At 44.6% G+C, this 120,979-nt stretch overlaps 4 protein-coding genes and 1 non-coding gene across 14 annotated transcripts; 2 read left to right on the forward strand and 3 right to left on the reverse strand.

Moving 5' to 3' along the window:
- Positions 1-20,711: 20,711 nt before the first annotated feature.
- Positions 20,712-29,166, reverse strand: PABIR2 (PABIR family member 2). Its single transcript, XM_065729459.1, has 10 exons — positions 28,829-29,166; positions 28,568-28,646; positions 27,295-27,351; positions 26,879-26,922; positions 26,746-26,800; positions 26,414-26,515; positions 25,389-25,477; positions 24,765-24,829; positions 22,994-23,090; positions 20,712-21,904 (listed from the first exon to the last, which is right to left on the reverse strand). Exons 1-10 carry the CDS (start codon positions 28,942-28,944, stop codon positions 21,754-21,756), a joined length of 855 nt encoding a protein of 284 aa, XP_065585531.1. The 5' UTR covers positions 28,945-29,166; the 3' UTR covers positions 20,712-21,753.
- On the reverse strand, positions 21,990-22,134 carry LOC136044511 (small nucleolar RNA U109). The gene has a single exon (XR_010621824.1). It is a non-coding gene; the product is annotated as a small nucleolar RNA U109 (small nucleolar RNA).
- Positions 29,167-31,152: 1,986 nt separating the features above from the next.
- LOC136044234 (P2R1A-PPP2R2A-interacting phosphatase regulator 1) lies at positions 31,153-42,196 on the forward strand. Of its 3 annotated transcripts, none has more exons than XM_065729422.1 (10): positions 31,153-31,274; positions 34,032-34,110; positions 36,475-36,531; positions 38,007-38,050; positions 38,130-38,184; positions 38,605-38,697; positions 38,920-39,008; positions 39,646-39,710; positions 40,307-40,403; positions 41,030-42,196. In XM_065729422.1, exons 1-10 carry the CDS (start codon positions 31,159-31,161, stop codon positions 41,187-41,189), a joined length of 855 nt encoding a protein of 284 aa, XP_065585494.1. In that variant the 5' UTR covers positions 31,153-31,158; the 3' UTR covers positions 41,190-42,196. The 3 variants fall into 3 exon arrangements, with proteins under 3 accessions (XP_065585494.1, XP_065585495.1, XP_065585496.1); XM_065729423.1 differs by having other exon boundaries at positions 39,649-39,710; XM_065729424.1 differs by lacking the exon at positions 38,605-38,697.
- A 5,029-nt stretch (positions 42,197-47,225) lies between these two features.
- Positions 47,226-55,445, reverse strand: MOSPD1 (motile sperm domain containing 1). 2 transcript variants are annotated; one of them, XM_065729426.1, is made up of 5 exons: positions 55,197-55,445; positions 54,938-55,013; positions 51,887-52,113; positions 50,074-50,235; positions 47,226-47,757 (listed from the first exon to the last, which is right to left on the reverse strand). In XM_065729426.1, the coding sequence occupies exons 1-5, from the start codon at positions 55,348-55,350 to the stop codon at positions 47,726-47,728; spliced, it is 651 nt and encodes a 216-aa protein (XP_065585498.1). In that variant the 5' UTR covers positions 55,351-55,445; the 3' UTR covers positions 47,226-47,725. The 2 variants fall into 2 exon arrangements, with proteins under 2 accessions (XP_065585498.1, XP_065585497.1); XM_065729425.1 differs by having other exon boundaries at positions 51,884-52,113.
- A 24,299-nt stretch (positions 55,446-79,744) lies between these two features.
- LOC136044237 (integrator complex subunit 6-like) lies at positions 79,745-112,764 on the forward strand. Of its 7 annotated transcripts, none has more exons than XR_010621796.1 (19): positions 80,046-80,216; positions 80,310-80,387; positions 93,261-93,410; positions 94,068-94,157; positions 94,482-94,665; positions 95,462-95,590; positions 97,540-97,703; positions 98,712-98,864; positions 99,538-99,670; positions 103,584-103,678; positions 104,416-104,526; positions 106,082-106,297; positions 106,753-106,876; positions 107,409-107,551; positions 107,701-107,932; positions 108,740-109,132; positions 110,498-110,591; positions 111,011-111,312; positions 111,752-112,764. XR_010621796.1 is itself a non-coding variant. In XM_065729427.1 (18 exons), exons 1-18 carry the CDS (start codon positions 80,106-80,108, stop codon positions 111,108-111,110), a joined length of 2,700 nt encoding a protein of 899 aa, XP_065585499.1. In that variant the 5' UTR covers positions 79,785-80,105; the 3' UTR covers positions 111,111-112,759. The 7 variants fall into 7 exon arrangements, 5 of the variants coding, with proteins under 5 accessions (XP_065585502.1, XP_065585504.1, XP_065585503.1 ...); XR_010621795.1 differs by having other exon boundaries at positions 111,011-111,388; positions 111,752-112,763; XM_065729427.1 differs by having other exon boundaries at positions 79,785-80,216; positions 111,011-112,759.
- Positions 112,765-120,979: the final 8,215 nt, after the last annotated feature.

Here is a 120,979-nt window from a genome sequence, read left to right on the forward strand (position 1 = left end):
GCCGCTGCTCAGCGCCGTCCCCCTCCCTCTTCCCCACCGGGCGGGGACTGTTTGGGGGAGAAAACGGCTGTTTTCCCTACAGCAGTCGTTTCAAAGCGCTCGGTTGTTTTCTGTTGGTTTGTTTGCTGGCAAAAGCGCCGACCCCGCGCCCCTCCCCTCCGCCTTTCAGTCCCCGCAATGTGTGCTGGGGGCACACGGCAAAGCCCCGCTGCTTTCTGCTCCCCCCCCCCCCCCCCCGAATACGCGACGGCCGAAAAGCGAGAAAACACAGCACGGACGGCACTGCCACGCAGCGTGGGGCTGCCCTGAACCCCACCCCCGCCCCCCCCGGACGCGTGGGCTCCGAGCACCCATTGGGAGCATCGCGCCCGCAGTCGTGGAGATGTCGGCGTGGATGGGCTGAGCCACGGAAAGCTCAGGACCGCGGTGTCATTGGGGCTGGAAAAGGCCTCTCCGATCCCCGGACCGACCCCTGCCCGCCCCACCGTGCCCACCGGTCCCACTGAGAGCGGGACCACCCAGGGTGTGCTTAATTAGTGCCTCTCCTAAATGAGTGTCGAAGTGGGTGGGTGCGGTAATGGGGCTGTTTGCAGGCGGAGGGGGAAGGGATGCAGGGCACCGGGCACCTGGGTCCGGCAATGGGGCGACCCCCCCCCCGGACTGTGCGTTGTGTGGGTCTGGAGAAGCGATGCGATCAGTGATGGTCTCTGACCGCGGCTGCCGGGAGGGGATCCGCGTTTCTCCTTTCAGGGGAGAAATGGCAGTTCTGTTTCAGAGAGAGAGAGTTTTCTCCTCTCGGGGGAAAATACCTAACTGGAAAGAGGCTGAAGACAAAGCCCACGTGAGTTTCGTGATGTCACAGAGTGATAACGCGCGTTGAGAAATCCGTGAGTTTCACTGAAACCGGTCCTGTTCCCCCCCCCCCACACACACACTACTTTGCGGGGGGGGGGGGGGATTGGGGGGGAGGAGTCTGCAGCGGCGCTGGGTGAGGAGATTTGGAAAAAACAAATACCGTCGGATTAGTGCGGTAATGACATTTATTCCTTTCTCAGAGCCGTTGCCGCAGCCCCGCTGGGCTCAGCTGCACCTCGCAGGGGAGCGGGCATCGCCCCGCGATCCGTGGGCATCGCCCCGCGATCCGTGGGCACTGCGCTGCCCTTTGCCGTCCTCCCTCCCGGGAGGTGCTGCCCTCCCGGCCCCACTGCTGCACTTTCACTCCCCCTGAGCCGCGGTCCCTCGCAGCTGTCGGTGACACCGAGCAAAGTCAACGTGGGAGACAACTGCGTGCGTTAACCGTTTGTTCGCACGCACGGAGCTGCTCGCACCCTCGGGAGTGCGTTTCTACCTCCGCGCAGAGCAGAAGGGCGAATGGCAGCCCTTCATCTCCAAAATACAAAGCGCCAACCCCACGTGCAAGTCGCTGCACGCACACACATCGTCTGCAGAGCTCACCCAGACGCAGCACTTGGGCTCCTTGCAGGAGACGAGGTGTCTGCAGCACGCCGCGGCAGCGCTGGCTGTGATGCTCGGGAGCATCCCTTCCTAAGGGAAGCTGTGGGCACGTGGGACCTGCCGGGCAGGTTTGTGTCTGTGCAGCAGCTGCAGGCCGGGCCGCAGCTCGCCTCCTTGCCCTGTGTCCCCAGGGAGGGTGGTGGGCATGGAGCCATCGTGCTCAGGAAAGGCGTTGTGCAGAGCCCGGCCATTGAGTCCAGTGCAGAGAACCCCACGCAATGATGAGTTATCGTTGGGGCAGGCAGTGGCTCTGAGCTGTGGGGATGTGCAGGCGTTGGGGTGGGGGTGCACCCTTTGTGTCCCCTGATCTCACCCCGGGCCCCAGAGAACTGAGCCCCCATGCCCTGCAGCATCCCATCTTTCCCAGCCGGGGCCGTGTCTCTGCTGGTGGGGTGTCAGTGTCTCCATAAAGTGACTTTTGTGTTCCTGAGAATGTGCTAACGAATCGCTGTGGTTGGAAAAGACCTCCAAGGTCATCTGGTCCAGCTCTCCACCTGCGACCAACATTGCCCACTAAAACGTGATCCTTAGCCACATTTCCACACCTCTGGGGACAGTGACCTCCACCTCCCTGGGCAGCCCGTGCCAGGGCATCAGCTGTTCTTTCAGACAATGAATTGTTCCTAATATCCAACCTGAACCTCCCCTGGTGCAACGTGAGGTTGTCCCCTCTCATGCTATCACTGTCACCTGGGAGCAGAGGCTGGCCTCACTGCGACCTGCTTTCAGGCAGCTGTAAGCAGCAATGAGGTCTCCCCTGAGCCTCTTCTTTCCAGTGAACAAACGCGACGTCTGTGCCCACGCGTGACTATTCAACGAGGCGATCCCGTTTGCTTCACCTCCATCACCACTGTGTTCTTAGCATCACTCTCAGTAGCATTTGCGAAGTTTTGCTTTCGGAGGAAAGACGTGTGGGTCCCACCCGGAGGCTCCGCACCCTCCCGGCTGTCAGAGTCCCGGGCCGAGGGCCGGCAGAGGGAGCACAAGAGTGCGAGAATCCCACCTGGGAGCCGGGGGAGGGCACAGGGCTCCGGGCTGTTGGCTCCGGGGGTGTCCGCTGTCGCAGTCAGGGTCTGCAGCATCACTGCTTTCGTGCGTTCAGAGAAGCTTCTGAACGCAGCCAGGAGCAGGCAGTGATGGAGACAAAGTACAGCAGAGGTTCAGGGGGGAAAAGGCAGAGAGGAGAGGAATGGGATTGCTGCGGGCAGCTTGCGGTGCCATGTGGGGCAAACTGCCGGGTCCTCCGCATCCGTGCAGGGCAGCTGAGCTGGCACTGCTGACGTCTCTGTGGGGCAGCACACAGCTGCCGTGGATGGACAACCAGGGCACAGTCCCTGCACTGGGACGCAGTGACACCATGCACTCAAAGAAAGAGGACATCCATCGAGCTCCGTGGATCAGAGGGCCCCCACACACCCACACGGAGCTGCCGGGGAAGGAAGGATGGGAGCTGGGGCTGCTGGGACAGAATGGCAGCACTGGGAACGTGTGAGCCGTGGCCGGGGCTGACACTGGGGTGGAAGTGTCACAGGGTAGGGACTGGGCTGCTCTGCGGCCCCGAGGGGCTCCGGTGGGTGCACCTCTGGGGTCAGCCCCACACACACAGCAGCAATTGTGGTTTTCTCACTGTTGGGCAACGAACGAGGCCTGAATATTGTTGTGCTTTTCAATAGAGAATGCTTTCGGGTTGCAATGACCTTGGTTGCAGCTGGTTGGATAATTTGTTGTGAATAAGGTTCTGTGCGAAGTTTGGCTTCTTTTCTTTCTTTCTTTCTTTTCTTTTCTTTTCTTTTTTTTTCTTTTTTTTTTTTTTTTTTTGCATAATAATTAGTGATTAGTTTTTTCCAGTATTTATCTTGTGCTAATCTTGATAGGAGCCTGAAATACCAGCAGTGGGCTGACATGAGCCAGCGCCTGTATAAACTGAGGCATTAACTGCTTTCTCCAGGCCAGCAACATAGAACCGTAGAACTGGTGGTGGTGGAAGAGACCCTTAAAGGCCATCTGGTCCAACTCCCTGCAATGAGCAGAGGTACCCACAGCTCCTTCAGGTGCTCAGAATCTGCTCCATTAACCAACCCTGCGAGCAAAAGCTTTCTGCAAACATGCATCGCCCTGTAAACCAACTTATTCCCACAGCCATCGTTACAGGATCGTGGGTTTGGTAATGAAAATGAGATGAGCAGTCCTCGGTGTTTCCACTGAGTGCTTGTAGGACCAGAACTATGCAATTTCTGGCCTAAAAGAAACAAGTCAACAGAATTATCTCACAGAATAATAACAGGAGTCATTTAGGAGAGATGCCATTAGATTCAGCGCATCCATTTGCAAAGAAATTTGACTCTACGGGCGCTGATTAACAATGCAAAATTGAACGAGGAATAACAAAGTAGATGGGCACCACTAGGTCTTGCACTAAGATGGAGTACGCCTAATTAAATTGTCTGGGACGAGGTTTGAAATAAGCCACAAAAAAAGTCTACTGGAAACCAACGTGGTCGTGTCTGCACAGGGAGCTGCAGCAGTGCTGAAGCCAATGCAAATTTGTGCTCAGACAACTCCTGCGGGGAGGGAACGGCTGCGTGCACCGTGTCCTTGTGCAGGTTCACTCTCCTGCTTGCAGCACACCCTGCCTGCTCTAGGGACTTCACCTTCTAGCATCTGTAGGAATTGTGTTCTTGTTAGGGGCAATATGGTTTCTTTGAAGGATAGGAATTGTCGCAGATAACACCCATAACTTCAAATCCTTTCTCTGTAGCAGGTTGGCTGTCTCAAAGCTGAGCATGTTGGTCTCTGTATGTGGTTGGGATATTGTGAAGCACTAATGGGGCTCTGGGTCCTCTGCTGGTCTGAACCCAGTAATGCAAAGTAGCCAAAGGAATGGGGTGGGAAAGATGTTGGAGCATCTCCATTGGGACATCTCCAGTGCAGCTTCTCCTATGGGGCATATTTGCATATTTCCAATGCAGCATCTCCACTGGGGGATCTCCAGTTGGGTATCTCCAATGAGACATTTCCAGTGGGGCATCTCCAGCTGGGCATCTCTGAGACGTCTTCCTGGAGCTGTGCTGGGAGTTGTGCTGGTGCCATCCAGCACACACAAGCACAAACACTGGGCAGGATGGAAGGAGGGCTCATCCCATGCAGGGCTGGGGGACCAGATCCGGCCAGCTCCTGCAGCCTGGGCCCAGGGGAGTGCAGGCAGCTCTGCTGTAAACCTTATTGTTTATAAACAGGGCCAGACTGGGGGGATGACATGGCTCTATTTACCCCAGTGGCATGTAAAAGTAAACAGACCAATGAGCTGATCATTAACCTGCCTGCCCTGCTTTGCTCTCCTGCCTTCTTATATGAATAGAAACATTCCTGTCTGTTTTTGTTTGCCCTATCTCTCTGCTTTAAGAGCCTTCCCTGAACTTAGAGCGGGCTGTCATTTGCTCACAGATCAAAACAACGCTGGCTGCCTTACGTCTGCACCCTCCTAAATCCTGCTTTACCACCGAGATAAAGAAAACCTCCTCTCCATCTCAGCAAACAAACAAGCAGAGAAACTTCATGTTGTTTGGGACAGCCCCATGAAAAGAGGGACTTCACTGAGAGCTTGGTCGCAAGCCAACACGATGCACGGATCTACAGAAATAAATCACAGAAATTAGAGATAAGCACATGCCCCCCTCCCCCCAGCAGACAGAGGCCACTTGGCTGTGAAGGTGTGTGAGTGGGAGGCTCTACTTCCCTGCCTGCAGCTGGTGCTGCTGGTGGATGGGGTTGGGCCCCCTCAGCTCAGCACAGAAGGGGCTGCTTGGCCCTGCAGAGCCTCTCCTTCCCCCTGCTGCTTCCTTCCAGGCTGTGCTGGCAGAGCTACCAAACCACATTTCATGAAGATGGATGGCAGAAGCAATTGTTGTCCCATATTAAGCCATTTATTTGCTGGTGAGTCCCCAGGGGACTGGGAGGGAGAGGGGGAAAGTGGACCACAACGAGAGCAGAGGGACCCAGCCCGGCATGGGTGCTGGGAGCCTGGGCTAACCGCAGTGTGATGCCCCAGACACTGCTATTTTTAGGCCCACATCATGCTGGCTCTGGCTGGCAGCTGGCTCAGAGCATCAGGGATGCAAAATCGGGGTCACGGGGCAGGCAGACCCCATCACCCTGCATGCAGAGCTGCTGTTGTGCACTTACCTGGTATGGATAGAAAGGGCGTACAGGAAAAACAAGGGCCCAAGAGTGATACACCACTGCTTTGCCCTGCAGGGACTCTCCTCCACAACGCATTGAGCCCTGCTCAGCCCCAACCCCAAACTCTTACTGGCAGTAGCTGTGCCCCAGGAATCACTGGTCCTGATCCCAGGACACAGTCACATACTCCAGGGATGAAAAATAACAGCTCCTTTATTATGGATGTCAAAGGAGAGGGGTAATAACCATAGTGAGTGGAGTCACCTTCTGGGGAAGAGCAGGGCTGGATCTCCTGCACACACCTCTGTGCCCTTTTGCAGGGCTGTATGAGCACACAGCATCTGCTTCTGCTCCTGGGCTGGGAACATTTCAAACAGGAGAAGGGAGAGCAGCGAATAATGAATCCCACACTCTGGTCTGGGCTCTCAGATGAATAATCATCAGTGATGAAAACTATGAAGCTCTGTGCGTCTGGGAGCCGAGGGTTTGCACCAACACCCAGCAGTTGTCCAAATACAAACAATGAATAAAATGAACCACAGCAAACTCAAGCTGGGGAAGGGGAGGGCGGCCTCTGCTCTGTCTCCCCTTTCTGTCACCAACAAGGGGACAGGAACCGGCCGGCACAGGCACTGTGGTGGCCCTGCAGTGTCCCTGGGTGCAGGGACTGTCCCCGTTGGCACCATGCAGCAGTGACATGGAGGAACCTTCGGCCCTGGGTGTCTCCTGGCTGTGTTTTTCTTGCCTGATGACTTGGCTGGTGGGTATTTCTCTAGGTAGCTGTGCTGTGAGATTTCAGCTTATCCAGCAAACTTTTTGTTCGAACCTCAGCTGTACTAAATTTGTGCAAAGCAATTCTCATGCTGTCCAGATGCCACTGCTTCTAAAAATAGTCCAGTCTAGTCCTTTTTCCCAGCTCCTTGGCTTTTATCAGTCATACTTTTAATAGACTTTGCCATATTTTAAGAAGAGGAGTCATTTGTCCATGTCAGGCCAGCAATTACTGGGAACAAGAATCCTCCTCATCTCCCCCTTACTCCCATTCATACTCCTACACAAAACAGATCAGGATAAAACTGGGAGCTTCAGGAGCTGGTTTTGCACTAGGATACAGAAGCTTTGGGTGGGAGATGTGCTCAGGTTTTCTTTGTAGAGCTCAAATGCTGCTGTGAATCCTGTCATCAGAGCTGGGGAAGCATCTAGAGTGGGTGCAGGATGTCCCCAAGGCTGCCCAGCATGTTGGGATGCTGTCCTAGTCTGGCCAGAGGGAGAGATTGGGATGGAAAAGAGTGGGGTGGGGTGGGATGGGTTGAACTGCAATGGGTTGGGATGGGATGAGAGATGGTAGGATGGAGTGAGATGGGATGGTGTGGGATAAGATAGGATAAGATACAGTAGGATGGGGTGGGAGAAGTGTCAGGATGGTGGCAGACACCTCCAGCTGCCATCCCAAGGGGAAGGGCTGCAGCAGCACACCCCTGTGCCTCAGTTTCCCCACCTCACAGTGGATAGGACTGAGTTGTTTGATGTCACAGGAGCTCTGTGGATGTTGGACACCACATATGCAATGATATATAAGTGCCAAAAAGGGATACCATCTGTGATGCTCTCATTTCTAATATTCTGTTTCATGAAATAATTATGCCATTTCAGAAACATTTCTGCAGATGCAAGCGGTTTTTAAGGACATTGGCATCTTTTGAGTATCCAGCAGAGTTCTCGAACATTGTGGCTTTTCCTGTGTTTATTTTTCCTCCTCCTGGACATTTTGCTCAGCAGACAGGCTGCTTTTTTTCCCTTCTGGCTCTGCCTGCCCACAACAGATGTCCCAGAGGTGCCGTACCACAGCCTGCAAGGGGCTGATGGGATGCTGGCAGCAGCAGTGCCAGGGTTGTGCCCTGCACCCCCTGGATGAAGAGCTGGGAGTGCAGAAGGATGTCCTCTTGCCAGGGCCAGTGCTTACAGGGCTGAGAAACCCTGAGGGAAAATGTAACTGACACCCAAGGGCTGGATGAGGGGTGGGGTTAGGGCTCCTGGGGCAGCCTTTTGGGGTGATGGCTGAAGAGAGCATTACAAAACCCCACGTTTTCCAGTGCATGCGGTGTGAAAAATTGCTGAGGGGATGGAGAGGACTCCGTCGGGCTGTGCCGTGCTGGGAGTTTGAAATACCCCACTCTGCCCCATTCTCCACCGCTTTGGCTACTGGCACGAGTCAGGTTTGGAGATGCTGCTGCAGAAAAGAGCTTTGCACAGCGGGTGAGAACGGCGGTGTCCCAATCCAACGTGCTGCTGGGTGCCCCTAGCCGGCAATAACCAAACGCCGCACCGTCACCTCCTCCTCCGCAGCTGCTGGGAAGGCACGGAACAAACAAACTGCTGAACAATGCTTTCCAGGAACCGCTCGTTTCCTCCCGCAGCCCCGAACTCGCGGCGATGAGCAGCCGGACCCGGCACCCCGCAGAGGTGTGCGTCCCACCGAGCGGCCCCGCAGCACCGCAGCCGAAAGGCGAGGACCCGCGCATGGCCCCATGCCCGCAGCATCGTTCCTGCCTCCCAGCAGCCCGAGGGGGGGGTCCGGCCTCGGGGAACACGGCACTCGCTCTGCTGCACGTTGACGTTTCGGGGAAGTGCTGATGAAGCATTTGTGCCGCGGCTCTGTCGAGCAGGAGGGGAACACGAGCTCTTCGTTCCCAGAGCTCCTCCAAAAATCCCTGCCAGGAGCGGGCTGCGTGGAAACGATCCGTAACGAGATTAACGTCCCGGAGCAGGTGGAGCTCTTTGTTTCGGGAGCCCGTCTCACTTTCGGCACTCACAGGGCACAAAGGCGATTTCAGACTTGATAAAAGCGTTGGACAGCATTCCCATGTTAAACGATGAAGTGCTGCTGTCTGTGCTGCAGAATGAAGAGCTCGGGAGATCACAACTGGATGCACTGCTGCCAGAGCGTGGTGTTATAGCAGGATGTGACATTAAGGAACCAAACACGAGGGCAAAGGAAGCGATTTGGTTGTGCTGTTTTCTGATGTGCAGGCATGACAAGTGAGGAACTAAGTACAGAGCAATATGGATGAACACGGACGCGTGTTCTGATATCAGGGAACCCAATCCAGATGCAAATGCTTTAGGTAGGACCCCACCTCCCACCACCAAACCTTCAAGCACAGCTGAGCTGCACGAATCCCCTGTGCCAACCAACACCTGCAGAGCCAGGTCAGGGCTGCTCGAAGGCATCCCCAGCACAAGGATTACTTTGCTTTTATGATTGCTGCCCATTCAACCTTTTGAGAGCTGCCACGAAGATTAGAACCCCAGTGCCTGGGCAGAGGAGGTGGGAGGATGTCACCTTGTCAGAAGGATGGGGATGCAGGGGATGCTGCAGCCCAGGTGTGCCACTTCAGCACTCCTTAGGCCCGAATCTGACCTCTGGAACGTGTGACTTCCCACCGTGACCATCCTTGGCCACAGAGAGTGGTCCTGCAGTGTCACCATATTGCCCTGTCTCCTGCCCTGCCTGGCTCCAGGCAGCATTTTACTTTGCCACAGTGCATCTACACATTCAGGACAATATTCCCCCCAGCCTTTCAATTCCCACTCAACAATTGCCAGCAAGCAGCTCCCCTCCTTGCAGGAGATAAAACAAGCCTCAGGCTCACAGAGCTCAGCAGCACCGAGGGGTTTTGTTGCCCACTCACTGAGCCCCTGTCAGCCAAATACTTGGCCAAGCGAGACGCGTCCATTCAAAGCCAGATTACAGCAGAGTCTTTATTTATTTTTTTATTCTAAAAGCATCTGGAAATTAAAAATCCTCTTTGGCTCTCATCCACTTTGCAGAGGGAGCCAGCCCTGCTGTCTGGCCAAGCAGCCCCGTGCTGCCGGGCTGGGTGGATCCAGCACTGGGACATTCTTCTGCCTCAAGCAGACGCGGGCGGCTGGACCCCCTCCAGCAGCTCGCAGCCTTCCCACGCCGGGCAGCGGGTCGGTCCTCACGCCGTGACCAGGACACCATGGGACATCTCAGTTGTTGGTGCTGTCCCCAGCCCTGGGACATTCACCAGGTGAGACCAACTTACACTGAGAGCTGTGGTCCAGTTGATGCACGTAGGGTTCACCCCAGGTGAGCCGATGTCAAATGTGCGTTATTTCTTCCAGTTCTGGGGGGGGCTGCAGGTAGGTGTTGGCCATCCAGAGGACACGTTGCTGCTGTGGATCTATGGCATCTTGGTCAGACAGTGAGGAAGGGAGGTCTTGGGTGGGCAGCTCCCTCCCCATGAGACCCTCTGAGGGTGCCATGCCAACATCAGGCTCCTCTGTATGTTTGTGAGCTCTGCAGGGCCAGGGGCTGCCCTCGGCCTCTCCTCCCCTCAGGGTTGGCCAACGATGAGCTGGAGGAGATGAGTCTCATTGCTCACAGGTGTGCTCTGCTGGGAGAGGAAGTCCATGCACCATTTGGCTGTGGAGGAAAGGCCCATTTCACCCTCCCCAAGGACCAGGCACTGGGAGAAATGAGCAGAAGCTCTTTCCTAATCTCAGCTAAGCTCTTGCAAAGCTCTGCTGCACATTCTGGACATCTCCAAAGGCTCAAAAACTGAAACAACCATGGTCAGATGCTCATGGTAATGGCAATGTGCCCATCTTTCCCTACTGGGATTCAAGTTCTTCTTTCAAAGTGTGTAAGAATTACATCAAAGAAATTACATCAAAGAAAGGATTTCCTGAATTATCCCAACACTGAGAAACACGATGTGTTTCTCTCTGGCCTGGCCCTTGATGGCAGTTGAACTGTGTGTCTGGAGCTGGAGCTATATCAGAACAGGATCCTGCACTCAGAAGGACCAGCAGCTTCCAGAGTGACCAGTGCTGCCTCCAGAAATACCGGCCAACCTCGTGAGTACTGGCTGATGTTCGAAGAGCACAATCAAGTTACATCTTCCTTTTGAGGTCAGCTTTGATTTGACCGTGGCTTTGGACCTTTGAAAACCCCAATCTTTTCCAGTTTGTTCTCTGAGATGGTTCATTACCCTTACCTTTTTTTTTTAATCAGTCATTACTAACAAAAACCAAATGCTTGATGCTAGCGACAACACTAGAGGGCCCTGCTTCCCCTGCGCTCCGTGGGCAGACAGACTGAGCCTTCAAAGCATTCTGAAATCGCACACAGGTGAGATGAAGACTGCCCAAGATGATAACGTTTACATAAATCAATCTCTAGACTGATTAGATTGATTAGAGTGGGGGTTGTTCTCCCTCAGCCTAAACCATGGGTTGCACTTCCATGGATTCAAGCATGAAGATGTTGGTATAAGAAGTCCCACAGGCCAGTTCATCTTGCTGTTAATTTTCATATTTTTGTGATCCTTTATTTACATGGTTTGCTGTCTTATTCACTTGAAGCAATAATCTTAAAGTGGAAGGATGGGAGGAAGTCCTGGGCTTCAGGTTTTCCATAACAAATGGGAATTCTTTATAGGCAGTTTGCATTTTTGTATCTGAAAGTCTCAGTGCATTCTGAGTTGCCAGAGCCTTCTGATCTTCCATATGTTTTGTGCCATCAGTACCATAAGTGCTTTCAAATTAACCACCAGCCAGATTTCCTTTCTATGACCAAGCAGGAAAACGAAAAGACAGAACTCATTCCCTTACCGACCACTTTCTCTTCCATCCCACTTGGACATTGCCTTGTAAAACGATAGGAAGGTTATTTGCATTGGGATGTATCTAAGGGGTTGGAAAGGAGTCAGCTGCAATGTGGGGAGAACACAAAGTGCTGCAGATCTGTTCTGCTAACAGATGTGCTGTAAGAGTTGTACATCCAACAGATGCCAACACACAGCTCATCCGCACCACGTTCTGTCCTGGAAACATGCACACATGCTTTCTTCCTGTCTTCACTAAGAACACAGGGTTTGGCATTGCTGCACTTTCTCTAACTCTCCCCTCTCCCCACTATGGGCAGTGGCAGAGCTCCCACAGCACGTCATCCCAAAGAACTGGGTTAGTAGAGTTCTTAGGGAGTAAACCCCATCTCCTTTGTGCAATGGGTTGAACAAAAAGGGAGGAGAGGAAGCTCAGCCCCAGTTTAAGCAGGTAAACAGAGACACAAAAAAAAAATCAGAAACGTGGAAATGTTCTTGTCCCTGTATTGCTGGGTTAGGCTGTGCCTGGCAGCCTCCTTGGCTGCCTTAGGGCCAAGGCTGGCAGGGCTGCTCCTTGAGGTCCATAGCATTGCACGTGAGGAGATCACAGCAGCTAGAAAGGGAGACACAAACCCTCCTTTCTCAACCCCCTGGCTAAAACCCAAATAGCTTCAACAGTTCTGCGAGGGCTGATTCCCCCAGCGCTCATCTCTGACTGCTATAAACCCGGGGCTGTGTGCACGAGATCAGCACATGCCCCGTGCTGCTGAGCGCTTCATGCCTCTGCGGGAACACCAAAGCCATCCTAGCCAGCCCTCTAGCGGTCCCAGGCGGGGCGATGGGGTCAGATTTAGGCACTGAGGCTCTGAGCAGTGCAGGAGGAGCTTCCCCGCATCCCACAGCCCTTGGAAGCCACGAAGCAGCGCCCAGCAGGCAGCTCAGGAGCCGAGGAGCATCCCAGCTGTGCATCAGGAGGACATCCAGATGGGGAGCATGGGAAGTGCCTTCCTGGTGAGTTTGTAGATGTGTCTTCTTGGAGGGGGTGGGGGTTTGGAGGAGAGGGCTACTCACAATTTTATGTGTTTTTTTCTCCTTTTTATTTAAGGGAAAGGGGGGAAAAAATAAAAGTGATGGAAGTCATGCCCGTGGGTAAATGGAAAGATCTGTTGATCTTGCAAGACCGCTGGTAAACAATTTAACAAAGATCTCCATTAAGTATCATTCTGAAGGGAAAAAATAGGTCCACTTAAAACACTGCTTTTCCAATTTGGATGCCTAAATCAGTATTGCAGCCCCCTTTAAAACAGCCAGACTCTGCAGGAGTTGCCACAGAGAGTCAGACAGAGCTCTGGCTGCCAAGTATAAAAGAGAGAAATGTGAGAAACCCCATCAGAGGCAAACACGGGGTGACCTCCTTTCCCCCAGAAGAGTTCATCTGAGCCCTGGAGACCGGCGGAGGCGTTGAAGCAGGCATTGTCCTGCCCAGCCTCAGCTGCTGTGAGCTCTCTATGGCTCTTCTCCACAGTGAGATTCTGAAAAGCTCTCGATAATTTTATGGAAACACTTAATTGCATTCCGTAAGTGTTCCCTTTACCATCTTCATCCCGGCAACATCCTAACCTCCATCTGCTTTGAAGCCATGGGAGCAGCTTGTGCAGGAGTGTGGCTTCCCCACTAGGAGAGCCCAGGGAAGGGAGTGCGGGGCAATTAGTTGCTGTAACACAGCCTAATGAGGCTACAGGATTAGGAACTGCCAGGCCCCAGAAAAACCCAGAGCTTTATGTGACTTGGGATGCAGTTGGAGGAATCTGGCTAATCTTTTACTCCCCTAGTAAATCATTCATTGAGGCCATCTGTGAAACATGAGAAGAGCAGCTCCCACCCAAGATTCCCGATTAGCAGTGCTTGGCTGGAAAGGAGCTGTCCTGATAAAGCTGAGAGCAGGTCCAAGCCCTCACGGCTTCCTTCTGGGGAGATGGGAGAGTGGGTTTTCCATGGCATTCCCCGGGGGTGTGGGGAGAGCAGCCAGGAGGAGCCTGGTGTCGTGATGACCCACAGTTCAGTTCAAGGAGGCACAGACACCATCTGGACAGCGATGTGCAGCTGAGCCCAGAACCCAAACTTCCCTGTTTTGGGAAAGGTCATGTCTGGATCGAATGAGTGCATTGTGAGACAGTGTCTGCTGAGGAGGAAAATATCATCCAGACCATCCCCCTCCCCACACCAGGGTGCCTGTGCATATCTGCGTCCCCCACCCAGATGTGGCCCTGTGCTTAAGGAGCTACCAGTCCTTCTCCACAGGCATTGCTGCTAATCTGGGAACAGAAGGATGTCCTTACGCAAATACTTAACAGCACAAAACAAATACCATTTTAGCTTATGGGAGAAATGGGCTGAACAGTTAAGCACAGCCTTTAAGAACGGGAGTTACAATCTACCTCCTCCACAAATTAAGCCAATATGGATTTTTTACTTTCTGTTTTTCTTTAAACATTCTATTTTTTTTTCCTGAAGTTTTAGGAACTGCAACTCCCAGGTGTCTCCAGAGCCAGAAGGAGCAGATTGTTCAAAGTGAAGGATGATGAGATGCTTCAGCTCCTGGAGGCAAATGCTTAAAGAGAAGAGAACCAAAAATGTGAAGAGGAGACAGAAAGAGCAGGTCCCAGTTCCATAAACCCGGAGTTACACTGGCTTGGGGTGCCTTGCAGATGCATGGACATGGATGGGCAAACACACCTTGGGCTGAAACTCCACAGTAACACGTTTGGTTTAGTGTTGTCTTCTGAAATCCTTGGCCCAAAGGATGTATGATGATCAAGATAATGGCTAAGAGATGTTTGGGAGGTTGTGGAGCACGAACAGTGGGAGCTGTAGTTCCTCAGAAGCCAGAGATCCTCTTTGCTATGTGCACCTCAACCAAGGTTTGGGGAGATAGTCCCCCAGTGCTGTGCTCTGTAAGATTTAGCTCTTCCCACTGTTTTTCTTGGCTGCCAGGTGCTTCCACTGCTGAGCCTTGAGGTCAGTGGTGGTGTGGAGGGCATTGATGTTTCTGCCTTCTCCTGAAAACCTCCTCAGATCCGCGCAGAGCAGCATCTCATCAACCTTCACACTGACCAGCCTGCAAGCAGAGCCTTTTCTTCTGCTGAGAGATGTATGTCAAAGCCCACAGGACTGTAAGCTGCTTCTATTTTAATGCGAAAAACCAAGGGTTCTTTCTCTCTGCTTCCAAAGTATACAACTGTTGGGTTTCATTCAATTGTTCTAATGGATAACAGTATATTTTCATGACTGGAAGGCTAATCACTAGTGTGTTGCACTACATTCAATAACCTGAACCCAGTATGCGTTGTCCCTCCCGTGGGAGGTTCAGCTGTTGGAGGAGCTGTCGAGCTGCGTGATCGGCCCTAAAACCCTCTCCCCTGAGTTGCAGCGCCGGAGAACAAGTTGTTCACCAAGCGCTGAATTCAGCCTTGGAGTGACTCCAGTGAAAACAAAAGGAGTAACAACAGGAATGGATTAGGCCCAATTGCTTTCACATTCCTCCGGCTTGAATTTCCAATTGCAATACTACAGGAGGAGTGAAAAAAAACCCAAAACCAACAAACCACCATATGGCACAATGACAAACCCACTTCAGCGTGTCAGTCTGCCAGTGGAAGCGCACCCAGGCAAGCTTCCCCAGGCTCTCCCGTCAGCAGAGCCGTGCTGTCACCTGGCATGAGTGATGCTTATTCCTACTTTTGCCTCTTTGTTATAAAGACGTTTTTCACAGCAAATCCATCCTGCAGTTCGAGGCTGCTGCACTTCTGATTTCTGACCGTATGAATGCAAGAACAGAATGAGCGGCTGCCAAACTGAGATAGCAAATCCCGGATTCCATTTCATGATAATATGGTCAGTAAGATTAAATGGGGCGTGCTCTGTACAGAGCCCATTTTCCATGCACGGTGGGGGTGGGGGGGAGCGGGCACAGCCTCGCCTACAAATCCTTATCTGATAGATCATCTCTTTGGCAGCTCTGAGTCTATGGATGTGGACCAACAGCAAAGGAACACGGACCGAGATAGAGAGCTGCGCGCTCCTCTGATAACACTCACTGCAAACCATCCCTCGACAAATGAGAGATCTATGGAACATCACGGAAGCCCAAGGCATTGAATCTGAGGGCAGGGCTGACCTCAGGGTGAATGTAGAGCCCCATCCTGCTGCCACGCTGGAAGCGGAGCCCGGCTCCGCCGCTATCTAGCTCAGAAATCACCGCGCATTGTTTGCAAACTTATCGGCAGCGACTTGAATTGTGAATGAGCCTCAGGCAGGCAGCTGGCAGGCAGCGAGCACACAATGCCTGCTGAATCTGCACTTCCTGCTGGAGACGTGCGAAGGAGAAGGCAAACTATGACCGAGAGGAGGAAGGGCTCCCCAAGAGCCGGAGCTACGTGCGGGGAAAGGCAGAGCTCCCAGCAGCAGGAGCGAGCTGGTCGCGCTCCCAACCCAACCTACGGCCAAAGCAGCAAGGCGTGCTCCTGCCAGCGCTCACCTGGACACGGCCCCGGACGGGAGCTCGCTCAGAGAGCTGCAGGTTGCAAAGCTGAAGCTGCTGTAAATGCTCCAAGGTCTGCGTGTGCCCACACCGAGGAACAGCAGCACGATGCCTGCGGTCTGACGGAATGCTGCAGCGTCAGCACTTAGGGAGAAAAAGCCCTGCTCGCACGCTGCAGTTCGCTGCAGTGAGCTGAGATGTGACACAGCATGCTCCCAAGCAGCTTCCCGGGTGGGGAAAGCAGCCCAGAGGCAAAACACCCCTAGCACATCTCCCCTGAGAGTAAGGTCTTTCATTTACTTCGGATTGTCAGTACACTTGATCAGTCTCCTCGAGTACGGGAACGTGTGCTTCTTATGACTAAAAAGCTCCACCTCTCTATTCTAATCAGCTTTAACACCGTCTGTACAATGACCTCCAAACATCAGCGGCCCTGGGAGGAGGTGGGTCCCTCAGGGTGGAAAAGAAAGAAAACAACATAAACTCTGGCACAGGAGGTGCAGGACGGACACAACCCCAGCTGAGGTCACGCCGCTCCTGGAGCACTGGCCCACGTCTGCAGGCCATGGCACCATCCAGTGGTCACGCAGGCACCCATTGGGTTCTCCTGGCCCACAGCACCAACACAGACAGAGAGGTGCTCTGAGAGCTCCTGCTTCCAACCAGAGCAGCAGGGTGGTGGTGTGGGAGCTGCCAGTACATTCTCGGTGCCCACACCATTGCATTGCTCATCCCACTGTGCTTTAACAAGGGAAAAAAAGTGACCAGCAGCAGTAACAGTCCTCAAAAGACAAATGTTTCCCATTACAGTGCTGGTCTTTGCTCTCTCTTTGATGTTGCTTCTCCCACACAAACAAAGCTGTTCCTTTCCCACTCCGTTCTTGCACACGAACAAGTTACACATGCTATATGTAGCACATCTCAGCTTATTTAAAGCACGTTTGCCCCAGCTCACTGCACTTCCCTCTCCACATTGTTTAACCAATACTGATGCATCACAGGTACGGAGACATTTTTATTCCACTCCTCCCTGCCACATCATGTTTTCTGCCCAGTTCTCAGAGGTTCTGCTTACAAGTAATGCTGGTACTTAACTGGGGCTGGGAACGAGAAGGAAGGTCTGTGAATTCTCCCCATGATGTTAGGTGCTCGGAGAGCAAAGGGTTTGCTTTGTCATTTAGATTTGGGCTCTGGATTCTTTAACTTTGGTTATTGATACCACCCACTTCTTACCTGTGTATTACAGATCCTGATTGTTCCACAGCGGAAGAATTGCTGACCACACTCTGCCTTGATAAACCATTACAGTTCTCACAACAAATTTAAATCACAAACTATCTGGGGCAAGGAAAGCCTTTTTGTTCTAGCACAATAGGGTTTTCGTAATTCACGTTACAAACAACCCCAATACAAATAATAGCCTGGCACTTCTGCTGCCAGCTCATTTAATTTTGGGGAGAGTTCACAAGCGGTGGAGACCGCTGCAGAGTGCAGGGAGCTTGGTTTGGTGGTGCAAGGGTTAATGGAGTGAACTTCTGCAAAAACAAACCCCTGTCGCTGTCCCCAGGATCCACGTTCCTGTTGTTACACCGGGGTTACTTTTAGACAGACTTCTGCATAAGCCATAACCAAGTGCCCTGCAGAATTGAAACACAGTGGGTGATTCTCTTAGAAGACATACATTTCATTATCAGAAAAATAATCAGAAATCCCAGACTCTGTTCTATCCCCCAGTGAGAGACATACAGGAGTTTGCCAAGTCCAAGAGTTCACCACAGCTGTTTGGTAAGACAGCCAACCTGCAGTCATTAACAACAAATAATTGTGTTGGTGTAAGAGGTGAAAACCTTCCACGATCACTAATGCACGTTTTTTGTTAATATCAAGAGACCTACTCGGCCTCTCCAGACTTTATAATGTAAGAACAAACCAAATTGCCCTGGGTTTAAAGGGAAACGCTGGCCCTGGCATGCTAAGAGTCAGGACCCAAAACCCTACCAGCCCCGTATCAAAAGGCTTTAAGATCTAAAAGCGAGTAATAAAAAGCAGCTTTAATGCAAAAACGGCTTGGACTGAAACAAGAGACTTCTGCTAAGTGCCCAGCGTGCTAATGAAAGGATCGCCTAGAGGTACGTGTCCAAGGCAGAGGGGGAAGCTGTGTGCCTCTGTACTAGGGGAAAGGCAGCACCGAGCCGGCAGCTCCACTCACTGCCTGCACGAAAACTCATTTGCAGCAGGAAGCGTGAGCTTAAACCAGCTCTGCAGCCTATTAAGTCCTTCAGAAAACAGACCTACCCTAAAATGTCATCTACTTCAATGTCAGCCTGATGACCAAGGGCCAAGCTGCGAGTTAGATAAGCTGAGTCCTTGGAGAAGCGTGAGCACCAAAGAGGGCTATAATAGTAAGCCCAGTGCTACTCTCACCTTGACCAGCAAGGGGACGGGCTGAGCAGAACACCTCTAGGCTTGTCAAGGAGCCTTTTCCTGTAAGCTGGAACAGCCCATACTCAAATGAGTGCCTCAGATGCCAGAAACACTCTATTTGAAGGTTGGATAAACCTGCACTCAGGGCTAAGCTCTTCCCTGTGCTCCAGGAGCTGGTTGCTACATCATTCAGCAGCTCCGTGGCTCACCCGGTACCTCTGGTGACACATCTCACATCGGCCACATTTTGCTAAGAATGGTTCAACAGATCTCCATCCAGATGGAAACACTGGATGGTGGCAAAGCCCCTAAAGCCCTCTGGGGCCGTGATCCCCAATCTGAAATGCAATGAATTAAATGAGACACGCACACTGCAATCCGTTTCCTGACTCAGAACATCTGATATTACGGAAACAGTTCCACAGCTGACAGATATATATTCTTTGTTTTTGTCTGAACCTCTGGTAAAACCCTTCCAGCAATGTATCCCTGCTGAATGGAAGCAGTGTACTCCAGGTAACAGCTGATGGCAGTGCACGTTAATGAGCTGCACCGCACTAATTCACATACTGAGGCTACTCCCTCCATCTAAAATGTTGCTTCAACAAGGTTGGTGTTGGCTGCTATTGTCATTTTTAGAAGCACATGAGCACAGGCCATTCTCAGCAATACCTCTGCACCAATGGTTTCCAGTTTCAAAACCAAATAAAGAGGGTGAGGAAAGGCAGGGATCCTCAGACACTTATGACACCCATTACAGCAGCTCAGCACGAGTCAGCCTGCTGAAGCCACGAGAACCCCATCGTGCTGTGTCAGTGGTTATCTGTTGAAGCAGACTCCCAGCACCAGCTGTTCTTCCCCAAAGCACTAATTCACTGCACACAGGACAGTTCATCAATCCTGAAACCCAACCTCTGGTCAGCACACTCAGCACTGCCACAGCCTCCACACTGCAGCCGAGGCTGGTTCTGTAAGCAGCAGCAGCTCACATGCACTTCGGGGCTAACAGCTGTAGGAGGAGCCTTCCTCTGCTCAGTTTTAACACAAAAAAGTGGCACTCCAGCTGGGTATGGACAACACGGGCCCAGAGGTTGCAACGTGACACCTTCTGAAACAACAGACAAAGCACGTGTGTACTGTATATATATTTTATAAAAGAGCAATGCTTTCTGAGGAGTGGAGAACAGCGGGAACGCTACAGAAATGCTGTAACAAGAGTCAGTCTTTGTGCGTTTGCTTTATGAAGCTTTACATTCTAACGTTTACAAAGGCCAGCACTTAAAGAGGACTCCCCACTACCAAACAAATCCGGAATACATCGATTGTACAGGTAAGTCAGCCAAAAATAAGCGACAGCTATGCTCTTCTCAGCTGTAAGAAAGCATGCAATAGTTTCCCCCCTCTGCCACCCCTTGTCCAGGTTTGCAGGTCACAGAACCAGCAGAGCACGGTATCAGCAAAGTGGGGCACGGGTAACAGGTTGGAGTTCACCACAGAGTTTATCGACATCATTGCAAATGTAAAAGCAGACTTCTCTGGCAACAAGAAGGCAGAGAATACAAGCACGAATAAAAAAATAATCAAAGCCATTTAAGACATCCAAAATTCCAAGAAATAGCACTGGGCATATACAAATAAAATCAACATTTCACACTGCAGAGCTCATTTAAAAATGGCACCAACGGACAATATATTACAATATGCACATTTATTGGAGGTGGGAACTAATGCTCCACAGGTGAAAATGGTAATACAAATCATAGTGCCACCGTTGGCTCATCGTGGTACTTCTTACAACTTAATGAAACACCATTAAAAATAATCTGGTATGTACACATCCTCTGGAAACCTCAACAGCTCCTTCAGAGCACAGCAGACCGTGGTTCTCTCCCTCCCCCTTTCTTTTAGCCAGACAGTATTGCCCACGTTGGCTTTTGAAGCACGTTATCTCACCTTAAATTCAGTGCTATTTTCTTTCAAAAAGATCAGAAGTTGTACTTTGAGATAACAAAAGCATTTATGTTACAAACATTCAGAAGTGGAAGCTTACGGTTCTGGCAGACGACGCCCGTATTAAATACAAACCAGCCAGCAATCACCGAACATAAAAAACTTATTCAATCATAAAAAAATACTATAATTCATCACCACAGACTTTTTACATAGTTATAAATAATAAATAGCATAACACAGTAGATTACAAACAGATTTATTTTGCCCCGTTAAAGTCTTTAAAAAGTAAATTCTCCGTTCTTACTTCAGACTGACCAAAGTACTGAATGAAGACCAGTCACAGCTCCAGCACAACTCCCAAACCAAATGGATTTGCAGAGCTTCACTCAACCTCAGCTTTGAAGGCTTCTGTTAGAAATCCAACGTTCACTTTGCCATCTGCCCTGCCCATTACAAAGGCATAAGCACTGAGTGCAGCAGCTTCCACAGTCACTGCACAGGTCCTGCCACAGCACCTGGCAACGGAGCACGCTCCTTGGGAAGGAACACTAAGGAAAGCAGCACTGATGACAGATCCTGGTAAGCACGCTATCAACAAGCTGTACACAAAGGACATTTCCCACCCACCCCTCTGGTTTACATTCCATAATTTTGTAACAATGTCCCCTAAGGCACAAAAATACCTATGACCTCAATGCCACAGGAGACATTGATGGTGCCATACGTGTTCTCCTACACAGTAGTTTCAATAACTTAGTTATCTGCATGGTATGTCTTAGACCGAGGCATGGATTCGTTCTCCTTGGCCAAACGTTGCTAAATATTGACCTCATTTCATATAATCCATAGGATGAAGAGCGTGGGGAGAGAACTATTCAGCTATTTCAATCACGTTCATTCATACTGTTATTTCTTCACTGTCAGCAGAAGTGACAGTCAGCCACTATTCTGTTGTTTAATGTGATGATGAGATTTCCAGACCCACCGTGCTCTCCTGTAATAAAAAGTACTAGCAGCGTTACGATTTGTCTTCTCCCTTCTGCAAAGAAGTTGAGGCTAGAGCCTGAATTAAAAAACAAAAAAGCCAGGAAAATAGTTTTACTTACTGGTTGAAGAGCCAGAAACTAAATCAGTATTTCCAAATCCTTCAGAACCAAATTATTTCCCTAGACACAGTGACCATGATAGAAGGATTTTCCTCAAAGCTGCAAGCTAATAGGTAGATCCCTATCTCAGAATCAGAAAGTGTATGCAAGGTCTCAAAAGCAAGAAGTTAGTATAATCTGAGCAGACACCTTATTTAAAAAATAAATCAGCAAAACCAGACATTAATATGGTCTACAATGTCCATTAAATGGATAAATCAAAATCACTGGAAAGTTTCCAAGGATTACAGTTACACTAATTTTCCATTTAACAATCCTTATATTAATGGTTCAAGGAGCAGAGTTCATTTCTCTGTACAGCAAGGGAACAGCACAGCCAAACACTGACTCAGAACTGATTAAGTCACTTAGGTGAGAGATCATCCATCAAAATGAATGAAGAGCATGAGTTTGAGCATGTAACTGGCGACTCAGTGGTTATGCTGCCTTTAGTCAGCGAGTCGGAGGAAGAGCCAACACTGCTGCTACTCCCATCAAGAATATCTGAAGACAGGCTGGGGAAAGAGAAAACAGTTATTTAGTAACACAGGCACCACGGTTTCATGTACACAGCTAACGTGCTTTCTCCTTCAGAGGAAGAAATGTAGGAGACATATACTACCACTCAGCCTTTACTTGAAGGCTGGCAGCCCTGAAGACTCCTTGTTTTCTGTAGCATGTTATAGGTATATTCATGCTCCTTAAGGGAATAAGGAGCAGAATTGTTTTGTTCTGAAACATGCAGAATAAACTACAACCCTGTTTTTAATTAGTTATGGAAAGAAGATCTAACAAGAACATAAAAGGTTATAGAAAAGGAACACTAAGAATCTCATCAGTAATGCAGCTGATACGTCATTAATTAGCTAGCATATATTGTAATGTTACACTAATCAGAGAGATTTTTAAATCCATTTTTCCTTTTTAAGTAATACTTTGTTGAATTTTGAAGTCTGATACGTGATTCCAGACAGCACACAGGAAGATGCTTTTTGGAATTCAGCTGGAAGTAAAACATACATACAAAGTATTTCTGCGTATTTCAATTCTGCAGGTAAGCTGAAATTACAGCAATACAGAGCTGGTATTTTACAGTACTCAGTATCTGACTTTTGACACACAAAAGTATCAGCTTTTTATGACTATCACACAGAAAGGAGACAGACAACTAAAGCTACAGGACTTAAACACTGCAACGTGAACTACATGACTGCAATTATTCACACTCACATTCTAAGTATTCAGGTAAGTGATGTGGATACCATGACCACTGCCTACAGCATACTGAAATGACAAAGCAGCTTCCAGGCAAAGTAACTTTACTTATGAACTGAGATTTCTAACAAGAATACATTCAGAATTACAGCTTTGATACATAAAATTTAGGCTACTGTTTGCCAGGAGGAATTGATTCCAGGCAGGAATGTTACCACACTGCAATATCATAGCAAGAGTTCCCAGTAATTCAGATATGCAAGCCACATACAAAAAAATATATATATTTTAATAAGCTTAAAAGAAAAAAAATGTTTTTTCCTAAAAAGCAGAGCTTGTAATAAATGTGCATTCCCAAGTTTGGTATTTCATGGCACACAATATTTTACCATGAACTAAGATCCGTCAGATGAGTAACATCTGGAGAAAGCATGTTGGTTGTTCCTTGAAAAAGTCTCTTTGGCTGACTTTCAGTTTCCATTTCACCTAAAGAAAACAGTGCAAATAATCAAACTCACTTGAGTCTCTGGAATGTCCATTTAATATTTGTCTAACGTAAAAGAGGTTTGTCCCATAATACAGCAAGCCTGCATTTGTAATACGATAAGCCCTCAAGTACTTGGATAAGAAATTCATTTTATTCTAGCTATTGTTTAATCACCCAGCCCATTCCTTAAGTTAACTAATGCTTCAGCTGTATCTGAGGGGCTACAATGATCTCAAAGACATCAAAACAGGCACTTGGTACTTTAGCATACAATCAAACAAAACAATCCAAAGCAAACTAATTACATGCCTTAATTTTAAGCAAGCAGTTGAGATAAGAAAACTGGTATATGCCAAAATCTAGAGATTAAAATTCTTAGAGATCATGGAAACAGAAATTCCAGCTTGGTACAGTTTCACCCTTCTGAGTAAAAGAAATTTGGCCATATATGTACACCTCTAAACAAAAGCTGAATAGAAAAAAAAATAGTGTGCATACATTTCCAATTACTCATCACAGATCAGACTACCCTTGTACCTGCACTCATCTACTGACACTGGAATATTATGCATGACAGGCAGAATTCACATAATCTTTTTAGTGTAATCTGCCCTGAGAATGGTCTAGCTCATTAATATCTCCTGCACTACAGATATTTGGGAGTACCACAAATTTCCCAATAATAAGCTTAAAAGAAAACCTGCAATACATTTCAATTTTTTAACTTGGCTATAAAAACGTAAGAAACGGGAAGAACTTCTTTGTCTTTTTATCTACCCACAGTTATGGTTAAGAATTACAGTAAAACCATGTACATTTTATGCACAAGAACCATACTACCACTCCTTTTATAAGAATGATGACACCTCTCACTTCCTTTAGCACACAAGTGCACAGTCCCCTCCTTTAGGAAGGAATGACAGCTTCTATGAAGCAGGATGGGCAAAAGGACAGATATAAAAGAGACACCTATTTATGTACCACTTGAAAGTTCACAAAGACAACAACAAAACAGCAACTTTTTTGGAAGGCTAAATCATAACTCTGTCTTGTTAATAGAATGACATGGTTTTGGTGCAGTTAATGTCTAATATACACACACACACATCCAGAAAGGATAAATACAGCTAGAGACATGCAATTTCACATTTTAATCACACAGTTCCACTACAGATAACTGTTCCAGGACATAAATTTGAATATTCTTAACACAGAATACTTCAAAGAAAGAATGCAGTTTTCCTCCTTCAGGAGGAAAGAAGACAAGTTGGTTCCACTCCTCTCCCATTCTCAAACACTCACCTTCTGAACTTTCACAGTGAAAACAAACATTAAGTACTAAGTTTAGAAGATATTGAACGATAAGCAACATTCCTAGGATGATCTGAGGGGCGTGCACTGCACAGTGGTACTCTCAGGAATGCTGGGGCTTACAAACATTCATAAACATTTAATTTGAAGAAAAACTTGCCTCTTTCATGCAGTGGCTGTTTTAATGATTTTCCTTCTTGTGCTTTAGACTGGTTGCTTTACCTTGTATCTGTAACTTACAATTGGCAAATTCCAGATCACCTTGCAAACAAGTGAATTTCATTTCCAGGACAACAGAGAAAAATGCATCTTGCCACAAAATGACATCCACGCTAAAGCACCTCAAACACAGATACACATACCTTTTCTTTTAATGGGGCCAAGAACACTGGGCCTTATACAGTTGATTGGACTTTGACTCCTCCTGCTACAGAGAGAATACTGACAGTCAGGTCTGAAAGGCTCCAAGTTTGAACACCACCATATCTTGCATTAAATCAACACCAACATATCCTATCAAACACTCTTTAAAAGTTGAACTGGAATGCTCAGGAAATCTGAATATATAAACAAAGAAGTGCTACCTATTAGATTGGATTATCTATCACAAACATCTGTAGTTAACTTTCCAGGGTCTTCTCTTGCCCTCAGTGCATCCACATATTTGCTTCAATCCATTTCTAGATTCAGTATAATACTTACACAAAATGGGTATGCCACCTAATTAATAAAGTTAATTTGAAGTACCCAGGAATGTCCCCACAAGGTACTAAGTCTGGTTTAAAGTTAACAACGATTCTCTTAAGATTACCCACATGAAGTTATCATTGGTAAGGACTGAACCTGTAGACCATTTTTCTGTGGCAATACTTCAGCTATTCTACAAATGAAGTCTCTCTTAATGCTGTAGCTCCACCTTTAACTAATCCTTGTGCCTGCCTTGGGACTTAAGCCGACGTATACCTGCTGCTTCAGAAGTTACTTACTTGGAGAATCGCCTTGTTGGACTGGGAATAGGACTTGGAGGTAATCCATTGCTGCTCACAAACATTTGCAATGATGGTGAAAAACATTGCTGCAGAAGAAGTCACATTAAGATGATTCAAAGTTCCCTTTCAAGTACCAAAGTGTCCTTCCCCCATCATAACATCTCTAGTTAGAGAAAACTTAGAAACAGATCAATAATCAAAGGTGATCTTGGAGGAACTAAATCCTAACTAATTTGATTTTAGCCCACAAATACCCATAAGCAAGCACAAAAACGTTTGTCAGGTTTACTATTGCTATACATTTCCAATTCCAGAGGTACAGTGTACCAGCATCCAATATCAGCACATTAGGAACTGACTTGCAATGAAACAGTAGCACTACAAGAGGATGGAAACAAGGTCAAGCAGCCCACATTTAAACAACAGAGTAGCCAGTTTCTCTTCACTACATTTCAGTTTTCCTGTTGCTACTGAAAAAAAGTAGTCCATAAAAGATCTCCCTTTCTCCTTTTCCAGCATTTGCCATCAGTTTTCAGTGCAAATTTGGCATGCTCAAAGATCAGCACTTCTTGACAGTGAGTTTATGCCTTCCTTTCCATAACTGATGGGCATTTGCTGATTCTCCACAGCACAGACATGCAGGTCCTGGTCTCGGTCTACTCTCTTCCTCTCTATACATGATGTATTCAGATTTTGGCACTTCTTCCCCAGCATGCCCCAATTACACATCTGGGGATCACAACCATTGCTATGATGATCTCCTTCAGGTCCCTCAGAATCAGAGCTCTAACTCACCCAAACGTTACAGAAGTGAAAATGTGCAGTGTGAAGTCAGTTGCACACAACTTCAACTTCCACAGGCTTTAGGATAAGCACTGATTCTCAGAAGCCAATAAAATGTGGATCTGGGTTGGGTTCTGTCATTGTTTTGTAACCTGACAAACAATTTGTGAAGCTTCACAGCTTTGCAGTTTAGCTGGATGCTAAAATGTGTTTTCTGTTTGGTGTCACCCTCATTTCACCTTTCCTATTCCTCTTGTAGGCGAAGGTGCAGGCGAAACTGGAATGAAGTCGATTCTCTTTGGGGAGGAAGATTTCTCAGACTTGTCCAAGTCATTGTCACTCTGAAAATACAAAGGTTTCAGACTTAACACTGCCATGAAGCATTACTTTAGAATCCAAGCCACAACCTCCTGATGGAAAGCTGCCAGGCCAAGCGAGCAAAGGAACTAAAACAGATGGATGAACTTAAGTTTATCTCAAATTACTTCAACAGTTACTTCTCTCTTCCCCTTAAATTCATCTGTTGAGTATAGAAATGGAATTAAACACAAAACATCTATAAAGAGATTACCAGGCTCAAGCTTTCCTCCCATGATTGGCTTATCTGCATTGCTGTCTGCACTTCCCTAGAACACAAAAGATCCCATCAGTAGATACAAAGAGGACAACTGACAGTTTTATCACCTTGTTTCAATAACGCTCACCTTTCATGCGCTGTTTCTCTGTTCATTAAATCCACCCCTTCTTCCTGCAGGAAACAAACACTGTAAGTTTTCCCACAACATCATATTCAACATAAGTACTTGGTATAATACTTGGGACTCAAGAACTTGCCCTCAGGATTGAAATACGGACAGTAGGAGCACTGCAGAAAGAAAAGATTGCTACAAGCTTACTTTAGCATTTCTCCTTACTGAAACAACACTAAAAATGCAAGGTAACTTGATCATGAAAACAATAAGCCCCACAAGAATGCTTCTGCAACAAAATCAAATCCTTTTTAGCTCTGTTTCTTGCAAGTTCAAAAAACTCAGTGGGAATAACTCCCAATATATTAAGTACTTTCGTATTACATAAACATCTCTCATTCTGTTATTAGATATACAGTTTGAAAACTTACCCTTCTGATCTGATGAAGTCGACTACTAGGAATACGAATAGGAGATGATGACAGCAACTGAAAAAGGTGACAGCCACGCAATTAAAGCACACATCAACAGCTTGCATACACCTTATTTAGCATCAGCTAATTCTTGTTGAATTAAAAATGAGCTGTACAACTACATGCAGATGACTCAAATAACGTTGCAAAAAGAAAACACTGACCTTCCAGAGAAAGGACGAGTTTTACTGCTTACAAATTTATTCTGTCACTCAGCAAGTGGCAGTCGCATGCAGGTGCACAAACAGCTACGTGTGCCATTTAGGCAGGACAAGCATTATACCAAAGCTGAGAATGTTACCCAATTCCCTTCTGGCCAGGAATTGTCTGTTCTAAGGAGTCTGTTCTAAGACAGACTCCTGTACTAACTTACATGAGCAGCTGAATAGTGTTTCTTCTCTGTCTTGAAAAGCATTTCACAAAACTCTACTTTTGCCATTATGAAGTTTATTGAGCATCTATTCCTTCTGGATGCTGCTGTCACATCCAAGCTGGCCAACAGTTTTCAATCTGTGACACCCACTGATCCAAGTTCCAAAGCCTTGGGAGCTTATTTAAGAGAACTGGCAATGGAAGATTTTGAACTAAAACTCCAACTCATCTGTATCCTGATCAAAATCACAGAACAATAACAAAATAAATTAAAGTATATGTACTTCAAGGACCTTACACTCCACACATTTGAGAAAAAACAAACCTAAATCTTCAATAACATCAGATAAGAATGAAAAATTTTAGTGGAAAAGAGCATACGTCTATGAGCTGACAATAAGGAATGGAAGAGAAAAGAAACACATCATCTTTGACAAACTCAGTACTGTGCAAAAATGGGCCTATATAACAGAGCAAAATGTTGCCCAGCATATAAAATACTCATTGTCATACGGATCTGTACTGACTGATCAGGCTTTGCAAAAAACAGGTGGCCTTGACAAAAAAAGACAAAACCAAAAGCAGACAGGTGAGTGAAGGCCTATGAATTCCTTGTGAATAAAAACCAGACAACTATTAAAGACTTCCAGTTGTGATTGCAGTTTACTCTGTCAACCCACGCTGGAATTAACTTCAAAATCGTGCTGAATCGGAAATTACTCAGAGCTTCAGAAATGGTTCCCTTCTCAGCCTGGAAGCTTGCCGTGGCACTCAGTGCAAAGACACGTCGAGTTCAGTTTTGTTTCTCTATCCCACCACCTCCACGTTAGGGGTAAACAACGTGCCCGGGATTCCTTACCATGCTGTGCCGGCTGGTAACTGTTGTGCTGTTCCTGCGAGTTCGCAACACGTAAGGCTGAAAAACCTGGGAGCTATCACTGGAAGGAGAAAAATAAAAGGTTTGCCGAGGCGTGCTTTACTTCAGCCGCCACCCAACCGCACCGCACCGCGATCGGGGCTCTCGCCGAGGACACGCAGTGCGCGCGTCTCCCCGCGCCGGGGCGGGATGCGCGCGGAGCAGTGCCCGCAGAGCCCCGCAGCCCGGCCCGGCCGCGCTCACCTGAGCCCGTGGATGAGGGGGGCGCTGTTGGATCTCCTCAGCCCGCCGCCGTCGCTCGGGGCCGCGGCGCTCCCCGGCGGCAGCTCCAGGTCCAGCTCCATTTTCTCCTGAGCCATCGCGGCGGCGGCTCCGGCTCCTCCCGCTCCGCCGCGACGCCCATTCACTGCCGCCGCCCGCCGCGGCTCCTCATGCCGCGGCCGCCCCTACAGGCCCCGCGGGCGGCGCCGCGGGCAGGGCCCGGGGGCGCGCCGGGCCCGGCGAGGGGGGCGGCCCCAGCAGCGCCCCATGCCGGGGGCGGCCCGAGGGCCGGCCCGATCCCACAGCCGCTCTCGCCGCCGCTCGCGCCCCGCGATGCCGGTACCGCCGCCGAGGGAGCGAGCGCCTCGGGCCGGACGCCCCCCGCAGTCCGAGCGCCCGCTGTCGTCGCCCAGCGCGCATGCGTGGGGAGCAGGGCGGAGACGAAGCCAACCACCTTCCAGTGCGCACGCGTCCTGCCTGTGCACGCCGCTACGGCGCATGCCCGCGGGAGGCGCGTCCGACGCAGATCTCGACTGCGGCCCCGGACGGACTCCCGAGAGCCTCCGGAAGGAGGGCGTGCGCTGATTGGCTGGAGGGGCACAGAGCTTGTTTGAATCAGGGCGCCGAGCAGCGCGCTGCGGGGTGCGAAGAAACGCGGGTTCGAATCCCGTGCGAGGCGGGACCGAGCGGGTTCTGCGAGGCGCTGCTGGGCCTGGCTGCGGCTGGGGTGGCTCCGCAGTGCTGCTCGGGTTCACATTCTCTCTTTCTGTATCGTAAATCCTGAAGCTCTTTCCAGTATTTTTTTTTCCTGTCTGTCTAAAGTTAAGTTTGGCCGCTAACAAATGAAATTTTTCATTGATTTATGTGACTACAAGCCTCTGCATCCAGAAACCCAGTGCGAAGTTTATTACAACCCCTGTGACTCCAGTACTTGGCAGTATTTAAGCTTGGGACTGACCTTTCTCCCTCCTTTCCAAGTGATCAAGTATTCACGTTAACACTTGCTGATTTATTGTTCATATACTTTCCTATAATAGCAGTTTCAACATACACATTCAACTCCTACATCCTGGGATTAAAGGCCTTACCAGCTCCTAATTTCAGGTGATTTTCACTTTTTTTTTAGGAGATATGTACTGTTTTCCAAAGCTGCTATGCACAGAGAAAATTAAGATGCAAAACTTGGAATTCTTCACCATTTTAAATGTAAGAGGAAATACAGCTGCACAAATTATTCTGTTCCTTTCAATGGACCAAAAGGGGATGGTTGCAGATAATCAAACTGCTTCCGAAGTTTGCTGTTAGCTATAGTGCCTGCTTGCATTTGTTAGTCCAGACTGAATCACATTATTCTACATCCAGAGATGATGTATGTCTTTAATGAATTGCTTCTGTCAGCATCTACGTTTCTTGCACTATACTAATACTACGAAAGAACTTGTGTCTATCACGTGTCTGGGATGATTTTACAGGGCCCCACATGTACACCGTTTTAAATATTTTCAAGCTGTTTCAGTATGCATTTGCACTGAAAAACCTGCATGCTAAATTCTCTGCAGTGTCCTAGTGCAGGAGAACACTAAACAACCTTGAGCCACTCTTTGTGATCTTCTGTAGCCACCACCAACACCTTCCTGTGAAATGACACAGACTTCCCACCTCATCCGAGGAGCAACAAGGTAAAAGATTAAAGAAGCCAAAAACTTCAGTTGTGCCCAGTGATCAAAAGCCGTAAAATCTTTGTGAATGAAGTCAGCAGAAGTGACAACCATAAGGATCATCTGCTGGAACGGTCCTGATCAGTGCCAAACACGGAAAGGAATCTGTAGCATCTCCAGATGAACACACACAGTTCATTACCTGCTCCAGCAGCAGGGTTGGACTCGATGACATCTTGACGTCCCTCCCAACTCCGCTGGTTCTGTGATATGCTGCCAAACAAATGCGGCCATTGTAAGGCACCATGGGATATTTAAGGCAGCGAGGACAACGCTTCGCGCCTCGACACCCGAGGGCGCAGGTTGCGTTGCGCATGCGCATTGCAGCCACGGGGCGCCGTATGGGCACGCTGCGACGCATGCGCGCTGGGTGGGCTGGGGGGGCGTCCGGCCTGAGGCGCTCTCTTCCTTCGCGGCGGCGGCTGTGGGAAGGGTCGGTCCTTGAGCCGCCGTCAGCATGAGGCGCTGCTGGGGCCGAGCCCGGCGCCGCTGCGGGGCTTGTAGGGGCGGCCGCGGCATGAGGAGCCGCGGCGGGCGGCGGCAGTGAATGGGCGTCGCGGCGGAGCGGGAGGAGCCGGAGCCGCCGCCGCCGCGATGGCTCAGGAGAAAATGGAGCTGGACCTGGAGCTGCCGCCGGGGAGCGCCGCGGCCCCGAGCGACGGCGGCGGGCTGAGGAGATCCAACAGCGCCCCCCTCATCCACGGGCTCAGGTGAGCGCGGCCGGGCCGGGCTGCGGGGCTTTGCGGTGCCGCCGCTCCGTGGGCCCCGGCGGTACCGCAGTTGTACTTCAGCGCGGAGCGGTGTCCGCTGTCCCGCGCGTATGGAAAAGACGAGTGGGCAGCGAAGTGGGTTGAGAACTGGCTGGCTGGCAGAGCGCAGAGGGTCGTCGTGGGCGCTGCGGAGTCCGGTTGGAGACCTGGAACCAGCGGTGTCCCCCAGGGGCCCGTGCTGGGTCCGATCTTGTTCAACATCTTCATCGATGACCTTGATGAGGGCCACTCTCAGCAAGTTTGCTGATGATACCAAGTTGGGAGGATTGGCTGATACGCCTGAAGGCTGCACTGCCATTCAGTGAGACTTAGACAGGCTGGAGAGCTGGGCAGTCAGAAACCAGATGAGGTTTAACAAAAGCAAGTGTATAGTCTTACACCTAGGGAGGAATAATTGCATGCCCCAGTACAGGCTGGGGGATGAGCTGCTGGAGAGGAGCTCTGCACAGAGGGACCTAGGTGTCCTGCTGGATGATAGGTTGACTGTGAGCCAGCAGTGTGCCCTCGTGGCCAAGGGGGCCAACAGCATTCTGGGGTGCGTTAACAAGAGCATGGCCAGCAGGTCAAGGGAGGTGGTCCTCCCACTCTACTCTGCCCTGGTGAGGCCTCATCTGGAATACTGTGTCCAGTTCTGGGCTCCCCAGTACAAGAAAGACAGAGATCTCTTGGAAAGAGTCCAGCAGAGGGCCACAAAGATGGTGAAGGGCCTGGAGGATCTCCCCTTTGAAGAAAGGCTGAGTGAACTGGGTCTCTTTAGCCTTGAGAAAAGAAGACTGAGATGGGACCTGATCCAGGTTTATAAATATCTGAGGTGTGGGGGACAAAGTGGTGAGGCCGGACTCTTTTCAGCAGTGTGTGGAGACAGGACAAGGGGGAACAGACAGAAATTGCAGCACAGGAGGTTCTGCACGAATGTGCACAAGAACTTCTTTACAGTGTGGGTGAGGGAGCACTGGCTCAGGCTGCACAGGGGGGTTGTGGAGTCTCCTCTGGAGATATTCAAGACCTGCCTGGGCTCCTACCTGTGCGACCTGGTGTAGGGAACCTGCTTTGGCGGGGGGGTTGGACTCGATGGTCTCTAGAGGTCCCTTCCAACCCCTATGATTCTGTCTGGGTCATCTTCATGGTCCTTCCTGTACAGAGCCCTCCATGATGCTGTGTTACAGGGTTTGGTTTATGGCTCCAAGGGCTATTGCCAATGAAGAGACCTCATAAATCTCATCCTAAGATGCCTGAGCATATGCTGCAACTCAGAGGAAGCATCAATGCTTCCCTGTCGGGCCGTGGGCTATTATTTGACTACATTTTATACAGCATAACTGTCATTCTTTTATGTAGCTCTAAGGAAGTGGCTGTCCCCTCAGTTCTGAGCAGGCCCAAAGTGCTGTGAGCTGTGGCTACTCCTGAGGGAGACTTCTGAGCAGCTCAGCTCCAGAGCTAGTTTCATCATCTGATCTTTTTTTTTCCTTACAAATCATAGGATCTTTTGACTGTTCATTTAAGAAACAACAACAGCATCAACAAAACAAATTGTTTAATTCAAGTTCTGGGCAGGCAACAAGGTGAGCCAGAGCTGTTGCCTTAAAGCTGCCTCTGCTGTGTGAGGTGTTTATGCAAATGGCAGTGAAACCCGCCAGGTCTAATTGCAGGTGGTTGCAGTGGTTTGCCTGTTAGGAATTTTCCAGCAGAAAACTCTTCTTGTGAGATTGCAGCACTCGGCAAGAAATGTCACTTTTTCCCAGAATGGCTTTGTTGAGTGAACTGGAACAGAAGCTCATGTTGCTGGGCTGCTGCTGGTGCTCTATTGCTGCTTACTGACCCCATTTCCCTGATAACAGATTTGGTAAGAATTTCTCCAGGTGGTGTTTCTTAGACCACAGAGTTTACGCTGAACTTTTGATTCCTGTTTTCAAGCTATAGCAGTCTTTTGGGAACAATAACAAATGTCTATGAGAGGTAAGTGTGAGACCTGCCCAGTTCCAGTGGTTTTGCAAGGAAAAATAGAGGCAGGCGTTTTTCCTCCCCAGTCCCCTCCCCTCCACCCCCTTTTCTTCTTTTTAGTAAGCACTGTTTATTGAACTTAATCCATGTGGCTCAAAGTTTCTGTATAAACTTAATTTCTTTAGTATTGTTAAGTACTGATTAATTGCTGTTGGTAATACTAGTGATGGCCAGAGGAACTTAGTTTAGGGACCAATAGAAATAGAACTGCCTTGAAAAAGGAACTCTGCTTATGTCAAATAACTAAGCCTGCATCATTTAAATTGATGTATATCTTCCTGATTAACAGCATCACTGCAGCCAAGAGTCTCGGGGCTTTTTAAACTGTTTTCACAGTGGGTTTAATTTAGCATCTGTTGAAGAGTTCAGAATGGAAGTGTTCCTCATGATAAAGAGTTACTGAGATGCTGCTGTTGAAGCTGGTGTTAGTTATACACTGTTAGAAACTTGTTCTGCTGTGTGATGCCTGACGCCTGTAGCCTTTCCAAACATAAATTCCCACAGAAAGGGTCTTAATTTTCTAGTTACTCTGTGGGATCACTGCAATAAATAAGTTAATAAAAGCAGCTGGGACTTGGTTGTGCTTTGCCTTGGGATGATAACTATCGCAGCATTTGAAACTGAGCTCTCTGTGGAAGGCACTGTTCACTGGGAGGGCAGTGGCTTTTGCATTTGACAGATGTTTCTTTTTCACAGTGATAACTCACAGGTGTTCCAGGGCAGCGTGCTGCGAACCCGCAGGAACAGCACCACGGTTATGAACCCTCACAGCCTGGTGAGCACACACGTACATCGTGCATCAGGCCCAAAGCAGAAGTATGCAAACTGAAGAAGGAAAGGCGGTTGTAATTGCTGGAACTAATACCACATTTTCAGGAGCAGGGCTCTGCTGTGACAGTAGTATACTGTATCTGTTGTGAGATGTTCTCTGTTGGCTATTTGGCCTTGGGGAGTACTTGTGATGACAACAAAACACAGCTTGGTTAAGGAAATGTGAGCGGATGCCCTAAGAGTAAGATAGTAAGGAAAACTGGTTCTATAGCTGTGTTATTGTTCAGTGACCAATGTGCTCATGATTTCAGATGCTTAAAACATAAGTGCAGTGACACTCCAGTTTTAAGTTCCTATTAAAGGCAGCATATACCGAAATCTACAGCTGATCTAATGAGATAGAGCTGGGCGATGGAGCGTGGAGCTTGAGCCCCTCTCAATGAGTAGTTCTACCTCTTAGAAACATAACATTTTTTATCACGTTTTTGTTACTACGATGCCCAAAAATCTGAATTTGTGATCTGTTAATTTGAAAATACAGGTCTTTGATCCAGGGCAAATATTGCATGTCTTGTGTTTTTAGTTCTCCATGAATTGTGATAGGAGGGTGTGATTGTGGCTGATTGAGAACGCCTGCACAGGACTGCATGTGTTAGTTTGCTGGCTCTTATCAGAAGGGCTGGGGTATGTTGGGCAGTTACTTCTTCCAACAAAAAGGAATTGTCAGAGCTTCATGCAACTTTTTCCCTAAAGCAGCCTTACAAAAAACAGATGCATTTGAGGGAACACTCAGCTGCAATCAATATCCTATTAAAGTTTAGGGAAAAACTAATTTTCTTGTATGAAGAGCTCTTCCTCCATGCTTACCTCGCTTTTGGAGCTTTGTGAGAGACTTCATCCTTCCAAACCCTTCCCTTTAGACTGTGCAAGGCACACATCAGAGACTTGAAGTAAACACTGACCCCACAAAGAATTGCCCCTGTGGCCCCATATGTCAGTTTCTTGAGCTTGTAATTATTCTTCTCTCCTTGCTGACCAGATACTGACAAGATGCAGCTGAAATGTATGCTAAAAATCAGCAAGTAGATCAGTGCTTTGTCCCTTTGAGTTAGCTCTTTGAATTACGGGCTGGCTTCTGGTTCTGTTGACTGTGGCAAGGGGAATGAAATTGGAAATGAACTTAGAGATTATCCTCTCCTTCTGTTGCCTTAAGCCAGGATCAGCTGCAGCTAAACAGTTTCTGAAACATAATTAACCTTCAGCATTAAGGACCCTAAGCAACTTCCCCTTCTATTGCTAGAGTAAAAAAGGTGTAGTTTTATGGCCTGAGACCGAATGTTCTAAGATGCTAGGTTGATATCTGTTTTGATACATTTAATTTCACAGTATGTAGGTGATAAAATGTACTTCAAAACACTTAATGTGTTCAGAAAAATTAATCTGTTTTACTGCAGTTTTAACTGTATTAAAGATGGTTACGACATTCAGTAAATGCTGAAGCTGTTAAATTAAAGAGTTTATGTCAACAGATAAATTCTAGGTTCAGCTCACACTTCACATTATATTTCACATTATATTAAGCTTCATGGAAAAAAGTAATTTTTCTAATGTGCTGTGTTACCTCTAAAGGGAAGGGTGGGAGCTGTCAAAGTGCTTTGGTACCAGAAGGGCATGTTCTGGTCCCATCTCTGGGCTGATACAGTGCTTGTCTCAGTTGCTTAGTTAAATTCTAGGAGCTTTTCTTTCTATATGAACTTTTCCAAGTCTCAGACTCTGGCTGCTTCATAATGACACTGACAGGGGCTGCTGTGCCATTTCTGATAGATGCACATCATTGCCTAGGGATCTACTGTGCTCAGGATCTGTTTAATTCCTTCCAGAGCACATCAGTGGCATCTAATGAGTAAATGCTGTGATTTTTCTCTTTTTTTGAAGGCTGTGGTTAAATGTTTACCCACTGTTCCAGCAACAGCTTTCATTGGGTTTGTTTTTCCCTTTTTTGTTGCTTTGCTGTGGGCCCGCAGATGCTTGTGCTGGCAGAAGGGAGAGGGCAGTGCAGGGCCAGAAGTGGAAGAGCAGTGGCACTGGAGGCAGCTGACTGCTGATTTTTGGTTGTGCTGCCTGCCAGAATGGCACCAGCAAAACTTTACCTGTGAGCATACACAGCAGTTTAACGTGGAAAGGCGTATGAACTTGCAAGTTTCCATGGAATTTATATATACTGGGAATGTTACAAATGCTGTTTGAACAAACAAAACCCGTGTTTGTATTTTGGGTTTAGAATAGTTACAGTTGTGTTCCCACACCTTTCCCTCCCTCTCCCCTGGTTTTTAAGCACGTTTCAGTTGTGTCTTGCTTTGTTCTGCAGTTTGTGCCATCATCTCCTATCCGTGTTCCTAGCAGTCGTCTTCATCAAATCAAGCAGGTAAGAATAGGTTCTAATTTCTAAATATGAAGTTGTTTATAGGTGGCTGCGTTGTTTTTTGTCGATGTTTTTTTTGTGTTCATTTAATGTGCAGTGTCTTTCAGTGAGTTCAGATTTTGCTGTGAAACAGTACAGTCTGCAGTGCTTCAAGGTGTGTTTGAAAGTAAAGATTGTATCTTGTTTGCAGAGCTCCAGGTTCTGTAGAAGACCGACACTGTGTTGCAGTGAGATGAAGACTTGAACTGAAAGAGGAAAAAACTCTTAGAATTGTCACTTTAGGAAGGAAACCTTTAATGTGAACCCTCCCAATAAAGTTTCACTGACCTTTTGGCAGTCAGACCAGCATAAATACTTAGGGCTAATGACCACTTGTGTTGGCACAGCATTCACTGCAGACAGAAAAAGAACTGGGTAAGGAAGCAGTCTGGCAACAAAAACAACAAAAAATAGTTCAGGCTTTCCTGGCTGGGCAGTCTTTCTTCTGATTCTCATCCAGATGTCTGGTTGTGCCATTGCAGTGTGAGGAGAAGGGTCTAAGAGCAAGTACATGGGGTGGAGGGGGCAAATATCTGGGCAGGCTTCAATAACACTGCTCCCCACAGCAGGGCACAGGCTGAAGATGCATGTTTTAAAACCAGTGAACTCGAACTCTTGTGGCTCCTCCATTTTAAATATTGACTTCTCGGCAGTGGAGAACTTATAAAACTAGCTTGGAGGTGCTTGATTTTCTTTCAAGTTTTCAATGGATAGGCTAGTTATCTTACTCTGTAAAAATAATGAAATGCTTCAGACAGCATTTTCAGGGTATGATGTCTGAAGTGATGTAAGGTGCTTCCGTGTCCCACCCAGATGTTTAAGGTGTGTGCGTTAGTAACCCTAAAGAAGACAACTGCTTGTTTGCTGTGTGGACAGTGTACTGCCTTGAAGAGATTCTGAAGCACTCAAGTCAGTTTTAAAGCTGTTTTTATCAATATAAAAATATATATATATGATGAGAACAAGGAGATGAATGACTGTGGTTTCTCTGCTATGTTTATTACACAAAATAAAGTTTGATAATTCAGATTGCTTTGAGTTCAGATATTTGTGTTCAACATTATTCCACACTTATTAAGTTGAGCACTGATGTTTCCCAACTTAAACTTGCTTCAACTTTCAGAAAACATATCCTTCAAGAGTGCATAAGGATACTCTAGCATGTATAGGACTTTTGTCCTGTGGTATTGTTCTGTGTTCCAAGTACTTTTCTGATAGAAGTGGAAAATAAAAAATTGTGAGAAACAGCCAACTCCTGTAGAGTTCTTGCTGGTTTCTCTTGGCGTGTTTCAAGCCTTTCTTCTCCTCAGTTCTTTGTCTTGTGAAATCTTAAGGTTATTGTTACTTACCTTAGTTATACACTGAAATAAAGCCATTTTTTCATGATTTTCTGTAGCAAAGTATTTTTTTGTCTTAATTTTTTATCTCTTATTTTTTAGGAAGAAGGAATGAATTTGACGAACAGAGAAACAGTACGTGAAAGGTAAGTGTGAAGGGAAGCTAGTGTACTTAATCCAGTCTCCTGTGGGCCTAGGGCAATACATTTCTTTTCTTCTTTATAGAGAAGTGCAAGTAGCAATGCAGATGAGCCTGTCATGGGAGGAGAGCTTGAGCCTGGTAATGCATTTATGCTTTAATTTGTATTCCTGTTATCGGTATCAGGACACTAGAGAAACTTATGTCAACTTTTTTCATATAGATTAAGCACAATTTAGGTGGTGAATATATCACTGCTTTTGACCAGCAGTTTTCACACTAGCGAGGCACAGAATTATCAGATGCTCACGGGTGCCTCTGGGTTCCTTGGACTGGAATGTCAAAAGGAAATTGCACGTATGTCTGCATGTCTACATTTTCTTCCATGTTCTAATACTTAACAAGTAATGCTTAAGGCTTGTTATATAAATAGTTGCCTAAGAAAAAAGAATCACAAGGATGAAGAATGATAACTTTTGAGTCATACTCAGTTCTACGCCAGATAGTCCTTTTCATGTAGAGGTGCTTGCTCACAAGATTAATTGTATGCACTGTTTACAGAGTAACAATGATTTTGAAAAATCATCATCACCAAAGCAAGTAGACTTTGTCCCAGTCTCTCCAGCTCCTTCGCCTACCAGAGGAATAGGGAAGGTGAGCAAAATGTGGTAATAAAAGTCTTGTCCTGAGCAGTGCTAACTCAATTCAATCTCATTAGTAGCAAAAGAGCACACCACGTGCTCCTTTCTACATCGACAAGATGTACTACAGCAAACCAAAAACCCCAACCCTCAATAAAACACCAAAACTGATATATGTATTAGATACCATATGGGTGTGATACTGAGTGTAAATAACACAACCTTCTGCTCTCAGCAGTGCTTCTCGCCATCTTTGCAGAGTCTGGTGAGCAGCAGTGGATTGCCTCCAAGTCCTGGCCCAAGCCCAACAAGGCGATTTTCAAGGTAAGTTCCAGATTCTATCAGTAATAGACACTGGCACAGCTTGTTCACACAAGGCTTTTGAAATGCCAAAATGTTATGTAAAAAGTTAAAATAGATTTCTTGTGTACAACTCGATATACTCATCTGAACATTAGATTTTTACAGCGTCTTAAAACGGCTGTTGAAATCCTTGTGTCATAACAGCAGGGAAGTGGGCTACATTTCAGCTTCTGTCCTTGCAGTATAGAGTCTATATTGCTCTTAATAATGTTTCGAGTAATTAGATTGAATTTTAAGGGGAAAAAGACCAACAGATTTAGGATTTGTTATGGATTCCATTTTGTTCTGAGTGACGTAGGCAGAAAACCATTATGTTTCGTTGGGCTGTGACACTCAAGTAAAGTACTGCCAGAGCTTTTAGACTACTCCAGTTGTGAAGTACTGAGATTTAATTTTTTCTGTGAAGATCTATGCTCCCTGGTCTTTCTTTTAAATAAATGCAAATAAATGACAAAAACTTATTTTAGAGAGGCTGTTTTAATGCCTATTTTCTGTGTATTCCATTTTGCACTTCTGGATAGAAGTCTTTTGTTTCTTTACATGTTTTTGGGCTTCCTGTGTTAGCTGTGATAGCAGTATCTCATCTGTCTTCTTTTAGCAGGAGAAGCCAGAGTCCAATTAACTGCATTCGACCAAGTGTTCTTGGCTCAATAAAAAGAAAAGGTACAGTGTCTGTTTTTGGTTAGGGCAGCAGGCAAAGTGGTTACTTTTATAGTAATTCATACAGCTCTGTGTAATTCTGTTCCAGTGGCTGAGGCAGAGTGAGTGGAAATAGAGGGTGTTGGAGGTGACCGAATAGAGAGAACTGTTTGTGGTGATGAAGTGATAAATCAGTGCATACTTATCAGTAAAGCTGCTTCTGACCTAATGATTCTCCATTGCTGTAGTTGTGTAGTGATAAGTTTAATGATAATTAATCCTGATCTTCATTTTCATTAATTACAAGAGAGAAAACAGCTTTGCTTATTCTCAGCTTCGCTGGTAGAAGTCAGTGAACTGATTGAGCTGAATTAAATGATTTTCTTCCAAAGTACAAATATCTGATATTTATACCTCAGTCCAGAACGTGTTAAGCTCTCCTGATGCCTAGGCTAAAAGGTATCTAAGAAATAACCTCTAAGATTTCAGCATCAAACTCCTGCTTTCAGTGTTACAGCCTATGGAGTGTTACTTTATAAGCTTGAACTTCTGTTTTTTGCTCTGTGGAGGATGTTAGCTTAAACGAGTAGTAATTTATCTCGCTTTCTCTTGTACTGAAGGTGCAACTGAAATGGAAGATCACCCGAAAAGGTTATTCCAAGGCTCCACCAACATGCCTTCCTCTGAAGATCTGCACCAGCTGGACCTTGGTGGATGGTAATTACTGCACTCTCTGTTGTGCAGGGTACATCGGGGCTCTACAAGTCTCTTTTTCATCTAGCAGTGCTCACACTGGGAGTTGTATTTCTTTTTTATTAGTGCAAACATCCTGTATTTTTGAAGCACTGAAGGTGTCACAGTAAGCAGATAGTACCATTCACATCAACTTCAGAACTTCTAGAACCAGATGGGCAGTCCTTGTTGGTGTGCTTCAGGTATATGGGAGTTGAAAGTCTTTAGGAGAAGATCCCTTATGGCTGGCAACTTCTGAAATCTAGTTTCAAATTTTAATTAAATGTGAATGTAAACGTTTAGGGGAGGGGAGTTTTGTTTTTGTTTCCCCCCTTTGTTCTTACTCATATCAGACAACCCTTAACCATCCCTGCTAGGAGGACATAAAAAAAGCACTAATGAAAAAGTAGCCTGTCTGAAAAGTAGTTCTGCATGAAAGAGGTGGCAAGGTGTATTGTCACAGTTTATTGCAAATGTGAAGTCTGCTGTTCCTTCAGAGGTGTATGTTTGTTTTTAAAATGGGTTTATAATGAATAGATGCTGATATTTGAAACTGGTAAGAAAAACTGGAGTGTTTCATTTCTCATGTCTTGACGTCGCTGTGTTTTCAGTTTGCCGTCGCACGCCCTTGATGACAACAGGAGCAGTGCAGGCTCTTCCTGTGACTCACCAGCTGAAGCTGGCGCCAGCTCTGGCTCTCCAGCATCCCTCTCTGACTCCAGATGTCCATTTTTGCCAGTTGATCTTACAGCTAAGTTACCTATTGATTGAGAAGCAAGTGTCTGCTAATGGATACCAGGAGACAGACTGGATATTGATAAGGCTTCCTGCTGTGTGTGACTGAGTCTTTTATGTGATTCTGTTCCTCATAGGAACTTCCAGAAATGTCGTTATTTCTAGAAAACTTCCAGAGTAGTTCCTTGGGGAGGAATTCACGTTTCTAATGATTTGTATGACATTTAGTAAAATACAGTAAGCATTTGAATTGCAAACTTATTTGATGCTGACATCAGTATACAAGCTGTTGATTTCCAATGGATTTATTCCTGTTGGTGTAAGTTACAAATACTGTGTGTATGCTCTGCTTGTGGAAGACGTGGCTCTCCAGCAGACAAGAGGCAGCGTCCTTGCTAAGATCAAGTGGTGCTTTGTGTAGTTTTTATTTGTTTTTATTCCCTCAGTGTGCATTAGGTTGTTTTGCTGCTGCTCCACATATGAAAGAGAGAATACTGGGGGGGGGAAAACAACTGATCCCTGTATTCTGTTGGGATTGACCATTAGCAATCCTGTGTTCTAACTAGATACCGAAAGAACAAGCTGGTGTATTGTCATCTTAAACATGTGTCTTGGGTTTTACTCATGATCAGGACTGCTGTTGTGACTGAACCCAAAGTCAGCGTGGAACCTTCTGGGTTTTTGTGTTTTTTCTTCATGTACATGATGTATTAGAGTGGTAGAAGCTCCATTAATAGTTTCACTGGGAAAAACAATCATGTTTGGAACAAAACGTTGAGTTTTTAGTATTTAGTCCTCCAGAAGTGCAATATTTTAACAGACAGTATTTGTCCTTGTATGTGACTTCTGGGGATGAAAATAAAGAGGGACAGTGAATGCTTCTGTACAGGTTCAGGTGATCAAATCACCTCAGCATTTCATCTCTTTATTTACTTCCTTGAATAGCAGCACCAGGGTTTTCCTGCTATTCTAAGCTTCAGGAGCTGGTTGGAAGCCTGCAGTTTGGTAATCTGATGTGTTTCAGGGTTCCTGTACTGTAGTGGAAAAGTTTCTGATTTCGACTCTGAAATTCCCCAGACACAAGGAAACATTGGCATACCAGCACAGAGAGCTGTTCCAAACACTGACTGACAGCCTCATTTTGGTGGTTGACTTGTTGTAGATCTGAACTTCCCCAGCTGGATCCCTGTCTGTGCATGTGTGTGCATCTGTTCCATGTGGTTGTAAACCTTCTGTCCAGGGAGGTCAGTAATGAAGCAAAGTGTTTAGTTTTTTTTGAACACTAAATCTCTGTAATGAGAAGTTTGGAAAGGTCCTCAAGCAGGAGAGGAGCCCACCTTGAGTTCTGTCATGAAATATTCACGTGGATGGAGCTCTGGACAGCAGCCATCAGAAGTAGAAATGGATGACTTACTGCCTAGTGACTTTAGGACCAACAGCTAGTTACCCTTACTGTAGAAAGGGAACAACCTATTTAATAGCTTTACGCTGTCCAAGTACGGTATGTCATGGTTTGCTTCTGATTTAGTTCCTCTTAAATTACTGCAGTAGCCAACTTCCTGCCTGCAGATTTTCTGTTTTATTCAGGCTGTCCTTTGTCCCTGTGGCCAATGGATGAACTTGTGTGTAATGTCTGCTTGCCATCTAACGTGGCATAGCTTCATTTTGCAACTTCAGATGGTGTGCCAAAGAGCTGCTGTGCTCTCACTCTTCTGTGGTGAGGGCAGGACTGACTTTTTCATCTTAACTGTTTTCTTAACAATGAGCCCCTGTGGGTCTGTTCCAATCTTACAAGAAAGATGCGTTGCTTGGAGGGGTCAACTTGTCTTTTTCTTCTGTTGGATATTTATGCTATTTTTCAAATAAGTGCCAATAAATGGGAAAAATAAATGTTTTTCTGTTTCTGTACTGTGTTAAAAGGTAACTGCATTATTGTTTTAGTCTGTGATTCAGTGGTTTTCCTCCAAACTCAGAGTATGATATCACGTTTCCACCCTTGCCTACTTAGCATTGAACTTGGCTCCAGAATCTGCAGCACAACTCTCGGAAAACTGAAAAATGAAAACAAATGTTTCCCAGAGGTACTCTCTGTGGTTTATGTTCCCAGATGCCCAGGGAATATTGGTAACTGTGCCAGTGCTCAGGGGACTGTATTTTTGGAATGAGCACTTACTGAGAGTGATGCAAATGCCAGGAAAAATGAGCCAGTGCATCATCCAGATTAATTTGCTGGGGTCTTCTGTGTGTTGTCAGCAAGGCTGTTCATCTGAATACCCAACAGCTGTCCTCCTGATGATTAGTGTGAGAACCTAATCCCAAGCTTGTTCTCTTCACCTTTCTTCAGAACACTGTGGTGTAAGTGATAGCTGACTTGCACAAACGAAATAGATCTGCAAAGTCTTATGTGTTCTTGTGAGGCCAATCCTGTGATTCTCAGGTCAGTGGTGTTTGTGAGCCCAGTGCTGCTGATGGAGTCACTGAAGACAGGAGTGGCTGCTGCAGCTCCACCAGCGAGCTTTGAGCTACGTAGCAGCTTGTGCATTTCTTAGCAGTTGTCACTTCAAAAGTGTTCACTTTGTGTTTTTGCATATGTTGCAGTTGGAGCTTAAAATAGAGATGTTCAGGAGTTGCTATTAGAATATGTGAGCTCTTTGTACCCTTTCTTGTCACCAGTTGTCAGATGAAGTTTAAATTGATCCCTCTTCTTATAAGCACAGAGTGGAAATATTTGTGTCATTGGATGTTTACAGCTAGAATACTGTAATTAAAACAGTCTCAATCCACAGAGGAGCACTTTGCTTGAAACACTTTTTGATAACTGAATTTAAGAGTTGCCACCTCGCTGCTTTGTGTATTGTTTGCTTTCAAGGAGTATGTTGTGGATTTTATTTTTCTCAACCTGTAATAGCACGGTCTTCTTACTTCTCATTTGGTTTGTGGTTTCTGAAAATGAGCATCCCTCGTTGGATGTGATGAACCCAGGAAACAGGAGGCCACAAGGATTCCACAGGCAAGTCTGGCACTTAGCAGATCAAAAGTGTTTTATTCTGCACTTCCTTCTGTAATTAACTATGACATTTAAATGTTTGTATCTCACTGGACTTAAGCAGGAGGAGGCGAAGGTACTATTCTTTGGATATCTGGTGTGCAACCTGTCTGTGGAGCTGCTTTGGCCAGGGGGTTGGACTCGGTCTCTGAAGGTCCCTTCTGACCCCTGCAATTCTCTGATTCTTATTGCTTCTTCCCCCCTCTGCGGAGGGAAATCAAAACCGTGCTGTATGTATCATGCGTTGGTTTTTGTGGCACAAAAATAGTGCACTGTTTTGACTTCCAGTCTTTCAAGTAGCTGAAATCAGGTGATGGCACTGACACCAATGCAGGAAGCTTCCTGCTAAAAATAAATCAAGGTCCTTTCATGACAAGCACTCCGACTTCAGCAGTAGCTCTTCATCTTGGACATGTCTGAATTCATGAGCCACAACAGTGGTGTCCCAGGGATGCTGTTACTCAGTCAGTCCTCAGCCTTCTCTTCACACTGAGGGCAGCCACTGCTTTCAGTGTGCTGCTGTAATCAAGATTTTGCTCTTGCTTAATATATTCCTTTGTGTAATTACCCTCTGCTGTTTCAAAGACCAGCTGTTACCTCACCTGGTTTAACTCCACAGTGTATTATCAGTGCGGTCATAGAGCTTTGTAACTTTTCCAGAGCTGGTATGCATTAGCTTTGGTTTGTTATGTAAAGCAAGCAGCTCCTTAGCTTACAGCACAGAGCTTCTGGGAAGCTGTGTACATTCAGTGTGTGTTGAAAAACCAGGACTGAAATACAGTGATTATTTTTTATTTTTTATTTTTTTGCTGAACCTTCTGAGCAGCCTCCTTGTTGAGGCTTGCTGGTTATTGCATACCTGCTGCACATGAACATAAAATGACATGCAGTTGACTCTGAGAATTCTTAGCTAGTTGACTCCGAAAAGCATTTCTGTGCTTTGCTGCTGGAGGCACAGTTCTGTGCACGACCTCCGAGCTGCCACAAACGCCACTGTTCAGCTGCTTCAGGATGAGCAGGAGCTGTAACCATCTGACTGTTTGCTGATGTTCCCTGGGCAGTAGGTGAGTCTGTTTGCAGGTGATCTCTGTGCCTCAGCCTCAGGGATATCCATCAGCTGTGCTCCTGCTGGGGTGAACTGATGGTGTGAAAGCTGTCCCTGGAGCTCTGGAAGGGTTGTGTCAGATCCGCTGTATTTATAAGCATTCTGTGATTCACTTCTTCAGAGCAAATGGGGAAATGTAAGCATTTTCTCCTAGACAGGGCAAACATGTAGAGGGGATGGTGCACCACACCTCCAGCTGCTGCAAGAGACGCTGCTGGAGAGGATCTCAACAGCACTTTTATTTCCTGCCTGCCAGCACTGCTTGTCTGACATGCCAGTGCCATAGCAAGCCCTGGGTGAGCAAGCTGATTGTTTCTGCTGGGTGATCTTAATGCACTCCAAACTGTCTGCTCAAAATACTTGTCCATTTCAAGGAAATGACTGTTTTGTTTGACGTAAGGAGTCAGGAATGGGAAATGATGTGAACACTTAACTATTTTTCCTGGTGTTTTAAGAGGAAATGTATTCACTGTCTCAGGTCTTATTTCCAAAGGCATTCAGTGTCTGCCACAGCCCTGTTAAACAGGCCTCGGTACCAGAGGTATGTGCACGTGGATAGACAGACATCCTGAATGTGTTCAGGCCTCGTACATCCACCCACTGAAAGCCTCCTAGTGTCCCTGTGCTGTGCTGTGGCACGAGGTGATGTGTTCCCCAGCTCAGGTCTTGTTCTTCTGGTGTTAAATCAGTGATTATATCCTAATCTCCTTGAAACAGGGAAATCAAAATTGACGTTTATTCATGCTTGTTCTGCCTAAGCGTGAGCTTTATCTACAGCTGCTGAGTTGCAGATAAAGTTTCCATGCACAGTGTGTGTTGTTCCTGGCTGGACCTTGAACGAGAAACATTCCAATGTTGTTCTCTTGGCTGCTGATAACGCTTTGTTCCCGTTTCTTTGCTCAAGGTGTTCATTCCATGCTGGTTGCTTCCTTCTGTTTTCCTTGAAAATGAACGTTAGTGATATGTGTCTCATGAAACTCCAAATTAACAGTGTAGGTAATTAACAGTCAAGCTATGAGCATGCAGCTCCGGAGCAGAACTCTGGGCCACGTGTACCTGTGTGTGGCTGCAGGAGCTCTGTAGCAGATCTGGATCACCAACCCCTCAAACCAACGCTGCTATTTTAGGAACTCTCAATGTCTGTTTCTTTCCCATCTGATGCTGATAGAGGACACAGTCTCAGTTCACCTGGCAATCAAGCTGAAGTAACGTTTTTATTGCCCTTTAAAGACTTACTGTTACATGTAAGAGATTTACAGTGGTTATGAACGTAAATTCAACCTCATCCTTTTTTTTAACAGTGATGGCTGTGTGGTTTCCTTGTGCTTCCATGCACAAAGTCCAGAGAAGTGACCCATAACATGCAGGAGGGGAAAGTTCAACTTCAAAAATGCTTCCTACACAGATTAAAGCGTATTTATTCTATAGACTTCTTTTAAATTGGTACGTATGAACCAAACGCAGTCACAGTGAAAAGAAAACATGTTAGAATGAAACATATCTGCAGTGAAATGTCAGAAGGGAAATGTGTTGTGTGAAATGGGGCAAATGTTCACCTGGAATGTAACAGGGGACTTTGGGTGGGAGTTCCTCATACTGAAGAAATCCTGCCTCAGCTGGGAGGTGTGGGGGGGGAGCTGGAGGAAAAGGCCTTTGCTGCTCTTAGTGGGTCTGTAAAGCAGGGAAAAGTGCTGAATTCCATATTACATGCAGTGTGAGTTCAGGTTCTGTGAATGCCACGTGGCTCACAGGTTGCATGCAGCCCTAAGAAAGGAAAGCACCTGCTTACAGAGCTGGTCTTTATTGTCCACAGTCGGTACAAAATGTCTGCTGCAGAAATTACCTCCCCAGGTACAAAAATGAGCACTCAGTGATACATCAGTAACAATGAAGTAAGGAATTGGAGGAGTACTTCTTCACCTGAATTTAATGGTTTATTTCATAGTTTCACTGATGAAATTCTCCATTTTCTTCAACCATTAGCCACGATTCCCCTGCTCCTGGTACGTACACAGAAGTGTCAGGCATCAGCCTCAGCATGTACAATTACAAACCAAACAATCACTTTACAGAGGACAGTTTGCTTTTATAGTGATCACACACTGATGTGAACATAGACTAAAAATAACAAATGTTGCTTTAATAAGGATTTTTTTTACAGTAGGCGTAAATATAAAAGTGTTTCAAATGATTTTCACAGGTATCACTGAACATTTCGTAGCTGTCTGTTACAGAAGCACCTAAAAGTGCTTTGAGTCTTTCATTTATTATACATAGTTAAAATATATTACACTTCTGAAGGGATCTTAGATCACTGAACAGAGTTGCTAGCATCTTGATGAGCCCAATGGGAGTAAAAGGCAGTCCACATTCATGATGTGAATGTACAGTAAGGTGTTTGATGTCCTATTCGGTCATTGCTCATGTTCTCAAAATAACCATGGTGATGAGACCTGAAAGAAAGGATTAATAACTGTGTGCTTTAGATTTCCAAGAATATGGGGCAGTTACCATTTCCCAGGGCAGAAAATAAGGCAGAAGTGATGCACACAAGAGTTCATAAATACCAGAAGTGTTGCTCCAAGTTCTGATGTTGACAGGAATCGGTGTGTGACATTACATACCTAGCACCATTATGTGCCCAGTAACTGAATTTCAAAGGAGCTGTAACTGCTCCATACAACTGCCAAAGTGGCTGCTGGAAGATCTCCTCCACCTTGCAATCTCAGCACTAAGTTTACTGCTGGAAGCCATTGGTTGAGACGTGGGCTGCTCAGGGGCAGTGTGATTCAAACACTGAGCCCTCAGTGAGGTGGATCAGCAAAAAGCTCAAAGATGTTTTCTTCTGTTCTCTGCAGAATCACCCTGCTGTCCAAACCCAGCCTTTGATGAGCATGCAGGCTGCAGAGGGAGCTTTCTGCAGGCCCTGTGACCTTTATAAAGGGAGGGAAAGCAGCATGCTCTGACAGAGCAGAGAAAAACAATTAAAACTAGAGGCTCCAGGGATGAAAGCAGAAAATATGGGGCTGGCAAACCTTCTCAGAGCACACTGAAAAACTCACATTATGTATTGATAAAGGAAAAAAGTTCTTAGCCATGAGTTTATTTAGCATAATGCAAAGAGGCATATGGGAAAAATACAGGCCTTCTGTAACATCAAAACAGCAATTTATCAGTTCTTAGGCGATCTTGTTTTCTTTCAGGCTTGGAATACGTTACTGTAATAGCCTTTCACAGCAGAGATCTTAAAGCCTACAGATCTCACCAGACAAAGAAATTGCTGAGACTGTTCTACTATGTTGCCTTTACATACTGATGTAACTTATTTACTTGATAAAGATTTTAAAAATAAAAGCATGCCAGAACAGAATTGTAATGCTGCCTTCAATGAGACAAGCATTTCATCCCATTAAAGAGGAATTACAGTTCAGCTATTCATAAAGGTCTGCATTAGCTCAGGCAGACAATCACCACTACCAGAACTGCTGTAGGCCCTAATTTGGATTATTTAAATCACTGTGGAGTAACAAGCTTCTGGAAGGTGCTGTGGAACAACCTGGACCTCATGTACAGGTTTAACTCATTTCTGTAAAGCAAGTTCTTCTCTAATGTCATACAGTCTCAGTGGTGTGGCATAAACCTCCCTTTTCAGTTAAAAACTAAACAATCCAGTTGTACTTCATTGTGGAAGAAAGTGTTTATACCTTCGTAAGGGCAATCTACTTGTGTTGTAGGAGTGCTGTACCCAGAGGAGCCTTTTCATGAGCAGTAGGAGCCCTGGCAGCAGTAGAATCGAGACCTGCAGGAACTCCATAGTGCACACAGAAGCAGGTATGTTGTTGCAAATGTGTGCCAGTTTCTGCTGGTGACAACTACAGCCATTAAACCACAGGTTTATTTAAAATGGTTTAATACTGTTGTTGTTACCAGCAGAAATTGGAACTATTTTCAAAACTAGAAGCAAAAAATAAAACAAGGCTTACTGCAAGATTCTAATCTGAAAATACATTACCATCAGCTCAGATAAAGATGTAGGCTTCTGGTTAGCAACAGGTGAGTTTTAAAAGCCTTTCAACAGACTAACCTGCAACAGTCACTAAACAGCATTTAATCAACAAGATCTTGCATCCTCTCCCACCTCCAGCTGCCACTGTGAGGCAGCCTAGCTCCTTTAGATTCTCATTTCTGCCAGGTGCTGGGACAGGAGAACTGAGTTTAGTGTGAGTGCTCTTCCAATTTGAAAGTCACAGAAAAACAGACAATCAAATGAAGTGCGCAACTCATCTACGCTTCCTAATTTAGGAGCAAGTTAGCAGTCAGAAAGAGCTGTTAGTAAGCAATAACAGCTCAGTTTTGAACAATGCAACTGCTTATCAAGAAGAGAGTAAGCAGCCTTCCAGATTACCTTATGTGGGTTGGAGAGAGAAAACCAGAAGAGCTTTAGGTTCTGCAACAGACTAACTCTGTATTTCAGTATTAGAAACAGTAGTACATTCCACTCAGTTTTGCTGGCAGATAATTACAGGTATTAGTAATTTGGCCAGTCATCAAATGAAGGTCAAATTAGCATGTAGGGGCCTGTTTCTAATATTGACTAGAATCAATTTCCCCTCGTATATCACTCTGGCTGTAACTTAGAGTGTAAATGGGAACACAAAAGAAAATGTAAGGCAGTTCTTTGCCTCCAGGTTTCCTGAAGCTGCTGACAAAGATGAGAAGTTTCCCAAATGACAGAAGCTGCCCTAAAACACAGAATCCAGAACACTTACCTAAAACATAAGCAGCAACTAACTTTTGATTCACGCTTAAATGGAGGTAGAGAGGCACCAGGGATTCCATTTCCCCCAATGTAGGTAGCATCAGTGCTGCAATACACACTATTCCCAGGAAGACTGTTAGTAAACTAGGTCCCGATGAGGCAGGTCTGTTTTCTGAAAAACAAAACAGTACCACTTGTAGGGAACATCGATCCATACAGCATCAGAACTGCATTATCTTGGTTTCTTTATCCTTTTGAGTTTGGAGGGGATGGAAAACAACTCTTACATCCACTTTCCTAAGCTTTTTGCATTTTGCAGAGCAGGAGGCTGCTGTTCCCTGTTCCAAGGCTGATGCTGGAATCTGTTTTCGCATGACTTTCCAAATCCCTCCCTTCTGGAGGAACACAGCCTGCCAGGCCTAGCAGCTATATATACACACTCCTGACAGTTCGATGTTTCAGCAATGCCTGAGGTTTGCTATGCATCCTGACACTGATATGTTCCCTGTGCAATTAGCAGTCAATTGGGAAAGAGCACCAAAAGGAGGTACAGGGGCAGAAAACTTTACTTACACCTCCAGAACAAATCTTGGCTAGAGCAAGAGCACAGTGTTGGCTCAATGAGTTTCCCTTCTCCCTTTAGAGAAGAATTCAAGGCCTGCCCCAGAACCAGTTCACATGCCACAGATGAGCAGCATTTTTTACTTGCTTTAAAAACTCTGGGAGTGAACCACCATGGCAGTTCAGTGATTTGAACAGGAAATGCAGACCATGGCTTCATTTGTCCTCTGTGCTCTTTGCTGTGCTGCAGTTTAATGGCTGGAACCTCCTCAATGACCGTTCAACTGTTTTTTAAGAGAGCTGGTAAGGTGCTAGCTGAATGCTCCCAACTGAGCTCTTAGCATCCAACAATCCTAAGAACCTCCTGTTAGAAGTTAACAGATGTTTTTAGCACAGTTTTCTGTCCTCGCTGTGAGTAGCACTGTGTGTCCTGTTTTAATTCCATCTAGTCTGTCATTTCTAGGTTGCAGGTTACATGCAAGGACCATAAGTTGCTGTTCACTGCTTTTCTACAAGCAAGCAATATAATTTAATTAACAAAGGTTTTAAGCAGAAAAATAGCATTTGGATTAAGACCAGCATCAGATTGTTCAGGATGGTTCAAACCCTCTGTACTGGAACAACTATCACATTAACTATTTGTTCTGTGGGCCCAGAGACAGTGTAGGTTTGGTTTAACTGTGTGTCCTTCTGCAATACACACTGAGGTTGTTCTGCTGTTGTTAGTTTTTTTTGTAATAAAAGGTGTTCCAGCAGCCAGCAAACCACGTGTTAAGTGCTGAAACAGTTTGACTTCAGCAGAAATGCTCTCAAGCAGTGTTTTCAGGAATTTATTTTTGTTCTTGTCACAAAAAAGCAAGCAGTGACAAGAATATTACACTCTACTACAGCAGAAGTCAAGGATCCATTCATTTCACTTCCAGTAAGACTCAATACTTTTTCTCTCTCTCTCACTTGGATTTAGCTGTTTGGTCCAGGCTTTGCCCAAGACTGTAGATTCACTTCTTCATATACAAAGCACATGCAGAGCTTCCAGCTAATAATCTTGCTTTTTTTGTACTTTTCAGACAAAAGGAAAACAAATATGATTAATCAAGCCGGCACAAGCAGAGTCATCATGGTTTGCTGCCTGAGTGCTATCATCCCTTGGTGATAAAGGTAACTAAAAAGTTAATCTGAAGCTTATTTTAGTCTAGTCTTTCTATTCATTTAAACTATTTAAAACTGATTCAGAGAACGGGAGGGATAAAGATTTCAACTACCTGGTTGACACAAAGTCTGCTCAAAAAAGACACTTTCAGACAGGTGCTCTTTTATTCGTTTTTCCTCCTCTTCTTTTTGCTGTGGTGGTTCCTTTGCAGATGGAAGCAGAGTTGCAATAATCTCCTTTCTCCCTAGTGCTTTCCTCTGGCTTTGCTCAGACACTTGCAGACGGAATTTATCTATCACACCATAGTGAGAAGCACGGACGTCTCTGTGACGAATCACACTGCACAGTAAAAAAACATTCAAACAGAGGAGCCAGTAAAAATCACACCTCCTGTGGAGTTATGTTCTGCAATGCCAGTGTTTCCCCTGTGTTCCCCACAAAGATGCAATAGTTCACAACCCCACTCCATCCTCAGTCACTCAGTGTTCTTGAAGATCTGATCTTGCCTCATCTCTCTCCTCCCTATGTTTGCTGCACCACAATAGGGTAATTCCAGTTCCTAAATATATCTGCTCCAGTTGGCTGGCCAAAAAGGAGTAACTATTCTTCATCTCAGAACACACCATTAGGGACCTGACTGCCAATTTTCACAAAACATCCATTATCTGAAAGATGTCTCCTCTTAAAACAATTTTGCTATATGCTGTGTAATAATGTCAGAAGGTACAGGGGGACAGGGAAGAAAAGAAGGACTGCCAAGCATTTGGACAGGCAAGGTGATGGCAGAAGTCTCTTCAGGAAAACAGGCTCAAAGCTTTAAAATTCTGTTTTCTCAGAAGCAAAACTATCTATTCTACAGCCAGCTTTAAAGAGATGTTCCAAATCAGAAACTCACCAGTTTAAAGCATGTAACTGCAGTCAAAACTAAGCAATGTACCTGTATAAACATGTCCCATCTTTCAGTGAGCAAGCTTGGCTCTCAACAGTAGAGCTCTGTGCTGTCAGAGCTTTGCTCAGCACTCTCTCTGCCTTGAGCATATTTTGCAGCCTGAACTGACATCCTGCAGGTATCTGACCAGCTAGCAAGAGCGAGGCCTGGTGTTACCCACACAAGCTCTGCAATCATACCTCTGACTGCAGCACAGGCATACACTGAGCCATGCCTGGAGGTTTTTCCCTCAAACTTTTGTACTGTCCACTGTGAACTCTTGTTTTGAACAAGCTGACCAAGATGGTTCAAAATTAAGGCACTGTGATAGCTGTTCCATTACTTGTAGCCTTATGGTAGTTAATGGGAATAGTCATATGCAGGACATAAAAGGCACAGTTTAAAAATAACACTGATCAAAGGCAATGTGTTGCCTTGCACACTGCTCTGCTCACCTGCCTCCTCTCTGCATTTATGATTCATTAAGAAAATATCCATCTAGCACAAAATCCTGAATGTTTTCTTTTTTTAAAGTTGTATCAGCTCTCAGAGTTAAAACAAAGTATAGGTATTTTTCTGGAGTGGAAGACACTTTTTTTTTCCCCCTCTCTTATGCGAGGTTACTCTAAATTTCTAAGATAACAACAGCTAACCTGAAAAAACACCTCTGTATAAGTGATGTGGCTTCAAGAAGGCTGCCATGTCCCAAGGGGAAGAAGTGGTTTTATCATTTGTAATGTAAGCTTTTTGAAAACAATTTTAAGAGTAGTACCTTTGTGAGACGTATACATTAAAATGCAATGAGAAACAGATGTTTATTTCAGATTTCTTTTAAAGGAATGTATCACAAGGTATCTCCAATCATAAACATAGAGCAACTAGTATACAGTTTGAACAGACTGCTCAACAAGGAAACTGATACTAAGTCATCCCTCCTAAGCAAGATGGCCATAGGAACGTCTGCAGTTTTACTGTAGAAAGAAAACTGTGCTTATGTCAGGCTCTCAAGAAGCTCAGTGTCAGGTGAGTGCTTTCACTAAAACAGGATTTTTCCCCTGACAACAGTAATTCATGCAACCCTGAGAACTAAATCTGCTGTTCTGGTAAGTTACTTCTCCCCTTAAGACTTCCTGTACAGTTTTTTTTCCTCTTAGTATCATGGTACCATCAACCTAAATGGAATCTGTACGTAACGCTGCGCTATGAGAACACGCATCTGCTGCCAAGCAGAGATGTTTTCTGCAGCCCCTTATAAACAGATACATTCTCATGTTTCTTTTTAGAGACAGTTGCATCATTAGAAGCTCTGTAGAATATGTTTATCTGGCAAATGGCCACACTTACCTAGTACTGCTCCTATCTTTGCAGTAAACACTGATGTTGGACAACAACATCAGCAGAAACAGATGGGGTTTTCTTTGCCACAAAAACTCCCCAGGAAATAGGCACACCTCTTATTTTTCTTATTGAAGAAAATGCATTTGTTTTAGCTATAGATGAACTAAACATCGAGACTGTGTAAACGTCTGCAAACACTGCAGTAGCTCGCTGACATTCTCGTTTATTTTCTTCTATCTGTACCTCACCTCCAATGCTGCAAACACAATGAAAACAGTTGGGCAGTTGCATCTGTTGGTTCCTCTACTTTGAATTCTAGCAGCCTGCAGGCCCTACACATTATTGGAGCAACTTAACCAGTGCTCTTTTTTCCTCTGTTACTGTGTTGGGATCTGAAGGGAAAAACAAGTAAAGGAGGGGAAAGGGGGAGAGAGAGCAGGGAGAACAAGACAGGTGATTAGGGTGAAAAGTGGACAAAAGTACCTTTATTAAATATGCCCCAGAAAAGTGTGTTCAGTAAAACTTCATACATTTTCACTTTGTCTATCTGTAAACAAATATTCCTCACTAAGAAATCTCAACCCTAGGGGTGGTCTTGTTCTTGTTAGAAATATTCTCAATGATGGTTTACACAGCATACTACAGGATGCATTTAGTAGCATTTTGTTTTTGCTTAGAGAAAATAAATACCTCAAAATAGTTACCTTTGCCCTAGAGCGAAAGAACTGTATTCATGTGGCCATCCAGTCTTTACAGGAGAGCAGGAGAACACTGTAATATTTATATAATGTAATTATGCTATCTATGCTATAATTTACTGCCTCTTACAATAAGGAAAGAAATCAAGGTAATCAAATGTCACACTATCAGGGAAAACAACAAGTACTTTTGACTCACATATCAACACAGCACTGTGGCTTCACTGCACCAGTCGCATCAACCACCGCATATTTATTTGGAGTTGTACAAAGAACTGCAAAGGAAAGGAGAGCAGAGGTGACAAGTCACAGATTAACACTTCAGTTATTTCATCAACAGATACATGTGAAGACAGGGCTTTGGTTTTGTTGCAAGTACGATTTGTTACACGAACTATAATTGGACCGTTCAAGATCACCAACTAATCCTTAAATACAACTTAACCTAAGAAACCCACCTTTGAATTTTAAGGCAAACTCATAGGGGTTATATAGAGTCAACACTTGCTTGTGTGTTGACTGGTCATCTGCATAAAATATAAGTTCTGTAGGAAAAACAAAAACAGGAAGATTTCCTTCCACTAACTCTGGCTGTCTTCTTTGTTGCTGCATTGGCACTGAATCCTCCTTGCTGCTTCTTGTGTTCGTATGAGTTTTGTATCTTCAGTGACTTCAGTTTTTGAATCGTTTAAGAATTCCAAAGCATTTTGGCAATTCTGAAGGAAAAAAGGAGAAAAAAAAAGACAAAAGAAGGTTGTTTCCATGAATCTATATTAAACTGAGGCAGGCAACAAAGATGTGAACAGGTAGAACTTGGATATAGGTAGATACATAACCAAATGCTGTCTTTCAAAAGCGTGGAAATACCTTTTCTATTTGCATCAGATTGCATCTATTTAAGACTGCTCTGGAAGAAATGCATTAGCACTTCTTCAGCGTTGTCGTAGGCTGGGAGCCCCAGGTCTGCCACGGCTCTGAGACACACAGCAAACACCACAGGTAAATGCCATTCTCACCTCAGAAAACAAACAGTTGGGAAAAGAGCAAGAGGAGGAAACAAAGGTGTAAGGCAGCAATAGGCATCGCTGAAGGGAGAGTCAGACTGCACTGTGACCCATGTGACGTTCCTGGATGAAGTGTAACTGAGGTATCTGCTCACACAGGCACACTCAGAACGAAGGAATGGGGAACATCCTCACACTTTGTTTAAATTAAGGTCTTGTTATGATTGGATGGTAATTACTGGTAATGAATCGAAAAACGACTGGGATGAATAACACCACATGGATGTTGGATTTGTTACTGAGTTAAGAAATAAGAAAGGTTTTCTACCAACTCTGCCTCTAAACAAAACATAGCCATCGTAATTCTCCTTTGCCACCCCCAAGGTTTTTATTTTGAGTCTCATTCCAGAACTAAAACCAGAACCTCTGACCTGATCAAGCAACAATCCCCAACGTAATTTGTACAATAAAATTAGGGGCAGATTCCTCAGCACGCATGCCAGAGATCTTACACACTGCAGACAGAACAGAGCGGAACAGCTTCAACTATTGTTCCCCAAGATTGTCAGACTTTACTTCCTCTTGGTTTATTATCAAACTAAAGGTGACCTCTGAAGCTTAGCTTTATTCTACAGTAGAAAATAATAAATGAATAGAAAGCTCCCACTGGCTCACGAGCTGCAGCTTCTGCTCTCAGTGCAGCTCTACAAAGCCCCCGCTCCAGCTGTTCTCCCGATCTGGTTGCACCTCAAGAAATCTAGTTTCTGAAATTCCTAGCAGCAGATTGCCACATCATCACCAACAAACAGAAATAAAAGCTTGTTTTTCTGCATTCAAAACGTTGTGTTTACATTTCCAAGCACCAAACTGATGATGCTTCGTATTTGAAACGTGACAGAAGTGCATGTCTGCTCGAACATCCCTAGGCTACTTTTGCAGCCACGTCTTTAGATTTACAGGTTGTGTTTCTTGTTCAGCTTTTCCATTTCTTCTCTTTTTCCAAATAGCCACTTCTCCTTCAAGAACTCCTCTTACTGGAATGCCTTTCCCTGGGTCTGCTTTCTTTGCAGAGCACAGGTTTATTTCCTCTTCACTGAAATGCTGCTAATAATACTCTGAAAACAAATCCCCAATGGTAACGTTCCAAAGTCGATGCTCTGCTCCCTTATTAAGAAGGGACTGGAAAAGGAAACAGATCTGTAAGTGGCAATTGGGGCTCTGTGGCAGCGCTTGGGATTTTCATAAACCCATTTTGTTTCAGAAGAATGAACGAGCTCTAAAATCACTGTGTGGAGCAGCTGTAAACATCACCTCCTGCAAAACTTCACGAGCTCCTGCCAAGTGAGATTCATCGTTCCATTTTAATAATTAATGTACTTCAAATATATTATTATTTACTAATGTAAGATTAGGCTAAATAATCAGCATAGGAAATTTCTTCTGAAGGTTCTGATAGGCAGATTTCTTACTTTATTATTCCTCCCCCCAAAAAAAAAAAAAAACATAGTATACAGTAAGTTAACACGAGAACAGCTGGCTCTCTGCTATACAACCAATAACAGTATTGCCTGCTTCAGAGTCTCCTTCTCAGGAGATGTTCAAGACCTGTCTGGATGCCTGCCCGTGAAGCCTGCTGCAGGGAGCCTGCTCTGGCGCGGGGGGGGTGGGCTACACAATCTCTAGGAGTCTCTTTCAACCCCTACAATTCTGTGATTATAAATAAATCATCAAAATCCCATTAAACACTGCATGGGTTTCATTCTGATTCCTGGCATCACAGCACAGCTCCAGTTCCCCCAGCTCAGCCAACAGCAAGCAGGCAGGTGCTCCTGACCCCACACGTCGCACCACCAGGAGCCTACCAGCAGTTCTTGTTCTTACATACTGGAAACAGTGCACAAACCTTCCAGGATTCCACAGGTTTTCACATTGAAAGCCACCAACCCTAAAAAGAAGTACTTCCCATTATTGCTTCCTTTTCTTATTTAACTTGGCTGGATAAGAAGTCAGCACTCAAAGTGAAAGAAGTAAAATCTGGCAAACTCAGCTCCATAGCAGATGTATTTGCTGACACAGCAGTGTCACTCACGATATACAGTTCTAGCTTTCTAGGCAAGCCACGAGCATTGCTTCCAACAGAACTATTTCAGCTGACAAGTCACCTTGCTGGGATACCTCACCAGGTAGTATCAGCTCAAATACTTTTCCCAGAGACAGCACCATCTCTGTGGAGATTTGGGGATTCAGAGTGACTAACAGCACGCACCTTTCACACAGTGTTCGTCAACAATAAACTCTCAGAAAATTATTATTACTTTTTTTTAAACAGAAGAAGTCTGTATGATGAAAATGTCTTTGCATGGATCAGACCTAAAGCATGACTGCTGCTGATGTCCAGAACACAGCTGTGCAGCTGCTGCCCTGGCACTGCTGGCAGTGCACTTAAAAGGAACTCAGCCATCTCTGTTCTCCATGCCACAACGCAGCAACGCTGGGATTCTTGTGTACAGCCAATGGTCACCACAGCGAATCCCAGAACACACAGATCAGCACGAACAAACCTTCACAAAACAGAGACCTGTGGTCTCTACCTCTGAGCACCAGTGCAACTCCACTCAGCAGCAGGACTCTGGCAAATGCAATGCTCCCTGCAGGACAGGGCTGGGGTGCAACACCTGAACAGTGCCAGCTCGCTTTCCAGGGCTCTCTGAAATCCAGACCAACCATTATCTGTATTTTCCTCATCTCAGAAAGGATCTTTCCTCCCTGAAGCTACTAAATTCACAATGAACATGTTACACCAGCAGAAACTGTCAGCATTTCCTCTGAAATCTCTTTCTTCACAAACTTAACTTGACAGTAAAAAAAAAAAAAGCATGAAGTGAAACTTCTCTGTAGGCCCAGAAATGACAGCTGTTCTGATCTGTTTGTATTTAACAGTTACGTGCAGAAAAAGTACACAAGGGGGGGGAAGCCTTTTGTTCCATTTTATCTCCCAGCAGCCCATCACTGTGGCTTCCCAGCATACTTGTTTGGCTTTTTTCCAAACAGTGGCACATAACAGCATCACTTGGTAAACACTTGATTCAGAGGACTCCTTACAGCCACAGTTTCCACGTCCTCCTTTTAAAAACTGTAATTACAGTGTAATCTATGTTTATTCTATCCCCTAATCTGCCTCCTAGATCTATACAAGAAGCTTTTCCACATCATTTACTCAATAAATCTATGACTGAGGCGTGGATGACTTCTGAGCATGTGTTTACAGAATAAGCCAGGAAGTCTTCAAAATTCCTCCCAATATCAAGAAAAGTTTCAGTGTGAGCTACATGCAAACGGATCACGAGATCCGAAGCAATCTATAAACGTTTTGTCTTTCCAAAGGTTTGTGAAGGCCTCAAAACACACTTAGGCAATGCAATGTTTAAACTCCCTGCAATTATCTGCGAGAGTCATCCAGCGGTGAGCGCAGAGCGGGCAGTCAGGGTGGAAGGGTTCCATCACTGCCAGCTCTGTCACTGACACTGTGACCTTGAGCAAGTCGGTTAACCTCACCTCAGTTTGCTGATCTAGGAAGGGACGCATCCTGCACAGCACTGAAGTGGGCGGACAGTCACATCTGAACTGGCAGAACTACTCCGGGCCTTCCCGAACCCTCTGCTGCTGCACAGAGGGATGAGAAGTGTCGTAACTGTCCTCAGGATGCTGGAAATGGGAACAGTCCCAGATGGGAACTTATAAGAACGGATGACCACACGCATAAATCATACCAATGGCAAAACTTACTTGGTCCACACTGTTTTTCTGTTGTTTTTTTTTTTTTTTTTTCAAACGCTGACAAGGGGACAGCGGAAGCTTTGCTCTAACACAACTGAGGCGTGCAAGAGCAGGGGTGTACGGAATGCCAGCTGGGCAGCGGCTCTGCCCCATCCATCAGAGCGCTACGAGGGCCCCACGGGCGCACCCGCGCTGTGCCGCTCTCAGGCTGTGCTCAGCGCGGCCCTCGGACACGCGCTCAGCACTACGTGGCCTTTCTCCCCGAGGTTCAACCGCTCAGATCAAATGTCAAGCCGCCACCGATTCACCGCGGGAAACGCTCTCTTCCTTAAGAGAAACGGGAAAGAAGACGCTCTAATCCGACTCTCAACGCGCACCTACCGGAGGCAGAGAAACAGGAGCGACGGCACACGCTCCCTTTGTTATTTAGCAGCGGAGATCAAGGCGGCGGCAGCGATCCGTCAGCCCAGCCCGGCCCGGCACACCGCGCTGCGCCCGCCGAGCCGCCCCTCGCAGCCCCGCGCCCGCGGCTGAGGCCTGGCAGCGCGGCCTCACCGGGAGAAGCGGCGGGTCCCAACGGGAGGCCCGGCCTAGCCAGGGCCGCTCGGCGCCGGGCCGGGGGAAGGCACGGAGGACGCGGCGTTCCCCTCCCGCCCCGGAGGCGTCGCCCCCGCCCCGCACTCACCGCTCGGGGCCGCTGGCTGCGGGCTCACGCGGCGCCCCCTTTGTCCGCCGCCGCCCCCCCCGCCTGCTCCCGTCACCGCGGGGAGCGTCGTCGCTATGGCTGCCGGGATGGCGGCGGGCTCCCTCTTGCCGCCAGCCATCGCGAGACGTCAGCAAGCCCCGCCCCCGCGCCTCGCTTCCGCCTCTCGGCGCCATGTCAGTTAGGCGGGCGGGAGTCCTCTCTGTGTGGAGCTGTGGGGGTTTCGTGGGTGGGGCAGGGGTTGTTGGGAGCGCTGTGTAAGCCCTGTCAGCAGGGCGTGAGATGCACGGCGTGAGCCGGGTGAACAATGAAGATTTACATTAAACCTTGCAGTCGGCAGGGCTGACGTTTACCCATTGTACCCATTTTACCCATTACCAGAGTTTACCTGCAGGTGAAGCGTGTACGCTTCTGCAGTGAAGCAAAACAGCGTTCACGTCATGAAACAATGCAGGACGGGAAAGAGTGTATTTTGTCTAGAGTCATTAAAGTCATTAAAAGAGTTATTAGGTGTCATTAATGGAAAGCAGTATTCATTTCTACAGCTGAGCCAAGATATGTTTGCGCTCCCCTTGCTCAGACAGTTGCTTCTGCAGATCTCGTAGTTGCTGGTAGTTCATCACAAGTTTTATAGCCACAAATTGCTCGATATTACCGTTGGAATATATAGAGAAATCATAATCCTGTCTGTTTCTGGAAGTCCCTGCAGTGAAAACTGGTGATTTATTTTGCGTCTTGGCAAGTTTCAGTCAGCTCGTAGTAGTATTTCTAAAGGCTTACAAATAAACTGGAATCACTGTTTTTGAACAGGTTTACAGGCTTCTGCCTTCACTGAGAGCTCGTTTTGGATCTCCCTTTCTGAGTTTCCAGCACTCAACTTTGGTGTTGTTTTCTGTCACACTTTTAGTAGTGTTTTCAGCACCTGACTGCTTTCTGAAAATCAGAAATCACACCGGACTCCTCCTTTTGCACTCGCCTATCGCTGGGCCTTGTTTTGAGTTATTCTGGTATTTTAAAAGCCTTGTGTTGACTCCAATTAAATGTGGAAACTGTTGTGTACATCTGAGTAGGAGTCAGTGTTCTGTCCTTGTTTGTTGTGCCTGATGCACCAGAGAGCACACACCCCACGTCAGTGGCAATTTTGCAATAACGAGCCCTCGAGAGAGATTGTATTTCATACAAGACATTACTGAACATATGGATGTGCCACTGCTATTTAACTAGCACTGACACACACAAAAGTACTGCGGAGCTGCTTGATAAACTCACTGATGCAGTTTTGGTGTGGAGCATGCCCAAACCAGGACTGATTGAATTCTGCCTCTCTTCTCACTGCCCTGCCAGCAATGCCCAATACTTCACATGGTTGAAAAGAGCATTGTAAGGAGTGCACAGCTGTGCCCAAGTGCCATGTGCTGTCTGTAGGCGGCTCATCTGAGATGTGGAAGAAGCACACGTGTGGCAGTAACTAGAATGATCTCACGGATTGATGAGAAGTTCTCTTTTTTATTGTTAGATTCTTCCAATTCCTTATCAGTTTACTTTATTTTGCCTGAACAATTGTGTTTTGGATCAGAGGCAGAATGACATTGTGTCAATGCTGGTAAGGCAGAGGAAAAAGTAAGGAAAAAAAAATGTGGACGTGGAGGAAGTCAGAAATATAGATTCAGAGGAGCAGAGACATGAGATGCAGTAATGAATCTGTGACAAGCTTGTGAGGTCACTTTAAGTGAAACTGGAGGAGTAAAACAAAAATTCTGTTCCTGCAGCTTATGTTTGGTCCTCTTTGATTTTTCTACCTACCTTGGAAACCACTGTGAGTTACCTAAAAACATTGGCCAGTCTTCTGTTACATAAAATACCGCCTGCTTGCAGCCAGAAACCTGAGACTGGAGCCTGCAAATGCGGAATGCTCCTGAATGACTTCCCTTGGAAGTGTTTTTTGTTGCTGTGGTGATTATCCATCTGTTTAAATACTTTATATGGGAGATTCTAAACTCATTTGTTGTGGAGATTTTCTTAAGTTGTGAGAAAAACAGCATTAATGCCTGATTACCCCTGTGAATTTTGTTTTCCTTGACAGTTGCCTTCTCCGTGGCACAGCATTGCAAATACACTTCGCCTTTCAAATACCTCAGGAAATGAGGTGACGTATGGGCATTATTTCCATTCACACCCATGTTGTGTTGTTTTTATCTTGTCTTTCTGTAGACAGTGTTTTGAATTTTCTAGTTGATACGAGCTTATAAAAACAAGCAACTCCATAAAAGATACTTGTCTCATTTTAAAAGATTATCAGAAGAAATAAAGCACTGCATTCAAACTACCACCTTAAAGCAGCCTAAACGTTCTGACTTAAATAAAAGCAAGAATTGCTCAACCTATACTGTCCAAACAACTTTTGTACCTTTAAATCACCCATTAAAAGTTTTGGCTTTTTTTTTCTAGCTTGCTTCTGAGGCAGCTTTTCACATTTCCACCCCTCAGTGGCAGCGTGCTGCATTCCCACTCTGCGTGGCTTGGGACTTAAACGTTCTAGTGTGTATTTTTTGTGTCAGGGGTTAGGATGTTTGTTTTTATGACTAATAATGTGGACCTTGGGAGCCACATATCTAAGCACCGTTGAGGAAATATCTAAACCTCTGTTAAAGTGTAATCCCTTTCAAGGCATGTCTATACAGGAGAGTAACGACATCTGAAAGCTCTCAACTGCCCGTGCTCCAAACTGCCTTGGAAGCAAGCCAGCTCCAGCATAGAATTCCTTTACCTTAGCTCTGTGCCTCTGCTAGTGGCCTCTGTGACGTTCCTCTGGTGAGTACAGCGTGCCAGAAAGCTGTGTTTCCTTCAGAGCACATACACTGATTTGGGAAAGCTATTGCGTACAGCATAGCTCACTTTAAAATACTGAAGTCAAACAAGGGCAGGTTTCGTGCGTGCTCATTCTTGAGAATAAAGCCAGTGTAAGATCTTGACACTCATTTAACTCTCACTCAGGTGTTAAGTTGAGTGAATTTTGCCCAAAGTATACTTCAGACAGGTATCAAGGTTCACTTCTTTGTACTTGGTGTCTGAGCTTACGCGTATTGATGTAGGAGTTCTTGACATGAGCTTTGTTCTATGAAGCTGCATAAAAGAAGCCTTAATTGGTTCTTAGACACCATGATATTTATAATCATTTAGAAACCTCAGAGAGAGCAAACATTTAGGGTTTTAGAGATAGTCATCATCTTTATGAAGTGTAGGATCTATTTCTGTGTTGTCTGTGGGACCCTGCTGAGAATCTCCATTGTCCTACTCATCAAAAAGCTGCAAACTCAGCATGGGCTCTGTTTCTTTCAAGGATGTGCACATACATCTCTTAGAAATGAGCAGTTATGATTGTTTCATTAGACCTCTAATAACATCTCTACTTCATTTTCCTTCCAAATATGTTTACTTCAGGGTTGACACTTATAATGTCATCTCCAAAGAAAGAGGCTCTCCTGACAGATTTACAGTTGTTATAAAATATGATGCTATCTGCATACAAATGGACAGTAGGAGCTTTAAAGAGATTTGCCCTATTATTGCTGCCTAAGGAAGCAATAAAAATTTAACATTTACCATTGGGAAACACCTGCAGAGATTAAATTAAAACTAGATTATATGCTTATCAGTTAAATGTTACAAAAGCAAACTCTTTAGAGATTAACATAAAAAACATTGCTGTGCAAATCTTATTAAAGGCTTCACTCTCAGTACAATCCTTTCTACACCTCCGCTGCTCAAGCGTTCTACGTGTGCTCCTTATTAAGTCTTTGTGCTGCTATACAGTGGGGAGGCAGGGCAGCCTTACTGAGGGCTTTGCTATCCTGCTGGCAAATGCCTGTACTGATATTTAGATTTGTCTTTAAAAGTGGACCTCGGGTATCATTTATCCTTCTCTTTCTGATCCTGCCTACTTTCTGAAGGACTCTTCACACTGCGTGCTGTTTCTTGAGCGTGGAACTGAGGTGTGTTCTGGGCTCCTGCATGGAGTTTTGCTGGGAATTTTTCTGGAAACCACACAGCTTTCCTATTGAACTCTTTCCTTATTAAGGTCAGCAGGACAAAGGATTTTTACAAGGCTGGGAGCTGAGAACAAGATATCGCTGTTGCTGATAGCAGGTAGCGTTGTGCTTAGTTTGTGCAACCTTTGCTACATGGTGAACATGCTACAGAAAATAGAGATCCAGGAAGCATATGGGCTGGAGCTGATCTCTGATCTGGAAAAATCAGAAAGCTTCTGGATTTGGCGTTTGCTGCCACCAACAATCTGTGAGATTTATGGTGTAGGTAATCCTCAGGCAGTGACTTGAGCAGGACACTATCAGCATAGACACTACCTGTACCTGAATTGCATACACTTATTTCTCCATCTGGTGTTACTGTGACTCCTGTAGCTCCAAGGCTTTAGAAGCAACACGCCTTGAATTCTGAACCGCATATGGGCAGACACAACTCAGCAATAGCCACATCTTCAATAGCATACTCTAAGTCTCAGGCCACAAAGAACTTTGATTGTGGTGATCCAACTCAGTGTGATGGATCTGGAGAGCGTGACATTGACAGGGGATACAGATTGTTCATTATGTGATTGGAAAATAAATCATGTCGTTTCCCAGGGACAAATGCAAGGGGCCGTGCTTCTGCAAACATTTCCCCTAGAGACAAATCTGACCTAGAGACCTCGTGGCCATTATTTCCAACCGCTCACCATATCCTCCATTGTGTCAGCACAGACCTTAACATTTAGTTAAGTGAATCGGGGGCATGGATGGAATCCAACTTAAAACCTATCAATTTAGGTTTATGAAAATACAGAAAATAGAGCGTTGATCTATGGGGGTGGGGGATGCTGAGGTTGAAGAACATTGCCAAGGACTGGGGAGCAGAAATAGCTGGAGCTTGCTTTGCAGGGGAAAAAAAAGGTCTGTCCAAACATGGCCTAACATTTTAAGTAATAAGTGTTTGTTGGCCCAGATGATATTCACTGAAAGAGGTTAGGGAGTGTTCGAACAAGTATATCCAGATCAGAGGGGTGGTAACCTATTGCAGAGCAATGCTCACAAGCCCCTGGGCAGGCTGAGGGAGGATTCTTCTGTCAACACAGCTGGGTTTGGGAGGAGATATGTGTCCACAGACACAACTCCCCACACTGTCACAGTGTGAACCAGTCTTGCCTTAGACCTCACTCCAAAACGTAAGGTAATGTGTCTTCCAGCACTACTGTAGCATGCAGTTTGCCCTCCCACATACCTGAAAGGATGTACTGTACCTTAGCACATTTACAGCAAACTTTCTTTTGAGCGTAGGTCATGGATGTGTTTGGTAACCAGGGGAAGCCATAGGCACATCCAAATACTGGGTGTGAGTGTATTCTGTCATTTTATTTGGACCAACTGCAATATTTAACTTGGAACAGCCCACTTGTGTCTTTTGCTTGACTTTCAGGCTCTGAGCTGTGTGAATTAGTGACATGGGAATTTAAGATTTCATTTTTCAGAAGTGACATTCATTTTTGTACATACCTGTATTTAAGATGTGGAAACTACTTAACTGTAGTCTGAATTTTCCAGTCGGTGTACTAAGTAATTCACTTCTACTGCCACTAGAGGTATAACATTCACTTGAGCAAATACCAAAGGAAACATTTGGTTGGAAGCCTTGCCCATATTAATATTTCATTTTTCAAATAATGCTTTTTATCTGGGTTTTTTTTTCTTTCTTTTTTTTTGGAGGCCTCATCCTACTTTGCCTTTTCCTGTTGGGAACACTTTCTTTTATCGAACTAAAGCTAACTACTTGTGAGATGAAATGCCACTTTGTGATTATAGGGTACAGAACTGAGTGCTGATTTAAGCTGCATAAAAAGCTAAATTATAGTGTCAGTCACCGTATCAGTCACCTGAGACTGGCTCGTATGCAAGCTTGTACCAACACATTCATAAATCTTGTTTCACATTGCTTGTTCTCCTGGAAACTTACATTTATTCTGAAACGCAAACATTAAAAACATATGATTTGAAATTAATTTCTTTTTTATGCATGGTGACCAGCTTTCACTCTGGTAGAGTCTGCCTCTTGAAACTCGTTCAAACATCACAGAAGTGCCACATCTCCGCCAGGGAGAACTGCGGCTACCCTGGGGTTTAACCTGCCAAGCAGGAGATGCTTCTGAGCAGAACCGCCTGAATTTTGTGAGCAAGCAGAGGATGACTAAAGGAGGCCTAGCTGCAACCCTGCCGGAGCACAGGCTCTAACTGCTGGAAGTTGGTAGCCTTTCCACACGCCGAGCAGCAGCCTGCCAGCACCGTGCTGCGAGCGGTGAGCGGGGAACTGCCCACTGTGCCCCTGCACGGCTCAGGCCCCAGCAGCTTTCCTGCTGCAACCTGGCATTTCCACGTGCTGCTTTTCACCTCCTCCTCACTTTTGCCCGATGAGCACGCTGATGGCAGCTAAGAAGGATGAGAGCGTGACAGCTGGAGAGTGACTGTGGTGAAAGCTCGGTGTCTTGAGCCTGAACTGCAGTCCTCTTCCATCACAAGCAGTCTTTGTGCCATGGTCTCCTTTCAGGACTTGCCCATCTAGCTCCTGGCTCAGCAATGAGAAATGGAAAAACAGGAAATCCCACGGTGAATGCTGGAGGGAAAGAGCTCTCTGAAGAGTTTTGTGAAGTTCAGTACGTTGTTAGGAGTGTAACTGAAACTTTCAGAAAATGCAGGCATTATGGATTTACTGAAATTTGTTTTAATTTAGGATTGTTTCATTGCAGTATGGTATATACAATATTTATCAGCACTGTGCTGCATGGCTCAATACTGAAAAATTATTTTGAAGGGAAAATATTGAAATGACACCAGATGCTGTCAGAAATTTTGCTTTTCCCCTGAAGTGAATATCTGACCAAGTTATTGATTTCTTGGAAGACTCAATTACAGTAATGGTGGGCTTATGATGGCAAAGGTGTTTCCAGCATAAACTGATACACAGATTCTCCTATAATTTCTGGGTTGCTTTATTTTCCAAATACGGTGCTAACAGCACAGTTTAGAGTACAGACATCATAGATACAACACTTGGTGTGTCTTCTGTTTTAGTTTCCTGGTGCTTTTTGTAGTAATACTGATAAATTCACTGCAGTCTTGCAACACTCACAAGAAATTTCTGAGTAAAAAAAACACTTTACAAGTAAGATACCTTGGATTGTACTAGAATAAAAGTTGATAAAAAAAAACCCACTGACACTATAGCAGTGTGAGATATAAATTGGATCCACGATCTGACCTTGCTTTTGCCCTGTGTACAGTCATTAGCAAGAATATGCCATTTAACTACAGCTCCCCCTTGCATAGCTTTACAGCATACACAATCACAGGCCGCAGATTTGAAGGCAGAAGTATTTTGTGCGCAGTTCACTGGAGTGGTGTATTTAGCATATTGTTACTAACATCTTGTCTCTCCCAAAAATCAGGAGAATGGGTGGCAATCTGATAAACTTATTCCACAATTTTGATAATTCTTCTAAATGATATAGTTCAGTGTCAACTTGACCTTTATGTTTTTCACAGCTAAGGGAACAGTTACATAAAAAGGATGAATGAGCAGCAACAAAAGAGGAAGGTTGGGATCATATAATCTGAAAACTGGAACTGCCTGCGTTTATGATTTCCTATTTAGGTAAGGGAAGCAGCACTGAAGAGTGGTTAAAGCTCACTATTGTAAGTAACAAAATTGAGATTCTGGTGTAATTTCTGTAATATACTTACCCTATGGTCCTGAATAAGCATTTAAAACCAGGCTGCAACTGTCACCTTTAAATTAAAAATGCAGTAGGCATAAAAATTCTGAAAAAAAAAAAAACCCAAGCTTGTAACCAATAGTCAAAATTATGCTTTATTTACTGGTAAAGAAAATGAGGCAAACAGCAGTCAACTGTGATTTTCAGTGACAAAAGTTCATTTGAATTCTACTGATTTAATTTCTCCCCCAGTGAATAAGAATAAAACATCTGAATTGTTTGAAGCATATTGAATGTGTTTGTTTGTATGACTGCTAACGGTTGGGATTCATTTTTGTCACTAAACCAAACTATTGGCAAGTACACAAGTAATACGAACGCACCGCTGACTCTCAGTCGTGTTGGTCATTTATGGTCCCCTTTAGTGTGGCTGTTGAGATATGGAAGGCTGAACTTTTGTACAAAGAAATAATATAGTTATTTGATATGCCCATAACTGCGGTTGGGCAGAAGGCTTTCACTTTGTTATGACCCCAGACCAGATCTAAGCTCATCCAGAGAACTTCTTCCTGTCTGTTGATACTGAGATTTAACTAGGCCCTAAGAAACTCAGGCCACGTGTTTGACTTTCTTCCTTGCTGGGCAGGATGTTGAGGTGGATGTCTGTCAAGACTCATGCCACTGGAAAAAGGTCTGGACCTCTGAGGGAGTAGCAAAGAGCCTCTAGACCTCTAAGCCTGAAATTCATACACTTTCTTCATTGACATTCCTGAAAATTGTCATATCTAATCCCATGGCTAAAAATTCAGATAGTGTAGGAACCTGCTGGGGAAGCAGCAGGTTAGCCTCAGTGCCATTCAAACTCAATGACTTTTCATTCAGCTGCTGTATTTGAGGCCTGCCTACTTCGAGCTTAATCATTCTTCAAATATCTTCTGAACAAACAATGCAGAATATTGACATATGTAAATTCCTAGGGTTTACTAAAGCAGTTTGCTTATAGTTTCATTGACCTTGGTAGCAGTAAGCAATAGTGTTTTCAGATGGAGGACTGAGTTGCTTTGTCATGCTAGTTCTTGGTTCAGGAATTTCTCCACTATTGCATGTTAAAATTGGGTTTGTGGACTCTGTGACGTGGTGGCTGATACTGATATCCTCTGATGTCTTCGGAAAATGCAGCAGAAGCAATTTCCAGCTCATGACACAGGAAACTCCTATGTATCAATAAACGAAAATTGACATGAAAGCAGGATCTGTGGAAAGACCTATACGTGAGAATCATGCCTGTATGCTTTCTTTGTTGGAGGGTGGTCACAAAGTGAGGATTTTTACCAAGCCTATTTAGATCCCCATAAGTGGATTTTGACAGGAGTCGGGATACGGCCACTGCCAGCTGCCTGTGAGTGTGTATGTACGTTCTATACCTCTGTAAAACTAACACGCTATGATGACAAAGTAAATCTCAGTAGGAGGGAACAGTTAGTAAAACTTTAAAGCTCATAAGTCATTCATTGACCTCAGATTTCACGAATTTTAATGAAGTTAGGGGAAAAAAAATGAGAAAAGCCACGGTGTAGACCCGGTCTGTAAAATCAGACAGCACTCTTTCAACTGTCGACTGAAAAAGCTCACATACAGCTTTGTATAGTGCTTCAAGAATAGCTCTGAAAAATATAAGATTTTCATTCTGTAGTTCAATGAAGAGTTGCACTGACTACAAGAGTTTACATGTTATACTTGCAGCAAGTGCAGCAGCTTTTTTAGCACTGCTGTAACACTGCCCTACCCTCTTTTACTGCCCTCCCTGTTTGCCACATCACCAGCTGCCTTAGCCTGCGATCCTGTGAATGTGCTGGTACCACAGCCTGGATGCAAGGAGCAATGGATATCTGGACAGACTTCTCAGCCTCTACAAGCAAGCTGCAGCTTTGCAAGATGGGAAGTAAGAGTTCAGCTTGATAACAGATATCCTTTGCTGCTTTTGTTTTGAAAATAGTAGATGAGTAAGAGAAATATTATGGTTTTATCTGGTATGCAGCAAGGCTTTAAATTTGAGTTTACTTACCTCCTAAGTTCTCCACATATCCCTTGTTTGACCACAGGTTTTCAAACATAGCCATGGGAGGGCTACGGGGTAATTGGCTAGCAGCCAAGGGACTGTATTTAATTAGTGAGGAATGCACTGGCCATTGCAGCATGTTCTGACTACAGGTGCTGATCTGTTCTCTCTTCAATCTCAAGGACTGCCCTCCTTCATGCAGTACTGCATATAGCAATTTGTGCCACTTATGGAAAAGAATATGCTCAGTGGTGGATACTGCTATCTGAGCATTTCTAATTTCGGTTTATTGCCAGAGATGCAGGTAATATCATTGGATTTTAGGGTCCTGCTGCTGTCTTGGTCTTACTACAGATGAATCCCAAAGTCCCAAGGCCTCAATGGATTCACCTCCTTCTGTATGCTTGTTTGATTAACCATTTCAGGATAGCTGAGTCCGATCTTACTGGATTCATGCGGAGTTTCATATGATTGATAACTCTGAGAATTTAAGCTCAGAGTGTACCAGGCTAGAATACCCAGAGCAAAAATGTCCTTAGTCAAAGCCTATTAACTGAAATGTCTGCATTTAACTGAGGTTCCCATTAGAACACTGAGGCTACTTTTTCATCTGCTGCTACTGGTCTGAAGTGATGTGCTTTAGTGCTCTGAGTTATAATGTGTTGTTACTAATTTTAGTTTCAAGTAGTCGAATGGCTAAAAAAACCCATGTTGGTGCTGATTTTTAAACTGAAAAAGTTAACTTGTGTCTTTCAGGTCATTTTAGATATATAAGGCGACTGTGAGTGCTTGCCACATGATTCAGGTAAGCTCTAGTTATGCCTATTGAAGGGTAATTCATGGTTTTAGTTGAATAATTAATATATCTTGTGTAATTCTGGCTCTTTTAAACAACAGGAGAACTGCAGTTCTCTGTGTGCTTGTTTGACTTCTGTTCTACGCTTTTCAAGACTACTTTTTCCAAGTATCTTTTCTCTGTTTTACTTTAATACTTTTATTTCCTGCAGTTTTAATTTCTCTTCTGCCTACGTTGCATAATACAAATGGGATCTGAGAAGAAGGGAAAAGGGGCTGTGTGGTCCTGGTAGGAATCTCCAGATCATAAGGGCTGAGCTACCACACCTTGAAGGGCACAGTCCAATGTTGGTGACTCTTCCCATGAGAAACAAGTTGCAGAAAGTACCATTTATTTTATATTTTTTGTTTAGCATGCTCCAAAGCTGAGAATACAAATGCTATGGAAACCTTGAGTCATCAGTGGCTCATCACAAACTTCTCTGTGCTGGGCCATCACTAGGCCTTTGTGATCTTCCTTCTTGAATCTTCAGCCCTGTTTCCTTTCCTATACAGAAAGTCTGAGCCTAGCACTGATCACCCCCCATGTCCACTTCTCTCCCCCACTCTGCTGCTTTCTTCTCTATTTATTTTTGCCCTGCTAAAGCAGTGAAAAGACACAGCAGGGGGTATATGTGTTGGGAGGAAAGGGGATGCTGGAGAAGGGATATTGAAAGGAGAGACAAGAAAGAGTGGGAAAGCTTGGGGGTAAGGGACAAGCTGCCCATCATTGGCATGGGGATACTGCAGAATATGAATTGTGCAAATCTGGAGAAGTGTTGTGGTGATGAATGAGCATAATGTGACATGGAAAATAGCTGGCACAAACTCCCACTTCGGTTGGGTTTTCCTTGCAAACACGATGGATTTAGTTGAATAGGGAATGACTAAAGCTTGAAAATGTTTCTGACTGTTCAGACATTGTTTGAAAGAGAACTGGCATTATTATAGCTTTTTAAAAAGGGTGGAAAAAGTTGTAATTGCAGAGTCTTGTTTCTTATAATTGTTGCTTATAAAATCTTTTATTAAAGTAACTTTTTTTTTTTTTTTAACGAAACTGAGTGACGTCAAGGTGGAGTTTGTTTCTTCTTTTATTTCATTTCATTTTTCCTTGTCTTTTTGCTCACTGAGGGAAATCACTACTTGCAGTTAATTGTGGAGAGTGGTTGCTTGGTGTTTTGTAGAGAGCATCAAATTATTATTGGGGACTTGGGACTTTTTTTTTTGACCGAGAATGGAGGACAGCTGCAATTTCTGCCCTTTCAAGACTGAACATGAAACAGAGGCCACAGTTAAATGCAAAAACATAAATTACATTTTTCCTTGTTTTAATGTGAGATTTGCACTAAACTAGAAAGAGTGAATGCAACGTTCACCCTCTGCACAATTATTAGAATGGTTGCTGCAGGGAAAATGGTGGGAAGGTTGGCTGCATTGTGAACCTCTGCGAGAAGTGTCTTCTACCTTAAGAGAAAACCTGCCCGAAGGTTTGGAAGAGCCAAGCAGGAGAATGCAGAGAACTGTTCACTACTCATTGCTAACATGCAACACTTGGCCTTGTAGCTCTGTGCTGAGCAACAGGAAATGCCACGCTGTTTCCAGGAACAGCCAGTGGCAGATGGTTAGAGGCGAAGAAAAAGTGTACATGCAAAAACATCTTAGCTTGATATATCCTCCTGGCATTGTGGGACCATCATGGTAAAGATTTGAAAACCCCAAAGTTTCATCTTCCTTACTGTGTTTATCTGCTGTTGATCACACTGCCCATGAATTTGTTTAATGTCTTTTAAAATCCATTTGTAGGGAACCCGATTTGGCAGTGGGGTTGGACTCGATGATCTCTAGAGGTCCCTTCCAACCCCTATGATTCTGTGATTCTATGATTTTCAGGCTCCACAATCTCTTGAAGCAATGACTGCCACTGTGTGATGATGGACTGTATGAAGGAGTACTTCCTTTTGGGTGTGTTTGTTCCTGCTGCATAATGATTTTGTTGGATACCTCCTCAGCTTTTATACTGGAAGAAAAAGTGAACAATCATTCTGTATCTCCATTCTCCATTCAGGACTTTATAGACTGCTATTGTTTCTCTCTGCAGTCATCTTTCTTTTCTTTCGACCTGAAGAGCTCTTGCCTATTTAATTCTTCCTGAAGTGAAGCTGTTCTGTACCTCAAAAAGATAAATGTGGACTTCTTATTACTCCTCTTTCTTCCTTCTCTCAGATAAAAGTGCTGAGAAAACGTTATACAGGAATACCATAGTTAAAAGATTATTTGGTGTCTCTTTGTGCCAAAATAATTAGCCTTTAGCTCCTAGAATTTGCCCAAAGTTTCTGAAAGGAAAACTCTGTTCTTGTAAACCTCTCCAGTTTGAGGTTGCATTCATATCCTGAAGTAGATAAGAGCACACAGCAAGTAAACAGGAGAAATGTCTGGATCTGAAGTTCAACTTTGCTGCCAGCAACCTTCAAGCTTAATACACAGAATCTGAGTGAGTGCAAGGAAGTGACAAAACTGGGACCTGAGAGATCAGGAAGTTCAGTAATTCAGACTGTGCTGAGCAACGTCAGCAGAGCTAAACAGGAACGGAGAGAGAGCAGAGTGTGGGCTGTTGGTTTGGTGGTGGTGGTTGGGGTTTTTTTGGTTTTTTTTTTTTTTGGTGGCTTTTTCCCCCCTTCATTTATTCCAGAGTAACTGCATCTTCTGGCATGGGTAAATCTTAAGAGACAGAGTAGTAGATAAAAAAGTAAATAAAATGTTGCTGTCTTCTCTGTATTCCCATCTGGCATAAAAACCCAATTTGAGAGAGGCAAATCCAGGAGTCTTCAGACTCATGGGAAAGCACCTGCTGGGAGCACCCTGCTGTCCTTTCATTCTGGCAGACTTGCAGTTTTCCACCTTGTGCCTTTTTTTTTTTTTTTCCCCACTGCATCAGACCCAAGCTCTTCAAGACTTTGCACACCTCTTTCTTGCTTGCTGCCATGTCTCAGTTCTTTCTGTTTGCCATGTGGCCTGTGCTGCTGGCAGTTCTGCTGCCCTCACTGCTCCGGCTGGCTCCTTTTTATCGCATGACCCTCTGCATGGAGCTGGTCTGACAAGACAAAGGTTTTATCTCTGGTTATGCTTTTACTGGAAACGTGTTTGTTCCAAACACCTACCAGATACCTAAGGAGATGTGCCTTTCGTTCCTCTTCCTTGGTTATCCAGAATAAAAAACATTACTGAAGGATTGCAGAGCCTTTGTTTTATTCTCCAATGTGCTTGCTTTTTGCTGAGTTTCCTTCTGACACCAGCAGTGTTTCTTGGGCCTTCCTCTCCTGTCCCGCCTTGTTTTGTTACCACCCACTTATTAGATCATGTCTGAAATTAGCTTGAGAGAACTACAGGGCAGGGTTGATTTCTTGTCTTTTAACAAGGGCTTGGCACGGTTTTGAGTGCCTTTCAGATTGGGGGCAGGGTGAGGAGTGACAACAAAAAATAAGCCACTGTGCATCTTGGGGAAACCAAGGCAGGAGGGCCAGGTACCTGCAGAAGATGCTGGTTGAAGGTCTGTAGCAGGAACAGTAAGAGCTTATGTGGCACTAAAACTTGTGCTTTGTGCAGATAATCCTGTCTGCTTCTTTAGCCATCGTCACTGAAAAATAGTCATTAGGATAAAACTGAACTCTTCTGGGGATAAAATAACATTTTGTAAAAGTCTTGTATTTTACCATTAGCATTTTCATTACACATTTTTTTTTCCGTAGTAGCTTTGTGGGGTTTTTGGGTATTGTAGTTTTGTTTTCTTGGCAACAAAATAATGATAAATATATTGATGCCATTCAAGAATTCAGTTTCACAAGGTGATGATGATGACCTATTAAAGTGATGTTTTTTCTGAGATGCTACCTCTTGCAGCAGCTCCGTGCTGGCTGGGGGTAGTGGGTGTGCCCCCATGGACTGAAATGATGCTGAGGGCTGAGGAGTGACACACACACCAAAACCAGAGCTGTGGGTATGTACAGGACTTGGGGCTCCCTGAGACTTGAAGCCTGGCGTGCTTTGGATCAGGTGCAAGCAGGATGTGGAATGCACCATCAGGTTAGCTGAACTTTCTCTGTTGGAGATACTTTTGACAGCTGTACTTTTGAGTTCTGTTGCAGGTGAGACGTGTATATATGATATAGTAGAAAGACATAACTATGTCCAGGAATGAAACAGGCATGACTTTGCCCTTTTGGTGAAATGTCTCACTTCAGAGTAGATCCCTGGTCGATGTGAGTATTCTTTGTCTTGTATTTTGCCTTGTAGAATGTGATAAAAAACAAATCTTGCTACTTTTCACATTCGTTTAGTTCATACTGCTGCTTTCCACTTGGGTACTACTACAGATTTAAAATAATGCAAATATATTTTTATATAATGCCTTTCCTCCAAAGATCCCAAGCTGATTTGGCCCAGTTCCCAGGTGCAGCTTAGCAACACTTAGCATTAGACCAGTAAAAGGAAGTAACAGGGAATTTCACACAGTTCTTGGCTGGCTGTCAGTTCAAATGCACCTACAGGTCAGAGCATCCCCAGGGCTCCTCCAGCCTCTGAGCCCCTGCTTGCTGTGGCTGTGGCTGTGACTGCCTGGTATGCACGGCTCCTGCCTCAGGCGGACAGAAATCCTTCTCCCATTCTTTTCTCTGTTGTCTCCCAGCATGCACAAGGGATGATAATCTTTGTTGGGAAAACTCAGTGAGATTTACATGGTCTTAGTCTGATGCTATTTGCAGTTTGATCACAAAGATGCACTGAGCTGAAGCACATATTTTTGGATTTGCATCTCTCTGCAGATGCATAGATACATGCAGTATTCTAATTTCTTTTTCTCATCTTCACATTTACAGTAACCCAGTTCTCCAGCATGTTGCACTTACTGTTTCAGTTTCATTTCCAGTAGTCAGAATGGTTTTTGCTGCTTTTTGTTATAGATTCAAACTTTTTGAACGCTGTTTCTTCTCTGGAGGGATTCTTGGACTTTGAAACAAGCTCTCATATGGAGATCCTTGCCTGTCTGGAAATATGCTACAGCATGTTTTGCTGTTCCAAGTGTCTCCTCGGAGACATTTTGTCAGAATTTTGCTTATCTGCTGCTATTGCAAAATGATCCACCATCTTATGCAATCAATCACTTCCTCAAAGCCTTCTCATTGGTCTTTAAAGCAAAATAGAAATTAAACTGTACCTGCTGTTATGCAGGTTGTGGTGATCTGTCTTTTACCTTTGGACCACGGGCAGTATCAGTGCTCACATGAAAACCTTGCAGAGGCACTGGGAGCCCTCTGAACCATGATGCAGTTCGGTGGTCGTGGCTGGCAGACCTGCTAGGGCCTGAGGGTTGTGCTTTCTTTCCTGAAAGAGCCAAGGACAGGATAGTTCTGTCTCTTTTGTGGAGCTGTGTTGGTGCACTGTTGCTGCCCTGCTGGCAGCAGCTGTCTAGGAATGGCTGTGTGACAAGGAGTGTAGCTGGAGATGCATGTCACTCCTTAGTATGGTCCCAACTGAACTGAGATGCATGGCTGCTCACCTTCCTGGCCTCTGTAATGTACAGGAAAGGCTTAAACTGTGGGTTTGGGGTGAGAGAGAGAGAAAAAAAACAGTGCTGGCTGGGCTCTTCCCCTTCACTAATAGGCGTCTTTTACTGAAGTGCATGGAAGAGATGACATGACTTAAATGAAACTCTCAGATGTTCCTTGAATTATTTTCCTGAGCACAGAGCTTTCTCTCTTTGTGGTTAAATATGACAGTTATAGTGTAGTATTTATGCACAGTCAATAAATCAGCAGAAAATGGCTGCAGACAGGGCATGTATCTGTTGTCTGTTCCTTGTACTTCAGCTGAAAATGAAATTTTTGACTTTGCTGAAGCCTGTGGAAAGAAGCTCAAGTGCCAAGGGAAGTTCACATAAAGTCTGGAGACCCACAGTAATATGGGATTTGCACCTCAGCTTCCTTTGCTGTGTGCAAACCCACACTTTTCAAATGTGGTAGAAGGCTGACTGACTTTCAAACTCATCTTTGTCCTTAGTGGAAATATAACAGAAAGGAGATGGAGCAAGTGAATGGGACAGAAGTCTTTAAGGGCTGTTACAGTTTGTGGAAGCATGTCGTGTACTTTCAAAATCAGAAAGGAAAAAAAATAAAAGTGCTGCTGAGCAATATCCTGGAACATACTCGTCTACTTTTTGTTGTTTTTTGGTTTGTTTTTCTTTCCAGAAGGGGCTGTGTGACATTGGCAGCAGCAGCCTGTCCCCTGCCATTGTCTGGCTTAAGAGTGGCAAACTGCTGAGGGGTGAGAGTATGCAGCCCTGATATAGCACAAAATATCAAAGGTCTCGAATTTGCTCAGCTTCTGCCATCTCAGATATAATTCTCTATATTCTCACTTTGCTGTGTAGTTATGGAGCTTTGGAAGGATGAAGTTATTGTTTAGCACAAGTTTTTACTTATCTTACTAGAGATTAACTGCACACAAATTCTTATTAAATCAGACATTTCTGAAAGGGTTGACATAGATTTAGGGCTGGCTAAGTGTTGAACACTCCTAAAATCTCATTGTGATACTGAAACTCTTGTCTAATGTGCTACTGTGTGAATCAGCCCCGTGGCAGCTCCTTTTCTGGATAATAGGGATTACACTTCCCAACTCGCTATATGGATTAATAACTGTTTTTACAGTTATTGAACAATTACCATTTTTGCTCTGGCTTGATGCTTTTCAAATCAAGTCATCAGGGCAGCTGTATTACAAGACCAAGACAGGGAGTGCAGAGTGGAAGGAGGTTTGAAGGATTTAGCTGTTGAACCAGATTTTAAATGGATATTTTCTGACTAAGGTACCAAATGTGTCTCAAATTCATATGGCTAATTGGTGCCAAAGTTGATGCTCTTCACTGTCAGAAGGAACAGGGCTAGCAGGTACTTATTCAAATAAAGTAGCTAGGTGAGAAAAAAGTAACAGGTGAAGCAATACAAAAGCACTGAGAAATAAGGAACTAGAGCTAAAATTCTGTTAGAGGCCACCCCTTGGATATTAAGCTTATTGACAACTTACAACAGGAAAATGTACAATTGATCCATTTGATCATTCTTACAAAATAATGTTTCTTTTTACTGTGTGACAGAATATCTACACAGGAGAGATTTCAAAACAGTTAAGCGTTAAGTTAATCTGCAGGAGCTGTTCTGATGAATTTCCCCTTAGAGACAATTTCTTTAACTATCAGAGCTGAAGAAATTAAAATGAGTGCAATTCCAATTGAAAATGAAGAATACTTTGAACTTTATAGATGCAGCAAATGTCTGTCAGCATAGCTACCAGGCAGTCAGAACTGAGAACAAATTGTGGTGGTAGTACAGAACTACTCACTCTAACTCCATTCATGCACATTAATAACTGCGCTGTCCATTATTTTCAATAATAATAATAATAATAATAAACCCTCATTAGAGGAAGTAAATGACTTGTATTGTGCCCAGAAAATTGCTGGACTTTAGCTTTTGTGGTATCCAGCAGGAGCAAGCTCCAAAAGCCAGGATCCTCAAGAGAGGGAGAGTATGTGAACCTTGCCTGCTGCTGCCCTTAGAAAGGTCATCCTCTGAAACTGGAAACAGAGTGTTTTGTTTTGACCTTTAAATATTATGTTTGAATGAGAGAGGACTGGCTTTCAAGTTTCAGGCGGTCTGGATTTAAAAAAAACAAAACAAAACAAAAAAAACCCATGAAAATGTGAGGGTATGAACTTGTAATTGTTTAGCATTTCATGCAGCCCGGCTCGAGGACACTGTAGGACGTGAGGCCCCTGGATTGCCAGTTCGAATTGGCTGAGATCAGCTGGAATCAAAAGTTAGTCTCTGACTTCATCTGGTTGATGTGAGAGAAATGCATAGGTGGCCTCATCAAGTTCTCAGTGCAGGAACCTAGCGGTGTAAGCTGGCATCTCCTCCCAATAGTTTACTTTCCATTCAGGCCTTTGCAAATCTATTCCTATCCAGGAGCTGTCATTCCAGGCTGACACAAAAAGTACGGTATCAGCATTTTCACCTTATCTGTAGAGATTCAAATCCTGTTCCTGCAGTCTGGCTCCACTGATATGCACTAACACTTACATAAAATTATTTATCTGTTTATCCCTCCTGGCATTTCTGCTATGATTGCTAACGTCCACAAACTTTAAACACAGCTGCAGTCACAGATATGTAACTTACAGAGAGGGCCTAGATAATGCAATGGAGTGGCCAAAATCGACGGTACTTGTTTTCAAAACAAGCTGCTTCTCAACTATTAATTAATCCACTTAAAGCACACTGCAATTAAACACTCTGATAATATGACGTGGGAAGTATTAGCAGGAGCTTTTAAAACAACCCCCCCCAAACCTCTTTCTAAAAACACCGTGGGGACACGGGAGCATCGTGTGCTCCGACTGCTCCTGTGACCAGAGCACATCCCTCAATTACCCGGATTTACATCGGATTATTCTGACCAAGACGGGTAACGATATCTTCGCCAACCTCTGCGTGTCGTAATGCTTTGTAATGAGGATTTTAGCATTCTCCTGCGCTGTTGTGAAACGACTGTTGCCCAATGAACTCTGAGAAACACAGTGAGCAAAGAGCAAAACAAACGAGAGAAAAGCAGAAGGAACCACAGCGCTGGAAAATATCATCAGCTATTTAATTACCGCTCACTAAGAGAACAGCACGTGGAAGGGCGGAGGGTTTAGCGCTTCACCGGCCAGGAGCACGGCGGCCACGTCACGGGCGATCACCACTCCGCTCGGCGCTCCCCGGCCGTCGAGGTTATACCGCGGCCGCTACCGCCGCCGGGCCGGGCGGGGCGGCCCCTGGGGCGAGGGGCGGGGAACCCCGCAGAGGGGCGGGGCGGGCTGACAGGTGTGTGTGCGCGCGCGCGCGCGCGCGCAGGGGTCTGCCGGCACCTCCCTCCTCGCCCCGCCCTCCCCCTTCCTCATGAATATGCAAATGAAGGTATAATTCGCAGCCAATGGCGTGCGCGCTAGTCACATGGTGCTGGTGGAAGCTCAGGGAAGAGAAGTTGAGTCTCGGCGAACACAGCAGCTCAGTACCGCGCCGCAGCCGGAGCGAGCGGAGCCGGGGCGGGCGGACAGGCGGCGGCCGGGGGCGGTGAGCCGCTGCCCCCTCCCTCCTCCCCGCAGGGTGCCCGGCGGGCCGGCGCTCTGCCTGGACCATGCCGATCCTCCTCTTCCTCATAGACACGTCCGCCTCCATGAACCAGCGGGCGTATCTGGGTACCAGCTACCTGGACGTCGCCAAGGGCGCCGTGGAGATCTTCATGAAGGTGAGTGCAGGGCCGGGGGTGGGGGGAGGGGGCCCGCCGCCCTCGTCCGCCCCTTCCGCCCGCTCACGCCGCTTCTCTCCGCTCTCTTCGCAGCTGCGGGCCCGGGACCCGGCCAGCCGCGGCGACAGGTACATGCTGGTTACCTTCGACGAGCCGCCTTACTGCATCAAGGTAACCGAGCCCCCTCCCCGCCGCCCCGCGGAGCTGCCCGCCGTGCCGACCCGGCGGCAGCGGCTGGTGAAGATGGCGGACATTTTGCTTTTGTATGGAGGAGAGAGGCTGAGGGCGCTGCTGAGATGGAGGAGGGGGGGGGGTGGGGGAGGAGACGTACGGCGGCGTGATTCACCGCCGCGCTCCGCCTCTCGGGCCGTTGCCCGCCCGCCCCCGTGAGGCGGTGGCTCCCGCGGGGCCGCGCAGCCCCGAGCGTGGATGGCGGCCCGCCGGCCTGAGGACATCGCAGGGCCGCCGGAGCCGCCTCCTCCCGCCCGCCCGCGGCCGTGGGGACGGAGCGGGAGCGGCCTCGGGCCGGCCCGAGCTGCGGCCTGCTGCACGGCGCCGGGCCCGCGCCACGAGGTCACGGCCCGAGGGACACGGGCGGTGACGCTGCTCGACGGCGCGGCCTCGCTGTCACACATAAAAGCACGAAACACGCGTCTGCAGTGCTCGAAGCGTGCTGCAGAAAGCATCCCTGCTGCGGGAGGCTCCTGCCTGCTGCCCCAGCTGGAGCTAAGCGAGGAAAAGTTGTGAAAAAAACAAAACAAGTGTTTGCTGATATTTCTGCCCCTGTCACAGAATCACAGAATCGTTGGGGTTGGAAGGGACCTCTGGAGATCACCCGCTCTAACGCCCTGCCAAAGCAGCTCCCTAGCCCGGGGTGCACGGGTGGGCGTCCATGTGGGTCACGAACATCCCCAGAGGAGACCCCACCACCTCCACGGGTCTGTCTTTTGATACTGAGGGAACGTAACTATCAGGAGGTGGGAGTCTCAGTTCTTAGCACTGTATTTACACAGCTAAACACGAGGGGATGGAAAGCTTTTTCTGTGATTTCTTTTACTGTTACGTTGCCACGCTATTTTTACCCCATTACATTACTTCTGCCTCTTGCCCCTTTCTTAGAATCTGAGGCACAGATCTGATGATATTTCTGTAACTAGGGAGCATTCGTTTTTTGCTGTAGAAGCTTGAAATTTGCCAAAACACCTCAGCCCCCCCCCATGGAAAGTGGCTTTATATTTTTTTAATCTCTTTACAAGGTGTAACACACACATCCTTCTTCCTGATCCCAGTTTGTGACTGGGTACAAACACCAAGTGTCTGACAGATCCCTGGGAACTGGATTTCCTGTGGTGAGGGTTTTCTCCTGGTTTTGTGTCGAGTGTTTTATGGGAAGGCCTTAAGATGGAGGGAGGAGGCTTCCCACAGATGGTTCTTTATTAAAAGTGGCCCTTCTGGTTGGAGAGCTGTGTGATAGTGTGGCAGATTATTATCACACGCTATGCTCAGATCTGATGGAGAAAGTCCTTATGCTTAAAATAATGTACTAATGAAAATCTGTGTGCCCAGTTCTGGTAATGATTGAAATAAATAGGACTGTGTAGTACCCATTGTAGAATTAAATAATATTTGAAATATGGTGAATAGCTGAGAAAAAATACACCTTTTGGTACTTCTGACATATAAATGCTGACTTTCTAGATTTTCTTCTTTCTTTTAGTATGCTGATTTTCAAATTGGACCCTAACCTTAAAACATTCTCAAAACAGTCTGCCAATCCAATGAATAAATGCTGGTCATAGTTAATGGATCACAATTTTGGTTACATAACTACATCACAGCACCCCAGAAATTGCTGTGGTTCAGCTGCCATCCTGTCTTCTTCAACACGGAGCATTACAGCAGCACCAGCATACTTCAGCCAGCTGAAGGCATGTTCCTCACTAGTAGTTGTGGTGCCCCTTTGGTTTTAACAGCTAGAGTTATCTGAGGAAATCTTTAGTCTAGCCCAGATTCTGTATGTCTTAAAAAAACATTGCTTCCAGAAGAAATAAAATTCAGCTTCCTTTTGCAAGCTGCTGTAGTTGATGTTTGATTAGCTCCTTTAACGGAAGAGAAAACAAACTTGGCAAGTGAACGTATTTTGCAAGTCTGCTCTCCAAGCACGTGCAGTGGGGGCTCGTTTTGTTCAGTGACCGCTTCATCCTTTTTTTCTTCATGTCATTTGATTAGTGTCTCACCGATAGTGCTTAAGTTTAGCAGTAAAACAAGCAAGGGGAATAATCTTGTGGGTTAATTGATGTGAACTGGTTTTGTGTAGTTCAGAACTCGTTTTCCTGCAGCTTTTAAAACAGCCGTGCTGGTTCGTCTGTGGTGGGAAAGAACATCTCAAGAAAACATCACACATGCAGTTGCATTTTGCCTAAATGAAAGGCTTCTGCTGCAGTTTGTGCAATGAGGGGATGTGCTGGAACTGTCCTCAGCATGGGAGGTCTGAAAACGCTTTGAGATGTGACAATGGGAGTGGTTGTGAGAGGAGCCAGGGGACTGCTCAGGGCCCTCTGTGCCATTTCTCTGAAGTGAGGTTGCTCAGAGTGTGTGGGGTGGCCCTGTGAAACCTTGGGGTGGCATGTATCTGAAGAGAGAGGTGTCCCAGGAAGGTAGAGACGGTAAGATGGAGTGGGTAGGAATCTCTTAAGCTCGTTGCATAGTCCCTGGAGGGACACATCACAGCCAGGCTGGATGGGGCCCTGGGCATCCTGACATGGTGGGGGCAGCCAGCACACAGCAGTGGCTCACAGTGGGGCACCTTTAAGGTGCAGTCCATACCATCCCATTCCAGGTTTCCGTGGTTCTGGGTCTGTGTGTGGGTGGTGGTTTGTGCTGCAATCATCTGCAAATGCTGCTGCACTCCAACATTCTCTGCAATTAAAGACAATTTTTAAGTGTTTTAAACACGTGCCGTGCTTGTGTAATGCATAAACCTGCTCTTGTCCAGAAATGGGAGCCTACACAAGTCGGCAGAAAGATGCCTGTCTGTAGCTTCTGTTGATCACTGAGTCACTTATTTTATGTCATAGGAAGGAATGATAGTATATTACTTGCAGTAAGAACATGCAGCCTTATGTTTATACTGTAAGTTGCTTTCTAGATGGAAATTGAAGAGAGGATGCTGTCAGGTGTGTCTCCCTCCACTGACCTGCACTGTGACCTGCACTAAGGTTGTCCTCAATTTGAGTATTGAGCACTCTTGGGGAGCAAATGATGTATACAGTCTGACTCCTTTATATCCAGTAGTGTGTGGCAGGTGTCCATTACAGTTAAAAACACTTGTGTTTAATTTTTGGTATTGGAGGAATGGATGCTCACATATGTTCCTAGTTTTATTGGATGAGAAGAGTGGATTTAAAAACAGTGTTGCTGTCCAGGACAACATCCTTGGCCTTCTGACTGGGATAAATGTATTATCTAATTCTTAGAATGTAGTGCATCCTGGTTTTGAAGACAGTATTAATGGGTTGTTGGAAGTAGGAGCTTGCTCCTTCCCATCTGTGCTTTAACCTGGCACTGCTATACACCCAGGATGTGCCAACCCCACTTCTTGAGCAAGAGGTGGTTGATAATGGAATACCAGGTTGGGAGGGGAGGGGGGAGAGGAAAAGCAGGCCAAGCATATCACTTACAATTCTGCCTTCCTAAAGTCCCACAATCTGCAGTTCAGAGGCCGTGCTGAGGGTTGATGTGTCAATAATGAACTTCTGTGACTTTCTCTAATTTGTATTTGCTGAGTTGTTTTTTGTTACAGCTTCATTTCTGCAAATGTATATTTTCTCTATGCCTGAACATATGTAGTGATTTAAATGGATGAGATCTTAGGACAGTTTCTTTAGCTTTTCCCAAATAATGGTGCTAGAAGTGTGGGAAGAGATGGGGAAAGTCCTCTCATCTGCCCTCCTTCCCCCAAACTTGCTGTTTTCCAGCCATGCAGAAAAAGAGAGGAGGAATTTACAGCAATATCTCCCAAAATTTCTCCGTAAACGGAGCACGTACTCAGATCTCTTCCCAAAAGTTTTGAAAGGGAAAGCAAGATTCAGTTCTTTGTTGTTCCAGTCTTGATTTTGTTAAACCTCCTGTCCTGCTGTTCGTGGTCTGCTCGTGGGTTTGTGTTGCTACTCCAGTCCCAGAAAAAAACAATGGTGGTCTTATGCAGACTTATTAACTGGAGTGCCCTGTTCCCCAGTGACTGCTGTCTTGGGCTGCTGGTAATGATATGGCCTTTCCTCAGTGCTTCAGGAATATTATTTATGACAGTCATAGAATTACTGCTTTTGTGTTAGGTTCTTGTGTGACTTTGTAATACGACCTTCCAAGTGATTGGGTGACAAGTCAGGGGACTGGAAGAACTTAAGTTTACTCTGCTGCATCTGAAATTGTGTGTGTTTGCAGTGTTTGTGAATTCAGGAGTCAGTTGTGACTGTGCTATAAATAGGCTCCCAGAATCTGGGCCCAGCTCTGCGTTCTGTGCTCGTCTGAGAACCAACTCAAAGCTCATGAGAGTGTGTGACTGCTCTTTGAAACCTTCTGTTAGAGAAATATCTCTACTTAATGTTTTAGGTCAGGCTGTCGTTGATCAGTGGACCCCTGTGACTTTGAAGAAATGATCAGTTTTCTATACAGAAAGTCTGACTTCTTGCAAATGTGAGCACTCAGTGGTGTGACTTGTTCACATTTCCTTTTCCAGACAGCTGGAGGCTTACCAACAGGCAGAGCACCTCGGTGCAAAGCAGATTAGCAGCTGGAGGAACTCGAGGGAAGCTGGTGTCAGATAGGTACAAGAGGGAAGGAAGGGATGATGGTAGATGGGAGAGGCCTATCTTTTTCTCTGCATTTGCTGGACGCTTAGTGAACTACCAGCTGAGAGTCTGGGGAGGAGAAAAAAACACTGCAGAATCTAGAATTGAATTGAATGACATGTAGGTAGGCTGCACAGGATGTTATTGATAACTGCTTCAGGAGTCTGTGTTCTGTGCTTATTTACTGGAGAGAACTGTTCAGCAGTTCCTCCCTGTGTGTTTGATAGCAAGGTTAAATCTGTCTCAATGCTAACATCTTTCACTGCTGGTGACGTGCTGAGCAGAGCCAGCCTTGCCGTGCAGCTTCTGCTGTGCTTGATTTTGTCATGGAATTTGCCTATTTTTACAGGACTGGCTTTCAGAATGAATGACTGGCAGCTCCAAACCAGCAATTGGCACTTACTCTGTTAAGCACAATGAATTTAAGAAGAGAAGCAAACAAAAGTCAGTTATTTAAGGAGCACTCGGCCAAATACCAGTTGTCTAATTATTTTGAGGACAAAACAAAATCTACTTAATAGTGTCTGAGATTCCCCCACCAACCAGTTCCTACCTCACTCTTCAGCCTGCCTTATCACTTAGATCTTTCATTGGAGGAAGTGTGCACTGTGCGTGCACAGGGGCCCTTTTTTTTTGCTTTTAATTAACCCTCTGTCCGAATTGAACAAGTAAAGCTGAAGGTGATAAAAGTGAGATTTGCTTTTTAAGGACTGCTGTGTCTTGTCTACCTACAAAAATTACTTCATTGAAAACAGCTGTGGAGTTGGCATCCCTGTAGCAGGCAGGCGGTGCGCCCCGTAGCCCCCCTCAGCTCACAGAGGCACTGAGTGGCACTCTGCTCTCCAGCAGAGAGCAGCCTTTAAAGAGCACTTTCCCTTTCTTGAGAAACGTCAAATTGAGTAGAGTAAAGCTCAGATGTGCTATTAAACATGCATAAACATGCTGGTTTTCCTTCTCCCTATATGGAGTGACTGCTTCTTGCTATCTGTTTGTGACTTGCAGTCAGCGTGCTCGTACAGGAACCGGTGTGACGAGGAGAAGCACTGAACGAAGGAGTTTTCTGCATAGCAGTGTACCTTTTCCTTTCTTAAAAGCAGTAATATTCAGAGTGATTCTTCTAAAAGAGAAAAATAGTTTGCTACATCCTGAAATGAAGGCCTCTTGTTAAAAAAGGTTAATGCAAGATGATGGAGTTTTTGAAGAAAGAGTATTTAAATGGAAGGGCTGTTCAGAAACAAACCTTGTCGCGATGGATGGACACAGCTCTGCTGGACTGTCACTTCTGTCCTTAGTTCTGGAAGTTAGTTACATATGTAAACCCGCTACCTCTCCTTACAGGAAAGGAGAATCTGTGTTGCTGTGTTGATTCTTAGCAGAAATATTTTGAGCCATTCTGTTCTAAACAGGAGTTTGCAAAGCAAAACCTTGTATTCTGAAGTGGGATGCTGCTTTGTGCTGTTGGTGAGATGCCAAAGGATTGGAATGGAAACCAACATCTGTTGTTCATAGCCAGTGTAGTAATTCGTTTTTATATCTTTTTATTTGGTTCTTTTTTTGATCTTGGACACGTTCAAAGATGTAAGCCCTTAAGACTACAGGATAAAGTAGACAAAAGTAGATATGTTTGCACTAAGAGGCTTAATTCATCCTTGGTGCAAAGGTCGCTTTTATTTTAAAAACAGAAGCTTAAAATGTGTAATCAAACAGTTAAGTTGGATCTCCCTAGTTGTATTCTTGCAGTGAGATTTTCTACAAGAAGGGAGGTCCTTTGTGAAAGTGGTTCCTGCCTGGTATAGTCTTTATTAGCTGCCTCCTCCCATTGGGGCTGCTTTCTGGTTCTCCATGTGTGCCTTTTCATGGCTTGGTCATGTTTCTGTAAGAAGGTCTGGGCCTCACAGCCTGGCTTGGTGGTGGAGCTAAGAATAGGCACAACATACTTGTGTGATATCTTGAAAATGAGTATTTATTTTTAACCTTCATGAAAAGCTAATAGTGCTAAATGCTGATTCTCACGCAGCGTGGCAGTGGAAAAAAGTAATTAAGGCTGCTGACACTGGGGCAGTGTGCAGTGTTTGTCCTTGCTTGGTTCTTTGGAAAAGCTTGCCAGGAGGAACAGTGACTTGCTGCAGTTGTACAGGAGTGATGATCTGAGCTTGTTTGGGGGTAAGACAGGTCTTAATGCTGTCTCCTGTGGCATTTTCATGCTCCAGATAGTTGCAGTCAAATGGAGGGGAAAAAGTTGTTTCTGTGCTGTGTGACTTGGAAGGCAGCTTGTGGCCTTCTGGAAGATGGGTGCTTTTGGAGGGGATGGCAGTGCCCTGAGGGCCCTCTGGGAAGCTTCTGGATGTCTGCAGCCTTCAGTGGGTCTCCTCTTCCTGTATTTTTGCATGCTTGTAGCCCTGGCTTTATTTAATGGCATAGGCTACAAAACAAACAAGACAGAGGAAAACAAAACAAAACAACCAAAGAAGGGCGGAGTCAGTTGCTTTGTAGATGCAGATTGTTATTTAAGAAATTCACTCCTGATTTAGCCTTGGAAGCTTTCCTTCCTTCGTGAACCACGTGTTGCAATGTACTGCTTAATATGTGGCTCTTACCAACAACAGCAGCAAAATGTAGTGTGGAGTAATTAAAAGTAATCTTTGCATTTTTCTTGTTAATTGAAGAGTAATTTTAAAAAATGACTGTGTAGAAATCCACTTCAGATGTAAGCAGTGTGTTCTTCTAGGGTTGAGGTTTTAGTGAAGTGCCAAGGAGAAACGTTCATCCTTGTAGAGGAACTCAGTGATTGTGCAGATCAGGATCAGCGATTTCCACAGACCTGTGTCTGCTCAGTCTGCAGACTGCTTGGGAGACAGACCTTCTTAATTATTAGTTTCTGAACTAAAGGGCCAGTCTCACATTTAACCCACTTACCGTGTTTCTTTTCATAACCTCCTATGAGGACTCCCCAGGAAAGCAGCAAAGAAAATGTTAAAGATTATTATGGGCTACCGAATCACCTCTGTAATTTTGCTTTTTAAAGCTGCAGACAGCTGTTGGTTCAGCACTGTTTTCTGGGATGCTTTTAAACTCTTAGAAATGTAAAGCAGCGTGTGACCTTGCACATCTTTGTAAGATGGATGTCTAATAACTGAACTGCAGACGAACATCCACGGTGTGGATAAGCTGGTGTGTGTTCTGCCCAGAAGTGAGAGTAGTGCATTAGTACTGGTCTTTGTAGCACGTGGGCTGCAGAGCTAATAAGGGTTAAAAAAAAAAAAAAAAAACTAAACTAAAAAAACGCACTTTGCTTAGTGGGAAAATCTGCATCTGTGGAGTCAGATCACTTGGTTCCTGAAGTCGTGGCAAGAGGTGTATGCAGGCTGTGGCTGTGGCTGGGCTGGCAGCACCCTGCCATCATGGTGTGACTGGAGGAAACACGTTGATGAGATGACCTCTGTATTTATTGCTTTGTTTCTTGAGATTCAGAATAAGGTGTGAGACATGTAACATTTGGTGAGCCACGCTGGTTCGGCAGTGTGCTTTTGGAAGGGACAGGTAGAATGTGAGGATTTTCAGCGTGAATGTGGATGGTGCTGTGTCATCTCAGCTCTGTGCTGTAAGGCTATAGGATCATGAGCAATTCTTCTAGTCCCAACAGTGTGTCATGAAGGATGCCTTGTGATGGTAGCACATGCTCTGTAACCTCTTAGCTATTGTCTTTTTTCCTTGTGACTTTTCCTGCAGTGCTGGCAGCAGGAAGAGCCAGGGGTGGATGGTGCTGAAAGGGAGCCTGGTGGAGTGGAGGAGCAGCGGGCCCTGGAGTCAGGGTGGAGTGCTGTTCAGTACACCCGTATTTCAGTTGCTCCACTCTTCCCAGTGTTTTTTAGATGTGCTTCTAATGGTGTTTCTAAAACGGCCAAACAGCAGTGCATCGCCTCTTGTGTCTGCAGTAGGGTCCTGTCTGAACTTCACTCTGAAACTGTTCGGTGTTCTGCTTCACAAAAACACATTTTCACGTGAAAACCCAAAGCTGAGCTCCCATGGCTTGCTAACCAAAGCGTGCTCATCTTTTTGTCCAGTGTTGTCCACAGTTCTCATTTGTTCCAGAGGACTTGGGTAGCAGCTGCTTGTGTTTTTCAGACTTCTACCTAGGGGAAGGGGACACTGGAAGAATGGGGAGTGGAATTAGTAATACAGGTTAGTTATTGTGTGCTGGAGAGCATAATGCAGGCAGCAGGCTTGGTCCCATCACTGCTGGATCCTCTTCCCACAAGCGTTGCTGCAGCCCAGCACGACCTGCTGCTGTACGTGCAGCAGTGCTCCAACACCAGGGCAGCTCCAACTCCTTGTGCTCATTGCCACCCCGTACCTTGCTGGTTTCAGACCTGTGTGCTGTGATCACTTGGTACTGGAGGTCTTCTGATCTCATGTCTAAGAGCTGAGTGTTGTCAACAGAAAAGAATTGGTTTTACAGGTTTCTTTACTGAGGGCTGTGTGATGCTGTGCAGCAACAGGACACTATGGTGCATAAAAGCATGCAGGTACTGGGAACCAGGGAAGAGTTACACTGCAGACAAAGAACAGGCAGAACCTGTGAGCTCTGTTGTCTCAAGAGTGGGAGTCCTAAGTATTTGAAGAGGAGTTTTGTGTCTGTGGTTGTGTGTTGGAGCCAGTCCTTGTCCTGCCCCATTGGCTCAGTGCAAACAAATGGTGCGGATGAAGTTGGTAGGTGATGTGTGTTGTGTGGTGGTGGTTTATTTTAGAAATTTTAAATGTTAAAATGGTACAGAGTGTTCCATGGCATAATTAGTACCTCTCATCGACTGTGCTGGTAAATCTCTGAACATCAGATCTGAACCAGTGGGAGCAGTGTGGGCGTTGTGTACCTCTGCAGAAAGGAGACGGATGGATGGTGTTCCCCCTCCTTCCCCTGTCAGCAAGATCTGTTGTAAAGTTACCAGCAAACAGAACTTGAGATTTGGGAGGCAAACTGCTGGTGTCAGTACGAGTGGTTAGTGTAACACAGGCTGTTGTGATTGCCACGCTATGTTGCAAATCGTCTCCTAACTTGGGATATTATTTTTGGTGATGTTACACTTTTTCAGTCAGCTCTGAAGGCAATCCAGCCTGCAGTGAACTGCTGTTCCGTGTTTGGGCATCTCCTGTGAAAGCAATACAGTGTGGCTGGGTTGCAGCACACGTGTTGCACGCTCAGAGCTTTGTCATGTATTACTTGTGTTTTAGTATTGCTTCTTGTGATAAATGTAGTGGCTATTTTGTCGTCGTTGTTCTGATTGCTTTTTACTGAAACGTTTATAAGATGTCGTTTCTGACCTCTTGCAATTGAAATACTTTTCTTTCTCCTGTGTCTTGAAGGTCTCTTTAAATTACTGATCTGAATCAGATTTTCTTCTTCTGTTCAGTTCTATTGCTTTTGATGTTCAGCTTGTCATAGTTTTGGTTGAAGTGAACAAAGGCTCATCCTTACTAGATTTTTGACCTTGACATTTGTCCAAATTGTAGGTAGTCAAGGGCAGACTGCTGACAGGAGGACCTCTTTGACCTCACCTGCATTTTGAAGCTGCTGAAATGCTCCTGTAGCCGTATGGTGAAACAGCAGGGCGCAGATTTGTCTCCAAACTAAGCCACCACAAAACGAGTTACTTGTTAGGGACTCTGCCATTTTCCCAGTATGATTTTGACTGAAGTCAGGGCTGGAGGCTGGCACGCTGCAGCTCCTGGTGATGGTGCTCTGGGCTGCATAGGATGAGGTCCAGAAGCTGTACACGAAAATGCAGTGTCATTTGTTCTCTTGCCTTGACACCTCTTCTTGGCATAAGCGAGTGGATTTTTGCTTACAGTACTGGTGATGTGTTTTTTGTTTCCCAGCTGTCTTTGAAAAGTTGTTTGGTATGCACAGGGAGGCCAAAATTACTTTGTATAAACCACCAAAGGATAGCATAGAAGTATAGTGCCAAGGTAATGGCTGCTCAGATTGCTATTAGTTTTATGCCCAACATTTATTAAGTAGGAATGTAATATTGAAGGTAATGGGAAATGACTCGGTGCTAGAATTGGTTCTGACTTAAAAATTACTGATCTGTAGAGGATTCATGGTTCTTGGAGGGTATGTTTGCATTTGGTTCTCTTAACATTTGGATGTGTGATGGCTGTTGGTTTTTTTTTAATTGCTCCTTACCATTTCTGCAATAATTTCTGCAGTAGTGCTCCATAAAAGCAGTGCTTTTTATTTTTTTTTCTGAGTGGCATTACTGGGCGTGTTTTGAGTTTAGGAAGGATTATTATTTAATCACTTCAAAGTGCTTTGTTGAACTCACAATGCATATGCTCCATGTTACATACTTGACTCTTTACTTTGCCATGAGAATGGTTCTACTGCATAAATGGAGAGGAGAAAAAATGACTTCTTGGCCTCGAGCTTCTGTCCTCAAAGTACGTGTTTAATTATATACATTGAGCAGACTATTTCTTGGAAAGATATTTAACAGAAGACCTTCTTGTCATTAACTTCAGTGTTTCCAATTAAAACAAACAAAACACAATGAAACCAAAACAAAGCATACACTTAATTTGAGGCTAAGTTGGAGGACGTAGTACATTAACGAATCTTTATTTAAAGCTCGGTGTGAAATTAGGAAATCTTGGGTTTGGTGCCCTTGGTCATTTAACTGAAATGCATTTGGTGTCAGTTTATTCCGAAGCCACAGGTCTTCTCTGGGGAGTGGGTTTTCTTTGAAGGCGTAGCAGCACTGCTGAGCTCCTCCTTGAAGTGGGCTGGCTCTGTTGGGCTCTGGCAGAATGGCAGCGTGGTTGGCAGGTGGTGATCCTCTGTGGCTGGGTCAGAGGGAGGAGGAGGTGGGAGCTGAGCAGTGTTGTCAGAATGGGAAGGAATAATCCCAGAGTAGCAGTCCCTCAAAAAAAAAATTTTTTTTAATTCAATAGAGTCACCACCATGATTTGTAGGAATGGTGTTTCCTTTGTAAATGTTTTGCTTCTCAGCAATAAAGCAATTCCAATAGCAGTCTTTAATGACAAGCAGTTTTTGAACAAGAACCTGGCTTTTTCCAGTAGGAGCAACTCATATGGTAGGTGCTGTTAGCAGCAGGATCATTGAAGGATTCACTGAATTGACACACAGTTTTTGTAATTGCTCGATTCCAGAAGTTCTGGATTTGGGGTGAGGAAACACTCTTTGTTGCTCGATAGCTCATTATGAACAACAAAGCAAATGATTTGAAGCATGGGAATGGCTCGTTAAGGCATTACATATGTGCTGATGTCTCACATAAGTGTGATGCATGTAGACACAGTACTCAGCACGCAGTGCTTCAGCATTTTTAGGGGGTGGCTCTGAGGATACCTCATACTGACCAGCTCTGGAGGTTTAGAATCCTCTCTGTGCTCTTTGAGCTGAGCTACTCAAAGCATTCACCTTCACATGCTTTGCCATTAGAGGCCTCTGGACAGGGTGATCAGTCCCAGACTGTGGCATCTCCGGGGGTTTTCCTGATGCTTCAGTTCCTGCAGTTTCATTAGTTGTGCATTTTTTATTAATTTTAATTCTATTGCAGTTCTATTATAATTAATTATAATTAATTTTGTTTATGGTATTTCCTTCTGAAGGGAAGAAGAAAACCTAGCTCAGGCCTGAGAATTCAGCTGAGACAACGATTCTCTCATCTCCCCCCTTTTCACTCTGTTCTGAAATTGGTTTATGACTCCAAGCTTGTCTCCTTGCTATCTACCCAACCCATAGCATGTTCTAGAAATTAGCAGTGGGATGTAACTGTTTAAAAAGTACAGGAAAATCCTGTCCTTTTCAGCTCTTGCATAACTTGGAGAAGAGAGCAGTGGTTCCTGCTGAGCCTGGTACACCAGGGAGGAGATAACCTCGGATGTCTGAGCTGCAGCAATGGGGCAGGAGCAGTTCTTGTAGTCCTTTCTTGTACTCTTGATTTTTTTGGAGGAGGAACGGGAGGAAGCTGTCAGTGTCTCACTGTATATTTCCTGTATGTTTTACATCAAGTTCTGCAGCTGTGGATGAGGTGCATGTAGTGTGTAAGTGGTAATGAGGAATATAATCTCTTTTTCTTTGTGTGGAAAGGGGGATTAATGACAACTTGCAGCTGATTCAAGCTTGTCGCAAAAGCAAAACTTAAGCTTTTTTTGTTGTTGTTTTGTCTAACAGGCTGGATGGAAAGAAAATCATGCAACGTTTATGAATGAACTGAAAAATCTGCAGGCATCAGGACTAACAACCCTTGGTCAGGCACTCAGATCATCTTTTGACTTGTTAAATCTCAATAGATTAGTGTCTGGAATAGACAACTATGGACAGGTAACAAATCTGTCTCATCTTCCTCTTTCTCTATGTGTTTCTAAATCATATGAGGGGAGGGATTTCGATGGATTAAGTATATATTTTTTGGTTTTTTTCCCCTATTTTTTTATGTTCTGTTGGATAAGTATTTGTTAAAACTTGAAAGTTTTTATTTCTTACTGCATGTTCTGATCATACCGTGAGATAACACTAGCATTTTTTTTAATGTTGAACTTTAAAGTAGCAGTATAAATAACTCAATCTGTAGGCAGTTGCTGCACTAGTGGATGTACACTGGATGGCAGCAGATTTTATTTTCAGTTTCATTTTATCTGTGGATAATATTCTGCCTTTCTCTTTTCCGACATTTGGAAAGTTCAGTTAAAAGTATTCAGTTCTTGCCCTACTGTGCAGTACTGATTTCACAGAATCGAAATACCATGCTTTGGTGGAACAGAAAAGTTTGTAGTTACTACTGGAGGAAAAAGATGAGTAATTCTAAAAATGTGATTAGCAAGTGTCAGTGCACATGCACTTTGTAAGTAGCTCTGTATGGCTCTGCACTTGCTGAAAGAGAACTTCAGGACTGGTTTGATAAATTGTTCATCTTATTGTATGCTTCATAATGACAACAATATTAGTCTGCAACTGAATGTCCTGCGCTTTTGTCTCTAGGGAAGGAATCCATTCTTTCTTGAACCATCTATTTTGATTACCATCACGGATGGAAACAAACTGACGAATACGGCTGGAGTTCAAGAGGAGGTAAACTGCCATTAAATTCTTTTAAGTTATGATCTTGCAAGTTGGTGCTATGCTAAGATGGATATTATTTGTGTTTTGGGTTTTTTTTTGCAAAGAGTACTTCTTTTTCATCACCCTCTTCTACAAAGAAAGAAAACTGGGTATGCAGGTATTGCTCAGCCCCTAAATTCATAGACTATATGGATTTCCAGGCTATAACTTAAGATAAACTAATGGATAGAAGAGAAATGGGGTCCTTTTACAGAGAAATGGATAACATTCAATATTATGTTTTTGGATGGCTTGTCAAATACTTGAAAAGATTCTTAAATGTTTCTTTACCAGCTTCATCTTCCTTTGAATTCTCCTTTGCCTGGAAGTGAACTAACCAAAGAACCATTCCGTTGGGATCAAAGACTGTTTGCTCTAGTGCTGCGTTTGCCAGGAGCTGCATCTGTAGAACCAGAGCAGCTTGGGAGTGTGCCTACTGATGAATCTGCTATCACGCAGATGTGTGAAGTTACAGGAGGTAACTGGATTTTACTTTGCTTTGATTTACATTTGGCATTTGTCTTAAAACATGCATGTGATACATTTTTGCTTTAATTTTTCTCTCACTCAGAATTACTCACTGTCTGCCTGAGTCTTTGTGATGCTTTTTGAGCTTAGTTTCCTGTAGAGCAGCAGAGCTTTTAAAGAAAGCCATGTTCCATTTTCAGATGTACTAGATGTGAGAGGGTTCCCTCAGTGCAGCAGTGTAGGAATGATTGAAAATGTCTTAGATTGTCCTTCCAGAGATTGGCCTTGCTCACTCATAGGATTTGTTACTTACTAGCATAAATTTTGAGTTGAGAGGAAGAGGTATTACTTACTGGGATATTAATTCTGCCAATTGGCTGATAAGTTAAACTGAATCTTAAAATAATGAATTCTGGAGTTTGTTCTTCAAGATCATCCTCAGAGTTTTTGTTAAATAGTTTCTTGAAAAAGTGTTGCATGGGCTGGGAAGTTTGGGTTTGTATTGGGGTTGGTTAGATTTGGATAGACAAAAGCAGATGGACTATACAGAGTTTACAAAATCAGAATTTGTTGAGGGCATTAATAAACTTGGTCTTAATCCAGCCTGATTTAGCTAGGAAAAATCTGAGCAGGTTTTTTTATTGTATTTGTAAAGCATTTTACATCAATTTCTACTGTAGTTGTTGCTATTATTTTTGATAAGGCTGAAAGCCTTGGCAGTGTGACTTCATGTAACAAAATATCTTCCTTAAATTGCACAGGAAGAATAGGAAAGCTTTGAGTAATCTTAATGCTTTCTTTTGTAGGTCGTTCTTACTGTGTTCGGACTCAAAGAATGTTGAATCAGTGTTTAGAATCTCTAGTTCAAAAAGTCCAAAGTGGAGTTGTTATTAACTTTGAAAAGTCAGGACCAGATCCAGCTCCTATTGGAGAAGGTACAGTAATTGTTTTTTTCTGCTGATGTTTAAAAAACGAAGTCTTCTTTGTGCATTCAGATGTCCTTAAGTGTCTTTGGTTTCCTTCCTACTAACTTTTCACCATTGCATACAGGATTTACCACAGGCCTAATATAGTCTAAAAAAGTGATAAAACTGTAAAGCTTCAGTGACACAGCTCTGTTTGCTCTTTAAATACCCCGGATCACAGTGGATGTACTTTTTTATAACTTTCGAGTTGTGTTTGTTTAGTCTTGTCTTTGCTTTTTTGTTTCCCAGTATTAGTTTGATTTTTGGTGAGTTGAAGTGGTGGTGTGTGTACGTATGTGAATGGCTAACCTCCCTGCTTGCCAGCTTTCCTGTCACTTTCTTCACTTCTTCTTTTGAAGGCTGAATGAAGTGACAGGGGGGAAGTGAGTATTTAATGAAAGTGCTAAAGTTTGAATTAGTGCTGTCAAAACTTGTGTATAAATGAAATAAATTCAGGAGCAGTGTATTTGAGTCATTCTCTTAACTGATCACAAACTCCTGAACGTTCATAGCTGCAAGTGAAGAAGTCTGTGCTAAGAACAAGGAATTGATCTGCCAGCTGCATGTAAAGTGCATGACCAAATAGCAAAATGCATTCTTAACATGGGACAGGCTTTTAGCTTTGCAGAATTCATGGCTGAAAAGGTGTGAGCTGTGACCGTTTTGTACTTAGGAAATAAGGATATTCCTGGAATGTCAGAAGCATAAAGCTTTTAGGATCCTCTGAGCATCCTAGCAGAGCCTGTTTTTAACTTTGTTTTCATTTTTTTGTTTGTTTCAATCACTTATTTCTTGTTTTATACATTTTTTTCCTCCTTTTGCTTAATAAATATCATTTGATTGGAAGTATGCTCAAGGCTTTCCTGTAGGGCCACACAGGACAGCACCTCAGCAGATTCTTGGGTCTCTGGTGGCCCAAGTGCTCTCGTGTGGCAGAACAGCTGGTGAAATTGTTTTTTTTCTCCTTTTGTCACATTTTAAATGGTGATGTACTGTGAATATGTGTGCGTGAAGATACTGAGAGCTTCTGCCTTTACATAAATTGAGGAAGTCCTCAACGAGAGATAAATTCGGTGCAGGTTAGCAAAGCTATAGAAATCACTGTGTATATAATGCAGAGGAACAAAAACTAATGGCAGTCTGGAAGGTGCAGCATTATTGGTCAGCAGTCTGATGCAGGTCAGTGTAGTAAACTAAAATATTTGTAAGATTCTTTAAAAAGTTGATCTCCTTTGTGCCATACGCATCGAAGAGCAGTCTTTGAAAATGCATTCTGAGATGCTGTGCTGCTACAAACCACATTGCAGTCAAAGTGGAGGGAGCTCTGTCCTGCAGTGCACTGGCAGATGACACTTTTTCTGTGAACAGTGGGGATAAAGTGCTCTGAGACTGCTTCCTAATCAAGAATGTGACAAAAGCTGCTCCTGTCAGAAGCATTTGACTTTTCCATGATACTTTTCTCCACGTTCGGTTTCCATGAGTGGCGATGTCAGTCACTGAACTTTGCATCCCACAGAGAAAGACTGTAAATGCAAGCTGTCAGTCTTTACAGGTGCAGCAGAACTCAAATGGTAGACTTGCTATTACACATCAGATGTATGTCCAAGTACTGATCTTAGACAAATAGCATTTTCCATAATATGAAACTACCCTGCTGCACTAATTATCTAATGGTTAATGTGACAAGTGTGGAAGGGTAGATGGACAAATGTTACCTTTTTTTTTTTTTTTTAGATTATGTGTTTTACACTTAATGTAGCTTTTTTCAGCCACTGACGTAAAAGATCTGTGTCTTTGAAACAGTTGTGATGAAGCACCTTATTGGTTACTAATACAGAAATTTTGCTGGAAGACAAATGCATGCCATGTAGCTTTTTATTTTCTTTTTTTGTTGTTATTTTGCTTTGTTTAAATTTTAGATGGACTTGTTGATTCATCCAGGCCCATCAATTCATTTGCTTCTCAACCGTGGCATAGTTGTCATAAACTCATTTATGTACGGCCTAACCCCAAAACTGGTGTTCCTGTTGGGCATTGGCCAATCCCAGAATCTTTTTGGCCTGATCAGAATTCACCAACACTGGTAAGTCAAATAAGAACTGAAAACAAGGATTGTACACCTAATTAAATGGATTGAAAATGAATACAGTTTTTTTTACGTTCTCTGTTTACTAGTATGATCTGACTTCACCTTAAAAGGGCAATTAAAACTATTTTTAACACAGAACAATATAATGTAGGTAATGTATGCTGTTACTTTCTGTCTGAAAGATTTGCTTCTATATATATGGTTGGATAGTTGGGTAAAGTTTTTAAAAGATAGAGAATTGATCTACAAATTCCTTCATCATACTCTCCAGATTTTAGCTGGAGTCTTTATAAGATATGTTTTGGGTGGAACAAGGAGAGTTTGTTATTGCTGAGGATAGACCTTTATTTTTTTTCTGATTAGTAGTACTTCATGTATGGACTCTCCCTACCAGAAAGAATTAAAACAGAAACAGAAAAGTTACCCATTCAGAAAATAAGATAAAACCAGCATTAACTTCACCTTTTCTCACTAGAATGATCATGCATTTGGATTGCCTTAACAGGTCTCTCTTTTGTTAGGCGTGATCTGTTCCTACACTTAACAAGTGGTCTCAGTACCTTTCCCTCCCCTTTTTTCCACCCAAGAGGAATAAAAATCAAACTCTGCAGGGAATACCTTGATAATATTGCTTGCAAAGTGAGTGGTTTATCGTTGCAATTGGAGAACAGCAAGCTGGAAAGTGGAGTTGGAAGTTTTTAAATGTTACTGTAGTCGGGGTTGAACAACACGGAGACTCCCAAGTATAAGACACATAGCTGAATGTTAACCATATTTTTCTCTTGGTGGGGAAGAATGAGTTTTTTCTTTAAGCTAGAGAAGTACTTAATATTCTGTTGTAGGAGCATGTCTCCTTTTTTGAAGGAAACTCGAAATGGAGTGTTCAAATGTAAAGGATAGTGAAAGGCATACTTATGAATCTTTTCTTTCCCTAAGAGTCAATTTTCTTTTAACCATAAATACCAGATAACAGGTATGTTATATTTCTCCCCTTCCTTTTAGCCTCCACGCACAGCTCACCCTGTTGTGAGGTTCTCCTGTATTGATTGTGAGCCAATGGTAATAGACAAGCTTCCTTTTGACAAGTATGAGCTTGAACCTTCACCCTTAACGCAGTACATCTTGGAACGAAAGTCTCCCCATGCCTGCTGGCAGGTACTTGCCTTTTATTTGATTCTAGAAACGTAATGAGTATCCTAAAGTGACTGTACCTTGGTTTTTGTAAGCCTGACAGTTTTGAGGTCTGGTATCAGACTGCAGTTGATTGGAAGAAACGTGTCAAGGTTTCCATTACCTTCTTTCTAATGGAATTATCAAAAGTTAGAATCAGTGTTCCCTCTACAAGTTTTGTGATCTCATTTAATTCTGTTTCTAGGTCTATTTAATTTTGCTGAGAAATGTGTCCCTCAGGATCCACTCTTGGATATATTGAAATTCTCTGTAGGCTTCCATTTGCTTTTGGAAAAACCTAGTGCTACTTTCCATCATAGTTTCGATGTTGATTAGGTAACAGTTTTCACTCAGTAGTTGGAACTGCTGGTGTGAGTTGAATGGAAGGTGTTGATTTTGACTAGATTGGCCTTGAAAAGGCCAAAGTTCTGTTGTTGGGATAATTTGTGATACTCTCCTTTTGTGACTTGGATCTGTGACTTGTTCCTGCATTCTCTGTACAGTAAATGCGTGCTCATCCTGATGCGTGCAACCTTGAACTTGTCTGTTCTTGATAATTTGTTGTCTTATTGCAGTTGGATTCAGACTTCTTTAAATGGTGTATGGTTGGTATTCTTCATGGTCTTGCAATACAGTGATATCTTCTTTTTTTCTTCAGGTATTTGTGAGCGGCAGTGGAAAATACAGTGAACTTGGCCATCCGTTTGGGTATTTAAAAGCAAGCACTACTTTAACCTGTGTAAACCTCTTTGTGATGCCTTACAACTATCCTGTTTTGCTTCCGTTGTTAGGTAGGTAATACCTAACCTTGGACTGCTGATGCAGCTACTTGAGAATAAAAAGAAAATAATTAAGAAGTGGTTAGTGTTCTGCCTTAGCTTGAGACATTATAAAATAATGGAGATTGGAGAGTAGAGAATGTTGCAAACTCTTTAATATTAAATTTGGGAGGAGAGGATTTTCATACCCCCTCTCCCTTTTTTTCTCTCCAGCAGAGGAGGAGAGCTACCTGCTTCCAGTGCATGTTTGATGCTGTTCACCTCCTAGACACGTAGCCTCTTCCTTAACCTGGAGTAAGCTTCAACCTCCATTCTTTTCCCTCATTTAGGGTATGGTGTATCCAGGTTTTTCAGTTGCTCTAGTAGCAGCTCATTTTTTTTTTCTTTTTTTTTTTCTGGAAGATCAGTTGCAGTGTTATGGGTGTTGGGAAGAGGGAATTCCCTGGTGCTGTTTAGAGCTGTAAGAAAGAATAGAGCAGTGAAACAGCCTACGGTTCTTCCCTGCCCAAAGGACCAGTGTTTATCATCTCATGATGAACTTCATTTCTACAAAAGAGATGATATGAAATGGTGCTATGTGAGTAACTGCCATACCAATCGTGGCTGCTGGGGTTCTGGCATAAAACAATGGCAGAAAGTTCCCTGTTTGTTACTAAGTCTGTAAGCTACAGATATAGGATATTTAATTTCTGTTTTTGTGGGCATATTTAGTGATACAAAATAACAGCAGAAATCTAAGAGAGTTAACACAGATTTGATTCTTACTGTCTTGCACAAGATTGTTGTGTTTGGTTTTGGAAAACAACTTGGCAATGCTTTTTTCCTAATCTGATTTTAATCAAAAAGAAGAGAAATCTGCTTGTTGAAAGAGGTGAATTTGTCTTACATAATCATCTCTTTAGCCTAGCAGCTTTTCCAAAGTGTGGAAGCAGGATGCTTCCGGACTGTGTTAGTATTTTCTGTACGCTGGTGGCTTCTGAATTATTGCTCCTGGGCCATTCACTAAAAAGTCATCAATGATGCCAAAAGAATTTCCCTGCTTGTACAGTCTTACGTTCAGATCTTGTTCCAGGGCGTTGTTTATCCTTGGTCTCTAAGGCATGGTTTGTAGTGGTCCATGATGGAAGGATGTAAACTATCATGTTCTGTGATTTCTGTCTGTTTCTGTAAGAGTGGATTTGTAGTATGTTCAACCTGAGGAACACTTCAGGAAGGAGAACCTTTCACAGAAAGATGCTGAGGTACTTCAGTGCCGAGTGTGTTTGGTTAACAGGTTACAGAGATTTCCAGATTGAAAGATAGCTGCAGTAGCAAAGCTATTGTACTTGAGATGTTCTTCTGTTTAAATCAATTGTACAGCCGGATTCATGCAGGGAAAGTGAGGGAATAGAGATGGATCTAAGCAGGGTGCTGTGTTCCCAACGTGTTTCTTGGCTGGTGTCACTTGTATTAGTGGGATGTGATATCTGCCCTTGGAGGGCTGCAGAAGCATCATAATGCTCAGGGAATCAACAGGGAGTGCTTGTCCAGGAGCAATTTCGTGTGGGTAATGCCTTCTTTGGCTTATGTGGTGCAAGCTATCACAACTGGACAGTTGTCAAATGAACTGCTATGGTAATTAGGTTCCAGCTGAACTACTAAAATTGAATGCTTGTTGACCATTTTCTCTATCTTTCACTCTCTCTCTGTTTTTAAGTTGTTCACTGAGTTAGAAAGTGCATCAAGCACCATTATGTGGCACTGGGTATAAATGATGTATATTGGTATCTTGCTTGTCATGATTTGGTGGTTCTGTGTATTGGTCTAGAGTGGATAAAAGACATTTGGAGCACAACTTGTACTAACTGATCTGTCTGTAGTCGTACCTGTTCTCTTGGAATTGTTACAACCTGTGGTCCTTTCCTAGTGCTTTCTGAATGTCATCTTCCCAATGATCCAGTGCTTTTGGCTCTCTCTGAGTTTAGAAGAAGTTAAAAGAATTTTGTATCGATTTCTGGACTATATGAAGTAGTATCTAAAAAGCAGTAGGTTGGATTAAAACTGCTTTGTGAAAATATTATATCCATTATTATAATATTTAATACTATTATAAAATATTATCCAAAGGGTTTGGATTGATCTGTGAGAGATAGTTAGGTGAGTTACTGTTTCCTTATTTATATAAATGATTGTGTGCAGCCCAGGGCATAGTGAAAATAGTACATTTCAAGTGCCTGCATTGTAATCTGCTGACTGTGCATGTCTCAAACTTGCAATAGAGGCAGGTAAGATACTAGTGATCTTAAAACTTGTGGCCATGTTTATCTCTGTGACTTTCTTCCTTTTAGAGGAAGCTCATGCTGTGGGGGAGGCTCTCATTGCAGATAAGACAAGTCTTTGCTGAAGCTTTGCTTAGATTTGAGAACTTACTTGGATATAGCAACGATTGTGGGTAGTTGAGCCATTGTGCATTGTGAACATCTCTACTGTTTAAGAGAGGCTGTGCTGTCAAACTTGAGGGATTATATGCTGGAACAACCTGCACACAGCAAGATGTGGGACAGTAGTAAAGCACTGATAAGGAGTTTATAGTGAAAGCTGTTATAATCAACTTGTAGGATTTAAAACACTAGAATGTGCTGTAACGCTGAACGTTTTACAGGATTTCTAATGTTTTTCATTTTCAGTTTTGGGAGAGAGATATAGTTAACTTCTGCTATAAAGAGCTAATGGGCTTCTAAGACAAGAATGAATATTGTTTTGTATTTGCCATATGTTGTGATACTATCACAGGTTCCTTTGGATAATGGTACTAAGCATGTGCTATATTGAGATTTTAAAGGGAGATCTAATTTAGCCTCTCAAACTCCACCCTCTTTCTTCAGGCCTGGAAAGAGAACAGCTAGAACATCTGTAGAGTGTTTTTGATGTGCAGTACAAAATTCATTTAGATTAGAAAATCCCTGTAATTAAGTATGGTTTGACTGTGAGAAGTCGGAAAATTGTATCTTAACATCTGTTCCATTTGTGCAGAATACTATGCAAGTCAAATTTTCTTCCCCAAATACGTCTTCCTGAAAGCTCCATCTGGACAAAACAATTTCCTTGCTGCATCTGTCTTTTTCACACCCTCCTCTGTGCACCTCTGTCACCTGCAGCTCTCTCCACTTAATTTTTGGACATCCCTTTCTGTAGTCCTGACTTTACTTCACTAGGCTCACTTTGCCAGGATTTTACAGCTCAACTAAGGAGAAACTTGATCTCAGTTGGTAATTTACAATTTCACTTGATTAATTGCAGGACACTGTGTTCACCTCTGTTTAGAGATTGCTGTTGTGGCTTATAGCATGTGCAGCAAATAGCTGCGTGCCTTAACTCAGTGATTTTTAAACAGCAGTGTGCACATCTCTAGGGCAAGCACGGTATTTGTAACATGATATCCAAAGGAAATAATCCGTATGGTTGCCCCTCTGTTCCAGGGCAGCAGTTTTTGTAGCTATTTAGGCTCTCTTGTCTACATCTTTGGGAGTTTGCTGATCTAGCATGAGCTGGCAGTGGTGCTGAAGGTACTCCACTCCCTCTCCTCTTTCAGGGACTTGGTTTAATCACATACAGGGAGTCCCTGATGATGCAAGAGAGGCGAAACTTAACTGTTGCACCTTCCGTGCTACCAGTAGTTATGCACAGTATTTTGAGTCTGGCATACCTTGTAAGTTTGTCTGTAATGAAAAACTGTTCTGGAGTGTCTACCGAAGCTAGGACTGGAGGTTCAAAAATCTTTCATATCTAAGGTTAAGAACAGTTTCTGTGGGGAAGGCCCATTGGGAGATGGGTGGAGGGAGAAGAAGAGCTGGGTGGGGGAGAACTTGGCAGTTGAATTTGTGATAATGCTAATATGCTGGGACTATGTAAACAAAACCTTCTTCTGTTGTTTTCCTTGTTGCAGATGACTTGTTTAAGGTACACAAACTTAAGCCAAATCTGAAGTGGAGACAGGCTTTTGACAACTACTTAAAAACAATGCCTCCTTACTACATACTGGTATGTTCCTTTTCTCATTTTGTTCTCCTGGGTATAATAATGGCTTATGTGAGCAGAACCCTGTGCACCATACCTTTTCTTAGTAAATCTTGTTGACATAATTACAGTGAAATTTTAGGTATTGAACATTTTGTTTTGCAGAGGTATGTAGATCAGGTGTAACATTTCCAAAAGAAATTAAATTTTCTGGTAGTATTGAATATTAGTAACAGTATCAATATAATTAAATGTGTTTTCAACTCACTGTATATTAAATGAGCTTTGATCTGATATACTTTAGATTGTAACCAAATTTGGCATCATTTTTGTAACTGGGTAAGAAAAATGCCAATTTGTTTGCTCATTAATGTAACTGCTAGATCTTCAAAAAGCTGATACTAAGAGAACTGGCTGGGCCAGATAAAGGGTGGTGGGAGGAACCATGTCACCTTTTATACGTAGCTTGGACAATGCACCTCAATATGGACTTGCATCATCCCGGCTATTCTGGTACTGAGCCTCTGAGGAAATTGCACCATGCCGTGTGGTGTCGTGGTAATGTGGCATAATGTCCATTGCAAGCTAGTTAGACTACCAAACTCATGTCACCTGTTATCTGAATAGACTTGAATTTTAGTTGCCAAAAGTGGAAAAGCTAGAGCACTAATCCACGTGCCTTAGCTTCCTGTAATTGATCTTATACAATTTTTTTTTAAAGACTTACTCTCTTACTATTGTGTATTTTGTTTTCCTTATAGCCATTAAAGAAAGCCCTAAGGATGATGGGAGCTCCAAATCTGATATCAGATAATTTAGATTGTGGACTTAGTTACAGTGTTATCTCTTACCTTAAAAAACTCAGCCAACAGGTAGTATTGATAAAACCTTTGCGATTAGAAGTGCGTTGATTATTTAGTTTGTGGTAATCTTATTATAACAGAGTTAATCCCTGTGGGAGTTCATATGGGTGTTCAGCATACGTTGTAATGGAAGATTGGGTGAGCGTTTGCACCACAAATACGGATGAATTCAGAGTGACTCTGTAGCCAGTGGCTGTGCCTTCTGTAAGCGGAGGGGAGCGAGGAGACCTCCTCAGCTGCGTTTGAAGTGTCTGCTGGACCTTTGCATTCCAAAGGTTATCACTAATTGGACTTAAAACTGCTCTTGCATTATTCATCATAGCTGAAGTCAGAGGCTTGCTCTGAGTTTCACATTTATTCCATGGATGCCTTAGTAATGTGTACATTCCAAACAGTGTACTTGTCCATGGGGAATAAGTTCATAATTTACATTTTATATCTGAGCTTCTTGTTTCCTTCAGGTCAGATCCATTATGTGTGTTGTGTCACCTGATGGAAAATAGTCTTATCTTTTCTTTGTCAGTAATGCCCTTTCAGGTGTAACTGTCTGAAAGCCATGCCTCCTTAGCATGAATGGTTCTTATAACAGTAGTTTAATATCTGGAAGTCAGTTGCAAAGCAGTGCAGCCCTTACAAATAGCAAAGAAAAGATCCTCCGCCTTAAAGAATGCACAAAATATGTTCCAAAGGCCTCTGAATGACCGGGCATTATTAGACATAAAACTTCCTGTGGTATTTTGGTAATGTAATGACACGCAAATTCTATTACTTGTCTGCAATGTGGAGTTGGAATGGTTTGAAATGGCTACTGTGGTTTTCACAGACATTGTCAGGACATGAAACAGTTCCAATCTGGTGCATGCGTTATAAGCTCCTATATAGGGCCAAGCAATTCCAGAACTCTGCTGTGTTTCATCTGTCCTTAAATTCAGAATCTCCCACAGACAGTGAAACAAATCCTGTAGAGGATGAGATCTGGGGGAAGTGGGTTGCGATCACCATGCTTAGTACAGTAGAATCTGAAAGAAAACTTCTAAGTGGAGAAGTAATGTGTTTTTAGAAGCTTAACATGAAGCAAATACATGCAGGTTGAACTACTGCCCTCTCTTACCTTGATGCAAACCTAGTACACACCTTAGTTATTAGGTTGTATCAAAATGAAATCTGAAATTGTTACTGTATCTGAGTACTGTTTTAGACAGAACTTGGCATTAACCTGAGGCACCCCACCTCCAGATAGTTCCTTGTTTTTTCCTTTTAGAAGTGATCTTTCAGGAGCACAGAAAGTCACGGACTTGCAGGAAAATCAGGGACATTCACAGACCACCCACTGGCATATAAATTTAGATACAGTGGCTAAATATTTTTTTCTGTATGCTCACACAGGAGGATTTTACTCTAATTTAGAAGTAGTCTATGTACTCCAGTATATCCCTGGGTGTAGGTAGCTCTCCCATTTGTTGAGTGGTTGGGAACCAAATTATTATTTTATTCTGTTAATGTTTCATACTGAAAGTCTGCCATGCTTGCTCATTCCTTAACTCGTGATGTGATTCCATTTTAGACAAAAATAGAGTCGGAACGGATAATAGGTTCAGTGGGTAAGAAAGTTCCACAAGAAATTGGAATAAAAGTGAAAAATCATTCCAGTGGCCTCTCCCTGGTACACAGTAGGGATTTTAAGCAACTGCTTCAAGGTATCACTGGGGAATCTCCACTGAGACTGGCGGAAATGAATGTTAAAGAATTTGCTGGCTTCCACATAGGACTCTTGAACAAGGTAAATGCTGTAGTGGGCTTAATGATTAAGCAGTTGCTTTGTTTTAAATGAGTAATTTGTGTGGACTTAAAATAGGAGAAGGAATGAAATACTTCTGCTGAATTTTGAAGAATGCATCCTATATTTAAGTAGTGACTAGAGTCCGTGCAATTTTTTGCATGTGCTTTTTGGACATAGTGTAGAGATCCCAGTCTTGAGCAAATATTACTGTGTTGTAAGTGATAACCTCTGCAGAAGTCAGCTAGTGTTGTCAGTCCAGAAATGAATGCTATTAGTTTTACTAAAACTGAAAGCACTGTTGAAAAAAATTGAGTCTGCTGTATCTGATTATGAAGATCTGAAGTTGCTTTAGAGTTTTTTTTACTAGTTCATGTTATTACAGTTCATAGAGAAACTCCTCTGTGCACGAGAGCTGGTGGGTTAACTGAAGGTTGTTTGTTTTATTATAAAACTAGGATTTGAAGCCACAGGCATTCAGGAATGCATATGATATTCCTCGTCGCAGTCTTCTAGATCAGCTAACGAGAATGAGAACCAATCTTCTGAAAACACATAGGCACATCGTGGGGCAGGATGAAGGTATGCTGCCTTGCCACTGTTAGTCATTAACAGTTTGGAAGAGAGTACAACTATTTAATTCGCTGAAGGAGAAATTTCTGTCCTGCATGTGGGGAGGAGGTGGACCTTGCATCTTGTATTGAGTCAATCATTGTTTTTTTCTAGACTGTGAAGGGGAAAGAATGAAACATTTGCGTTCTGTCAGGAAATATGTTGTGCTTGCTTTGACTTTTAAAAACAAACTTCATGGAAGAGCTTTCCCATACAATACATGGCAGTAGACCTGCTTTTATAGTGATGGCTATATGAGCAGAGGGGGACAGATGTTACTTTGCCCTAATTAGTTGAATGCTGCTGGTCTAAATTTGCAGTTGTTAGACTTAAACTTGCTAATTTTTCATTCTGATGCCAGTTAAACTTAATTTTACAAACCTTATTTCTGAAATTAATGTCTTCTAGTTCTTAAATGCTGACGCTTGTAGTTGAAATGTATGAGGCTTTTCCTGCCTTGGCTTTAAGGTAGACTACATTAAGATGTCTTGTTCTGCTGCAGACTGCCTTCATAGTGTTCCTGTTGCTCAGATGGGAAATTACCAGGAATACTTGAAAATGATGCCTTCACCCCTTCGAGAGATTGATCCAGATCAACCAAAAAGGCTTCATACATTTGGCAATCCATTCAAACAGGATAAGAAGGTAGGATGAATCTTACTACCTGCTGTATTGTTACTTGAAAGCCACCTGAATTAACCTAGCAATTAATTGGTAAGGCAGTATATATATTTTTTTACTTGTTTTAAATAGATATGTATAAATTTTTTTTCCTTTTTTTTTTATTTTTTCAGGGTATGATGATAGATGAAGCAGATGAATTTGTTGCTGGGCCTCAGAATAAGGTTAAGCGTCCTGGAGAGCCAAATACTCCAGCATCCCTAAAGAGAAGGCGTAGCATGTCACCACTGTTGAGACGGCCGCAGTCACCACCAGTTGTAACAAATCATGTTGGTGGGAAAGGGCCACCGTGTGCTTCTGGATCCCCAGCACATGTGAACCTCAAAGGTGTACCAACAAATAAAGGTATATTGAGTTTTAGTACAAATCTTTAGAGGAATGTCTATGGGAAAGAAAAAAAGAAGATACATAAGTTTTAATGTTCATTAGGATAGAATTTCTTCTGTTGTAGCTAAGCAGGCTACTCTTAGTGTTAATAAAGTCCTGAATGAGCAATCTTTTAATGAACTGTTTTTGAAAAGTTCTGAAAACTTTTGCCAAGATACTTTGGAGTTAGCAAGCATTTCATTTCAGCTTTTAGTTCTAATTTGTGTGTTCTGCAGTGGGGAAGGGAGAGGTCAGGAAGGAAAGTAAAAACGAATAGTTATGTTTACATACCTAATGCAGCAGAGTCAAGAGAATACTTCCAGTTGGTGGAGGTAAGGGAGGGAAGACTTGAACTTCTTCACTGTTCAGTGACAGAGCACTGGACAGGCTGCCCGGAGAGGCTGTGGAGTCTCCTTGTCTGGTTTCCTACTGCTGCGACCTGCTGTAGGTAACCTGCTTTAGCAGTGGGGGTTGGATTCTGATCTGTTGAGGTCCCTTCAACCCCCTGCAATTCTGTGATTGTGTGCATTTTAGTTTACTTAGAATTCATAGCACTGCAATAGGAGTACAGAAAATTATAACTTAATGACAATTACATCAGATGGTAGCTATCCTAAGGGAAATCTTCCTTTGATTGCCTTAATTGTTGAATAAAACTTCTGTAGGGAGTTACTCAGCACTGTCTGATAACTACACAGTACTTTAAACAAGAAGAGATATAGAGTAACTTCCTTTGCTTTTGATACTGAATTATGCAATAATAAAATGCATCTTTTTGCTTTGTAGACACCACTAACAATATTGTCCAAGATGGTAATGGGGAGAAGAAAGCAGAAAATTGTCAGTTGCTGGAAAAACAAATCGATGGCATATCTGTACAGATGGCTCCTTCTGTTCCAGCTGCTATGGGAGATGATGAAATGTTACCCAATGATTTAGACTCTCTGCCTGTTGAGTTCAATTGTTTAAGTGAAGATGGCTTGGATCACAAACCTGGTACCAATGCACTTGTTCAGGGGCCTCTAAATTACGGTGTGGCTGGAGACGACCAAAAACGGGTGATGGAGTCAACTTCAGAATCTGTGCCAAATTCCTTTAAAATTACACCTATGATGTTGGAGGGAAACAATGCTGATATCAAAATTAAAGTGATGAAGGAGGTTCGCAAACCTGGAAGAAGTAAGTTCTGTATTAGTATACTGAAAATGGGCTAGGAATAGAAAAGACTTCTTTTATGTAAGAAGGTGTTTTGAAAATACGTAGAACTTTAGATTTTGAACTATTTATGATAACTTCTATGCGAGCAGTAAGAGGAACAGGAAAGGAGAAAGGTCCTTAAATGGGAGGGCAGGTGAGTTGACATCAGTATCTGGTAAGATGAGTGACAAGTGACCTTGCTTTCCCTTTAAGCTAGATTAACTGTTGTAAGAAGTATCCTATGAAGCAACGTTCAGAGGTTTTATTTTTATAGGTGTTACCAATGATGTTATGAAACTCGATATTTCAGTAGTGGAAGGCTAACAGACAGCAGAGCCTCTCTTAGACTTCCCTTATATTGCAGTGCTCTTCGTATATATGTCCAGTGTAGTTTGTTCTGTGTATATCAGAACGTGTGATTGAGGGCAGAGATGTATGTAGCTGTGAGGGTGAGTGCATCTTGGAATGGGATGGAAAGGAATATTACAGCTAATAGTGCAAGGATATTGTATTATTTTGTGAGAGAGTGTAATTAATGACGGAATGCTGCTGTAAACTCATAAGAACTGAAGACTAAAATTTGTTTTCTTTTCTGATAAGATTTAATAATTCCCCAAAATCGAAATTGTTGTCAAAAAAAGTGACTTGGCACCTTGGCGTCTGTTACATACTCAGGATCAAAACCAAAATATTAGCCAGTAACTCCAGCTGATATATATGCCATAGGACTTGCCATAGGCATCATCTTTCAGTTCTTCTTAAACTGTAGATGTCCTTAATAGAGTTAGTTTTTCTACAGTTTAAACTGCTGAATATTTTTCTAATGCAATATCAAGTGGCAGTATTTAGTATGATGGAGTATTCTTAATTTTCTTCTGGTCTTGTGTTGCTTTCCCAAAACTTAGCATTTCACTGAGATACGTAATGCTTGTGGCAGACTAGTGCTTGTAGCATGCCTTGCTGCAGAGCTCAGGCAGGCTTGAAGGAGGGGATGCCTCTTGATGTATCAGCTCTAGTAATGGCAATATGTTTGTGGTGATTAGAGTCTTCTCTATTGGTCAGACCTAGCCTGCATTTTCCCAAGGGCTGATGTTTCTAGCTGTTGCTCATTTAAGAGAACCAAATTCTTCAAAGCCACATGTGAACACCAGATCATCAGTATCACTTCAGATTATGGACATCACCTGCTTTCTGTGCACAAAGCTAATACTGGATGGTTTTTTTGTTTTTGTCTAGCATGCATGCTGAAGTGTGAAACCCTGGGCTTTGTTTTTCCCTTTGACTGTGAAGAGTTACTGAACCTACATTTGATAATCTCTTTGAATTTTTTTTTGTTTTTTTTTTTAGATTATGAGAAAATCTTCTCTCTTCTTGAGGAGGTACAAGGACCTATGGAAATTCAGAAGTATTTCATTGAATTTGCCATCAAGGAAGCAGCAAGGTTTGTATAGATACAAATGACTCAGTCATAAGTTGTTACTTTTGATTATATTAATACATGATACAAATTTCCAGTACTACTACTTTGTTTTCCTATTTTGGCATAGTTCTATTTATAGTAGTGTAGCTATTTCAGGAGTCAGACTGCCCTTACAATTTCTGCAGTGAGTGATCATCAGCTGAAGTTCAGATGTAAAATAGAAAGATGGTGGCTACCAAAGAAAAACTCAGAGTTTGTCTGGGAATGGCAGCTGTGGGAAATTACATTTGTCATTCTGATGCCTCAAATAAGGGAAGCTCTTCCACGCAGGAGACAGAGAAGCTCTGGGAGTAGTATTTGTCATAGCTAAATAATACTGAGTTGTTGAAGTGTTATTTTTTGGAAGAAATAAATGAAATTTCTTTCTTTCTCTTCTTTAGGTTTAAAAAACGTGTCTTAATACAACACTTAGAGAGAATACTAGAGGAACTAGAGTTCAGCAGCCTACCCAACAGAGTTAATCATGTCAACAGCAGATAATAGTGTACCAGCCAGACGGATACGGACCAGGAATGAGTTTGCTGTGCCGCAGAAGAGTGGAAGAGAATGCAGCTGTTGCCGTCACCATCTTGGCAGTCAAATGATTTTACTGTCAGAGTCTGAGAAGAAGCAGTGGAGCTTTAACTTTACGAACCTCTATCGGCAGAAGCTGGGCTATAACCTTAAGGATTTGCTATGAAAGGTGTGGCTTTTTTCCTGTGGAGGGTGCTATTTGCTCAACAGGCTGAAGAAAATAACCATTGCTGCCCCTCCTGCAGGTGATGAGAATTTACTCATTTGAACACTGTCATTAGACATTTTACGTGCTGTAGGCAGCAGGTTGCACTAAATGGGGCACTGTCAAATGCACACACTGTCTGCATCGTGGAGAGATCCCATGTGTTCCCCAAAAAAAACCCTCCCAGAAACACCTGCACTGGTAATATTGCATGTTGCCACCACAGAGACAAGGGTCTTGTTCCTGAGAACTACTAGCCATGCCTTTAAACTTGAGATTCAGTGTAGATTGAGAGTAAAGAAACTGCTATTGTGTTAATGAAAGCTAAAGACAGCCCTGTGACTGTTACCACCTGATGGTCACTAAACAATCTACCTCAGACTCTCTTCTGTTTTGTCTGCAGACATTATGAAAGTGCACCTGAGGCTTCCCAGGTCCCCGACTTCAGTTCTCTTTCATCCTGTGAGGAGGACGGAGATTCTTCAGGTGGCCTTGGCACACGCTGTGCTTTGGAAGCACTAAAAGGAAACGCTTTTAAAAACGTGTATTTTAATGTTCATACAAAAGAGATTATTTTGAACAGTATTGTTACCAGATCACTAATTTGATATTTTAACTGTATAAATTTTTTTGGAACATAATGTGTATATATAAAATAAACCATTTTATTAATTTTTAAGAAGTGCTGATCTGAGGAGTCTGTAGCGGGCAGCATTGAGTTCCACCAGTGCTCTGTTAGCAACAGGCTGCTGATATTTTTGTAATACTGGTCTGCACGCCCTCAAACTCAGCTTATGGCAATAGCTGCAGAACAAGTTTGTATTTGTCTTCCAATGACACGTGCCCTGCAGTGCCTGCCCCATCAGTCAGCTCAGCTTGTGCAGATTTTTACTCGTTATTAAAGGCACTGAGTTCCGTCTCACCAATTCCTTGGTTACCTGAGTTGGTATCCTCTCCTCTATTCCTCTTTTGTCAAAAGGTAATCTTTATGTTCACAGAACAGGCAAAGAAGACTGAAGCACCTGCATGTAATTCAATTCTTCCTTTTAGCAGTACCAGTAAGATGCCAGTAGTAGGCGGCTCTTCAGATAACTCTGTATTTTCAGTTGTTCACATATGAAAACGTCCTCTGATCCTTTAATGGCTTTGTTTTAAAAGACAGGATGAAGCTTTGCTCTTATGAACAAGCTCTTTACGAAGTACTGCGAGTATCCTAAGGATTCTGCTTGACCAGCCAGCACAAGAGGCAGGGAAACAGGTTAAAGACCTGAACTTCTGTTTGTACTACTGTTTTCAGTACTAGCCAGCCTGTGAGATGTATTTTCTTCTCTGAAGCAGCCATATCCCTCTGGAAGAGGTGGTTTGACCATTGGAATTGCACCAGTGAGATCCAAAATGGAAATAAATTCCAGCAGCAGCAACTCTCTGTTACAGTGTTATGTGGATGAAGTGATGGAGGGCAAGAAATCACTGTAAACTATTCCCATAGTTGTTACTTATCTGTACAGTTGAACTTATTTTTAAAAGGTGCAGTAATTGGGGATAAGTGATCAGAGGGGGACTCATCTGTTCAGAATCATGATGTGGAAGTTGCTTGTCACCGCAGTAGACCTCCCATGCCTAATGTTGGGCTCTTGAGATGGAATTTATTTACAGTAGGTCAGGAGTACTGCGTATATGTGGTTTTAAAATGCTTAGTTATATGCATCAAATCACTTGTGGTTATGCTGTTCTCTAAGCAGTAGGTGATAAGAGGAGATGGGCTTCTCCTAGTTAATTCTTAATTTTCTTTCCTGATTCCAGGACAGCTACTTGATCACAGTGTGCCTGAGCAGAGGCTGAGTTTTAGCTAGTGGCCTTGTTTAGAATCTGAACATACTCTTTTGATGTGATTCAGTTGGCTGCCAAATGAGCTATAGGAAGATGGGAACCTTGTTTGGAAACTTGGAGTCAGAAAACGCACAGGAACTACAAAATCCATACGACTCCAGAGTGAGCATTTTTCCTTACCCCACCATTATTTGGTCTGAATAAACTGAATTTGGGTTTGAACATCAGAGAGGAAGAAGCTTTACACTGAACTGAACATGAGTCTTCGTAAGAAAGAAAGAAGGAAGACATACCACCTTCACAGATTGTTCGATGGAAACATGAAGAAAACTGTTCAGGGGCACACAGTCCTGCATCCCAAGTGGAGCACAAAATGAACATTGTTTGCTTAGGAAGCCAGTGGATGTTCTGAGACTTGTGTCATGGAGAATATTAACAGAATCCTTTGTGAAACAGAGAACCGTGTGTGATGTGGGTGGCAAATGCACAGAAAAAAATACAGCCATTGGCTTCCAGGTAGCACAGTTCGCTTTGATGTACAAGTGGGGCAGCCAGGAAGGGTTGTCCTGGTGTCAGGCCTTCTTTCTTGTGCATGGAGACAGTGACCCCTGCAGCTGTGTTACTGAGTGTGCCTGGTCAGCCTGTGAGCAGCAAGAGTGCTCCAGAACAGGGTCAGGAGACGGGCACAGGATGGGAAATGGAGATGTGTCTGTAGATGGAATTTGGGAAGCTGTATGTGCTTTGTTCATTCTGCATTTGTTGAGACCTTGTACAGGATTGAAATAATGCAGCACAGCTGAAGTGAAATATTCAGGGAAAATAAAACAACGAACCAGCAGCCGTGGTTTGCTGTGTTTTCCGTGAGGAGCACAAGGAGCATTGTTCAGCAATCTGCATTAACAGTGTATCTTCCTGCTGAAGGAAAAGCTGTGTGACACTCTGGAGTGCAGATATCTGTATGTGTTCTGCTTTTTCCACTTCCTAACCCTAACTGGGCACCCTCAGTGCTTATTGTCTTTATTCTTTTATAAACATGAGGAAGTTTTCCTCTTTCTAAGGTGAGCCCATAGCTGTGTTGCTCCCAGGGTCCAGTTGCTGATGGCAGATGGGTGCTTCTGTTCCCGTTTGGTGCGCTGTACATTTATGCTGTGCAGGGATGTATTCTTCCCCAGGCCTAGGCAACGTCAGGAAGTGATTGTCATCATCTGAAATAGCAGCTGGAGGGGCTGTTGCTCAGCTGTACTTGGCTTTGCAATGGTTAAGCAGTTTCATATCTCCCTTTACAGGAAACTGTAATTTATTTCTTTTTCCCTCCTGGTGTTTTCCCCAGCTCCTCTCACTGAGCTGGCTGGCTGAGACAGCAGCGATTTTGAGTACTGAATTTTTGTTTCTTTAATACCTGCTAAGAAGCTTCTGATGGGAAAAAGTAAGAGTGAAAATGGATTGCCTAATGGAAACAAAGCGTAAAAGTGTGTGAATCTGAACTGTAGTGCTTCATAGCAGCCAGCATGGCAATATCACACCTTTAGAAAATGGGCTTCGGAGTGATTGTCCTGAAGAATATCCAACTTAGTTAAGCTGAAAAGGAGGCCAAAGACACCTTGAATCTGACAGAAACAGCGTTTGGCAGAGACCTGAAGGAAGGATGTTAGTCACTGGGTTTAATGGAGCTACTACATTTAGGTCTGCTAAAACAAGCTCTGAAGTCTGTCAAGAGAAAAAGGAAGAAACAGAAGGATATTGCTTTGGGATCTAGCAAAAACTTGTGGCCTGCAGGAATTGTCAAGTTGTGCTTTTAAATCTGAATCCCTTGATCAGCTCTTTGACTTACACTGGCATTTCAGGTGGAGAGGAACTAAAGCAAAACCACCGAATGAATCTGATTTTCTGGGCCATTCCAGTCTGCATTACGTTACTTCATCCCTGGATGTGTTCTGGCTTGGCTTCAGTGTGGGTGCTTTTCTTCTCTGCAGTGTTGACAGTGCTTGCAACTGTCTCTTGGTAGCACCTAACGCGGCGTGGAGTTCTGCACGAGCCCTGTTGTTTGTCAGGTCAGGAGCACGAGTACAGGGTTTGGTAGTGTTGGTGGGAAGGGCAGCTGCCTCTTGGATGCTGTAAAAGCCAGCTCCACGTTTTCTGCTTCAGAACCTTGTTTACAAAGCACATGAGACTTTTCTCAGGGCTGGGAGTGCAAATTGGTGACTTCAGCAGCTGGCTGTTGGGAGTTCAGAAAATGATGTGCCAGGGAAGAGGTGAATGTTGGTACAGCCCTGCAGTCAGCTCGGGGGAGGGCGTTTTCAGATGTGGTGAAACAGCAGCACTGCATGTGTTTGCCGTGGGTCGGCAGCGATGTGGGTTTTGCTGGTACCATGTAAAGAAAAGGAGCCTTGCACATGAGTTGGGGAGCTGCTGAAGAGCTGCCTTCCGTGGTTTTGAACTTGGAGCTGAGCTCACAAATGTCTTCTGGTTAAGCTGAGAAGAACAGCTTGGTTGGGAAACGCAGTGGAATAGAAACCCCCGGTCAGATTTTCACTTCAGATTTATTTGTTTTCTGAGAGCTGGGGGAAGTTTGATCTCCACATCTGCTAAGGGAGTTTCACGGCTATTTTTGATTCTAGGATCAGCTCCAGCAGCAGTGGAAGTAGCGGATCCTTGGTGCTGCTGCTGTCATCTCAGCCACTGCTGCTCCTCTCGTGGTGTCCCTGGAACACTGTGCTGCTGTGAGTGCCTGAGCTGAGCTGCAGGAAGGACACGGCTGTGTGCTGTGCCCCTGCTTGTGTAAATGCTTCCAGGACAGTGAGGAGGAGGAGGAGGAGGAGGAGGAGGAGGGGCTCACAGAGTGTTGGTAGCTAACAGTGCAAAGCTCGTTCTGTGCACTCTGCCTGCTTCTTGTGGCTTTCTCAGAGCGCGTGCGTATTTTATATTTTATTTGTAAATATTTGTGGAATATATCAAAGAGACGTTCTGTCCTTCCGAAGGGAACGAGGTGGAAGGCTTTCCCTCTTGCTTCACCTCGCTGCTGTGCAGAGGAGGCAGCGGGGCTGTGCTCAGGCCCGCAGGGAGGGACCCTGCTGTGCACAGTGGCTGTGCGTGCTGGCAGTGAGCGTGTGTTGGCCGTGTGACAGTGTGCTGCAGGAGCTGCTCCTGGGTCTGTGGGAAGGGAAATGCTGTCTGTTGAGGTGGTGGTCGTTGGTGTAAGGCTGCTTTTGTAAGTTGGACAGAAATTACAATGAGCTTTCCTCCCCAGGACTGAAAAGTGATAAAATTTTTGCTGATTGCAGACTGTTATAATGCAGCTGCTCGACCGTGGCATCCCAGACATGGAAAGATCACATCAGTTCTGGAAGCTGTTTTCCAGTCCGTGCGGCGTATTGCAATCTTTGTGCACAGCTGGCACGTTTAGCTTTGATTGTGTGTTGAAGTGGCTGATCTGAGAGCAGCTTGGATTCTGCTTGCAGAATTCAAAAATAAGATTGTTCCAGTTCATCTGCGGTTGGGTATTTTGGAAGGGAGACAAGCTATCTCAAGTGCTTCTTGGGCTGCTAATTAGAGTGTCGTGGCACTCCTCCGAGAGCATCTTTTAGGATGGATGGAGGGACTTACCCAAGGTCGTATAGCATGTCACGAGCAAAGATTATAAAATCCATGCCCTAATTTGGTCTCATATGCTGAATTCTTTCCCTGGTGTTGGAAATCCCACTGCATGGCAGCATGCAGGCTGCTGGGCCCGTGCTGTCAGTGGGCTGGGAGTGGGGCTGGGACAGCAGGAGGGAGGGAGGAGGGCTGCAGATGCTGCTGCCTCCTGTTTAAATCTGAATTCTGCTTTCTGACCTGAGCTGCTCCAGCACCTTGTCTTTCTCAGTCGTTATAAAAGCGTATTTTAAATTCCTCTGGTGTCCCTGGATTCGGTGCTCTCTCCTCTGCCAACAAGCAGTGGGCAGAGTGTAGAAGCCACAATCCAAAGTAGTCATTAGTGGGAAAGGAGATGGTGGGGGACTGGTGAGCTCTGGAAAAGGCCTTTTGAAATACGCAGCACTCAGCAAATCCTTCTGCAGGAGTACCGGCAGAGAGCAGGGGTACAAATTCACTGTACTTGAAATGCTGCAGCACCATTGCCCAGCCCAGGGCTGGGTGCAGGCAGGGCGTGCAGGGGCTCCGGGCTGCCCTGGGCAGGGAGCTCACCTGCTGCAGGTGAGGTGAGGTGAGGGCAGGGAGATGGCTCCTTCCTGGCAGTGCCTTCCCCAGGGGGAAGGCGGTCGGTGGTGAGTCACAGCCTGGGCTGCAAAAGAAAGCTGCTGCTGGGCAGGTTGGGTGCTGGCTTTTTCCAGAAGTGAGTGCAAAGTGGTCCCGAGGAGGCTGTGGCTTCATGGGGCAACTGAAAGCTGCCTGGGCTCCAGCTGCAAAGTGCTGCGTTCACGCAGGTGTAACCAGAGAGTGCTTTCCTCTGTAGGGTCTGCACTGCACCTCGGGACTTGGTGTGCTCACCATGCTGAGGCAGGACGGGGCTGAGTGAGCAAGGACACGGAGGGGACTGCTTCTGTCATGGTAGGAAGCCCGTAGGAGTTTGAAAATGCCAACTAAAGCTCTGCCCTGTTCATCCTTGAACATCTGTGCCCAGAGATGTATCTGCCTGAGATAGCTGAAAACCCGATCCAACCTGACTTTGGGAGGCTGCCTGCTCATTCCCATTGCCAGCCGGGGTTGTGGTTCTGTGCTGATGGGCATCTGTGCCCTGCTGCTCCTCTGGAACTGCATCTGCAGTGACTCACCTTGCTTTTTCCAGGGCTTCTGTCCTAACTTGTGTGTTAGCCGATCCCTGCTGGGTGTCCCAGCTGCTGGGAACGTCGCAGGTTTGAGCTCTGAGCTGTGCAGCTCCCTCTTGGTGTGAGAAGCAAGGGCAGAGAGGAGAGGGCCTCACAGCCCTCCCCTGACTGGGTATACCACAAAAATGAGCACTGTTCGTGTTGTGCAAGATAAGAGGGCATCTCACCCTGTCCCTTTCTGAGGTTATCCTCTGCTGTCAGCTCTGGCCAAACCCAAGCAGCGGCGTGGCTCTGCCTGCACTACATTTGGGTTTATTAACCAGCCCTGTTGTACCCCAGAGGATATGTGGGTCTGTACCATGCAGGAAGAGTGCAGTCTCACTCTGCTGCAGCTTTTCCTTTGCGATCCTTTCGGGGCTGTGCTATTCAGGTGGGCATTGCTGCAGCAACGTGAGCAGAACTGCTTCCAAGTGGAGATGGTGGTGGGGCTGTGGCTGAAATCACTCCGAGGTCCCCGGGCACAAGTCTGTACGTGATGGAGGGCTGACAGCCACTTGTAATGTCTGTTCTCTGCACTGGTGAGCACAGCATGGGGTGTAGAGCTCTGCCTCAGTGCTCACTGCAGCACAGCCCTCCTGGGGCCCTGGGGATCCGAGCACGTCAGCGCTGACCTTGCGTGGCTGACCCTGAACTCCCCTAAAGCACACAGCTGAAAAGCCTTGGGGGAGGAGTGGGAATATTTGTCTGTTTTAAATCTGGAGTGCCTGTGGCTAATCCTTGGGAAACAGGTTCGGCAGCACCAGCAAGGGCAGGAGGGCACTGCTGGCAGCAAGGCACGGCAACTGCTGCAGTGACTGCGTCGGGGCTCTGTGTGCTCCCATGGAGCACTGGTGTAGGATGAGCCGTTAGTTGGATCATCCCAATCTCGCCCTTTTTTCCACTTCCTTCCATTAAAAATGGCCTGATCACGTGTGACACGGCACGGCCTGCACCCCTGCCAAAGTGCACTGGGGTTTGTGTGCTGTGCTCCTGCATGGCAGCCCTCCTGCTCGCTGCCAGGCTCCGTCTGGGCTGCCTCGCTGCTTCGTGAACTCCCATTTGCCCTTCTTGGCTGGAAAATGGATTCAGTTAGCAGGACAGGGAAATTAATTAGCTGCCATTTTAAGGATATAGCTTTAGTTGCGGTCTGAAGTGTTTTGAAATGACATTGTGTCACTGAGACAAACGTAGGACTGATGAACAGGCCTTCACCTGCTGGAGAGCCCGCTCCGTTCTCCCCCAGGGGGTGATGGCTCCGAGGTGACCTAGCAGCTGGGAGGAGGTTTGCCTTCACTGCTGATTGTGGCTGAGGAAAGCTGATGCCAACGTTTTCTGCTGGTTTAACATTCACAACAGCTTTTCTGTGCCCTTCCCCTGGGCACCAGCTGCCTGCCAGGCCTGGGGGCAGCAGGAATTGCACGGGGAGCTGCAGGATCCAGCTCCCACCTGGGGGAGACCTTTGTGACAGCCAGACCCGGAACCAACGTGTGCAGTTGAAGTCGTTTCTGGGACAGGTGCTGCAGTTCAGCCCTCGCTGCCCCCAGCCCTCCACCAGGGATCTCCCCCCCCCCCCCAGCCCCAGGCAGGGAACGATCTGTGACACAATGAACGTGAATGATCAACACACTTTTTTTTAGGATTTACTGTAGTAGAACCTTCACATCCTGCAGCCAAATTGAGGGCAATAGGAGGATGCTGGGTGAGGCTGGAACTCCTCCTATTTGGTCTCATCCAAGGGGCTGTTGGAGCAATTTACGTTATCTTTTGAAGAAGGCTGGCTTATCTGTGAGGAACTGCCGTGCAAGGTAAGCACAGTGCATCCTTGGGAGCGGGTTAAGCTGCTTTAAGACACCAATTTCTGGCTTTTACACTCTTGTACTCAGTGCTGGATGCAGACAGCTGTGCCAGCGCAGGAAGCAGATGAAGGGTGAGGCTGCTGCTTTCTTCATGCTGTAGTTAAGCAAACTCCTCTATTTTGATAACTTTCCAACCTCCCCCAAAAGAAAAGCAGAACAGGCAGTGCAAAGGGATCTTGCTCAAGTCCATGATTGGAACTACCCCCAGCCTGGGAGCAGTCTGCCAGCTCCCCCAGCAGCTGTTGCAATAGCAGCCCTTGCTGGAGCCTGTCCTTGCGGGTAGGCAGGGCTAGGAAAGCCTTTGCTATGGTTAAACAGAAGGCATGTCAGCTAAGAACTGCCAGGGCAGAGAACCACAGGCCAGTAACATTTTCATCCTAAGTGTCTCCTCAAGCTCCTTGCAGCATGTTATTTTCATTCCATACACTGATCTTATCTTCTGTAATGAACAACGGGCCAGACACACACTTTCACACGGAGCTGCCATACTTTAGGCAAGATCACTTGTTGTCTATACAGGCAGTCACTTCAATATGCTCTCACTGAGGATTTCCTGCAGCAGGCTCCAGTCAGAAATAAAAGAGCACTCACAAACACTTTTAAGGTATCAGTTTTTATTGGACGTTGCAAGATCAATAAGAAAAAAAAAATAATTTGTACAGCTTTGTACACCATTGCTGCTGAAGAGTAAGGCTACCTGTCACAACAGACCTGGTGCTCCCAGCATGACTCACGTCTGAGGAACTGATATTTCTCTCCAAGAACCACTTAGAACTGTCAGATGGTAGCACCACCCACCTTGGACAGGGCCGTGTAGCCTTACCAGAGCACAAACGGGGCTTCTTAGACATAGAAGGTGAGCAGCCTTGCTCTGAGAGACCCTCTCCCAATGGCTCGCTGCCAACCACGGTCACAGGATCAGTCTGGTACAAGTTACAGACCTTCTGCCTTGCTTTCCCTCCCTGATGCCAGCTAGGGGGGAACCAGAACGCTCACGAGTTTTAATTGGCAGAGTAACCCTTTCCAACCAAACCCAGATGCTTAAGAGTGATCGTAGAGCAGCAACTATGGGTATTGCTCTAGCATTGGGGCACCCGATCCATAGGATGGGCAGAGCTAGAAAGAGAGGCTTCAGTTTACACA

This window comes from Cyrtonyx montezumae, unplaced genomic scaffold (genome assembly GCF_038088225.1).
Source record: "Cyrtonyx montezumae isolate F1298 unplaced genomic scaffold, pur_monq_1.0 scaffold_11, whole genome shotgun sequence".
NCBI classification, from domain to species: domain Eukaryota; kingdom Metazoa; phylum Chordata; class Aves; order Galliformes; family Odontophoridae; genus Cyrtonyx; species Cyrtonyx montezumae.

Excerpts from the sequence above, each read along its gene's own strand:
- PABIR2 (XM_065729459.1), bottom strand. The coding sequence starts at position 28,944 with ATGGCTCAGGAGAAAATGGAGCTGGACCTGGAGCTGCCGCCGGGGAGC. Across the intron at positions 28,647-28,828 it reads CCCCTCATCCACGGGCTCAG|TGATAGCTCCCAGGTTTTTC; the intron begins GTGAGCGCGGCC and ends TTCTCCTTCCAG. Across the intron at positions 26,801-26,878 it reads AGAGAAACAGCGCATGAAAG|GGAAGTGCAGACAGCAATGC; the intron begins GTGAGCGTTATT and ends TTTGTGTTCTAG.
- LOC136044234 (XM_065729422.1), top strand. The coding sequence starts at position 31,159 with ATGGCTCAGGAGAAAATGGAGCTGGACCTGGAGCTGCCGCCGGGGAGC. Across the intron at positions 36,532-38,006 it reads GTCTTCATCAAATCAAGCAG|GAAGAAGGAATGAATTTGAC; the intron begins GTAAGAATAGGT and ends CTTATTTTTTAG. Across the intron at positions 38,698-38,919 it reads CTACCAGAGGAATAGGGAAG|CAGTGCTTCTCGCCATCTTT; the intron begins GTGAGCAAAATG and ends TTCTGCTCTCAG.
- MOSPD1 (XM_065729425.1), bottom strand. The coding sequence starts at position 55,350 with ATGCAGCAACAAAGAAGACAGCCAGAGTTAGTGGAAGGAAATCTTCCT. Across the intron at positions 52,114-54,937 it reads CCACAGTGCTGTGTTGATAT|TGTGATTCGTCACAGAGACG; the intron begins GTGAGTCAAAAG and ends TTTACTGTGCAG. Across the intron at positions 47,758-50,073 it reads AGTTGCTGCTTATGTTTTAG|GTCTCATCACCATGGTTATT; the intron begins GTAAGTGTTCTG and ends CCTTTCTTTCAG.
- LOC136044237 (XM_065729427.1), top strand. The coding sequence starts at position 80,106 with ATGCCGATCCTCCTCTTCCTCATAGACACGTCCGCCTCCATGAACCAG. Across the intron at positions 106,298-106,752 it reads ACATAGGACTCTTGAACAAG|GATTTGAAGCCACAGGCATT; the intron begins GTAAATGCTGTA and ends TTATAAAACTAG. Across the intron at positions 107,933-108,739 it reads AGGTGTACCAACAAATAAAG|ACACCACTAACAATATTGTC; the intron begins GTATATTGAGTT and ends TTTGCTTTGTAG.